The 138,233-nt window shown below is 37.5% G+C and overlaps 6 protein-coding genes, 5 long non-coding RNA genes, 1 other non-coding gene and 1 pseudogene across 15 annotated transcripts; 5 read left to right on the top strand and 8 right to left on the bottom strand.

The window, feature by feature from the left end:
* Positions 1 to 20,404: 20,404 nt before the first annotated feature.
* On the bottom strand, positions 20,405 to 21,400 carry LOC147504044 (uncharacterized). The gene is made up of 3 exons (XR_015220333.1): positions 21,264 to 21,400; positions 21,094 to 21,191; positions 20,405 to 20,533 (listed from the first exon to the last, which is right to left on the bottom strand). It is a non-coding gene; the product is annotated as an uncharacterized LOC147504044 (long non-coding RNA).
* Positions 21,401 to 51,130: 29,730 nt separating this feature from the next.
* LOC147504043 (uncharacterized) lies at positions 51,131 to 52,486 on the bottom strand. Its single transcript, XR_015220332.1, has 3 exons — positions 52,136 to 52,486; positions 51,441 to 51,617; positions 51,131 to 51,185 (listed from the first exon to the last, which is right to left on the bottom strand). It is a non-coding gene; the product is annotated as an uncharacterized LOC147504043 (long non-coding RNA).
* Positions 52,487 to 83,638: 31,152 nt separating this feature from the next.
* On the bottom strand, positions 83,639 to 84,120 carry LOC147504042 (uncharacterized). The gene is made up of 2 exons (XM_086605045.1): positions 83,770 to 84,120; positions 83,639 to 83,704 (listed from the first exon to the last, which is right to left on the bottom strand). The coding sequence occupies exons 1-2, from the start codon at positions 84,118 to 84,120 to the stop codon at positions 83,639 to 83,641; spliced, it is 417 nt and encodes a 138-aa protein (XP_086461171.1).
* A 1,492-nt stretch (positions 84,121 to 85,612) lies between these two features.
* On the bottom strand, positions 85,613 to 86,514 carry LOC147504041 (uncharacterized). Its single transcript, XR_015220331.1, has 2 exons — positions 86,173 to 86,514; positions 85,613 to 86,000 (listed from the first exon to the last, which is right to left on the bottom strand). It is a non-coding gene; the product is annotated as an uncharacterized LOC147504041 (long non-coding RNA).
* A 4,032-nt stretch (positions 86,515 to 90,546) lies between these two features.
* Positions 90,547 to 97,757, top strand: LOC147504039 (plant/protein). The gene is made up of 5 exons (XM_086557139.1): positions 90,547 to 90,990; positions 91,672 to 91,771; positions 91,872 to 92,007; positions 97,334 to 97,429; positions 97,503 to 97,757. The coding sequence occupies exons 1-5, from the start codon at positions 90,615 to 90,617 to the stop codon at positions 97,632 to 97,634; spliced, it is 840 nt and encodes a 279-aa protein (XP_086413265.1). The 5' UTR covers positions 90,547 to 90,614; the 3' UTR covers positions 97,635 to 97,757.
* On the top strand, positions 94,690 to 95,717 carry LOC147504040 (18S rRNA (guanine-N(7))-methyltransferase RID2 pseudogene; annotated as a pseudogene).
* A 392-nt stretch (positions 97,758 to 98,149) lies between the features above and the next one.
* Positions 98,150 to 101,709, top strand: PNSB4 (NDH dependent flow 6). The gene is made up of 6 exons (XM_086557140.1): positions 98,150 to 98,405; positions 98,512 to 98,556; positions 99,246 to 99,405; positions 99,503 to 99,558; positions 99,661 to 99,732; positions 101,450 to 101,709. The coding sequence occupies exons 1-6, from the start codon at positions 98,310 to 98,312 to the stop codon at positions 101,576 to 101,578; spliced, it is 558 nt and encodes a 185-aa protein (XP_086413266.1). The 5' UTR covers positions 98,150 to 98,309; the 3' UTR covers positions 101,579 to 101,709.
* Positions 99,794 to 101,450, bottom strand: LOC147504038 (chitinase 2-like). The gene has a single exon (XM_086557135.1). The coding sequence runs from the start codon at positions 100,832 to 100,834 to the stop codon at positions 99,911 to 99,913; it is 924 nt and encodes a 307-aa protein (XP_086413261.1). The 5' UTR covers positions 100,835 to 101,450; the 3' UTR covers positions 99,794 to 99,910.
* A 448-nt stretch (positions 101,710 to 102,157) lies between the features above and the next one.
* PNSL2 (PsbQ-like 2) lies at positions 102,158 to 104,750 on the top strand. Of its 2 annotated transcripts, none has more exons than XM_086557136.1 (3): positions 102,158 to 102,636; positions 102,858 to 102,993; positions 104,191 to 104,750. In XM_086557136.1, the coding sequence occupies exons 1-3, from the start codon at positions 102,302 to 102,304 to the stop codon at positions 104,599 to 104,601; spliced, it is 882 nt and encodes a 293-aa protein (XP_086413262.1). In that variant the 5' UTR covers positions 102,158 to 102,301; the 3' UTR covers positions 104,602 to 104,750. The 2 variants fall into 2 exon arrangements, with proteins under 2 accessions (XP_086413262.1, XP_086413263.1); XM_086557137.1 differs by lacking the exon at positions 104,191 to 104,750 and adding an exon at positions 103,214 to 103,521 and having other exon boundaries at positions 102,167 to 102,636.
* A 690-nt stretch (positions 104,751 to 105,440) lies between these two features.
* LOC147504035 (uncharacterized) lies at positions 105,441 to 106,657 on the top strand. 3 transcript variants are annotated; one of them, XR_015192902.1, is made up of 4 exons: positions 105,441 to 105,507; positions 105,616 to 105,662; positions 105,754 to 106,175; positions 106,356 to 106,657. It is a non-coding gene; the product is annotated as an uncharacterized LOC147504035 (long non-coding RNA). The 3 variants fall into 3 exon arrangements; XR_015192901.1 differs by having other exon boundaries at positions 105,443 to 105,511; XR_015192900.1 differs by lacking the exon at positions 105,441 to 105,507 and having other exon boundaries at positions 105,523 to 105,662.
* A 46-nt stretch (positions 106,658 to 106,703) lies between these two features.
* Positions 106,704 to 107,611, bottom strand: LOC147504034 (uncharacterized). Its single transcript, XR_015192903.1, has 2 exons — positions 107,463 to 107,611; positions 106,704 to 107,289 (listed from the first exon to the last, which is right to left on the bottom strand). It is a non-coding gene; the product is annotated as an uncharacterized LOC147504034 (long non-coding RNA).
* Positions 107,612 to 114,302: 6,691 nt separating this feature from the next.
* Positions 114,303 to 116,407, bottom strand: LOC147504032 (small ribosomal subunit protein eS19-like). Its single transcript, XM_086557134.1, has 4 exons — positions 116,232 to 116,407; positions 115,897 to 115,987; positions 115,639 to 115,822; positions 114,303 to 114,605 (listed from the first exon to the last, which is right to left on the bottom strand). Exons 1-4 carry the CDS (start codon positions 116,322 to 116,324, stop codon positions 114,524 to 114,526), a joined length of 450 nt encoding a protein of 149 aa, XP_086413260.1. The 5' UTR covers positions 116,325 to 116,407; the 3' UTR covers positions 114,303 to 114,523.
* On the bottom strand, positions 116,039 to 116,193 carry LOC147504033 (small nucleolar RNA snoR137). The gene has a single exon (XR_015194099.1). It is a non-coding gene; the product is annotated as a small nucleolar RNA snoR137 (small nucleolar RNA).
* Positions 116,408 to 138,233: the final 21,826 nt, after the last annotated feature.

Here is a 138,233-nt window from a genome sequence, read left to right as displayed (position 1 = left end):
GAGAAAGACATTGTGTATCATATCTAACGTTTGGAGCAAGAAGCTCACTTAGATAGTCTATATTACATAATTGTCAATTTAATGAGACAGTATTCTCGTCGTTAGGGAGAGAAAAGCAATGGTTGCTCTAAGGAACAACGTGAAGCAACTTGGATCACGTCCTCTATCTCATTAAGAATCCAAACAATGAATGTGACTATATGAGATAAGGAGAATGATACACTTGCAAGTGGTTGCAGAGAAAATGCCTATGCATTTAATGATATGGTAAAAGTAACCATGAATGTGCCAACCAGAATTGATGTTCCATTTGGACGGGATCCAAACATAGTAGCAAATGAATCTACTATACGCTAAAAGTGTGGTAGACCTATAATATCCAAAGAGCGCGCTCCTAGGAGAGGAGAACTGAGAAACCATCTTGTCCAAATAATAGGCAGGTAATGGCTGGAGCTCCATAAACAAATAATGAAAATGTGCAATGTAGCGACCCAGTTTTCCTAGACAATTGAATATTCAAATACAAGCATTGTCACCAAGTACGGTATGGGTTTAAAACGGTGTATTTGAAAAAAACTTAGTTCGTGTTTTAAACGGAACGTCTCGGGAAAAAAACGAAAAAAAGCGTAAAAAAACGTGGGGCATAAAAAACGGGTTTAAAACGGTAAAACGGGTTTAAAACGTATAATACGTACAATACGTAAAAGAAACGGTAAAAACCAATGATAAAAAATATAATAGATAAAGAATTTGATTTTTTTATAAGAGTGGAAAAAAGAATTGACACATAAAATAAAAATAAAAATAATACAAATGAAAGAAAATTCAAATATATGAAAGTATCAAATTATCATTACTCATCCAAAATACTAGAAGTTTTAGATTCAGTACCAAAACACGACTCTAAATAAGATACTACTAATTACCAACCATAATGGCATAATCAAGTTCTACAAATAAGTTAATAACTTTAAAATTTATAATTAATTATTAATAGTCCAAAACAAAATAAAACTGTCTCAATAAGTCAATCTAACGCCCACTCTTCAAAAAGATAAACTCCAAAACCCCTTTTTCTTCTTCGTGTTTTCTTTTAGATTAAAAAAAAAAAGTTTTAAACGGGAGATTTTCAAAATCTCAGGTTTTAAACATTTTTTAAGTTTAAAATGCGTTTAAAACGGGGGTTTTTTTTTTTTTAAAACCCGGTTTTAAACTGGAACTAGACACCTTGCCAATATCTCGGGTTTTAAACGGGTTTTTTTTCAAAAAAACGCCGAACTTGGTGACAATGGATACAAGAGCTCAATCCAAATATTCAACCGTCTGATAAACCAAGACGTGAGCGGGTTTGACTCATACGAGTCCAAACTATAACTAAAATATAAAACCCCTCTGAACATCGCGTTCTAAAAAAAATTCAACAGAATTTCCTCTGTATTTCTAACATTTCATAAATTTACAATTTGTCATAACCTGAAAATCAAATAATACACTTCCATTTATTATATTAAACCTCAGCCATAAACCCAACTACTAAAGATATTGATTCGTGGCACTGGCTACTTAACCATCTCGACAAATGCCAGTTAAATCAAGTAGCTGCAGCGCCCCGAAACAAATCTCCTCAGATCGGTCTTTCACAATTGACGCTAATCCATGTCATAGTTTCTAACTAATGGATGCATCCTAATATGGATTCATTATTAAAGAAAATAAAGAAATACTAAATTATTACAAAACAACTTAAATGAATAAATTTATAAACAAGAAAGAGCTAAAAGAACTGCCTTAGCCAATCAGAGTGCGCTTCTCGTTAAATTGTTCTTAATTTTCCCGTACGCCTTTTCTTGTCTTATGGGAGTACCTGTGAAGATACTCCAACGCTCAACGTTGGATACGTAGTCAATATATAATAATCAACTTGAAATTAAATTGAAAACAAAAGACGAGGTTAACACATACTTTTAGCTGCTTAATACCACTTACCGTTTCCTTATTAAATTCTCGTAAGTACATCGATTATCATAATCTCAAGAAAACATTAGCATTCAATATAATTCATACTCACAAGATTTCTATCATGCTTAACACATAGGCCAATGAATTGTACTAGAATTAACCAGTAATAAAATAACTTGAACAACCGATTTTCTTACTACAAGGGGTGGGGGTTTTCCTATGGAAGCGGCTGAGCCGGGTGGTTGCCTACGTACCCATTTAGGGATCAAGCCAATCGTAGTTCCCCTATTGAGGGTGTATGGATCTATGGGAATGGATTAAGCCATTCCGATGAGGAAGGCGGTATGGGTTCCTCACTCGTGTTCTAATATGTAACGTTCATCAACCGATTCCCGACTCGAATCGGTATACCATCTCGTATGTCAATTTACTTTTAATCTTGGAGGTTTTTCCCGAATTCTTGAGTAACGCACAATATATATATATATATATATATTATTCAACCTAGAAAAAGAAGTATTTAGCGTACGTGAACCTATGACAATCGCATAGCATTATTAATATACTTATCTCAATACTATTCTAACAAACAATTAATTAGGTGGGAAAATAAAACCATACGTTAATAAAAATATGCACGAATATATTAAAGCTTGTTGCGGCTTGTGGCAGCCTGACAATGGCCCGCTATGACTTAACATGGTCTGTAGCGGCTTGGCCTATGGCCTGTAACAAATTTAAGAACTAACAGACCCTTAGCCATAAAGCCGAAGTCCATAAAAGATGAAATTTCATTCATATATGAGATTAGCGCATCATTTTTTTTTTCTCTCAAAATTCATACTAACAGTAGAGCCAAAGAATCTAATAAGTACCTGAATAAGCATACTAATTAAAAGATAGAATATAAGTAAATGACAAGAAAATAATAAGGGAAGGAAAGTGACTGCCTTATCTTCCTTTTCTCTGTTCATTTCTGTCCAAGTTTAGCTAAATCTCAAAACATCTATCACCAATTTTCCTTGCAGCTTCTTCAATTCAAGCGATGGCATCCTCTTCAATTTCTTATTCTCACCAATCCCCTCTGGACACATGCTCTTTTGTTTGACGAAAGCAATCATGCTGTGCAAAAATACTGTGATTTCTCTCCATATGCTACCAAGGCTGATGAACCCAAGAAATGCACCGACGCGAAGACTGAAGCTGATAAATACACTGATCCAATTGATATCTACCATATCTATGCACCGACCCGCTCAATATTCTCACCGAACGCTCGCTCGACAGCCTCCTTTCGTTTCCCCACAAGAACACAGGATTTCTTGACAACCCCAGTCGCTCTACCTGATCTAGACATCTCTATTCTAGTGCAAATGACTTTTCCCCTAAATAATAAACTAAAAAGGGATCCAAATTAGTGAGATTTGGTAGTGGTGGGACAATTTCCGTTGTTTGATCGCCGGTTTTGATGGCGAGATATGGTGGTCGGTCGGGATATGATTGGTCAGGAAGGTTGTGAGAGTACTGTTTTTTTTAAGGAAAAATGAGAGAGAGGAAACGTGGGTAGTTTGTAGAGAGAGAAGAGTTCGATCCTTATCACTTCGTGTCTCTCCCATAGCATCTAAAGCCTTCTTCACAGCCCATGCCCAACTCGCCTGATATAGTTAGGCCCAAAACAATAAAGCATGCCCAATATAATATAACGACCCAACAGAATAAGCCCAATACAATAAGCAGGCCCAATATAAAAATAATCATCAATGAAAAGCCCATAATCATCAAAGTCCGCCAATAATATACGTTACCACCCCCGTCAATGATAACGTTAACCCCGCCATATATCTAGTAATTAACTGGTTCCATTTAATGGTAACAACAATAAATTTGCACTAACTTTGGAAATTACCGCGTCAACCATACCAAAAATTGTAATTACTAGAATATTTAAATAAAACAGATACCAACACTCGTCACCCATATCAGTCTACATCAATTATTCTATAGTAGCACTGAACTAACACGTGAAATGACCAGATTGTCCTTAGGTAAAATTCCGGGTCATTACATGCAAATATTCAAAATTCACTGAAATGCCTATGGTTGCCCATGGAGAGGCACATGTACCTGAAAATTAAGAGATCAATCTCAATATTCCATGCATGTTCAGGTGAATTGTGGGATAGGAAAGAATTTGTCATAGATGACATATTTAGCTATGGTATAGCTATTGGAACATCAAAAGACAATGATGAAAAATAAATGAACCCCGTGTTTTGTCGACAAAGGAAAGATTGGCCAATCTGGAATTTGCTATTCAAGCATAATTAAACTCTTTGAAAAATGTGGTGTGGACCTATAGTAAAATCCGAGGTTGGATTCAATATAATAGCAACAAGTTTGGTTGGTATAAACTTGATTGGGACTCCTAAGGAATTAGAGAAAACTGCTGACTATAGATTTTTTTGAAATGAAATGGACAAAGCACATGGTTGTGTGAAACTTGGATTTAGATAATGATCCATTTCAACTAAAGGAAGAACATGAGGAAGTTCTTGGTCTTGAAAATACCCTACTTGAGTGATATGGAAGCATTTATGTATCTAGCACAATACATGCAGAAGATCAGACATTGCATTTTCTATTAGTTTCTTATCAAGATATAATTGTGCACATACACTTAGACATTGGAATGATGTCAAACACATATTGAGATATTTTTATGAATAACTGGTATGAAACTATTTTATTCTTATGGTTCCACTACTGACTATGGTCTAGTTGGCTATGCAGTCTTTGGTTATCCATCTGACCATCAGAAGGGTCACTCTCAAACAGGTTAAATTTTTATTAATAAATATGCAACTATGTCTTGGCAATCGACAAAGCAAGATCCAGCAATAGCTTCCATAAATTGCAAAAATTTCACCACCAAGCCATGTAAAGACTTGTTTTTATCAGGGGGTAATAGAACAAGGGGAGCATCTTGAAGAATGTATCCTAAGACATATGCACTGCACTCTTTTTCCTTATCTAGGTTTTATCCTACTGGGTTTTCCTAGTAAAGGTTTTAATGAGGTAGTATAAAGCAAGTCACAATGATTCTAAGTAATGTTGTACTCTTTTTCCTTCGCTTTGGTTTTTCCTACTGGGTTTTCCTTAGCAAGATTTTAATGAGGCAACTGTCATTGGATAGTTATAGAGCATCCAGAAGAATGTTACAAAATATGCATCCACCAAAATTTCCACAAGAATGGCGGACATCCAAGAGGGAGTGTTATGAAATCCGTGGGCCTATATGGATGCCCACCATTGAGCCCATATGGGACACCTCCTTATGTGTGTTTATCTTGGTAATCCTTTATCTTGGTGTAATCCTTTTCTTGGTGTTTATCCTGGTAATCCTTTATCTTGGTGTAATCCTTTATCTTGGTGTTTATCCTGGTAATATTTTATCTTGGAAAGGAGGTTACCTAGTTGTATATAAAGGTAACCTCCTCCCATTCAGACTTACCTCAATGAATAAAAATTCTCTCTATCTTATTCTCTCAATGATTCAATACATATTAAGTTAGTGTTAAGTAAGTGTGGTGTTCTCTCTAAGTCGGTTTAATTCTAACATTTATAAATCTTTTAATTAATTTCATATTGTACAACTCACCAATCATTTGGATACCTCAACTTATCTGCAAGAACTGACCACCTTGGATAATTTTCCTTATTGTTCTCCAACATAATAAAAACATTCATCTTCCAAAAAAAAAAAAAAAAGTTCAAGCTTTGTCTTGGGAAATATTCCTAAAAATTTTCAAAATTGAAACTCTCCAACTATTTAGCATATCTACGTTCATTTGATTTTGTCTAATTTAGATTGAATTTTTTTATTTAAATTGAATAATATATATTTTTTAAAAAAAAAATTTGATTTAAAATATTTATAACAAAATTATTAATTATAGATAACTGTGATTTTGGACTGAAAGATAACAAGTTACCCTTATTGACCAATTCACTAAGTATGTTACCCTAATTAACGAAAAAAAAAGTTGGTTAGCTCAATTGAATTTTTGGAGATAGTTCAAGTACTTTTTTGGCTTTTTATTTTTTATTTTTATCATTTATATTTTCTTCTCTTTAGTTGTGTTTACCATCTACGAGGTGTTTTGGATACCCATATCCTTTATTCTAAATTCTAGTCCTTTCACTCCCTTGTTCGACCTCCTTCGGAGCAAAAAATATTGGCTACGATTTATAATCAACTATCATCGCTTATTAGTGGTTAGACCCCTAATTAGTCCCTAGTTAAAAACAAAAAAAATCTTAACACGTACAACTAGAAGAAGGAATCCACTACTCATGTAACAATCAAGTTTCCTTGGGGATAAAGTTCTTGATAGCCAAAGAACCCAAGAGAAGCCAGCTAATGTCATTGCCTTTTTTTTTTTTTTCGATAACTCATTGCCTTCATGATATATAGAAAGACTATAGATGAGGTGACCCACCCTGTTAGATATGTGGAAAACCAAGGGGCTAAGCTTCCCATTGTAAGACAACTAGGGTATGCCCGAGCCTACGGCCCACGAGACCTCGACGCGCTACCCCGACAACTCGTCGCGCCTTCGGTGCAAGGCTTACGTGTGCCTTCGGGGCGAAACAACTCGTCGCGCCTTCAGCACAAGGTCACCTGCGCCTTCGGCGTGAAAACAATATACTTATGCCCATGCCTCCCGACACAGATAAACTCCCTGACGTGCCTTCGGCACTAATTTTAACCACCTGAGAAAAAAGGACTGTGTGGGCAATGTGGACAGAACCTCCCCACTATTTATGATTTTTCACAATTTTGTATCCTGTCCCCGCAAAGGCAGTTCACATGCATTAAATCCGGTAGTCACTGATAAGTGCTCAAAAAGTACATTTTAACCCTCGATTATACCTCTTGTTTAGACATCTTAGTGGACTAATAGTGCTTGTAAGTCGTGTTTTATGATTCTACAGGTAAAAAAGAGAGTTTTGTAGAATATTAGAGAAAAAGTGGTAAAACGGAGCAATTCGGAGCATTAAGGATCACATGGGAAGCCAGTGGACAATCATGGAGAAGGCCAAGGAATTGAAGCTATGAAAGATGAGACTTGGACTTGTTTTAAAGCCAATTTGGAAGCCCAAAGCAAAAGGATTCGTTGCTTGGACCAAAGCCCGCAAAAGAGGAAAGAAGGATGGAGCAAAAGAGAAAAAAAAAAGACTCTCGCGTCTGAGACGCAAGGATCGTGCGTCCAGACGCGACGCTTGCGTCTGAGACGCAAAGGTTCATGCGTCCGGATGCGAGAACCGACACTGTAGCCCACCTCTTTTACTGTTTCAGAAACGAAGTTGGACTATGAAAGAAGTCGATTTGTAATAGGAAACAAACCACAATTTGGGATGTTTTTAGAACTCATTGTAACCCCTATAAATAGAGGACCTAAGTGCCTCATGAAACTCGCCAATTCACTTACATTCTTGTCTCCAAAACTTGAGGCAGGGAGAGATTAATAATAAAATATTTGGTTTTAACTAGTCGAGTCTTAATAAATTAGTTTTTCTAGTCTTATGTTCTTCGACTCTTCTTCTTCTCGTTCTTCTTGTTCTTTCTTCTTCATTGAAGGCTAATATTCTCCTTTAAGGAAGAAGATGAAGCCGGTGCTTAGGGTGTGATGATTCTTCTGGTTCATGGTGTTCTCCAATTAGGTTAGTTCTTTATGTTTTTAGTTATTAGTTCCATTGCCCACACCAGGGGATGGAAGTATAGAATAGGGTTTATGTTTTGCAATATTAATATCATGCTAGTGTTCTTCACTTTTCTTTTAGTAGTGTAGTTCTTTAGAGTTAGGAAAGTATTCTTTGTGTTGCCCTAGAAGGGGTAGCTCAAGGAGTGGCTGCCTAGGGGAAGTATTCTTTGTGTTTGTCTTAAGTGGTGATTCATTGAATGACCGCCCTATTAGGAAGTACTCCTTGATGTTGCTCTCGGTAATACATTGAATGGCTGCCCGAGCTTACTTAAAAGGAAAGAAGATATTAATAGCATAAACATAGGAACAACCTTAAGTAGAGTTATTTGTTAACAATGTTTCGTCCAAGAGGGCATCGACACTCACTCGATTGCCTAATTGTAGTCTACATATGAGAACAACCATTAAGCAGAAGGTCACAGATCAAATGTATCGGTGAATTCTAATCTCTTGAATTCCCTTTCATATAAATTTTCAATAGTTTAGTTTAGTTTAGTATTAGAATCTACAATATCTATAATCAAAGTTTTTAATCCCTCAAACCCCCTTTCCAATCCTGTCCTTCATATAACATACACTTAAAAGTGGAACAATATCCTACTCATCCTTTACTTATTGAGGGATAATTAGGTTTTGATATGCTTCTGTTTTGTTCAACGATCATCATCTATCTATATCATCCATATACCATCTCATACACACAAAAGGAGCGCGTGTCAAATGGTGTCGCTGCCGTTTTAAGTTGTTTATGTTTAACATTTTCTTTCAAGATTAGAACTTTGGATCTTGAGGTAATTTTAGTCGCATCATCCATTCTTTTGAGAAAGAGAGAAGCTTGAAGGACATCTCGAAGACAGGATCTACCATCCAGGTTTGTCGAATCTTCATTCTTTTTATTTCAGTCTTAGTTTAGTTGCATCGTAGTTTAGTATTATTGCTTTATAGTATAATTGCATTTAAGATCTTTTCAACAATTGAAGTTCCAAGCCAACACAGTGAAACATCAAACTCTACTGTTTCTTGTCTGAATCTTGACAAATGGACTATCGTCTGTGGGCTGTGGTATTTAAGCAATCCAAGTGATTCACCATAACCCTATAAGAGACAGCTTTAGACAACGGGTGAGATACTAGCTGCAAAGCCCAACCCAGTTGAAGGAAAGTAGTTTTATTTTTTTTTAAAAATCTAAAAAATTAGTATAATTGCATTTTAGTATAATTTAGAATAGTTGCATATTAGTTTAATTGTATTCAAGCATAGTAGGATAGTTTTTCGTCATTTTCGCATAGCATTTTCTAGTGTATGCCCCGTCGTCCATATCATCGTTCGGTAAGAACACAACAGTGGACAAGGTTTAACAACTGACTCACAAGAATTCTAGACGAAATTGATATAATGGCCGCACGTAATGATGGAGGTATTGTGGACCCGAATAATCTTGAAGCTATCCTACCCATACAAGCACAAAAGAGGAAGAGACTGAGTGATTTCTATTTGCCAATCATTGGAGAGCCACCCAACAGTTTTGTTTTTCTAGAGACAGAAGCTAACCAGTTTGAACTTAGAGCATCAGAAATCTCTATGCTTCCAAAGTTCAATGGTTCAGATAATGTTCAGCCTTATGTTCACATGAACAAATTTCTATCAGTCCTCAGAACTTTCAAGAACCAAAATATCAGGGATGAGAGTATCAAGTTAATTCTTTTTCAATTCTCATTCGAAGATAAAGCATCCGAATGGTTAACTGCACAGTCGATCAATTCAATCAACAACTGGGAGAAGTTGAGAACAAAGTTTATGAACAAGTTCAACCCACCCTAAAAGACAGATGCCATGCAGCAAGCCATCAATAATTTCAAAGGAAAGGTGACTGATGAATATCATCAAAGTTGGGAGAAATTCAATAATCTGCTAGTCTCATGTCCACATCATGGTTATGATAAGAGTACACTGGCTCATTTTTTCTTTCGAGGACTTTCTACTTTAAACAAGCAGATGATACAGTAAATGCATCAAGGTAAGTTTACATAATTGGATGGAGAGGAAGCCTACAACTTTCTCAAGAATTTAGCTGAAGACACTCAACAATAGAGTACTAGCAACGAGGACATAGCTAGAGTGGAGGGGGTGCCGAAGCAATTTGGTAACCAAATTCGTGAAGGCCCAAATCAAGCGATGCTATCAATTATGGCAAGCCTATCTACAAGACTTGAAACTCTGAACAAGAGGTTTGATAAGTTCTCTATGAATCCTCCAAAAGCAAACAATTTCCAAGCTAAACCTCAGCCATCCAAGCCTTGTTATGTCATTTGTGAGCCATGTTCTGATGAAGGCCACACCACTGAAGAGTGTTCGTAATATTTGGATACTAATGCAGAGGCATGTAGTATCAACTATTTAGGAAGAAATAACTAGTTCAATCCGAGACAGAATTATTGGAAGCCACAAAATACAAATCAGAGGAATTTTCCTCCAGGATTCCAGAATCAGTCTAATCAATTCCGAAATAACCCGATGATCGGTTCAAGACCGCCCGGCAACCATACGTAAATCAACAAATACCGAACCAAAGAATACCAAACCAACACAAACAGAGAGTTAGTACCAGATCTTATGAGTGGATACATTGCCTCTACGCCTCAGTCGAGCAAAGCAGTTATCCCACCACATCTAGAAGAAGCTATCACCACCAATGTCAATGAGCTGAAACAGACAAATCAAAGAACCCAGAAGTTGGAGAATAACTTTAGTGTCATTCAAGGCCAAATAGGGCAAATCGCTGCCGCCTTAACGGAAAGATCGAAAGGAGCATTACCAAGCCAGCCAGAGCAAAATCCGAAAGGAAAAGGTGTCTTGCAGGTGGATAACTTGGAGATTACTTAGTTGAATGACCAAGTTAATGTTGTCACCACTCTGAGGTCATGCAAGAAAGTTGATAACAAGATTGTCTATGAACCAGGAAAAGATTTTGTGAAACCTAAGGTAACTTATGTTCCCACCATCCCACCCAGTTCTAACATTCCAGATATATCTTATGTTGTGCCACCTGTTGAAGAAACTATTGCAAAAGAAGTTGAAGGAACTACTGTGGAAGTAAGTAAGAAGAAGCCATCACGAGTGACTCCACCTGTCACTCCACTATCTGTTACCAAGCCAACCGAAGCCGAAAGAAGAGAACCGATATTGAAGAATCCGCCAGCATCGTTTCCTTCAAAACTAGTGAATACCAGAAAGGATTACCAGTACAAGGAGATTTGTGATGTCTTTCAGAATTTACAGATTAATATCCCATTTCTGACTGCCATCAAGCAAGTTTCCTCGTATGCCAAGTTTGTGAAAGATCTAGTGAAGAAGAAGACCAACATTCCGAAAGAAGCTTTTATCGCTCAAAGATGTTCATCGTACCTATAGAATCTAGCGGTTGTGAAACTGAAAGATCCCGGAAGTCCAACTATTACATGCAGAATTGGAGATTCTTTAGAGGAGCAAGCTTTATTAGATTTGGGTGCCAGTGTGAATCTTCTACCATATTTCGTCTATGAGAAGTTGGGCTTGAAAGATATAAAATCGACTGATGTTACTTTATAGTTGGTAGATAGATCAGTGAAGATACCTAGAGGAATCATTGAAGACGCGCGTCATAGTCAAGATCGAAGATTTCTATTATCCGGTTGATTTCATAGTACTCGACACAGAATCTACATCTAGTAGGCCGATACCAATCATTCTAGGTAGACCATTCTTGGCCACTGCAAATGCACTCATCAACTGTCAAAATGGTAATATGACTTTATCTTTTGGTAATATGAGAGTCGAGACCAATGTTTTCCACATGTTACAGCAACCACAGGAGGTGTGTGCTATGAACGAGGAATACATGATTGAAGCGTTAGCATAGGATTATCTGACTCATTCATATCCTGTTGACGAGTTATTGAAAGCTTTGACAGACTCAGACTGTGAGGAACTTAGTGTCTAGGCAATCAATGCGATTTTAGATTCATCACCTGTCATGGATGGCAACAAGTTCAAAGACAAGTTTGAATCGCCTATGCATGATGAACCATTTAAAGAGCTTAGGAAGGAGCCGCCTAAGCTAGAATTAAAGCCTTTGCCATCTACACTCAAGTATGTCTTCTTAGGAGATTTGGGAACCTACCCAGTAGTCATTGCATCAGATTTGACTGAGGAGCAAGAATCCAGATTAGTATCACTTTTAAAGGAAGATAAGACAGCTATAGGTTGGACAATTGATGATATCAAGGGGATTAGTCCTATGATAGTTCAACATAGGATTCATTTGGAAGAGTATTCCAAGACTTCTAAGCAACCACAGAGAAGGCTTAATCCGAAGATGAAGGAAGTAGTTCGAGAAGAGGTCGTCAAACTCCTTGTCGCTGACATTATCTACCCTATTTCTGATAGTCAATGGGTTAGTCTAGTTCAAGTTGTGCCGAAGAAGTCTGGAACCACAGTGATCGAGAATGAGAACAATGAGTTGATTCCAACAAGGATTCAGACTGGATGGCGAGTTTGCATCGATTACAGGAAGCTAAATAGTGCATCGAGGAAAGATCATTTTCCATTGCCTTTCATCGATCAGATGTTAGAAAGATTAGTTGGACAAGCTTACTACTGCTTTCTTGATGGTTACTCAGGATATTTTCAGATCCATATTCACCTTGAGGACCAAGAGAAGACCACATTCACATGTCCGTTCAGAACATTCGCTTACCGTCATATGCCTTTTGGTCTATGCAATGCACCGACCACTTTTCAGCGATGCATGAGTATTTTTGACGACATGGTGGAGAAATACATGGAAGTTTTTATGGATGATTTTTTAGTTTTTAGATCATCTTTTGAGGATTGCCTGCACCATCTCTCTTTAGTCCTTAAACGTTGTTGCGATACCAACTTAGTTCTGAACTGGAAAAAGTGTCACTTCATGGTAAAGGAAGGGATAGTGTTGGATCACCAAGTTTCAAAGGAAGGAATTCTAGTAGATCGAGCGAAGATTGATATTATAAAAGATCTACCCAAGCCGAGAACTATCAAAGATATCCATGCCTTCCTAGTTCATGCAGGATTCTACCATCGATTTATCAAGGATTTCAGCAGAATTGCAAGACCGCTGTCACATTTGTTAGGGAAAGATGTTGTCTTTGATTTTGATACCTCATGTGTCGAAGCTTTTATGAATTTGAAGGAAGCACTCACTTCAGCACCAATCATTCGTGCACCCGATTGGAGCCAACCGTTTGGGATCATGTGTGATGCATCTGATTATGCTATAGGAGCCGTTCTAGGATAAATAGACAAAAACGTGTCGTACGCGATCTACTACGCTAGCAAGACTCTAAATGGAGCTCAGATTAATTATTCTACCACTGAGAAGGAACTCTTAGCCGTCGTCTATTCTCTTGACAAATTTCATCAATATCTGATAGGTTCAAAGGTAATAGTCTATACTGACTATGCTGCCTTGCATCATTTACTTGCTAAGCAGGATGCCAAGCCTATGTTGATCCGATGGATACTACTTTTACAAGAATTTGATTTGGAGATACATGATAAGAAAGGAACAGAGAATGTCGTTGCTGATCACCTTTCTAGATTGTTAGTGGAGAATGTGGAAGATAACTTACAAATTTGTGAGACTTTTCCTGATGAACAGTTTTTCAGTATATTAGAAGTACCATGGTACGGCCATATCACAATTTATCTTGTGACCGACAAGGTACCATCGCATTGGAGCAAGCAAGAAAAAGATTTATTCTACTCAAAGGCCAGATATTATTTTTGGGATGATCCATACTTATTCAATAAGTGTTCGGATCAGATTATTCGAAGATGCATCCCAGAATCGGAATAGGAATCCATTCTATCATTCTGTCATGATTAGCCTTGCGGAGGACACTTTGGCTCGCAGCGTACTGCAGACAAGGTATTACAAGCTGGATTTTATTGGCCTACTCTTTTTAAAGATGCAAATGTTTATTGCAAAGCATGTCCGAGATGCCAATTTTTGGGTAAGACCTCGAAAAGGTTCGAGTGGCCTCAACAACCGATCCTTATCTCAGAAATCTTTGATGTATGGGGTATAGATTTCATGGGACCATTTCCACCTTCTTTTGGTTACACCTACATTCTACTGGTTGTGGACTATGTTTCAAAGTGGATTGAAGCAGTTCCTACAAAGACCACCGATCATAAAGTCGTCGTGGACTTTCTGAAGAAGAACATTCTACCAAGATTTGGAGCACTGAGAGCCATCATCAGTGATAACGGTTCTCACTTTTGTAACCGTATATTTGGAAATCTTATGACAAAGTATGGAGTAATCCACAAGCTTGCTTTACCATATCATCCTCAGACTAATGGTCAAGCAGAAGTTTCGAATAGGGAAATCAAGAGTATTCTGGAGAAGACAGTTAATCCTTCTAGGAAAGACTGGTCTCTTAGACTCCAAGATGCACTATGGGCATACAGAACAACATTCAAAACACCCACAGGGATGTCAACCTATCACTTAGTATATGGAAAAGCGTGTCATCTACTTGTTGAGTTAGAACATAAAGCCTATTGGGTAGTGAAAGAGATGAATTTTAGCCTAGACCAAGCAGGAGAAAGGAGGAAGCTTCAGATCAGTCAATTAGAGGAATTGAGAAGTGATGCTTATGATAAGTCAAGGATTTACAAGGATAAGACTAAAGCATTACATGACAAAAGAATTCTGAAGAGAGAATTTGAACCTAGACAGAAGGTTCTGGTCTACAACTCTCGTCTAGAAATTTTCCCTGGAAAGTTGAGATCTAGATGGACGGGACCGTTTGTAGTAAGACATGTCACACCTTTTGGAGCTATTGAAGTAGAAGACATAAAGAGAATGACTCGTTTCAAAGTCAACACTCATCGACTAAAACCTTTTATGGAGTTACCTACTAGAGACGTGGAGGTCGTTTTTCTCAAGGATCCGGTTTATCAGACCACTGTTGAAGCGGAAAATTGGGGTAAGTTACCTACACACCTTAAAGATTACATTCTATGTCTTGCTGAACCTGTTACTTTGTCTAGTTTAAGTTTTTTGCATGAGGAATCCAAGCGTCGTAAGCTTGACTCCTTAGGATCTCATTAGTATAAGTGCCACCGATAGCCGGGCCCTCAGATTTTCATAACTTTATCTTTTACTGAGAGGAGTTGCAAGCGCCAGAGTCAAAGTCTCATCACTTTAGTAGACCGAGTATAAAATGTCTACAGGAAGTACGCATGTTGTTGAGAGATCAGTTTTGAAAATGAAACCTAGTGGGTGGGAATACTAGTCTTGAGGATCTGACTATAAAGGACTCAAAAGTCTTGAGAATCTGACTTTAAAAGACTCACATTACGTCTTGGGGATTTGACGTAAAAAGACCTAAAAAAAAAAAAAAAAAAAAAATACTGATACATGATTATGGTGCTAATGCTGATTATGAGGATTAATTTTAATTTGAACCAATTGTATTTGATTTTCTCTATTTTGTGAGTTTAACCTTTATATGACAAAGAAAGATTAAAATATTGATATTCAGCATCAATGGTAATATCATACATTTTTCTCATTCATTTCATTTACTTCTTTATACATTGAGGTCAATACATACATAAGTAGGGGGAGGGTGTACTTGAGAAATGAATTTTGAAAATTAGTTTTCAAAATAAGAAAATATTTTTGTTTTTATATCAGTAGCATGAGAAAAAAAATGAATTTTAATGATAAGTCTGGGATATAGATTCTATACTGCTTAGTGTTGAGTTTGATAGATAGTTGATATTATTAATTGATTTCATTACCACTTAGACTATTTATTATGCCTGGATATAGTTCTTGTTGATAGAATTCTTTATCAAGACACCACCATAATACTTGGTCAGTTTTGTGTACTTTTGTTAGAAGAGAGATTTAACCCCCTAGTAAACTGGAAGTAGATTTTTTAGACTTAGCCCGTGAGACTTAAGCTTTATACCCATTCTTTGGAGAGTTCATTCTTACAAAAAATCCGAGTCTTAGTGACTCAACATCTTTCAGTTCTTTATGTCGTTGTAATATAGTTTCATTATTCGTTGATTTGGTTAATCATGAATTGACATCAACTGGGGAGATTGCCATTAAGTCTTGTAGTCTATTCGAAACAGAGTATCATATTGATAAGTCAAGTAGTGAATCCATTCAGCCTTTATCCCACCTAGTAAGACCATCATGTTAAACCCTTTTGAGCCTTATAATAAGCCATTTTCTTTCAAAATCATTTATCCTTTACAAACCAAAATCTTTATCAGCCATACCCATATGTTTCTAAGAATACGAGGGGCACAAGGAGGAAAAAAGAGCACAAAAGGAAGATTACAAGGAAATATTAGAGAGATACAATGAAGACCATCATTCTGTTCAAAGTGAAAGAAGCTAGTGGAAAACAAGCATATCCTATACTAATCAAGGATATACCACTGAGCTAAAGAAAAAACGAAAAAAAATAATAATATAAAAGAAAGTCAAAAAGGAAAAAAAAAGTTAAATAAAATGGATGGAAAAACTAAGACAAAGGAAGAATTTTATCTGCAATACAGAATTTGAAGAAATCTTCCAAAGAAAGAAGCAAAACCCTTAGTGTTTTCAGAAACAACCTTTGAATCCTTTTTTCTTTTCCTTCATAAACCAATACCCAAGCCAAGTTACAATCCATGACTTATCACTATAATATGGTACGAAGTCTAGAATAGGTGAGAGGATGCTAAAGTGAAGGACCCGACACTTCATATGTGATTGACATTCTTTCTATGAGACTACTTTCATTCAGAAGTTCGTTTTTCAAGGTAGTATGTGGGATGTTCGTATTCATTATTCTTTTACCCACATACATGAGGTAAAATAGTAGACCATCTTCTGAGAGATTCTTTTCTGAGAGTATAACCGATGAGGATTGAAAGTCGAGAGTATATGTCTAAAGGTAAGCTAGGGATTCCGTTTCTTGGATAGGAGAGTATAGAAGATTGACTGAGTACACATATAAGCCTTGATTGAGAATTTTGTCAATTTTTACTATCTCCCATCATAATCTATGAGTCTTTGTAGCAATGGAGACATACTGTTGGAGTAAGCACTAAGTGGGTAAGGAATTTCTTTCTCTGAAAAATATTATCATTTTTGAACATGTTATTGATTGATTTTGTGGGTATATCACCTGGAAACCCTCACGAGACTATAACTCGTCCTTTTTGGGGAACTTAAAGATTTAAAGCCTTGTTGCATATGATAAATGCAATCGTGATGCCTGCAAAAGTGAGTTAGGATTTTATTTTTGTTATTAGGATGTGATTTTGATCACTTATCTATTTTTTTTTTATCTTATTTGCTAAGAGACTAGCAAAAGACTAGTTGAGGGTTGTGATAAGTGCTCAAAAAGTACATTTTAACCCTCGATTATACCTCTTGTTTAGCCATTTTAGTGGACTAACAGTGCTTGTAAGTCGTGTTTTATGATTCTACAGGTGAAAAGAGAGTTTTGTAGAATATTAGAGAAAAAGGGGTAAAACGGAGCAATTCGGAGCATTAAGGATCACATGGGTAGCCCGTGGACAATCATGGAGAAGGCCAAGAAATTGAAGCTATGAAAGATGCGACTTGGACTTATTTTAAAGCCTATTTGGAAACCCAAGGCAAAAGGATTCGTTGCTTGGACCAAAGCCTGCAAAAGAGGAAAGAAGGATGGAGCAAAAGAGAAAAAAAAAGACTCTCGCGTTGGAGACGCAAGGATCGTACGTCCAGACGCGACGCTCGCGTCTGAGATGCAAGGTTCATGCGTTCAGACGTGAGAATTGACGCTGTAGCCCACCTCTTTTACTGTTTCGGAAACGAAGTTGGACTCTGAAAGAAGTCGATTTGTAATAGGAAACAAACCACGATTTGGAATGTTTCTAGAACTCATTATAACCCCTATAAATAGAAGACCTAAGTGCCTCATGAAACTCGCCAATTCACTTACATTCTTGTCTCCAGAACTTGAGGCAGAGAGAGATTAATAATAAAAGATTCGGTTTTAACTAGTCGAGTCTTAATAAATTAGTCTTTCTAGTCTTATGTTCTTCGACTCTTCTTCTTCTCGTTCTTCGTGTTCTTCCTTCTTTATGGAAGGCTAATATTCTCCTTCAAAGGAGAAGATGAAGCCAGTGCTTAGGGTTTGATGATTCTTTTGGTTCTTGGTGTTCTCCAATTAGGTTAGTTCTTTATGTTTTTAGTTATTATTTCCATTGCCCACACCAGGGGATGGAAGTATAGAATAGGGTTTATGTTTTACAATATTAATATCATGCTAGTGTTCTTTACTTTTCTTCTAGTAGTGTAGTTCTTTAGAGTTAGAGAAGTATTCTTTGTGTTGCCCTAGAAGGGGTAGCTTAGGCAGTGGCTGCCTAGGGGAAGTATTCTTTGTGTTTACCTTAAGTGGTGATTCATTGAATAGCCGCCCTATTAGGAAGTACTCCTTGATGTTGCTCTCGGTAATACATTGAATGGTTGCCCAAGCTTACATAAAAGGAAAGAAGATATTAATAGCATAAACAAAGGAACAACCTTAAGTAGAGTTATTCGTTAACGATGTTTCGTCCAAGAGGGCATTGGCACTCGCTCGATTGCCTAATTGTAGTCTACTTGTGAGAACAACCATTAAGCAGAAGGTCATAGATCAAAGGTATTGGTGGATTCTAATATCTTGAATTCCCTTTCCTATAAATTTTCAATAGTTTAGTTAGTTTAGTTTAGTTTAACATTAGAATCTACAATATCTATAATCATAGTTTTTAATCTCTCAAACCCCTTTTCCAATCCTGTCCTTCATATAACATATACTTAAAAGTGAAACGATATCCTACTCATCATTTACTTATTGAGGGATAATTAGGTTTTGATACGCTTCTGTTTTGTTCAACGATCATCATCTATCTACATCATCCATATACCATCTCATACACACAAAGGAGCGCGTGTCAGTCACTTGGACAGAACCTCCCCACTATAGCATTCATCTCAATGGAATTAAACATAGAACACCACCAATTCAACCAAATGGAATAAGAACAATATAAGAAATAGATAAATTAAAAGACTTCCACCAAAGTGAGGTTTCAATGAGGACATGCATCGAAATAGTTCCAAAAACGTGGGTTAACATTGTAAGAGCACCCACAAAAGTATGTCAAGTACAAAAACTAAAATAGCAAGAGTACAAAGAACATCATAAGTCCTCCATAAACCCCATAAGAAGATCTTAATCTCAGTTCCCAATGTCAGTGTCCTCTTTGTAAATCCCAAGCCTTGAGGAAACTTTATTGAAGAAGAATGCAATTGTCTATTTTAACGTTGTTAAATAGAGTGAGTACGAATATATACTTAAAATATATACTTAAAAAGAAGATGAAAAAAAAACGAAGTGAAACAATGGCCTATCTTATTCACCTCTCCTCATTGAAATCTAATTCTCGTGGGTCCAAATGTGTAGTAACGCCTTCTGATAGAGAGGAATGGAAGACACAAATATGGGAAAAAAGCCTCTAAAAATATTCCTTGCACTCCTGCGAGAGGAATGACAAATTATAGAGTAAACAATTACAATAGAGAAGCAATCATATGTACATGAAATGAGTTAAGAATTCTGAGAGAACAAATAATGTTTAGGGTGATTGATTACTTTATATATATCTAAGACTATGGAACATGTCAATTCATATTAACGTTCAACCAAGGTAGGACATGCTTTGAAATATCCCTTTTTAAAAAAAATTAAGCTAGGGTTAGGCAGACCCCCACCTGTATTATATATCAAGAAACATATCTTACATATTGTACTCCAGAAGCATCCTTCTCTACATGATCTTGAAGAACTCTATTTGCGCTAAAGAATGGTCCAATAGCAAATCATATATAGTTTACCTTTGCACACCTAAAGTCAAGGGTGCAATATTCAAACGGCGCGGCAAGATATTTAGTGATGTAGGGAATGGGCAAACCCTATAGATCATATAATTGAGCATTAGGTGATGAGTATGAGAACCTAAACACAGTCCAAAGTCATTGATTCTTACGATAGAGGATGAGGGACTAAACGTCAGAAGGTACAGAGACACATCTCGACGCCTATCCAGTTGCATTTAAACATTTCATTGAACTTAGTATGGCCTAAGTCATGCTCACTATGTATGATGGTTCTCATTCTCACTCCCAAATTACCACCCAAGTCCCTGGGAAGCTTTAAAGACTCCTCATAAGCAATCATGCTTTGACTCTTGCTCATGAACAAACAAACAATATAGCTTAGGCGTGATTTAGGTGTGATACCTTTGTCATACTGAGCTTAGCAGTTTAGCACAAAGCAATTGTGGATGTTAACACAGTGAAGTCTTGAATCATACATATGTGACGGAGGACTGAGGTGTATTTTAGTAATGTGAAAAATGACAAACCTTATGGTTGGCGTTGAATGTGTAGACTCCACAGAAGCAAACCTGTGGAAATTAAATATTCAAGCTTGTGGGGTAAAGTAACACTAAAATTATAATATAGTTTTCATACACAAAAATTCAAATCAGAGTACCGACCGAAATCAGATATTTCATCAAAAGAAAACCAATAAAAATGTATGGTGCTCTAATGGAAGTGAGCCACCAGCGTTCTGAATTCCATCTTCAGCTGTAAACCCATGCCCACGCCTTGTTGAAAAAATGGTAGCAATGAATCATGCAACCTTGCCAGGGTGCTAAGTAGTTCTCCACTCCCATAACTGCAAGGTCTTAAAGTTGTCATTAATACATTTTCAAGAAGCATCTATGCCTTTGCAATTACAGAGAGTGGGACACGACTCTTCACAACCATAAAGTTTAAGGCAAATATTAGTAAAGGTACCCCGTCTGCATGGATTACGGATGCCATCTTTTTCTAAAGCTAAAGTAGTTACCTCATATATATATAAAACTAAAATATTTCTACTGACAAAACACAGAAGGAATTCTTGCAAGTATAAAAAAAATAAACAACTGTTTCCAACTTGTGAGGATGACCCAAAAAAGAAGAAGTCTAATTACACATGCATAGAATGCTAAGCGATCAATACTTAAAAAAAGAAAATAAATTGGAAAAGGCAAATGATGAAACCGAATGAAGACATGGTACTAATTGAATATTTATGCGGTGTAAGATACCAGCATCGCTATCTTTTTGTTAAATATGAGCACTTTATTTGCAAACTATCCTAATACTATGTTTTTGAGGATCATTGACTACCAACTTTATAGTGCAACAATAGATTATTCAATGTCCAAGGTTCGGAAATGAACATGCTACCTCATTTCAACAGGACAAGAAAAGTATACAGCTGCAGGGTTGTATGCGTTAACAAAAGCATTCAATGATGCAACTGTGTCATTAATGAAGTCCATGACCTGAAAAGAGGGAGAGAGACATTATGTTAGAGTATAAAATGAAGCATATGCCCAGCCTCCGCAGACACTCACCTCTAACAAATCCGCATGAATTTGACCATCTCCAGGATCATCACGACCTCTAGAAGAATATGAAGTCTGTATATCGAGAATTGAAACAAACTCTGATTGATTAATTATGAACCGGCATGTTAAATCTATTAATAAAGAAATCAAATGACAATTATTTAGTTAACATACAAATGATACAATACTCCACCAATGAATCACAATGTTGATGCATTGTTTGGACAACACTCAGAAAATGAGAAACTACAGCAGACAGATTTTCGTGAAGCATTGGTTGAGCCTACATGGCGTTGGTAACCTAAAACCCAAGTTAGCAATTAGATCTCAATGCTATTTTAGAATAATGACATCCATATACCATAGTGTGGAAAACTGAAATTCCTTTTAAAGATAAAGAGAATTGCAGTAGTCGAACTGCGTTTATGGGAAGGCACCATATTGTTTATGTTTAATGTCAATAGTAGTGATTGCAGATCCTACATTCATTAATGTATATTGGAATTTCTGAAAACCCATACCATTACGGAAATTCTAAATCAAGTAATCAACAGATAGTATCACTATAAAAAATTAGAAGTTATAAATTAAAAGGAGCAGAAAGTAAAGATAGTGAGAGAAGTGTCTGAGAAACACCTCGGTTGCTCAACTTCCAAGGTCTAACATTGTACTACTACAATGTTGCGAAGTGAATTGGTACTGAACAAGCCAAACATTTTCCTTCTTCTAAATACAAGAGGTGAATGAGAAACTTACCGGTAACTTAGTGAGCTCCTCATTTTCATGTCCATAGATGGCACATATATCTAGCAACTTTGGTAAATCAAGTAGCTTTTTACCCTGCAAGAGGGCTACAAATAGATGTAATGAATAAGAACGATCTAGAATCTATGACAAAACACTAAAAATGCAAAAATTACTTCTGACAGTAGGCGTGCATCCGCACTCAATAACTTCCGAAGATATCATGCGGAAGATATGATATCTTGATGTTTGATTTCATACGGAAGATATAAAAAAACCAACCTCATGAAAAACAGATATAGATAATAACTTCCGAAGTCGTGATATTTCAAAGTTAAAAAAATGTGAACATACAACATCACTCTTTGAAAAAACTATTAAGTCATTAATCCCTGAGATGCACATTTTGACGCAATCTTGACTTAAAATGCGCCCTGTTTTTGTTATTCAAATTAGAAGATAGATTCTAGTAAGGGTTTGTCCATAAGAAAGAGTTACTTCATTATCAACTCTAATCAATAACGCTATAACAAAACAATAGTTATAAACAATATATTAAAGCTTGTCTTTAACACGCGCCCCCTAGTTTTCTTTTCTTTTTCGTTTTATTACGAAAAACTTTATCAGTAATATATGATAAATATAAGTAGAACGGGTCGTCTCATCTCCAAGGGAAGTAATTAAGCAGATGAATTTCAAGTGCCCTCCCAGTAGTCTTATATAACCTGATAAATTTTTTCGGTTTACGGTGTTAAAACAAAATAAATAAAACACACATATATATACATCCATGCTCTTTTGCACTAAGACTATGACTTGCATGCGCACCCGGATCCCTGTTGGAAGATCTGTTGAAAAATAAAGGCATGTTAAGCGTTTGACATGATACATTCACCATTGAAAAAAGATTGTCCTAAAACCATGATGTTACAAACGAAACTCAAATGCGATACAAAGCCATGAACACTCTACGGCATAGCTCGAGCTCTCCAACAATGACTCCCGCAACTAAACCCTTGGTTCCATGATGAGGATAGTCATACCATCTTTTCCTAAACTGAAGAAAACTATCCAAAAATTCATGCAATGAAGTGTCGCTCACCACTGACCAAAAAAACATATAATTTAATGATCAAGTAAAACATAATTACGGTAAATGTGGAGATAAAAAGGAAGGAAACAAACCTTCTGTCCATAAATCTTTTGGGTTTAACTTAAGCAACCTGGACAAGTCACGATTAAGAAGATCAACAACTCTCTGGGACTCAACTGGATCTAAAGCACCATCTTCAGCACCAAGACCCGTAGCAACAACTTCATCATGTGGTAAATAATTTACAAAATTCAATACCCAGTTCCCATTCTCCCCAACTTTAAAAATCGAAAGCTTGGGGAACATCAAAAGCTTCTTACCAGATGAGCATGAATAGAGAGAGAGAGAAAGTGAAGAGCGAGAGCAACTAAAAGCTATTAAGAGAAAGATAAGAGAGAAACGATCGGGAGAGGTGGAACAAAATACCTGAGATAAATCCAACGGGGTCGGATGTTCCTATGTAAAGTAGCACACGGTCCGGTATGAGTTAGATTGTCCATGTCACAAGCCAAGAAAACATTGTTAGAGCCATAGGATGGGGGCCCTGTGGGTCCTACACTGCTCTGTATTGTTAATATAGATGACAAAATTTGTTTACACAAAGTTCTTAGCAAGACTATGAACACTATTTTGACTACTTCAAGGTTAAGCAACCTAAACCGAGGCCTCTCCATTGAAAGAAACGGAAAAATCTCAGCAAGAATACTCTTTTTAATCTTGAGAGTGAGAGAAAGTCTCTCAGTCGACTTTGACAATACCAAGGTTTTGTCAAAACCAAATTGGTAAACACTGTAAAAGCTCCTTGTTTCCCATCCAAGGACTTACAATACCAAGGTTCTAACTAAAGCAAAATTGCAAACACTATAAAAGTTCCTTTTCATCAAAGAACTTACAAAATCAAATTGGTAATGTTGTAAAAGTTATTATGCATTTCATGCCATTAAAACTGAGTTCTTACTTCATTTTTCGGCATTAGTACTTTACTTTGATTCTCCCCTCTCTCCTTAAATTTGATCAACAATGGCAACGATGGTTGGTTGCATCAAATCTACCAAGAACTCTAGATTAAAGGGATTTTCAGAAGCAGAACCACTAGTTAGCACAATTATATATTCTCCAAACATCATGCATTTTAACGAAAAAGAGTAAAAACAATCATAGCATAACTTGCAAAGGTAATATTTAAAATAAATAAAGGGGTGGGGGAGAGAGGGGTAGGACAGAGTAAATTAACTCACATTGCCAATAAGTTATAAAGCATGTAAATGCCCGATGAAACATGAAGCAATTCTCCAGCAGGGACAAGACGAAAACCAACATTTGAACCATGGAAATTTTTAGTTTCAATCAGAAACCTGAAGCAATGAAGTTCCTTATTGTAATTAGTAGAGATAAAAAGTATCCTTCCCGGCACTCACGAAGCTCGAAGATGCAGAAACATGACCATAATTATATTGTATTCCGAATATCTCTACTGCCCATTATGCAAAGCGTGTACAATGTCAGTTTTGAGGGTGATTAAATTGCAAGCATAAACCCTCCCAAAACTTTGCCAAAAAAGGAGGTGTCCTAGAACTGCAATTTTTTCGCCACACTCATGGTACTGGGAGATAGAATTATGGAACCGCTGGTCTCAGGTATGTGAACTGAAGTATAATTGTAGGAAGAAACTTCGTCGCTCCGCACAAATACAAGAATCTAGTTGGTTTCCTCGTAGTGAGCATATATAGGAACAGAGCCACCGACATCAATAACTTTTCGTGGAGGTGGCAGTAGAAATTCCCACTTGTTAGTGTCCAAATCAAAGTGTTAGAACTTTTCTCTTTAAGGTGTACATACATAGATCATACACATTACACAATTGTTAATTATCGAACTATGTCCGAGTGACATTGGGAAGACTCACTAAACCGTGATCTTAAAGTAACATGACCGAGTCATTTACATGTCTCAAATCACACGTGTCAGGTCATGACACGTGTATAAAGTGAGTATGAGCTTAACTATATGAGCAGACACTTTTTGGGCTTAAGCATATTTCTATTATCATGATGGGCTCATAATAGAAATAAATCCACAATATATAAGTTGAGGTCCCCACCCCAAACCTGATTACCCAAACCCGATTCTTAGTCTCATAGTTTTCCATCCATTGTGAGAGAACACAAGAAAGGTTATGAAGTAGAAGACCACAATGTTCCGTTGCTTATAGGATTTACTTGGTCACCCGCTATTGCTACAGGTACGCCCTATTTCAATTTGTTTTCTTTATTGATTCAATTCGTTTTCTTTATTGATTGACATGTGATCCTGGGCTATGGAGAAATCCTTACAATTGGTATCAGAGGCGCCTGCATGTTAATCATGAAGAGAACATACAATTTAATTTTATTACTTCATGTAAACTTGAGTAAAAATCAAGTTTTTTTTTAAAGTTACGCGGTTTGCGAAATATTTTCGTTTTTATCAAATCACCAAATCTATTTCGGTAAAAAGGTTTCGTATGGTCGTAAGTTCATTATCCAAGAATCATATTCATAAGGTGGATGACGGATTTCAATCAATATGCTTTGATTCGTTGCCGATAACCCGTTAAAAATTTGATTTTTCTCGACTTCAAATCCATGGAAATTTGTAATCTATCTTTGGATTGTGTTGAAATTTGGTGGGTAGGGTCGTACTGCACTCTAGATTATATCTGTACGGTTGGATTTGTGTTTGCATCTTTTGGTGGTAGTTGTTCATGGGTGGCAGTAAGGTTGCTGATGGAAAAGGGTTTGTTTTCTATTACTGTTGGTACAAACTTGAGGTTGGTGACGATGAGTTGTCTCTGGGCCAACTCATCGATCCAAATACAGAGTTTTAATTGTGACTCATTTAGTTTGAAAAAGAAAATAGACCCTAAAGTAAGGCCTGTCACACAAAGCCAAACACTAAATGAAAGCCCACTAAAATAGAAATTTTGTTTTATTAAGGCCTAGCTATAAAGCCCAATATCTAATTTGACCCATGAACTAGACTGGGCTTGGGTCTGACCCATGTGTGCTAGGTCTGACTTTGCAAACAAAGTCTGACTACGCTGATTGGGCTTGCCTCAAGCTGACTGGACCTAGTTTGACCCGTTTTTTGGGCCTATTTGGTATTTTTATTGACCCAATTAACTTATTTCAGCATATATAACTCAATTTAAGTCCGGTTTGGGTGGTTGAATAGTCAAATCGAAGAGTTTTTCGAGCCCAATAAAGTAGACAGACTTAAATTTCAGTTTGATCATGTTTGGATTTCTTAAGTTTGCTATTGGAATTTGTTTCTTTTCTATTATTATCATGTTGTATAGTAGAATTGCATGATAACATGATCCAAACATTTGAAAAATTAGCAATCTAAACCATGAAACTTGGAAAAGTTCAAAGTGATACGCTACCTAAGTGGCCTCTTTCATGGAAAATTTATTTGGGTTTAATGGCAAAGTTTATTGGATTGTATATGGTTGCGTCTTAATCCATGCAAGTAATAATCGGCCCAAAAGAAGTTTATTATTTTGGCCGGATTAAAGACGGTATAAGGTAATTAATATACGGAAAATAATTTTAGGAGTTACTTATGCATTCAATAGTCGGCCTTAAGGAAGACTTATTGTTTGGCCAAGCCTAACTTTGTTTTACATATGTCGATTAACCTTATGTATTTAGAGAGAACCACTTACACGTTAAATGCTTGTCTAAAGACTTGAATTATAATGGCGTGTTAGGTTTCTCGTTAAGGCCTACTACTAAAGTTTTATAAATGTTTTCTATCTTGTCATTTGTCTACTTGATTATTAATTTTCATTTAGACTAATGAATGCATGATAATATTCCAATTTATTATTGTCAATGCATTATAGTAGATGACATATATAGTAATGTGAGATATGTTTTGTGTTATGCTTCAACGAATGCATATTCTATATTTACCAATTTGAATAACAACTTAGTTCTTAGTTGTTCCAACTTTGTTAATAGCAAGAGCATCTTATAATCGTTTTTGGATGTATGGTTTTGGGATTATGCCATGCATGTTGATGTGCCTCCTAAGCTTTACTGGTGCTAGTTTTGCCGATGAAAGGCTACCTAGGAAAAGTGGGAGCGCTATAATAGTCTTAATCTTATGATAATAAAGTACTCTGTTTCTGAATTCTTTGTGCAATGCCTAAGATAGAAAATGGCAAGAAATTCTTAAGCCAAGTTGCATACCGATGTTTCATTGGAAAGGTGGAGGCAAGTACGCTTCTTAGTAAACTTGTCACCTTGCGGTATACTGAAATATGAATTTTTAGAGAGCACGTTATGGAAATGTCTAATCTTGTTGCTAAATTGAGGATACTAAAGTTGGAGTTTCTGACAATCTCCATGTGCACCTCATTCTAGTTTCTCTTTTAGCGCAATTTGGTCCCATTGAGATGAAGTATAATACTTAAAGGAATTTAGTGAGTTCATTGCTCAATATGTGCAATAAGAGAAATGTTGAAACAAGATAAGACTAATAGTGCTCACTTGGCAACTTTCTGGAATGGCAATTTGGGCACTGAGAAAAGAAAATGGAATAATAAGGGGAAAAATATTACAGATAATGTGACTTCTCAGGTAAATGTACGTGTAAGATAAATATGATAAGGTTATCTTCTATTACTTTTGCAAGAAACATGCAAGTCACATTTTATAAAGACTGTCCAAACTATCATAAGTGACTCGCAAAGAAAGATAATGAATTTAAGTTTTGTTTGTTCTAAATTTAATCTAGCTGAAGTACCATCTAAGTCATAGTAGATAGATACAATTGCAACTATTCACATTAGTGTTTTCATGCAAAGTTGCTCAAGGAGCCGAAAGCGCAGTGATACCCAAAGGTTTCATTTTCATAGGAAATGGCAATAAAGATTGTGTTGAGGATATCATGGTCTTTAGATTAGAAAAAAACATGGTTTTTTTGTTTGGATTTTAATGAGACTATTAAGTACTTTCAATTTTCTCTTAGAACAAATCCAGTTATACTTGTTCTTTTGGGGAAAAGAATTTTTAGTCTCAGCAAAAATTCAAAACTTTTCTAGTACATGCTCTACAGATAATCTATGTAAGATAGACTTGGATGCCTCTCACTTAAGGTCAAAAGAAACTTTGCATGTTATTAACTATGGTACTAAGTGTAGATTAATTAATAAGAACTATTTTACATTATGACACGAGCATTTGGGTCATATCTCTAAGTTGAGAATTAAAAAGCATGTGTCAAAATGGAGTTCTTGGTCCCCTTGATTTTCTAGACTTTTAAAGTTTGTATTGAATTAGTAAAGGGGGAAAACAAACAAACATACAGAAGTTTGGTGTCAATAAGATAATTTCAGGTGTCTTAGATTTGGTACGTATATATTGCTATCTGTGTTTCATTCCATATGGTTTCATGGAATGGTCAATGGTATTGTATCACTTTTATAGAAATTTTTTTCTATGGGTATCCATGCTTAATTCGTGAAAAATAAATCATTGGATGTGTTTAAGGCCTATAAAGTTAAACCATCAAACCGACCGAAGTGGTAAATACTATGGTAGGTATGATAAATCAGGCCAACATCCAGGACTATTTGTGAGATACTTGATGGAATGTGACATCGTTCTTTAGTACACCATGTCAAAATTATGTATTTGAGATGAAATTAGACCTTAAAAAACATGGTTATTAGGATGACAAATCATACTTTTAACTAGGGCAGGGATCGGGTTGGGTTCGGGTCGGATATGGCTATATCCGAATCCGAATAGTTTCACAATATCTGAACCCGATTAAAACCGAAAGTTAATATCCAAACCCGACCGACCCGATCGGATAACACTAAAATTTAAAAAAAAAAAAAAAAGAGTATATCCAAACTTGAACCTGACATACCCGAACCCGACCCGAATAAATAAACGGATATGAAAATGCACTCGAACTCGATGTATTCGATCAGATCGGGTAGAGAATCTGACCCGAGTATGATAGCCTGCCCTACTTCTAACCAGAATGTCTACAGGTGAAACTTTAAAGACTACAATAGATAGCCTTACTCGAGTACCTAGTAAAGCAGTAACTAAAACCCCATATGATGAACTATGGACTGGAAAGAAACCCAGTATGAGGGATTTACATATTTGAGGTTGTCCAATTAAGGCTAGGCCTTACAGGCCTAATAAAAGGAAATTGGACTTAATAACGATTAGTTACTACTTTATTAGCTATTCGAAAAGGTACAGGGGCCGGGTTTCATGTTTTATTTCCCCTGTTCAAATACCCTATTTATCTGTGACGGATAATGCCATATTTATTGAGAATGTTGAGAATAGTGGGAGTACACAACCTAGGAATAATGATTTGAAAAAAGAACATGATGTTCCTTTAATGGATTGATCACACCTGTCTTTGGATAGTATGCGGTTGAAAATCAACCAATTATTCCTAAGTTTTTTTTTTTTTTTTTTTGGGTTGGTAAGCGGGGTTTTTTAATTAAGAGGTCCCCTACCCCTTCCTCATAGAGGGAAATAAAAAAATTATTACAATCTTAAGTACTCTTTCCCACTAGCATCTTCATACACTATTTTCTTTATATCTTCAGAAAATGAGCTAGGGATGAGTTCAATAAAAGAAATTCCTGGGACAGTCTTGAGACTGTCTGCTAACCTATTACATTCTCTAAACACATGTATTATAGAAAAAAACTCTAAAGTGTTTGTTCTTTGCCTGATGTCTTCCAGAATCCTCTTCAGCCTCCATGGTTGCACCTTTTTTATGTTTAGAAAACTAAGCACATTTTTTGAATCTGTTTGTGCTCGAATTTTCTTAACATTGTGTCGCTTTGCTAGCTCCAGCCCCTTTTGTAACCCTTCAAGTTCAATAAACGCAATGTTTTGAAACTGGGACTTACCTTTTGCTGCCGCAATAACATTTCCATGGTCATCTCTTAGCGCTGCTGCCCATCCCCCTTCCAATCCTTTTAATGTACCATCTGTGTTCAGATTTACAATGTCAGGTCCTGCTCTTTCCCACTTACATTTCAGCTTCCTCTCTTGAATCGGTTCCACATGCAAGTTCCACCTCTGTTCAAACTCATCCCTTTCCATTCCTTCTGCCATCTTCATTCTAATGGAGCTCATCTTAGTTCTAACTTCTCTCATGATTCGTTGTATTAGCTGATCCCGAAACATCATTTCTTTTTTGAATATTCGCTGGTTCCTTTCCCGCCAAATGTTGTAAAAGAACGCATTGCTTATTAGCTTCAGCGCATCTTGCTTTGGTCCATTTCCTTTTGCTTTTTGAACCATCCAGTTTACCTCATCTTCCCAGCTCGTTGTTATGGTCCTTGCATATCCCGCCATATCCATCAGCGATACCCACACATTTCTGGCGTACGAACACTCAAAAAACAGGTGAGTTATCGTTTCAACTTCTCTCCAGCACATCACACACTCATATGAGCTTATCACTTTCCATTCCTTCATCTTGTCTCTTGTTTTCAGACCCTCATTGAACAGCATCCACCCTATGAAAGAGTGCCTCGGTATCCTATTCGAAAACCATATTAACCCCTGCCATGCCGGTGATTGTCTGATGCCCCTCATTTTCTCATACGTTTCTTTCAGAGAATACCCTCCAGTCTGTGTTGCCAGCCATATCACTTCATCCTCTCCACCTTCTATGCATACCTCTTCTTCCATTTGTCGCGCTATCTGTGGAATATGATGCCTTATGTGTGGTGGAATTGCCCATCTTTCATTTTCAATCAGCCTTCGCCATCAGTAAGCGATAAGATTACAAGTGGAATCATATCTTAAAGCTTGAGGAAATTTACCTTTTAACAATCCCGAGGGATGCCAAGGATCATGCCATATTTTTGTTCTCTCCCCATTACCAATTTGATACATGATGAACGACGTCGCTTCTGTTCTCAACTTGAGAATGTTTCTCCAGCTGCTTGAGCAATCAGCTGGTATTTTCATGTGCCAAAATTCTTTGTTTCTGATATGATTTATCTTCACCCATTCCACCCATAAAGTCTTCTTTCCACTTACAATGTGCCATACATGTTTCAGTATTGCCGCCTTATTCGCTGTTTTGAGGTCTCGAATCCCTAAACCTCCCTCTGTATAAGGATAGCACATATCATTCCAGCTGATTAGTGCATGAGACTTCTGTAGTTCTGGTCCTTTCCAAAGGAATTTTTTACATATCCTATTAATGTCTTCAATAGTCTTCATTGGCAGCATGAATGAGGCAGTCCAATATATGCTCAGGTTATTAAGCACTGCTTTTATGAGTTGTAGTCTCCCTGCATAGGATAGAGTTTTCCCCTTCCAACTTTGAATGCGCTTCTGCACTCTCTCATATAATGGCATACAGTCTGAAGCAGTCAGTCTTGTAGTAATCAGCGGTAGTCCTAAATACTTCACTGGCAATTCCCCCACTGGAAACTGTAGCACATCCTGTATAGCATTACACTGAGTCTGATCCAGTCCTGCAAAGAATACTTGGCTTTTGTTCACATTCACTTCTAGCCCCGAGTACTTCTTAAATTTTGATAAGTTTTGTTGTAAGCAAATAGCTGTCTCCTTCTCACCATGCATGAAAGCTAGCAAGTCATCTGCAAATGATAGGTGAGTAATAGCAGGCTCATGACATTTATAATGTAGTTTATATCTTCCTTCCTCTACACTCTGCATCATGATATCAGTGAACAGATCCATTACAAGTACAAACAGATAAGGTGACATAGGATCTCCTTGCCTGATTCCTCTAGTGCTTCTAAAATGACCATAAGGTGAACCATTTAACATGATAGAGTAGCTTGCAGTCTTCATACACTCTCTTATCCAGCCAATGAACTTGTCTGGTACCCCAATCCTTTCCAGTGCAAACAGAACAGCTTCCCATCTAACACAGTCATATGCCTTCCTCAGATCAATTTTAGCCATGCACCTGGGTGGCCCCTTATTTCTATGATAATTATGCACTAATTCATGAGATAGCAGAATATTGCCATGTATGCTTCTCCCAGAGATAAATGCAGACTGGTTGTGATGTATGACTCTTGGCATGAAGGATTTCATTCTAGCAGTTATAATCTTGGTGATGCATTTATACACCACCGAACAGCATGCAATAGGCCTATAATCACTAAGGGATGAAGGACTCTGTATTTTAGGTACTAAAGTAATACATGTAGTATTTACCTTAGAAAGCATTCTGCCAGCCCTGAAGAAATTCTGAATAGCTTTTGTAAAATCATCTCCCACAATTCTCCAGCATGCTTTAAAGAACAATGAACTGAACCCATCTATTCCTGGAGCTTTATCATTATCTATATCTGCCAGAGCTTCAACAATCTCATCTCTGGTCACTTTCTCTTGCATTTGTTCTTTTTCTTCTTGTGTTACTCTTTCTCTAGGATGTATAGGTTCAAAATCAGCATAGCTTACTTCAGGTAAGGTCGGGCAGAATAGTAGCTTGTAGTACTGAACACACTCCTCTCCTATGTCATTTAAATCCTCTATGACATTTCCTCTTCCATCTTTCAGACAAGTTATTCTGTTTTTTTTTCTTCTAGCCTTAACAGACTTAAAGAAATATTCTGTATTGCTATCTCCCAAAATGACATCTTGGTCTCTTGACTTTTGCTTTTGTAGAGACTCTTCAGAGATTGCCGCTCTCACATACTCTCCAACAGCTCTTCTCTCGTTAGTACTTAGTTCTTGGTTTGTTGGATCACTTTGTAGCTCAGTTTGCACCTTATCCATAGATTTCTTTGCTTCCTCTGCTCTGTTTTGCACTTTCCCCACTCGTTTTCTATTCCATGCAATCAGTTCTACCTTGACTTGTTTCAATCTTCTCATAAACATATACATCGGATTTCCCACTGCCTCCATAGCCCATGCGTTTTTCACAGTTTCCTTAAACCCTTCCTCCTCCACCCAGAAGTTAAAAAAACGGAAAGTTTTCTTTTTCTGGTTTCTTTGTGTACATGGATACATCACCATTGATGAATGGTCTGACGTTGCTCCTGGGTTCAAGAATTCTGCCTCAGTATCCTCAAACTCACTGATCCACTCCCCATTGACTAGAACTCTATCCAGTTTCCTCCATATTCTTACACGCTGCTTGTTATTCCACGTAAATTTGTGCCCTTTAAATCTCAGATCCACCAATCCAGCCATTGTTACACATTCTAGCAAATCTTGAAAATGTACAGTGCTTGTTGCAGTACCTCCAGTTCTTTCTTGTGCATTTAGTACTGTGTTAAAATCTCCCAATGCTATCCATGGTAGTGTAGTAGCAGAGATATTTACAAGATTACTCCACAAACTTCTCCTTTCAGTCCTGTCATTTGAGGCAAAATAACAGTAACTAAAAATTTCTTACCATTGTTCAAAGTTCCCTCCATTGTTATGCTCTGTCTATCCTTTAGTATCAGCTGCATTGTACACATCTGAGTATTCCATCCCAGCCATATTCTGCCCAAATCATCTTCACTGTAGTTGTGTTCCCATTCCCATCCACTACAGACTTTGTTTTGGATTCTCTCCATATTTTCTACTTTCACTCGTGTTTCCACTATGCCCATCAGCCCTAAGTCATACTTTCGTATCAGCTCTCTTACCTCATAGTGTTTAAATCTCATATTAAACCCCCTCATGTTCCAGCAGCCCATACTTATCATTATTTAATCAGAGTTTAGCGTGAGCAGGGATATAAATCTATTTCCCTCTTTCAGTGTTCCTGGCTTTATTCCCATATCTGTTATCGCATTCTCTATTCCTCGATTCCCCAGATACCTTATATTCTGCTATAGCATATCCTTCTTTAGCTGTCTTTGCCTTTCTTTCTTTTTCTAGTTTTTCCCTTCCTATCAGCTCCTCTGGTTTGTCATACTCCAACCCTTCCTCTGTTTTTTCAAAATCAGACGGTTTAGTATCTTTGGGCCCCTCATTTCGGTGTTTACCTCTTTGTTTTCCAGCAGCTTCATCACCCTCATTTCGATCTTTGCAGCTATGCTTTTTGGCTGGAACTTGCCATTTCCCTTCCTCCTCTACCTTGTGTATCTCTTGCACTTCCAGCTCTTTCTCTTTTGCTTGTTTTCCTTGCTGCCCTTTGTTTTCTCGCTCCACTTCCTCCACTTTTTCTTTCTTTATCCACACTTCAGTTTTTGGTTGTGTTTTCCCTCTCTTTTGGTCTGACTTCATGCATGAACTCATTGTATGCCCAAATACCTTGCAGTGTGTGCAGCAAGGAGGCTTCCAATTATACTCAAACTCTATCTTTATTGCTCTTCTTCTATCAATGACTACAGGTAACTCCTTTGGGTACTCACAATCTGCTCTGATTTCTATACAAACCCTCGCAAAACTTGTTCTTTTCCGCTCTTCAGTAGGCTTATCAGTAAATAATGGGTTCCCGATTGCACTACCCACCTGGCTGAATCCCTCTTCATCCCACAATTCCATTGGGTATTTTTTTCATCACTACCCATATTGGCATTGTTCTCAGACCTGCATCATCATCCTCCATAAACAGCTTCCATGGTCTGATTATAACTAGCTTGCTAGCTATGTGGAACGACCCTATGTCTAACACCTTCAGTCGATCTTCTTCACTTTCGAATTTGAAAGTGAACATAGTATCTCCATATGGTAGCATAGTAAAGCCACTCCTTAACCTCCATGTTCGACTTACCATCTCTCTCACATAAGAAAAATTAGGCCTCTTCCCTACAAAACTACCCACCACTAGCATTTCGAATTTTTTATGCAAATGCGCAAAACTTTTGGACTCCACATGAAGTATCGGTTTTCCATTCACTACTGTAGGTTGTACAAACTTGAGACTCTTCTTCCCTACATTCACTCTCCCTAAAATATCCGCCCATGATGCCTTTGCTTCTGATGCTCCATCCTCTGCCCTCTTTTCTCTCTGTTCAGCAGCAGCTTTGTTCATAGTATTTTCCTGTGTTACCTTTTGTTCCACATCCCTCACCCTCTTGCTCTCATTCTTGCTCCTAGTTTTGCTGTATCCGATCTGTGTTTTTTCCTTGTTGAGTGCCCCCTTTATCAGTAACCAGAAAACCAGCGTTTTTGTTTTTTCCTTTGTCACTATGTCGCTGTGTATCTGTCTCTGCCCTCAAGCAAGAAGTATGTTTTCCCGATACTTTATAAAGTTCTTCTTCTTCTTCAGATAATTGCGCATTCTGGGTTTCCAGATCCTCTTTTTTCGGCTTTTCAACACTCATCTCTCTAGAGTTTTGCTTGATCACAACAACTCCCTCATCTCCATCTGTTTCAGTTCGTGCTACCTCTCGATGTTCTCTTCTCTTCAGAGTTTTGAGTTGCACCGTCTCTCTGGTTTCTCCTACCTCTTGTACCTGATTCACTGCGTCCAAAAGTCTATGCGCCTCTTTTAGTAAAGCCTCTTTTGTTAGTTCACTTGAATGCCTCTGGTCATCCTCTCCAGCAACTTCTCCCTTATCCAGCCTTCTCCTTAGTTTTTCGAGAGACCCTTGGCCATGTTTCCTCAGCAGCGCACTCCTGACCACTTCTATGTCTTCATCTTCATCACTTGAACCCCCCTCTCGGTCAGAATCATCACTCTTATCCCCTACCATAGCTGGTGTGCTAGGGTTTACGGCAGCTACAAACCTAAATTCTTTTGTTTTTTGCATGTTTTTTTTAATTTTTTAAGAAAATACCTAAATACCCCTAAGATTAATAAATCACCCTATTTTTGCCACCATTAAAGCAAAACGATGATACAGTTTTTATTCCTAAGTTGCCTCCTACTTTTACAGAAAAACCTCAACAAACTCAATTAGAAGTGCCATTAAAGAATTCACATAAGGGGAGGAAACTAGTTATTTAAGGAAATTATATAGTGTATCTCCAAGAGCATGAATTTGATATAGGAACTGAAAATAATCCCATTATTTTTGTTCTAGCCAAACAAAGTGCTCACTCCTTAGATTGGATGAATGCCATGTTAAATGAATTAAAGTATATGTAAAAGGCAATGACGTTTGGGATCTTATCGAGTTGCGTAAAGGAGTCAAACCAATTGGTTTGCTAATGGGATTGCAAAACCAATCATGACTCAAAAGGCAACATCGAAAGATATAAAGGATGTCTTTTCTCGAAAGACTTTACTCACAAGGAAGACATTTATTATAAAGAGAAGACTTATTCTGGCACCTGTAGCTCATTATGATTTAGAGTTACACCAGATGGATATTAAGATTGGTTTTTTGAATGACAACATTTAGGATATTTTCTATACGTCAACCTCAGGGTTTTGAGTCCAAAGACACAGAACATTTGGTTTGCAAGTTGAAGAATTCATCTATGGCTTAATTAAAGCAGACATCTCGTCAGTGGTACTTAAAGTTTGATCACGTTATCGCCTCTTCTGGTTTTAAGTTAAATTAACGTGGATTAATGTGTATATCATAAGATCAGTGGGAGCAAATTTATTTATTATGGCCATATATGTTGATGATGTCCTACTAGCAAGAAGTGACATACGGTGTAGCAATTTTGTTATATGCATACAAATCACTGTGATATATTACGTGATATTTTTTGGCTTTCACAAAATGCTTACGTCAATAAGGTGCTAAGTAGTTTCGGCATGCACAACTATTTACCAGGTAATGCACCCTTTGGTAATGGTGATAAGTTTCTTTTGCTCAACTATTCAAAGAACGATTTATAAAGAAGATATCCCATATGCGTTAGCAGTAGGGAGTCTCATATATGCTCAAGTTTGTATGCCTCTAGTTATTGCGTACGTAGTTGGAATTCTTGACAAATATTTAATCCAGGAATGGATATGAAAGCGGCTAAAAGATTTATGCGGTATTTGCAAAGAACAAAAGATTTCACTCACATGCCGAAGAACCAATCATTTGGTAACCGATTGAATATTCGGATTCCAGTATTATGTTGTTAGTTTCATTTAGAAACTGTTAAAGATTTATTCTGATACTAAAGCCGCTAAATTTTTTCTTTGAAAATGACAAGAGTTCATTAGCGTCCCGTAGGACACTGATATAAAGTTTATTGACATGAAGAAAGGGTTCAAAATTATCATTTATCATTTGACAGTTGAGTATGTTAGTACTGATCTCCAAAATATGGATTCACTTACTAAAGCTAGGCTTACCACTTAAGGCATTTAAAAGAGCTTATAGCTCATAAAGGAGTGGTTAGTCCTTCTGATATTTCATTTCAGTGGGAGTCTATATTACTAAGTAACTCTTGCTTGTCACTTCAGTAATTGATGATTATTTTGAAATAAAATTATCTACTTATTCATTTATGGTTGCGCATATAAAGTTTGATTAAGTAGAATAAAGAAAATCACTATAAATCATAAGGTTGGACCAGTTGAAAATGAACATGTTCAGGGACATCCATACTTAATCTATGTCATTGGAGATATTAGTATTGTGACCACAGATGGGTCTAGTCATGCTAAATATGGCAAAGGCCGCTGTGATCCTATATTTTTATTTTCAATGGACCAGATTGTGTTTTTGAGATGTCACTCATTATTTCGACAATAAAATTTAGAGCTCTTAAGGTCAACATTGTTTAATATCAGGTTATGATCTATGTGGTACAAGTTGGAGATTGTTAGAACTTTTCTCTTTAAAGTGTACCTATATAGATCATACACATTACACAATTGTTAATTGTCGAACTATGTCTGAGTGACATTGGGAAGACTCACTAAACTGTGATCTTAAAGTAATATGACCGAGTCATTTACATGTCTCAAATCACACGTGTCAGGTCATGACACATTTATAAAGTGAGTATGGGCTTAACTATATGTGCATACACTTTTTGGGCTTAAGCATATTTCTATTATCATGATGGGATCATAATAGAAATAAACCCACAATATATAAGTTGAGGTCCCCACCCCAAACCCGATTCTTAGTCTCATAGTTTTCCATCCAGTGTGAGGGAACACAAGAAGGGTTGTGGAGTAGAAGACCACAACGTTCCACTGCTTATAGGATTTACTTGGTCACCCGTTATTGCTGCAAGTATGTCCTATTTCAATTTGTTTTCTTTATTGATTGACATGTGATCCTAGGCTGTGGAGAAATCCTTACATAAAATACTCACCCCACTTCTCCTTTGTACAACAATGTTGAGTTCTAGATCTGAAAACATAAATGCGTCTTCCAATAGCTACCACTGCCGGATAATGTCTGGCAATTTTCGAGGTTATAAGTAAACACCTTCCTCGAGAACTCATCATGACACTCGTACATGTCTTCATCATCAGTGTAGTAGCAACTTTTCATCCAGGACGAGGCAGCAACAGTACGAGTCCAGGCGTTCTAGTTATCGACCACAGCTGATTGGACAATTAATCTCTCCAACAACCCGAAAACCACCACTAGAGTACTAGACACATCTTCTTCTTTGTTCACAAACCATGGGTCGATGGTAAGCCAATTCTTATCCTCTTTTTTGCAAAACAACAACAGTCCACTGTCTTCGCTCGCAATCACAGGTCCGTCGAACTTCTTATTTTTGCTGTTTCCTTTTTCCATCTTTCTTTCTTTCTTTCTTTCAAATGAGAACCAAGAATAGGTTCAAAAATTGGCTCCTTTTATACTGATCGGTTCGGCGAGTTTGAAAGATTGGGCAACATCGATGCAAATCCAACGGTTTGGCTGTGACCTTTCTAAGTTCATATGTGTCACCTTCTTAAGGCCTTGCAAAGGGCAAAGAATGGGCCTCAGAGAACCTCATATCTACTTTTTCATGACCGACTTCCAAAAACTGGCTCAGCAAATTGAACTTTTCTACCACCTCAGCACGAGTTATTTTTTGCTCCCAGCCATATTCCCTTCAAGGGCTCCAAGGGCAATCAAGAAGCAACACCTGTTAAGAGCATTCCCAATGCAAGCAACTTTTTTTCACCTCCACGTAAGACTATTTCACTTCTTTGCTACCTTTGTGGTGAAAAATGGTGAAAAACAAGAAAAGGTTACCCAATGCAGAGGTGACTTTAAATCCTCGGACGGAATGTTTGATTCCGTCTAAATATAAAAATAAAAAAAAAACGACGGATGGAATGAAGCATCCCATCTGATTTTAAACAAAAACTGAAAAAAAAAAAAAATCGAAAAAACATGCGAGACGGAATGAAACATTCCGTCCGAAAAAAAACCGGAATTTTTTTTAAAAAACACACGAGACGAAATAAAACATTCCGTCCGAAGCTCACAACTCAGTGAAAATCTCAGTAGCAAGTGCTACCCTCGTTGTGACTTAGTTACAAGTCACCAACTTTGTCACCCTTGCATTGGGCAAGAGTTTTTTGGTATTCAAAGGTGAAAACTCTCAATTTCCCCTCATAGTGACTTGCATTGGGAATGCTCTAACTATATTGGAGATCTAGGAAGCAACATATTTCTTTAGATTTACAATTTTTATTTTACCCTTAGAATATTGGTCAACAATTTTTTCTTTAGTTATTTTATTTAATAAAAAAATTCAATAATTATCAATTGAGCCCCAATAAAAAAGAGAATTATGGGGAATTACTCTATTTATGAGTCGACATAGAAGATGAAAAAAAATACATTTGAAATATCATTTCCTATTTTTTTTCAACAAATATTTTAATTTTCTCTTTAAATTTTGACGATGGCAAATTGGTAAGTCTAAGTAAAGGTGGTTATTGGTAGTTGGATTTCAAAATATTATAGACATGTGTCGCTTCTTGATTAGGTTTGGAGCTTTTGGAGGAAATATCGTTGGGAGCAAAAGATCACTCCCTCAACACCACAACACATAATCACCTTCATTTTTTTTCTTCATTGTGACATCCAGACATTTCTCAACCTTCAAAATAAACTTACTGTCTGCTCACTTATCTCTGTTATCTTTCAAGTTTTTTTTCATGGCTATGTTGACAAGATCAAGAACTGTTACCTGTCATCTCAACATAAACTTGGGTCTGTTGGGAATTCTCACACGGAGTTATGCTTATTCGTTTACAACATCAACAACCGGTAGACACATGTTGGTTTGCTCAATTCAGCACCCCATTTCTCTTTTCAGCATTTTGAATATGCACCATGTCGCCCTCTCTCTCTTGTTCTGAATCTTCAATACATATCCTCGGTTCAAAAAACGTTTTCATATCAAGCTTCCAATGTAAGCAATTTACAAGACCCGAAAATTGAGCTTCGAAAAATATCTCCAAGTCAAGATCCTCCCAGTTTTTCCCTTCGATTACCTTCAAAGATTTTGTCACACCCTTCTCATTTTTGTAGGAAACACCATTTGTTCGTGGATATGAAAATACTGATCCCTTACAAAATTGACTACACCAACTATCTCATCCATATATAACTTATTTCTAACCATATTTGCATAGTCTAATCTAATTTAAAAAATTCATGTTTTTTTACTTCCTCTTCCCATTTAATTTTGACACGATATGCCTTCCTAACTTGTGGAAGAGATATGAGTCATCCTTTTCCAAAACAACACTTCGATCAACCATAACTAGATAGCGGAGGTTCTCACCCCACGCCCAGATGATTGGGTGCTTCAACATTTTATGAGAGTTGTTCATGCCCCATGACCCTTTTGCTGTCAAGAAACTTTTAGCATCTCCGGACAAATTTTGTCCTTTCAAAAAGCTTTTCATACTAGCCATTTCTTTAACCATTCTTTGAACTTTTTCAATCACGTGTGTTAGAGTAGAATCATATGAATACACGTCTACAAACATCGGTTGCTCTAACTTCAAATCCATCTCCCTAAAAACAATTGAACCGAACGAACACTCCACTCCAACGTCTACTAAAAAATAATGCCTACATCTACCAAACCCTTCACGCTACACAAAATTTCCTTAAAAATTCTTCTAGTTGTATAAGTAAATCTCCAAATACTCTTCTCAGTACTTAATTTAATTTCCTCCCAAAACTTTAGAGGCGCTTCCTTAACAAGATGCCCCAGAGACTTTCCGTATTTTGGCATCAATAAAAGTCTACACTACCATTGCAACTACATATAACACTATAACCACATTAGAGCAAAATTTTCTAGCCTCAACCAACTTATCCACATAAAATGCAGCAATATAGCATTCAACTTTTTGAATGGATAGATCAACGAAACATCGAGCATTAGATATATCTAGCATTCCATCCTTTAAAATTTGCCCTTCATTGAAAAACTTCCCAAATACCCGTAGTTTACAGTCAACAATGACAACTCCACTCATGGTCGTTATAAGATTAATAGTGAAGTCCTATATATATATATATATATAACTTTTATAAATTGTTTACAAATCGCACTTGTGGTGGCTCTTCCTTAGCATGTGGGTCTTCTAGGTCTTTTTCTTCCTCAGCATGTGGGTCTTTTTCTTCTTTCACTTTTTCACAATTTTCTTCCGCCTCACTATCTTCTTCCTTGTAAACTTTTTCCTCCTAACCATCTTCTTCCTCATCAACTTTTTCCTCCTCACCATCTCCTTCCTCATCATTAACACCACCAGTCACTTCTATTTCTTTGATAATTCTTGACATCACCTTATAAACCAAAGTGTTGTCCGCTCCATGCGTACTCGATTGGGATTTGGGTATCAAATCACCTATTTCTTTAAATTGTTGTAATTTGAGACTCATGTCTACTTTTTTGGCCAGGGCGGGATTCATTCAAAAAACTAATCTCTTCCTTACAAAATGCTTAGTGAAGTTTGAAAAATCATTAATGTTGGGAAAAAAACGATTTCTCAAAACTACAATGATCTGGAAAACAACTTTTCTATCGTATTCATGTTTTGAATCGTAGAAAAATCAAGCACATAGCCTTTTAGAGCTGCATACAACTTTTTTTTTTCCAATTTCATGTCAATTTGGGGTTTTATTTTCTCCTTCACCTTTTTTTTTTATTCCCCTTCCCCTTCCCCTTCCTTTTTTTTTTAAGATTTGGCCGACACACCACGATTTGAGTTTTGGGTGATTTGAGGGGTTTTTTTTTTAAGTGGGAATTTTATTGACAATGATAACGAGTTTTACAAATGATTATATAGGACAAGCATGCAACAAGTACGTCCTTTCTGAATGACAAATCCTATCATCATAAATACAAATTCGTTAAAACTAGTTGTCATTACGTTACTGTCCATAACTTTCTGCAACCTCTTAAGAAGCTCAACAGACTGTTGTGCCAAGAAACCAAATGTGTCGAAACTGAACGGAATGAAACAATGTTGGTTAGCCTTACAAGCATCCTCGTATCCCTACCACTACTTTATTAGCTGCTTTTCCCACCTCAAAGACTCCATTCACAAGCCCTACCAACGGAAATGCTCTAATTACATCAAAACATGCATACTTCCCTTCATACCAATTGTAGATCAATACATCCACGGGCCGAAGTGTCGATCTTCCCTCATTCGGATCAGTGAAAAAATTGACAAGAGACTCCTTCTTCACTTGTACCCCAGCCCTCCAAAATGCATCGCATAAAATGTCTCTGACATGATCATATCGGTATTTGAAACCTGGAAAATGTCAACAATGTGCTGCATGGTCCCCGAAAGGATCCAATCTACTCTTTTTGCAAACAGGGCATAAACCATCGTTAGAGTACAAAGGAATCATGAGACAGTACCGGAGAATAGAACGATACTCCACTGGCGACATACGCTGTCCAAGTCCCTCCATCAGAATAGCAAGTAGAAAATCATTTGTGTGTTCCGACTGCAAACATCCCATGACTGCCTTTTGACGAGTAGATAAATCAAACTCCCTCTCGAAACCAGCAACAATCCTACCATAGAACGCTTCTGCCAAAATGTTTTGTGGTTTTGAGGGGACAGTAACATTCACAGCCAGAGAATTGAGGTCAAAATCAGGTAGGCAGAGACTCAATGTACTACTAGCAACATCAAGAATCTCATCCGAAGGCACTGGACCACAACTCCTAAGAATGTGGTTATAAAGCTCAGAAGTCTGAAAACGGGATGCCACAAAAGCAAATGTAGAGACATTCGTGGCACAATAAATACCTAAACCACCCAGATGTAATAGGAGTGTCGATAAACGCCATTGCAAATCACCGAAGCTATGACCATCAAAAACCACAATACGTTGGAGAACACTGCAAAGATGTCGATCAAAAGTCTAAGCTGCCTCTTTGAAAATAGATGGTGGACAAATACAAATCGCGAAGACGAACTTAGAGAGCCCAACACAAGCTCATAAGAGCGCTAGCTCACACTGTGGATCTTCCAATATAGCTACATGGTCTATCGAAGTCATAACCTTGTCAATATGCTTGCAATCAAAGCCAATGACAAAAGATGCATCAGTGCTAACTGCACCTCCAAACAACCTGACCCCCTGCTGAGGATGGGACAAATTTAAAGGAAAGAGATCGGGAGTAGAGCGACGTAGATCTAGTGATGGCCAAAATATATTAGTTTTAGCCACATTAAGAACATCCAACAAGTGTTGAGCTCAGAGACCATCATGACCACTAGAAGTACCTTACGGATATGACATAATGCATGACAATAAGGTGTCTCTCTCTACCAATAAAGGGGCTCAGCAAAAGGAACAGTTGGTCTCATAGGTGATTGTCACTTTGGGTGCTTCTCCTCTAATACTTGAATAGTCTCCACCGAGTTAGGGGTAACCCTTGATAATGACATCACTTTACCGCTGCAATAAAATCCATCAGCAACTTTCTATAAGCATCGATGCATATTCTGAGTGGAAACAGATATCTGGGGTGGCTGGATTGAATGAGGCTCTACTTTAGACTCTAAGAGGCGAAACAGTCTACCAGGCTTGTTCCATATCATTAAAGCATGGAGAATCTATTTCTGCTAAAGGTTTTTCCTATTACTAGACCGACATTCCTGACAATTATGTGGTTGAAAAACCTGTAGAGTGCAGCACGGAAGAAGGAGAAGTTGAACCCATGACATAATTGAACTAGGATCAGCTATAATATCCCAGAGAGCAGACTTTAATGCACCAGAAAATGTCAAACGACAAGCACGTGGTATACTTTTCACAGTGCGAAAGGGTATACAGAATGCCCTATCAAGTAACGTCTCATCAAGAGAGGGAACAACACCAAGAGGCCTCAGGATAGCACTAGCATCTCCTTGTAATGAGAGTGTAGGCTGCATAGTTATAGGGATGGGCGGTGGTTTTGGTATACCGACAATAAGACATCCCAACTCCCCATTATCAGTCATTTTCTAGTGGTTTTGTGATGTCTCCTAAATGACGACATGGTATGGTTAATGCATGCATGCTGAGATAATAACCACATATCCATTTGTTCACCGTTTTCAAAAAGTTAAGAAGGGATAAATATAAACTTATGTCCTCCTTAATTTTATCCTGCAGTCTATCTGTATCTCCCTGGCTACTCAAGTGTTGCTTCTTAATGTGAGTTTCAATATACGAAACCGCAAAGCTGCCACTACCATTGGCCACATCTTTGCACTTGTCAAACTCACAAAAGGGGTAATGCACATGCTTCTTTTGAGAGAGCATGATGACGACACCCTATGCTCTAACAAACCTAAAAACAGATAAAACCAAATCTAAACCACAACAAACAAGAGAACTACCATAAATCAAACCTAAACAACAAACCTAGCATCGAAGCAAACCCAACTCCATCAAAACCAACAAACAACCATACCTAGCTAATCAATTAACCAAACCAAAGGCTACAGAAACATCAAGGAAAAAAAACAAACCATCATGATTTTTTTTTTTTTTTAGGTTTGGAAGGGCTACGGTTAATTTAAAGAGGGGGAAGGGATCGGGCAGTGGTTAGTGGCTTGGGTTTGGGCAATGGTCGACTGGAGGTTATAGTGGAGGATGGATTCTCGAGGTGTTACTGGCGATGAGGATTGGTGAAGATGGTGGAGGCGGTGGCAGTGGTAAGTACGTAGGTGTTGGTCAATGTGGGGATTGTGTTTGAAGATGGTGGTGGCAGTAGGTGGTGGACGGTGGTGGTGCAGCGCGAGTGGTGTTGCAAAGTCAGGTCTGTGTTTGGGTTTTCCAATTCCGGTGGTGGTGGCATAGGTGCAATGGAGAAGAATGGTCGGGTTTTTAAAGGGTGGTAGGGGGTGCTGGTGGAGGCAGTGGTGCAACACAAGTGGTGCTGCAAGGGTCGGGGAGAGAGAGGGTCGGGGGGTTTATTTTATTTTTACATCTCGGTACGTGCAATTCTTAGCCCTCTTATTCCAAAAAAAAAAAACCACCGGTACCACAAAAGGGTAAAAGGAGAGAGGGAAAACTAAAAGAAATGGAAAGGGAAACTCTATGGAGGGGAATCCGAAAAGGAAAAACACGTAACAAGACATCAACCACAAAGTTTTGCAGTAGGCACAAATCTTCAGCACGAATTTCAAGTAATAAATTAACTACTAGGAACCTTAGCTACTGAAAGAAGTATTGAAATAGAATTTAGAGGTAGAAGCAGACTTGGCATAAATTTCTTGTCTATTATCAAAGCTACCCACGACATATATATGGTGGATGAACAACTACCTTTTCCAATTCGACTACAATTTCTAAAACTAATACTTACTAATATAAACTGACTAAATTGCAATTGAAATAGAAATATCTAACTTAATAATACTTCCAAAATAAGAACTAAGGATCCTAACATATACCCTCTCATACATCTACCTTTATTTTTCAGGTGTTTGGATTTTCAATAAGATTTCTTCATTTTACTCCCAAAATCATAGTCATTGCGGTGGACAAATATTGTCCACCTCGATATATCAACCCGAAATCGAAATATCAATGCAAGAGATCGATATCTCAAAAATTCGTTTAACCTTTACATAACCAAAAATGATAGATTGATAGTATTGACTGAACTTCTTATGTGAAGCTGCCTACGTATCTAGTTCTTTTGTCGAACTAGAATCAAGTTATATGTAGTTCCATAGAAATTGAACTTGATTGGGGCAGTTTTCATCCTGGGAGAGAATGTCCCCTGATGTTTAGATTAATATTCCTTTTATTGATTTGGTTTTGTCTCCCCATTTTCCTCATGGAGACGTTATGTAATAATCATTTGAGCTCTTGCTCTCCTTTCCTTTAATGATGCACGTTTGTTATGTTTGGCTCTTGAGATGAATGTTCGTCACAATCTGTTTAACTCCTTGTGCTATTAATGAATGCTTTAATTGTGCTCGAATTGATTTATGTTTATAGAGATTGTATTTGTGCCTTGATGTGTTAGGTCGTGTGCGACCTGTTGCTATGGGAGTAAACTTAGATTATAGGTTGTATGTTAGACTTGTGATTAGACTTTGGACACTGGACACGTGGGCCGTAGTGATTGGTTGAGAGCGTAGGGTACTAACACAACCCCCTTTCTTTAGATCACTATTTTTATAACAGTGGTGTAAAGAAAGATAATAAATGAGACCACGTGTTAGACTTACTATGTTTGAAATGGAGATTGTTGAGAATTGAATTTTCTTATTTTCTATGTTTGTTAGTTGGATGTCGTTTGTTGCTTAGAGCTTTGTTGCGAGTTGATGTGTTAGGTCCTGCTCGTAGATCGTAGTTTGTAGATTGGATTTGACTGATAATTAGCCTTTGAGTGGTAATTATAGTTGAATCAAACTTAACCCTTGTGTAGGCGCTAAGTTGATTTGTGGGCCTTTTAGGGGCACCTTTGATTGAATTTGACTAATAATTAACCTTTGAGTGGTAATTACAGTTGAATCAAACTTAACCCTTGCATAGGCGTTAAGTCGATTTATACGCCTTTTGGGGGCGTTTTTTATTGGATTTGACTGATAATTAGCCTTTGAGTGACAATAACAGTTAAATCAGACTTAACCCTTGCATAGGCGTTAAGTCAATTTGTACGCCTTTTGGAGGTGTTTTTTTATTGGATTTGATTGATAATTAGCCTTTGAGTGGCAATTACAGTTGAATCGGACGTAACCCTTGCATAGGCGTTAAGTTGATTTGTACGCCTTTTGGGGGCGTTATTGTTGATAGCTAGCCTTTTGGGGGCGTCACTATGGTCGATTCCCGTTGAGCGTCTTTGATAGCGACCTGACATTGTAGTTTGTAGATCGTAGTTCGCAGATCAAAGTTGATCCTTAGAAGGGCATCGAGCTGATTGGTTGATAGTTTGCCTTGTATGTGCCACCATATCTACACCTTATAAACAACCATCGTTGGATACCATTATAGTGTCACTCACTACTAGGCACGATGCCCAAAATTATGGCGTGCCTGTCCTCCCCAAAATTATGGCGTGTCGGCCCTGCCCAAAATTATGGCGTGCCTGCCCTGTCCAAAATTATGGCGTGCCTGTCCTGCCCAAAATTATGGCGTGCCGGCCCTGTCCAAAATTATGGCGTGCCTGCCCTGCCCAAAATTATGGCGCCATAAGCTAGATATAGCAGGTTTAGATTTAGAAAACATATTTTTCAAGATATGCTTCCATATTAAGACTTTACATAATTATATAAGATTTTCTAGCAATTAAGGAAATTATATTTCTCATTATTATCCTATAAATATCCCATTCCTTTTAAACAAAGAACTACGTTCATTTGAGAGACTTGATTCCAGAGAACGATTTGGATACGTAGGCAGCCATTGAAGGTACAGTCTCAACAATTCATTACAACAACCTCCCTTACGAAACCATTAGTGTGTTTGGGTGAGTTCTTACCCAAACACTTTTGGGGGTGTCACTATAGTTCTTAGCCTTGAATTGGCGTGACTGTAGCTTGCCCCAATTTTGGAGCTTGAGTGACCTGTAAAAAACGAGCTAGCACCAAGGAGTTAGTACCAACTAGTTATTACACGTCAATATCAATTGTAATAACTTTGGAGATGTATGATGTATTGAGCTGGACTGGACATGGTCAAATGGCTTTAGTTATCCCCTGTTCAGAGATGTTGTAGCTAGCCCCACTCATAGTAGAAGCAACCTGTGTTATGTCTTGGTCCGTGGAAAACAACCTATGATGGAGCGCATCCTGTTTCTGTTTTGTTATTTAGATGCCTTGTAGACTTGAACAAATCTCAGATCGTTGGTGCTGGATCAACATTCACAAATTCAGTCTGTACGTATTTGTCAAGTCGCCGAGACTTTATTTGTATCACCTGGAATTTCAAACTCATATAAAGGTGGTCAATATGAGAGTAATTTAAAACTTAGGATAGTAGCTAGGGGCGATCCATTTGAGTTGGTGAGGCTCCTGGATGTAGTTACATTTGAGCTCGCGTCAGGTCGTCGTAATTGTGAAAGGAATCATAAAGGATTGGTAATAAACCAAGTCACTTTAACTTTGAGTGGAGAACGCTGTAATTAGCTCAAAGGTTTCTCCCTGAACTATACTCTAATTGAGTCATGAAATTTTCAATTCTTTATCATATGCATCGATCAATAAATTAAAATTTCACATATGGTAAAGTATGTTGTAACCCAACTTGGATGAAATTGATAGTAACGTAGCTTCTTTATCAAGATAGGACGTAGTTGTCTAGTCTCTCAGTCATTTCAGTTGGAATTCATAAACCGGGATTCGGCATGTCATTGAGTAGGTCGCTAAAAACCTTACTTGAACATTGAAATCAATAGGTGCAACAGCCTAACAAGAATGAATTGAATGTTGTAACAAGGCTAGCAACTGTAAAGTTTAAGCCTCCATGCTCATTGAGGTTCGTTCCTCTTGTGATCTGATTTTATCCTTGCCACAAGTCTCATTCCTATGTTGAAAATTGGACTTGAAGGTGATAAGCAACAGTTATAAACACTAGCAAGATGCACGTGCTATGCACGCGGTTGACAAACACATTTATTTCGGAATATATATATATATATATATATATATATATATATATATATATATGTTAGTAAAATATGTGAATTTGAGTGATGTAAGTATTGGTTAGTGTAACGTGCATGCATAAGGACTTCTTTAAAGTTTGTTTGACCATTATGTATAGGACACATTCAAAAGCACAGTGCATTATGGAATTGATTGATATTGACAGGTGAGTTTCTGAGGCCTTGTAAGGAAAAGGCAAAGGGAGAATGAACTTATTGGTTTGAAACGAACAGTGACAAAAAGAGCCCAAAGCTTCAATCATTCATGTAGTAGGAATCCTTCTTTGTTGCTTCTATCACCACACTTTGAGAGGGCGGATGAGGGCAATACAATGAAGCACTACTATAATGTATAAACCAAGAAGAACCTCCAGTTATGAGTACTACTCTTGGCATCGAAAGTAAAAAAAAAACGAATTCTATACTAACATATTTGAGTCTGGAAATAGGTCTCTTCTCCATAACTCTATACTAAGATATGCTTCTAAGCTAGACTGTGTTTTTCCATCTTCTAAAATGACGATGTGCAATCTAACACTGGACAGTCTATACACAAACTAATTGGTGACTGAAATCAGAAACTAAACACAATTCGAAAAGAATTGAAAAATGGTGAATGAATAAGTTGTCTGTAACAGTCAGTTCAAGGCAATTAGAAAACAATAAGAAGAAGAGGCAATACCTGCCAGCGGTCATAACATGAATTAAGATGATAAAATCCCTATAGAGTAGATAGATAACATAACGAATAGGGAAACAAAATTAAACATAACACGTATAATGGCTTGAATTTATAGCCAACGCTAATCACCATGAACATAGAAAAAGGGTGAACGATATATATAAAAGGTGTCGTGGATTGGTTGCAACGCTAAATGACATATCATAGCAACCAGGAAATTTGAAATGAAGTGCTCAATTCTTTTTTACAAACACATGCATAAACTTGATAGGCGTTAGAGGACCGAAACACTTATTTACATTGATGAACAACTCAATTGAATACTAAGCGTATCTATAAACACTAAGTGCTAACGTGAGGAGGCATTCTTGATTGTTATTGTTATATATAAAGAGAATTGGTGCTTTTGTAGATCAATATTTTTTTTCGCCAGAAGTCCTTATAAAGCATGTTGCAGTAGCATACATTCAAGGTGGCTGCTTAAGTTTAGAGAATTCCATACATAAAGCAAAAACGACAATATCAAAATCAAATACGAAACCAACGGACCCCAACAGTATAACGTCTGTACAATGTATGTAAAAGAAGGTGTAATTTTTGATGAAGCAGAAGCACGCAAAAGAGCCTCTCAAAGTGGAGATCATGGAGTCGTAACAAACACTCATTTCTAGCCATCTAGGTGTAGACAAAAATGTCGAACCAACCATCAATCCTTGCAAGTAGACGAAGGAATTAAGTAGGACCTATGAAGGATATTTGCCTTTGAGTCACGACGTATTTTATTTTACTAAATATGGTTATTCAATGGTTTTTACACTGATGTTGACAAAAAGAGGAGGAAGAATCTGCAAGTTGGTAAACTGTGCCTGCTTTGGGTTTTTGAAAAGTGATTAAACCTTATTCGGATTTTACTCAATGATGGAAATACCATATGTAGGAATAGGAAGTAGACACAATTGAAAGCATGAGTTCCTTAAAGCTGCAGAACTCTATGAAAAAGAAAAATAACCATTGTTGGAATAACAACATATGTGGACCTGATATTTCACACTTAAATAGTGCAGTTAATTGTCACCGACTGAGTTAGGCATCTAATTAGTTATGTATATATCTTAGTTTTGCAAATATGTAACCTTACATTCAATGATGTGTGTCTCAGTGGTTACTTACAAAAATGTCCGGCATTGTGTTCTAAGTCCCTCTTTGCACAGGTGAACTTAATGATAAAAAAATTTGAAGTTCCTTCTCAGTGTTTGCCAAGATTTCTCCTTGTTGGTGCTCTTGTGACTGCAATTTTTGCAAGCTTACTGGAGTTCTAAAGTCATGGACCTGTGCACACAAGTCTCCCACATTATGTAATCCTGCAAAGATCCTTATAATTCAATCCTAAGTCCTCGGTTGTTTTACGCTCCTTCACTTTGGGATTGATATGATTATTTGGCTGCACAATCAAGTTTCTACAAAGATAAAAGAAAGCAATTAACTCGTGGAGCCAATATAGAAAATGAATGGGATTCTACTGTCAATGACGATGTGGTGTATGATAAAAAGACAACCGAAGTTAGTAGGCCTTCCAATTCATCAATGGTGTAAGCTAGAAATCAAATTGTGTTGCTAGAACCAGGGTGGCTTCTTGTAACGTTTAAGATGAACAAATTAATTTCAACAAAATTTTACATAAATAACTATACATAATACATTCTCAACAGTACCTGACATCACCCGGAAGTCTGCAGTTCACAACAGTGGAGTACATAAGATAGATGACATACAGAAACTTATTGAAATTATTCACTTCCTACCAATGATAGACTGATCCCAACCTTAAGCACTTCTTCATGGTGATATGTAGCTATAGTCTGCCCAACAATTAGGCAGCTTGGATGTTCCTTTAACCACAAATAGAAAAAAATTCTCAATCAAAAGTTCCAAACTATTAATCTAAAGCTCAATATTGATACATGTTATGTTACAACTTAATCAACAATGTTAGCCGACAACTACTTGCACACACACATGCATGAAATCGAGTTGGCGCAATGATTTATTCTCGATAACCTGCTTGTCATCCCAACAACAACAGAACCCTTACGCGAGAGAAAAGAAACTCGGGGTTCGTGCAACAATCCCTGACTCTCTGTTCAAAAACCCCTCCCAATTACATATCATCATCTCATAAAAAGTTCAAAGCATCCACAAGTAGTGTGCTCGTTTGTCATCATAAGCTTACAACACTTTATCGTTTTAGGGTTTAGTGAGCATACAAAAAGTTTATCACTGGCATGTTAGCGCTTACCTTCACAATACCTCATTACAATGATGGACATGATATAAGTTGGATAATCACAATAACGCGAAGATAGAGGTTAATGAAGTATATAAAAAAAAATCATAAAGAAAGTCACACCTGTCATTGACTTCATGACTGAGGTAGATTTTCCCAATAGAATAATTCTTGCATTGAAAAAAATATATATAAAAAATAATTAGACTGTCCAAAACCATCATTAAGCTTATTAAGTGCAACATATATGCATGTTATTAGTAGAAGAAGATAAAAGAAGAAACATGAATAGTTTTACCCCTTCACATTTGAAAGAAGATAAAAGAAGAAAAGAGAGGATAGAAATATTATCCTCATTAATCTATACCGACCACTATATAGTTTGATTTTGGACATTTAATTATTGTCCTAAGCATGCTTCATTTGTTATTACTTTGAACATAGTATTTGGTGTCTATAGATGTTAGATGCTAGAACTTAGTCACCAGATCGTCGAGCGAGAGCGAGAGCGTCAAAGCGCTCAACTTGAGAAGCTCCCGAATTAAGAGCGTCTATAGAGCGCCTATGAATATAGTATTTATAATTAATATATTCAATAAATACTAAGTTAATAATCACCAAAAGAAGTATGAAATATTGTTTAAATTAATAAATTAGGTGTTTATACATTAAAAAGAAAAACATATATTTATTAATTGACAAAGTAACAAAATTATGTTTGACACTTGGACCCCTATAGACTCAAACCGGTGCTTAGAAGTTGCATAAACTAATGTGCCGGAGAGTATTGGAAAATATGCCCCACTTGAAGCTATTTTGAAATGGAAATACGTGGTGCGAGTCTCCTTTAGGATACCCATTTTTTCACTTGAGCGAAGTTCGAGAGAAACGAGAACAGAGAAGCCACAAATTTATGAATACATTATAGGGAAGCAAGGATGTTCACCCATGATTGGCTTAATTGGTATCTATGACATTGAAAGGAAAGTTAAGTGACAAATATAGCAGTTTCATTCGATCTCATATCATTCAGTTGGGTTTCAAAATACTTATTTCAAAATTCTTCCTCAACTTTTGTTCATCTTCTATCTATATTTTCCTTATTCTTAGCCAATTTATTCAATTGGGGTGTGCAAGGGGCGATAATTTCCTTCAAATAAATGGAATTGGTTTTTGATGTGTAATCTCACCTCAATGAATGATAAATTGCTGATTAATTGCTCTAACATTGTAGAGCGTGGTCTGCAATATTGTAGAGCGCGGTTTTAAATTTAGGGAGCGCGAATTTAGGGAGGTTTTGGTCTTAAACCGTCGAAGCGCGGTTTTAGAGCGGGAGCGAAGGGGCAAGTGCACGGTTTGGGTGACTAAGTGCTAGAATGCACAGGTACTTCAAAATGGAAGTCGTACCCATGTCACCGGTGTCGGGCACTCCCTATTTAACTAAGAATGCAGAGTGTCCTTGCCATGTCTCAGCCATACCTGTGGTGCAACACAGTTTGGAATTGACTTTTTGTCTTTTTTCTATAAAACCTCTATAATCTCTACGTATCTAGTTGTTAACTTATTATCTAAGTGAAGTTGACAGATACATGTGGCTGTCTGACACGGTATCTTGAAAGTACATGGAAACATTAGCTTTCCTCGTAAACCAATAACAAGCTACTAATATTGTGCAATTCACAACAATAACAATTTTGAGTTAATAGAGTCACAATCTTCAACAAAATTATATGTAAATATTTTCTTTCTTAGAAACTTACCTGATTAAACTTTTCCACTTAGCTCTCCAGGCTCAACGCTAACTTTCTCTCATCTTTAGAAGTCGTAGGCTCTCTTCCACTAACAATAGGTGCCTATATATGGTAAAATCAGATACATGGTAAGAGGGTGAAGGCCATAGTAACGGTTGATACTCTCTGATAAGAAATGGTCTATTACGTACTAACACTATTTAGACAGTAGAGAAGATAAATGAAAGGGCCTCAAAAAGTGTTGGAGGAGGATACAACCTCTTATTTGTAGTAGTAGTATATAACCATAGCCGAAGAAGAAAAGATTGTCCATAAACACAATTGACAGAATAGATAACACTTACCTTGGCCCAAAACAACAACATACCTAAGACACTCATACCGTACAATAACAATTTTAATATAAAAATTGTTTCCATACACAAACCTATATGTCGTGCATAATTTAAAGTAAACCAGAAACAATTGGTGGAAAAATACCTGTAGAATGCTTTGAACTTTAAGTATCCAAAGCACTCTAAAATTCTTGGAAGCCACTAAAAAGAATGGAAATTACTGCCAATCACATACTTAAACAACTAATTAAACACCATAGTTTCCATATGCATTTAGACCGTGGGTTCATTTTTTATATGAATTTCACAGCCAGTTGGCAAAATAATTAATCTTTTCTCCCCTGTCTTGGCCTAGTGCGTGATTTCACACCAAAAATATTTAACCTATTTCCAATTTTGAACAACTCGATAACCCCAAGTTTCAAAACTAATATTATAAGAAGCCCTATAAAGGGATAAGCTATGGAAGAAGGTGGAAATTTTTACCTCTGAAACATGACGGCCTAACCTGATTTGCAAGCAACACTTGAACTAAACTGACTTTAAAGCTTACTTCCAGCTCAATGGAGTTATAGGCAAGGCACCAGCTCTTCTTCCATCCCTTGTACATCAGGATGTACTAAAAATCAAATACTTCGGATGTGTTAGTGTTCTAAAGGACATCTTCGAAAGGGATATAAGTGTTGGGACATCTCCACCTCTCAATTTGAAGACGCTTATTTATACAAATAATGAGAAAAGAAGCAAGGGCATCAACAATGGTAAACAAAATCATCAAAATCATGTACCCGATTAAAAAAAAAAAGCTAGTAATAAAAAAAGTTATGAAAGGGAAGCTATCATAACAAAAAACAACACTGATCTCATTTTAATTTCACCAACAACTGCTCATCAAACCAAATAATCTAATGTGTGATAATCGAGAATGTATGTGCAAAGTGATAACGTACTCTTAAAAATACAACTCTTAACGTGCAAAAATTGTAAGTGGCTAATCAAGAAACCAGATGGAAGATTCAAGAATTAAAATCCCAATGTGAAGCCCATATTCAGAAGTTTAAGAAACAATTTAAGAGAACACCGCCCATTCTCAGATCGGTGACACCGAATGTATTTTTTTGAGTGCTTCAACAGATATAGCATTCGGTCTTTGAAGTTGGTCTTTGTGACAACCTGCAATGAATAAAGATAAGCAATTCAGTTAATAGAATAAGATAGAACATGAATCTGAAAGCGAATTAATGGTGCAGCACCATTTACATACATTGTGTAGAAGCTCATGGGCTTTCCTAAAACACTTCTGTCCTATGCATATCATTCCCTTGTCAATACAAATGCAAAATAACATTTCAAATCAGCATTTTTTAAATTTAGTTCTCTAGCTGAATAGGCAAAAGTTTGCTAAAGAAACCTGATGCATTCTCAAAAGAACTCTGACCATAAAAAGGAATTGTAACAGTAAAATAAAAACTTTAACTAAAAAACCTGATGGTGCCAACAGCTAAGCACTGGCAGTGCTCTCTGAGGCCTCTTAAGATAAATACAGCAAGGAAAAAATTGCACATCCCAAAACAATACGCACGTCAAATTCTCAGCTGAACACAACACCCATTGATTGACAACACAGAATCAGCTATGAAAGCGATAGACAAAAGCTCCTTTAACACGGAACAGTCATTGCTTAAAAGACCTGAAATTAAAACTCAGGGAATTAAAAGCAATTACACCGGCTCCTTGAACATAGTTTCCTTGGGTGAAATAAAACCCAAATTAAAAATGGAATTGAATCAATTTTTTATAGATTAGCTTAAATGTAAAAGCGAGAAAGAATTAATCCACCCAAAACTTGTTCGACTTCTTAGTGAAACAAAGCTCTACCATGAATCACAAGAAAGTCCACAACTAAATCCATCCATAGCTCGAATTAAACAAACACTACTCAGTCATTCCAAAAAAATAGAAAACGGTTTTCTTAAGCAGATATGAAGATAGAAATCCAGTGCGATATAAATAGAACCAACAATCATTGAACGGGGTCAAGTGCGATATAATCAAGTTTTCTTAAGCACAACTTCAAAAAAAAAATCAATGGAACCAACAGTCATTGAAAATGAAATAGATTGATTCAGAAACAAATAACTAAGAAATCGGAGAGCGCCATGCCACTCGCATGCGTTCTCTATGAGAAGCAAGTTGTTCATTTCTTTGGTTTTGGACTCGTCGATAATAATTCCTTCGGATACGATCCCTTCGGAGGGCTATCTGTACTGGGGTCAAATGGATTTGCCTCTCACTTTGTCTAATTCTCCGAGCCTATTGTTGTTGTTGGCGCACACTATTATCACTAACAGAGAGGAAATTTGGATGGCTTCTGGCCCCAGCCATTTCCAAAGACTGGCAGATGAAAAATAGCGTGGTTATATATGAAGTGAGCGGTCTATAAAGTAATAATACAGTGAAAAGCAATAAGATAGTTCTTAAAGCTGAATTGTGACACACTACGTACATGACCACTTGTAAGAAACAAACGTTAAAACACCGCTTTACCAAGGAGTTCTTAGGAAATACATCTAACAACAATGAGGATGGAGGGCTCCCTCGTAAGCATGAGTTGACATGGTTCTGATGTGTTGTGTGGTGGGCGGGTTTTAGTGCATTTCATCACAGAGGGTGAGAGAAATGGAGCTAGGAACACGTGTCTTTGTGAGGAAGAAAACAAAACTAAGAAAGAAAGGAGATATTGAGAGATAGAAGAAACCAGAGAAGATCATAAAGACAAAGAGAGCATACTGGGAAATAGCGTCATCGGGTAACGATCAATTATTGTAAAATCACTATAAAAAGAGTCAATGGAGACACATTCAATAGGGGAACCAAATCAAGGAACAGACTGTTCAGTTTTGAGGGCTTTGCTAGTGCGTCCCATGAAGGAAAATGACTGAACAGCAAGGGAGAAAACTACAAAACCCCAAAACTACATTGATTTCACCCTAGTTGTCTCACATTAACCTGACCCAAATAAATTAACCCTATTTGTCTAATATATGTGAAAGTGCAGAATAGCTTAATAAAGCAGTATCATATTTAAATATTGGCTGTTTTTTGGATATAAAAATTACAAATACCCAAAACAGCACCCATTGATTGACAGTAAACCAACGAAAGACCAAGGCATTGATTTAATGAGTTCAAGAGCCACATTGAGGTTTGATGAGTAGCAAAATCCAATGAAATAGCAAAAAAATTGGAAATCAAAGAAACTAAGTATGCGCTGGAAAGATGTGCAACAGTTGAAAGTTCAATGAGATAATATTAGACAACTCGTTTCCAAATGTGCGTGACAATGAGATTATGCCTATGTTTGGCCTCTCGCATGAATTCATACCTTCGTTGATTTTTGGTAAGCAAGAAATTGTCAGTATCGGCTATGAAATTGTATAAATTCATAGCGTACATACACCATTTTGTATCATAACCAAAGCTTTGCGGTACAAATCCTTCTTGTTTTTTGCAGTGAACATACAGGAAGAAATGTGCTTATTAAAAAAGAACAAAAACTTAAAGTGTTAAGTAAATATTACCTCGAGGAAAAGAGTGCACACAGCTAAACATACAACATGACGAACACTCACATGCACATATAAACTTACTACAACCTTCCTAACCCCCCAACCCCCATCTTCTCTCTTCTGTTGTAGAATTTGGGTGATATCGCTCTGGCTGAATCAGGGGAAGGTTGTCCTTTAATCAGGGACGTGGTATTATCTCACTGCAGGAAAAAAATAGATGTTGGTTTATCTCATCTTGCTAAGAAGTGCACTATCCTTGAAACCTGCCACATGGTTTATTGCCCATTTGTAACATCAGCTGGAGTTGCAACTATGGTTTCAAGCTGTATAAACTTAAAGAAGGTCCTAGTTGAGAAGTGGAAGGCTAGTGAGAGGACAAAACGAAGAGCTGAATCCATCCTACCTTACTTAAGCGTTAACCTTTAGTTCATAAATTGATGTCTTGCACACTCTGTTTGTCCAAATGTGATACTAACCGAATTTGGGAATAAAGCCGCTTCCTCGAGTTGGTTTCAAATACACCAGCTGGCATAGGGTAAGGACTTTTCCACGTTTTTGCGAGTTCATGTCTCTGCAGTTTGTTTGTAGATTTTCTTGTCTGTATGGGGTGTTTGTGTACAAAACTAAGTGTCCAATGTCATGAACCAGCCCAGCCATTAATTGCCCATTTGTAACATCAGCTGGAGGTGCAACTATGGTTTCAAGCTGTCTAAACTTAAAGAAGGTCCTAGTTGAGAAGTGGAAGCCTAGTGAGAGGTCAAAACGAAGAGCTGAATCCATCCTATTTTACTTAAGCGTTGACCTTTAGTTCATAAATTGATGTCTTGCACAGTCTGTCTATCCAACTGTGAGACTAACCGAATTTGGGAATAAAGCTGCTTCCTCGAGTTGGTTTCAAATACATCGGCTGGCATAGGGTAAGGGCTTTTCCACGTTCTTGCGAGTTCATGTCTCGGCAATTTGTTTGCAGATTTTCTTGTTTGTATGGGGACTTTGTGTACAAAACTAAGTGTTCAATGTCATGAACCAGCACAGCCACGAGGTCCTTTTGGTGGAATAGGTGTACTGTGCCAAATATGAAATTAAGCTACATAAACTTTTTTTTGCTTGGTATGCATATGAGAATTCAGTCGATGTTCACGGAATAGCAGAGTACATGGAAAATGAATAGTTAAAAAAGGATGGCCTGGAGAAGAAGAGAATGAGATAAACTAACCTTTTACTCCTGACTTTCCAAAGAAAATAGACAAAAACATGGATCTTCCATTAAAATCCCTTATATCGATCTTGAAAGCTTCATATCGTCATTCTCTGTGACAAAAAAATCATAAAATCATGAGAAGATGAGATAATAAAGTAATTAGGTACGAAACAGAGTTTTCAATTCTCTTCCCACCCTTCTTAGTACTCACACAAACTTTTTTTTTTTTGGCAAAAGGAGAAAAAGATTTTACTTTTTGAAAAAATCAAATGGCAACAGAGAGACTCTTTTTCAATAATCAAATCGTTATTATTTGATTGAGAGAGAGGGGCGCACATGAAGAAGAGAAAGATAGATATGTGAGAGAATGGAAAAAAATCGGTTCCTATTATCTGATTAGACTTTTCATTTTCTTAACCTCTTATTAAATAACCCAATTATTGCTAATTAAATGAAATTTATTGTTATTTATTGTTAAGCGTACAATTCAGAAGGGCGTGGATCTGGTTTTCTAATATACTCCCACATGAAAAGACTGATTAGCCCTATTTAAAAGTGTTAAGCAATTGTTTTATTTAAGGACAATATCGGTACTGAAAATTTATAAACACATAAAAAGACAAAGTAGTCCTCATTAATAAATAGCTAGGCATATGATTTTATTATTCATCAAGGGTATTATGCGTCAGAAAAAGTGCCGGATGAATTTAAGAGGCCACGATCATTATAGATATACTAGTAGTAGAGATTAATTGAAATTGGGGTGGCTGATATCAAGCAACTGTTCGGTCGCAATTAAATTAAGATGGCTAAAATCAAGCAACTCTTGTGTCGTCACAATTAAATTGAGATGGCTAAAATCAAGCAAGTCTACATCAAAGCAAGATTGATATATTCGGAAATGGTTGTAATCAAGTTAATGTGCCTGTTCAAGATTTGTCCATGAGAGCATTGGCAAAAATCGTTGCATATGTTATGTCGCATGGAAATCGATCTGGCAATTAAAGAAATGCATTGAAAGAATGATATGTATTTTACAGTGGTTAAAAATGAGTTTAGAGATTATCATGACAACTGAAACTTGAGATGAGAACTGCGTAGTTAGCTATGGATCCAAACTGGAGTAATAATCACTCATCAGTAACAAGGACATTGAAAGACTTATCTGATGATAGGATCAAACAACTTGTGCTTTCGCGTGCTCGTAAACTTTGAGCTAGCTTTGATAATCTCGATCATCACTAACACCACGCTTCGTAGTTCGTGTCTAGTCATTAGCAATTATCTCGTATTGCCAGACTTAGCTGCCAAGTCGTAGCGAGATAACACATGAAGCCCCCTGTTCAGAATTGGAACGACCTAGTATATGATTCTTCTTGTATAAGAAATGGTAGAGACTCCCTAACTGGGTTGAGTCAGTTACAAAGTCTAGCTAGCAAATGACAAAGTTTAACATCCATTATAATGATGCTACACAGCTACAACATATCATGCAAGTTGTCTATTTCAAATTTGGAACTAAAGTGCTAAGTTGCAGGTTCTAGTTCTAAAAATCATAAGATGAATATGGTATATAAAAGAAATTTGATGGTTGGCTGATAGTTTAAGACAATATCTCATTGTACGCTGGAGGTACAATGTTGAAATTCCGATAACTAATATAGTGATCTGTAACTTGCCTTTCAAAGAAAGAACTGCCATGAAATTATTTAAACCACCGAGACAAAAAAAAAATATTTTGAATGAAGAAAAAGGGAACTTATCTCAAGATTTGCGTATTATTCATGGCTTTGTGGATATATACCATAGGCTTTAGAAGTTTGTATTTGATGAAATTATCTTCTTGTCATATCATTGTAATCGCTCTATCTTCTTATCATAATTTTGAGTAATCCATTCGCAGCTTTTCATCCATGCTTCGTGGCTTGGAAAAATCAGAGAAGGTGTGAATTTTCCAAGAAATTGAACCCACAGACGACGCCAATGTAAAGGGGTAAAATTTGTTTATCCTTTACATAACCAAAAATAATTGATTGGTAGTATTGACTGAACTTCTTATGTGAAGCTGCCTACGTATCTAGTTCTTTTGTCGAACCAGAATCAATTCATACACAGTTCCATAGAAATTGAACTTGATTGGGGCGGTTTTCATCCGGGGAGAGAATGTCCCCTGATGTTTAGATTCATCCTCCTTTTATTGATTTGGTTTTGTCTCCCCGTTTTCCTCGTGGAGACGTTATGTAATAATCATTTGAGCTCTTGCTCTCTTTCCTTTAATGGTGCACGTCCGTTATGTCTGGCTCTTGAGATGGACGTTCATTACAAACTGTTTAACTCCTTGTGCTATTAATGAATGCTTTAATTGTGCTCGAATTGATTTATGTTTATAGAGATTGTATGTGTGCCTTGATGTGTTAGGTCGTGTGTGACCTGTTGCTCTTGGAGTAGAATTAGATTATAGGTCGTATGTTAGACCTGTGATTAGACTTTGGACACTAGACATGTGGATCGTAGTGATTGGTTGAGAGCGTATAACATGCTGGAAATAGGGAGGACAAGGGGCACACACGTCAGATGCAGGGGCAAAGTAGAGTGAAGAAAGAGGACTATATAAAGGGATCTAATTTTCATTTTTTTTTATAGCCTCAGTTGGTTTAATTCCATAAAACTTACCATTTGCTTATATTGAGGCTCTTTCAAAAAAAAAACCCCATACCCATTATAGGGGAAATTCCAAGTATCCTCTGATCTTCCTCTGTGCCTTGTGATCTATAAGCTTTTACTAAATAGAGAAGGGATGAGATAATGGTGAGTTCAGGGTTGAACCGTCTGACGGCTGCCTACGTATCTCGTTTGTTATTTAGGAGAATCCTATTTTGTGTAGTTCCTAAGAATGAATCCCGGCCTATGGTTTATATAGGAAGGGCTACGAGAGTCTTAGGGTTAGGGCTGTTCTCACCGCTTGTGAGTTCCCTTCCATCTTTGGACTCTGTCTTCCTATTAGGATTCCTCTCATTATGGAAGTCTGAATCTAGACCATATATTATGGGAGGTAAGTTTCCTTGTTGATCATAATGGCTCATCGTGTATGGGAAGATTATATCTAAAATGTAACTCCTAGGATATGTCATCACGATTCCTTCCTTATCATCAGAGATCGTCATCTTCAGTTTCCTTCTATTTAGGTTGACTGGGATAACTGTTATGTTTGAAGGTGGTCAGTCACGTGCCTTGCACATGTCCACTAAATACTCGTGCTAAGCACGAGATCACTTATTTACAAAACTGATCCGATGGTCCTTGTCTAATTCTGGATATCTATAGTCTTAGGTTATTTCCCATACACGTGTCATTTGTTCAATGACGGGAAATCCCCCTTACAGATGCCCCCTCTTGTGCCATCTAGCATGTGGGCGCTTGAAGCGACACTGCTTTTTGGCGCGAGAATATTTTCCTTAAACAGTTACTGGAACTACTTACATAATCAACTAATTAAGGCTTTGAAAAGACGGCTCGAACAGACACGACGTTTCCCGAAAAAGGTAATGATGACAGTTCCATCCTGAAAAGGCACACCGCTTGGGTTCATCATAACCGTCCATCTTATATGTATATAGAGGATCTGGTGAGAGAACTCTCATTATCTCTTCTGGTACCTTTTTCTACATACTGAACCTTTTGATCTCCCATTAGGGTTTAACCAAAACTTGAAACTTTTCCTTTTTTTCAATCATGAATCCCAACTGGTCACTAGTAAACTTCGGAGATCTTTCCTCCCTGGAATTGATCTGCGAGAAATTTCACATCCCTAAAGATATTGGCCTGGAGTGGGGAAGGTTATTTGATGAGTTGGCCTATAAAGAGGTGGCACTCATCACCATTGGTCAGCTTAGGGCCAAACTCACTCTTCCCCTCTACCCATTGCTGAGAGAGTGTCTAATTCACTTCAATCTTGCTCTTGGTCAGGCAACACCCCTGTTTTACAGAACTGTCATGTATTCTGCGCTTCTTGCCAAGAGACATGGATTCGCTCTGAACCGTTGGGTGTTTGGTTACTTTTATGAGGTCCGACGTATTTGAGACCAATCATACTATTATCTCATGACCATAGACAAGAATTCTCTGATTGTCTTTTTTGAGGGGAAGCAGAGTGACAAGGGCTAGGCTGACCACCATCTCCGTGCGCTGGGTGATGCGTGGGACGTTCGTCCTTCTGATGATGATGGTGAGCTTGTGGGAATTCCTGTTCCCAGAAAACACACGCATGCTCCAACCAGTAAGTCTCTTTTCTTATAAATTTTGTAATCATTATGAGGGTCTTTCGACTGAGTTTCTTTGCTGTTTTTCCTTAGATGACTCTTCCCCCTGGAATCAACTGTCTGCAACTGATGCTGCTACGGTGGACTTCATCAAGAAGATCCCCAAGGAACAAAGGATGCCTTGGGTGATAGTTCCTGATCCCACCTATTTTTTTGAATATTTCAACATGTCTGCTGAAGAATTGTTGTAACCTGCCCCCGGCTTTTCCCTTTTGGGGATAAATACTGTGAACTATGGGCGCACAACACTCCCTCCTCCTGTGGATCAGGATGCTGGACTTCTTCCTCCCCTAGTTCAGGATGACTCCTCTTTGATTACCAAAAGAAGGGGAAACCGCAAGGAGAAGAGTTCTGTGGCCGTCTCTAGTGATGCTGCTGATGGGGTTATATACTAAAATCATTACTTTTGTATTAACTCTAATTCTTTATATTTTGAATGAGAATCATATGGGCAAATGTTATGCATATTATATATGTTATTAGTTATATGCATGTGTCTAATACTTTATGTTGTAGATGACATGGTGTGAACACACAGAAGATCATATCATCAGTACTTTATAAAATATAAGTAATCGTTCACAACCTAGATGGATTTGGACAAACCATTGGTATAGTTGTAGTATAATCTGGTATTAGTCTATCTTGACTATATGATTACACTAGTACACTTTGTGTGTATTGAACAGGACCAAGTGAGGTTGTTTCTCTTTATACTGACTATATAAGATAACAAACGCCTCTGTTATTATGGATGTTTGTCCTCTTAATCCGGATATAATAACAGACACTTACGTGCATTGTACATTGCTTTAAATCATCAATGAGTGAGATTCATTTGTGAATCAACAAACTCGATGGATTGGGTAATGACATTGTATGTAAGGTGTGTTGTTGATTATAGAAGGAATCCATGACCCGCAGGAAGTCGGGTTGATGATGTCCCCTTGAGGAGCTAAAAAAGATTGTCATGTAAACCCTGCAGGTGGATTTATTCCGACATGACAATGAGGTTGAGTGGTACTACTCAAGGACATAAGAAGTTGATTAATGTAGTTGTCAGTAACTTGACTTAATCAACGGACATTCGATATCTTAAACACGGGGAGATCAACGAGCATATAATATGGAGCCCATAAATGCTGACACGTAATTTGGGATTAGGGCGGTAGTGCAACAATGACCTTTAGTGGAATAAGCCATTTGTTGACGGACTTGGGCTGTGTGTTCTGGGCGAACATGGGAAGCCCAAGCCCGTCAGGAGGCCAAACCCTAATTTCTCCTCATGGTCCCTGTTGTATCCTATAAATAGAATCTTTTTTCTCTTGGCCGAAATTCACTATTCACTAGATTGAAAAGAGAGGCAAGGAAAGATAGATCCAAAATTGGATCTAGCTTTGTGAGAAAGAAGGGGGTTGGTAGATCGTTGCCCACACAACGTCCAATCTATTCTAAAGGAATACAACAGAAGATCAAGGGGTTGATTGTTGATTCGGATTCATAGCTATTGGATTCTCAGAGTTATCACAGCCGATTCAAAGGTATGTTTTCTATCCAAAATCGTGAGAACCCATTAATTCCGCTGCACATAGTTTTCACAGTTTGTAGAAATTTGCATTCTGAAATAACGATTCCTACAGCTGCAACATCGGGTTCAGTTCAGGAGCCTGTTGTTAGTGATGATTGTGTGATCACTGGCGGGAGGGGCCCTGAACTGCCTCGTGAACTTCTGGCGGCCAGAAATTTTAAAATGGAAATGTGTGCGTCCACCCGTTCCAAATTGAAGAGAGCTGATTCTACTTTTGATGTTGCCCCATCTGGTAAGAAAATGAAATTTCGTCCTCTCATCGTGAATGAAGAACCACCTTTTAAGGTTCTTGCTAGTATTCCCCCTCCTATTAAGTCTTGTAAGAATGTAGTCGTACCCCTACTAGTTCCAGATCCTTCTACATGTTCTGAACAAACTGGTGATAATGTCCTTCTAATTGTTGACCATTCCCTCCCTGATAATCGCAAGGGGAAGGGTATTGTTGAAATAACTGTTGTAACTGTCGCTCTCCCTCCTCCTCGATTCAGGGATAGGAGAGGGGTGAGTGATGACATTCTCTTTTTGCCAAGATCTCCAGATTCCCCTGAAAAGGAGATGATTGTGGAGGTGAGGCGTTGGGGACAAACTGATGAACTACCTGTTACCAACAAGCATTCTATTACTGATGCTGACATCGCGTTTGGAGTTCTGGAAGCTGCGCGACTTCCTATTGTTAAGGTTGAGGCCAACATGGTTGGGAGCCTAGACCTGTCCTTTCATCGATCTGTTGTTCATCTTGTTAAGATAAAACTTTCCCTCTCTGTTCAATGTTATGTTTCTCTTATTGTGTCACTTACGCACTCTGTATCCTTTTCCAGTTAGTGAATGACTTTTTAGCCATGAAAGAGCCTATCTTCGCGGCCTCAGCTGGTACAGCCACTGATGACATGGCTACTGGCAAGCTGATCTATGCGAAAGAGGCTGCTGAGAAAAGAGATGAGGAGCTGCAGATCTAGGTTGAACAGCTCTTGGCCAGAGAGAGGAAATCTGATACTGGTTTCAAAAACATGAGAGATATGATCTCCAACCTTCGGGGCTCTCTGGAAAAAGCCCAGAAAGGAGCTGCTGATGTTGCTACTTGGAAGGTGAAGGTCTTGGAACTGCGCTCCCATTTCACCACCCTGCAAGCAAAGCATGACAAGGTCCAAGGGGAACTTCACTGTATGAACACTAAGATGAGAACCCTTGGTCAAGCTATTGCCCATGCAAATGAGGTCATGTCAGGCTATGAGAGAGCTCTGAAAGAGAAACGTCTTCATTCTGACAAAAAGGTTGATGACCTCCTGGCTGAGACCTCCGAGTTCTATTCTAAGGTAATGCAGGAGGTGAAGAAGAGATCAGCTGAAAATGCCATTCGTTTTGCTCTGAGAGTACTGGATATTTCTGAAGAGTCCTTCAATGCGGCTAAACAAGTTAAGTTCGAGGATGTTATTGAGGCTACTGGGTACATTTCTAAGTTGGATGAACAAGGGCGGGTAACCAACCCTTTTGTCTTGTTTCATGATTGATAAGAGCCCAAAACTGTAGTTTTAACCCTTTAACAGTCATACTTTTAGACCAATTATGTGAGTAATAATTAAGAGTTAACACTGATTACGTGTTTTTATGCATTTCAGGCTTCAAAGTCCATTATGTGCAGAAATGTGCCACTTTAGTGAGATAAAGGAGCAAAGGTCGGTTACTAAGGAGTTCCGTGATTAAAGGCCAAGTTTCGAGAAGACAAAGCCTTTCTAAAAGCCCGGTCAAAAAGTGAAAAGTTGACCGGGCGAAATAAAGACACAAAGTCGCCAGAGAACTTCCGAAGGACATATCTTTGGACTCAGACCTCGGAATGGGGCCTACCTTATGTCAAAACGACCGGCTCGGAAAGAGCTTTCCAATGGTCTAAGCCTTGACCCAATCAGAGGAGCAGAAGTGGACGGAAAGTCTATTGAAGCCAACTGCAGCTGAAGAGGCCTTTTGAATTTGAAGATTTGGGTTTTGGGCACGATTCTCGGCCCAAAACATGGCTCCAAGCCCATGCACGATTTTTGGATCTGAAAGTATAAAAACAAAAGCTTAATTCTTTGTTAATGGTAGATTTTTAGGTTAGAAAATAAAGGTAGCTTAGAATAGAAAATAGCCATTAAAATAGCTTCTAGATCTAGTTTTTCATGTAGATTAATTAAGTTTAGTTCCATTTCAATTATTGTATTAGATTAAACCTTTGAATCTTGTTCTTCATTTTGATTAGATCAATAAAGTAGTATTTTTATCAATTTCGATTTTGTCATTTCCATTTCTAGATCTAATTTCAATTCCCCGTCCTTATTTCATTTGAGTCATTAAATTAGATTTCATTATTGTTTAATTAAGTAAATTTCAATTCTTTATATCATGTTTAGTTTAAAAGTAATCGGAAATGATTACGTAATGATTCTCGGCTAAACCTCCATTAGAGGGGGTTGAGAAGCCTTGATGAAAGCTTGATTCCGATTAACGTAGATTAAATTAAGTAATTTCCTTTCCACTCTAGAAACGTTTAGTTCACCATGAGAATGGGTTTAATAGTTCACATGCTAATTATTAATTGGTAGAAATGCCATGTGTAATTAGGGATTAGGAAGAACCAATTGTTCTGCGAAGCAGTTCAATTCGGATTACGACGATTTGTAGTTAATAGGATTAAGTCGAGTTAAGGTGGAATCAATTCCCCTCTAACTCCTTATCATCGAATCAATGTAGCATTCCCTTAGTTATTCCCATCGTCGACTAGTTGCAATTCGTGGGTAGTTGCATCGTAGTCTAGTTGCCTTTTTCGTAAATCTCTCATTAGACTTTAAGTAGAGAGTACGAACACGTGAGAACACAGCATGCGGAAGGACTAGGAGTGGAACAAATCACTCTACTCCACTATATCTCATAGACTTGAGAGTAGAATCTTTGATAAATATAGACCGATAAGATTAAGTTTAGTTTTACTTTAGCGTTTAGAGTTCATCGCTTTATTTAAGTAGGTAAAGCTATTCATTTTACCATTATCAAATGGCCCGCCATCTTAGTTTCACTTTCGTATTGTTTTCGTAGTGTTAGTACTGTTCTTAAAGTCCCATTTCACCCACCCACCCATGTTTGATTCATACTGTGGTTGTCCATTTCAGAGTTGAAAAATTCGGGCCGAAATTACAACCGATGGCCTACATGGCCTTGAGCGAGCCACCCGCCCTAACTCATCATCGGCCTCTCGAAGCGCGACTTCAGCCCCTTAACAAAAATTTTCGGATTTCGACAGTTTTGATTTGAACTTTGATCTTTCATATTTTTCAATGTTCTAACCTGCTATATACACTGAACAAGCGTAAACAAGACGCTATTCATAAGCGAAGCAAGGACGCAATCAGGTATTCCTTTCTTCCACACCTCGCTATCCTATTAGAGGTTTATACTAGTATATCAGAATTGTTTGGAGTGTTGATGTGTTTAGCTAAGTTTGGTTTTAGCCTTGTATGAGATTAAGGTCTGGCCGAACAAAAACACCGAACGTAATTACACAACAACGTCAACAAAAAAGTCTATCTAGTATACCACCCACTACACCTCTAGCTACTATTTCACACACATCACCTGACACAATGCCCGACGAAGAAGAGAGGCCTCTCTCTGACTTCTACAAAGCCTTGAGCGATAGCCCCAAATCTTGCATCGTTCTAGCAGACCCAAATGGGATTTCGAATCCCTCCAAATATTTTTAATTTGTTACCCGTTTTCATGGATTAGACCATGAAAAACCTTATCAAGACATCGCGTAGGATTGAACAAGTCCTAACAACATTCCACCATCCCTACGGTTGATGCGGAACAAATTAAATTAAGGGTATTCCCTTTCACCTTAGCCGATAAAGGCGTCTTGGTTAACCCAAAGCCCAATTCTCAGGACTCGTGGGCTAAACTTGTTCACCGTTTTATGGAACATTTTACCCACCCCTAAAGACGGATGAGATGCTTTCCAAAATTCATTTCTTTTCGATAAAATCCTCATGAAACATTTTCGAGGGCTTGGAATCGTTTCACCGATCTCCTTATAGAGTGTTCACATCATAACTTAGCGAAAGACACGTTAGTTAGTGCCTTTTTCAAAGGACTTCTACTCCACCATAAAGAAGTCCTTGACATAATGAATGGGGTAGTTTCTTAAGCAAAGGAGCCTCGAGGCTTATAAATTTTTAGAGGACCAAACTAAAGCGAAATAACAACCGGGGGTAGTGACGATATCCACCGCTCCGCTAGTTCTTCTAATACTGATTAAGGCCGCGGTATGTTTGAAATTAAACACGATCCCCGAGCTAAAAACTCTAATCGAATCACTCACTAAAAAGGTAGAGGCCATTTCGGTTCAACAAAATCCTATTCCCGTCATGAATGTAAATTCAAATCCATGTAGTTTCCGTTGGAGCCCCGAAAGCATCCCGACTCCCATTGTCCTATAGCCTATGAACAGGCTTGTTCCATTAATAGTGAACCTAACCCCTTGGAGACAAAATCCTAACCGGTTGGAGAAATAACCAAAACGTCACACCTCAAGGGTACAATAATCAATATGTTAGGCCTACGCGGCTTTAACCAAGCCCCACTACGACAAGGGCGAGGTCGGGGAATTTTAATAATTATAACAACCAAGTGCAACCTCGACAAGGTCAAGCACAAAGTCAAGGTAGTTATAATAATTATAATGCTAATAGAGGTATCGTTCGGTAAATAATAACTATCAAAATCCACCCATAAATAATTCCGTGAAACTAGTTCGGTCCACACCACCCGTGACTACTACACCCACACAACCGGATCGTCTTGACACCTTCATACAAGTGAGCCAAAACTTTTCCAAACCATGGCTCAATCTAACAAACGGCTTTCTGATCGGTTAATAATTTAACCAAACGGTTGGCTCAAGATAAAGCCCAACCCAAAGGTGTGTTGCCGTGTCACGAAATACCTAATCCTAAAACAACAAATACAGCCTTTGAGGTAACCGATAATACTAGTAGTGAATATGAAAATGTAGGTGAGCTAAAGGCCATCACCACTCTCTCGTTACGGCGAGTGGTTGATAACAAAAGTAACTATGCCTATAGTTACCCCACCACCAAGAGTCTAGCCTACACCCTATATTACTAGATACGAAATAGAAACCTGAAAAAAGCTACCAGCGTAGAGGTACCGGTTACAACAAAACCTAAGAAACGAGGAAGCCATGGTTAAACATCCGGGTAATACCATTGCTAAATATAAATAGAAACCACCGTTTCCACAAAAATTAGCCATGTTAACTAGGGATACAAATTCACGAGGAGATTAGGGATGTTTTAAGAATCTAACTATAAACCTTCCCTTCCTCGAAGCTATAAAAAAGCTACCACACCATGCTAAGTTTCTTAAGGAATTGTGTACTACTAGGCGTAAGACCAATATACCAAAAGACGCTTTTAAATGCGGAACAATTCCCAACTCTATCCGAACATAATGGAATTGTTAAGTACAAGGACCCTAGTTGATCCCTCTTGTCTAAATGCACCTTAGGAGATTCCTATCTGACGACCAGCGTTATTAGACTTGGGGGCTAGTGTAAACTTACTCCCATTTTATTTGTATAGACAAATAGGTCTAGGCGAGATGCAAACCACTAGAATGACGCGTTGCAATTAGCTGATCGGTCTATTAAGTATCCTAAGGGTGTCGTCGAAAATGTTCTCGGTAAAAATTCAGGATTTTTACTATCCGCTGATTTTGTCATCCTCGACCGAGAAGTCATTAATGACTCTCCCCCATCATCTTAGAGGCGCCCTTTTTCGCAACCGCCAATGCGCTCATTAATTGCCGCGATGGTTCAATGTCCATGTCTTTTGGCCATCTTGCTATTGAAGTCAATGTTTTTAAAACAAAGACCGCGGTTACCCGATTAGATCTATGGATGGAGAGGTTAGCATGATCGAGGCGTTGCTTTCGAGATTATTTCAACAACACGTTCCCCGATAATCATATGCCCAAATTTCTTTCCTTTGGAAGTTCAGACTCCAACATTTCCATCCCTACACTAGTCGATACACATATTACGGATGAGGATGAGATAGATGACTTTCTCAAAGATGTAGAGGACTATCATAGTAACGAGGATATGACCAATCTAGATGAGCAATTCGATGAGTTTCTTGAGCGGTGATGAATCACCCTATCAAGAACTACTTTGCACAACAGCCACCTCAATTCCCTCCTCCCACCCTTTCAAAGGAATCTCGAGTTTGCACTTTCGATCCCATTTGTTTTCTTACGTGCTACATAATTTTTTAAATCCACCTAGTAAACAACTACTCGGAAGGACAAACCATTTGACACCTTCATTTTCAGAATTGAGGCGACCCCTACACACACATAATGAATGAGTTTTGTGCTAAAACCACATCCTCATTGTTTACAGGCCGTCTTTCTACAACTTATCCATATCCACCATATTCTCCACAACCATTCACTTTTCCACACTTATTTACTAGAACACCCACTCATTCAAAAATGAAAAATAAGGTGCATGATAGGTTACATAATATGGTTATCCGACTTCGCTTTCATTTCACTAGGTTGAGTCATAGGAAATATTGGTGCTTGATTGTGTTTGGATATGTTTTCTGTGATATTTATTTATGGAATGATCCACAATTATTTCGGTTGTTGATATATGATAAATTGCATGTTCATACATACGTCTAGATAAAGTCTCGAGTATCTGACTATAAACGACTCAACTTTTGTGTTTGGTGCATTTCCTTTCATTTCCATATATTGGTGAGTGCACCATTAAGGTAACCGGGCCCTCCCTATGGAGTGTGTGGCTGTAAGTACCGGATCCTAAGTCCACGTTTAAACATAATTTACGTTTTCCACTCTTGCATGTTTTCTCGGATTTTTTGAGTCATGTTTCTCTATGGGGTGAATTATGTCTTTATTGTTTATTGTTTTTATTTTTAAAATTTAAAAAAAAAAAAAAAAAATATATATATATATATATATATATATATATATATATATATATATTAAAGAATAAGGATAGTAACCTAAGAAGTCTCGAAATCGACTTTAAAAGACCATCGCTAAAAACAAATTTTCTAAGCTTCGTTGTAAAAAATTTGTTTGGGGAATGGGTGTTAAATGTTTTCGTACTAAATATTTATGTCCCATTAGAGTTGCTTAGGCGTTTTATTGTATTACGATTCGGGTTGACATAATCCATGAATTTAGAGTTCAATTGTTAAGCATAACGTCGTCATGCACGCGCTTCGAGGCGTTTTCCACTATCTTATATGTCATCCACGGTCGGAATAGAGTGTTTTATGGATCATTGGATTGGAAATTCTCTCCTGATCATTTCCATATCTCATTCGCAAAAATCGGACCGATAACGGCGGCAATTTTGATTTGAAGTTTCGCGAAAATCGGAAAAAATCACAAATTTCGATTTTGGGCTTGGGCCCAACCAGCATGCCCGGCAGTAGCGACCCGCGCCACTACCTTAACCAACCAATTCGATCTTCTTCTCCATCCACCATTAACGCCAAGCTCCAAAACCTAAAAACAAAAATCAAAATAAAAAGAAAACGAAAATTAACCCACCCCAAATCAAAACCCAACCCAAATCGACTCCAAACACCACCGACCACCACTACCACCAAATTACATCACCAAAAATCCACCAAAATAACAAATTTTGGTGCTTCCGCCACCACTCCACCACCACCACCACGTTTGCTTCAACCGTCTATTAAAATCCCACCACCACATCACATTTAAACCCCCACTACATTCCAAACTTCCAATGGCTCAACAACGCCCGAAATTTTGCGAGCAAGCTTTTACCGCCGACCACTTCGCGCCGTTTTACGGTGACGAGATGATCAGTCGAGACTGGAGTAGCTTGTGGTACTCGACTGAAGCCTATTACCACGAGGACTTAGTCCGACGGTTCTACGATACGAGGGAGTTGGAAGGGACGAGGATTTTTGTAGTTGTGGCAAAGAGGCGGAAGGAAGTGACGACTGGGTTGTTGGCTGAGATTCTAGGCATTTCGCCTAGAATCTATCTGGATGTCACCCTGCAGGAGTCCCAACATAATGGGGTAGAGCCATTGAGGCACGAGACAGTTATTGGAGGCGACTACAATGCGAGATCGCATTGTGTTCGACAGACTTCCCTTAGGACCAACCAAAATTTCTCTGACCCGATGGATTGGTCCGGAACGCCGAGGAAGGGGAAGGTCGGCGACATCGGCCCGAATCTGCCTCCACATCTTATGGATACTCGGGAGCGGAAGTATGACTTCTGCATCTTAGAGTTTTACCGAGCATGATTAGGGGAGTAGGGAGGTCTTTGCCCTTTCCTGTGTTGATAACAAAGATCATCTTTGAAGTTGAGAGCGGCTCGAGATCGATCGGACATACATCACCCTCCACTGTAACCCTCGCATCTATAAGGAGTGTGTCCAATGGGTTTGGAGATTAGGCGAGGATAGAAGAAGAGGAAGAAGAGGATGGTGGAGCTGAGAATGAAGAGGAGGCCGGGGAAATCGGGATGCCTCGGGATGAGGAGGGACTTGGCGTGTTTTGACGGATGCCTTGGAGAGGTCTTTGGTCGATCTGAACGCATGGCTGTGATCCATCGTGGGCATCGTTAAAAACAACACTATCTGTGAAGACCTCCGGACTCGACGAGCAACGATGCATCATAACCGAGCTCCACTCCCCGAGAGAGGGCGAGAGGTGGGAACAGATGAGGGCCGAGCTAGAAGCTCGGCCGCCCGTTCGAGGCGAGATCGCGACCACGATTCCCGTCACGGGGACTCTCCTTCCGAGGATACACCCCGAGACCACGAGCACCGTCGCCCGAAAGAGCCGAATGGTCTTTGGTCCATCGAGGAGCTCGGGAGCGATCTCGAAAGGCGTGTGCCTTCCGCCACCAGATTCGGAGTAGCTAGGGATAGTATAGTTTGATGTTTTATGTTTTATTTGTAGTTTCATTACTTGTCATTTATTTTTATGTAAGTTTCTTTTAAGAGTTGAATTTTGTAGTGAAATGTACTCGCGATGAATTATTTTTAATATAATGGGTTATTTTCATTATCGTGGTTGTTTAATATTGACCCCACCTTCCCAACTTGTTTGGGGTGGTTTTATCTATTCCAAAGATGATTTTTATATAACCCTCGTGTTAGAATTTATTCGCGGGAGTCAAGGTGAAAATATGGCTGTTTAGGCATATATATGAATAAATATCATGGTAGGATGAAATCTAGATTAAATAGGTACATTCTATCATAAAATCAACCTAAAAGATACTGGGTTTGAATTAGAATCAAGAAAATGAGTTGTTTCCGTTTTCGGGTTTGGAAATTTTAGGATTTCCGGAAACTGCCGTAATTAGTTTTGGCAACTTCCCGATACATTTTAGCAACTTTAAACCTATATAAACTTGATACAATCTTTCCTCACAACTCACACTACACCTAAACTCCATCACTCACCTTTCACTCCTGCGATTCCCTCGTTTCGGCTCATTTTCCGAGTTTCTGCAACTCCGAAGCGCTTTCAAGCCCTCTGAGGGGGAGCTTTTCGCTCTGTATATTTTCTGAGTTTTTGTCGAGGCTTTCAAAGCTTTTTGGCGACCACCAGCGCCAAACACTGGAAATTTCAATTTCTTTAAAAGCGACCGCCGCCCTATTAGAGCCGCATTCGGCATGCGACTTCCGTGGACCAGAAATTTCCGTTTTTCGCGTAGTATCCGAATCATTCGCAGCTATTCCAGGCGTAATTTTGAGATGACATCTCCAACATTGATACCGAACGATCTTTCGAAGATTTGTTCCAAAGCACTACTTATGGTGCTTGGTTTTACGTGGCGATCACATTCGTTGGCCGGGGAGCCGCTTATGGTAAGATCGATGCACTTTATTCTCCGACTCTAGCATCTTATTTTTCACGATAACTGCATTTTCTTTGAAAGACCAGATGGAGAACAAGTGTTCTCAAGTGTTCTCCATCAACATTGATAATGAACCAATGGAAATTACCAGGTTCTTGCTAGCATTTGTTCTTGGACTTGCTATGCCCGCTGAAGTACAAGACCCATGGTGCTATTGGGTAGACAATATGTATGTCTACACTTACGAAGTTTTGCATGAGTCGTATGGCGGGCATTTTCGTATCGAGGACCAAGGGAAATATAACGTCGCCTTTGGTAGCCCGGTCCATGAACATAGGAACTGTTATGTTTTGGATCATGCTAAACATTTTAGGGGAATGACGTTTTTCTTACGTGAATGATGCCACTTGCGCCTTCCTTCCTTGCTTTAGCCACGGGACGTATGTGTCATGACCTTCCCCGAACCTTGATGTCTAGTTTAGCTCGATCCCATAGCATGAGGCATAAGTACCTTCTTATGCCTGTCTTAATTTCACGTATTATGTTATGTTTCTTTCTTGTTTTTGTACACGCTTCACGGATTGGATTACGATCGACAATCATGCGACCCACCAATAGTATTATTCGATCTTTCCGTGCAATGACTTGGCAAGGGTGGAGGATACAACCTCATCGGGTTGCACCCTACACCCCGTCGGACAAAGTGGCTCTTACTAGGTTAGCAATCATAGATGATAAATGGCGGGAAGCCCGGCAAATTATCATGGCATGGCGGGATCAAAAGAACCTCACTTCTTTATGGAAGAAGAGGATGAGTAAGATGATGAGTAATCGCGGGGGATAAGGTAAGTTTCATTCTAGTTAGTGTCCGCTTATGTCCCAAGCAATTTCATTCTTGTTAACCCCATAATGGGTAGAACTTCGTATAGAGTTGTGTGTCGGTTTTATTTCCTATATTAGTGCGTTCTAACCTTGTTTTACAGATGTTCCTGAATTTCACGCGCTTCAATGGTATTTTTCCTACCCTCTTTATTTAATTGCTTTGAGGACAAAGCATGCTTTTTGTTTGGGGGGGCATAGAAACACGTATAATTAAGGCATCTGTTAGGATATAGATATGTATAATATGCATTTGTTTCTAGTTAAAATTTCAAAATTTCAAAAATATAAATAAATAAGTTATGCTATACACTTAGGAATATTGGTATTGTTTCTTTCTCCATGCTCTTAACAATCTAGAAGTCTCAATGAGGCATTTGCATCGAATAATTGTTAGAAACTTAGGTTAATATATAGGTAATAATCTTTGCATCTATCTATAAATATATTATATGAGTATCTATGATTGTTAACAGTAAGTTTCTGAAATCTAGGCTAGAGTACTTATTCTACAAATCCTGTGAGAATATAGCCTAAAGCCTTATATGAGCGAAACATTTGAGAAATGACACAAGGGAGAAGTAAAATCCGGATAGAGATATCACACGTCCACCCACTTGATCACTATGCCATATCCTAAAGCGAGAATTTAGGCCCTTTTGGATCGATATAGCCGTAAATTCAAGCCTATGAATTATTTTCCGCTAGTAAGCCCCTCTCGAGCCTTTCTTTAGCCTTCCATAAACCACAAATCCTTTACCACATTTACAAAACAAAACAAAATAAAAAAAAAAAAAATCAACCCACCCAATTTAGAATAAGTCCGAGAATAGAATGAGGAAGAAAGAAGAAGAGAAAAACCACGTGTAAACAAAAGTTAGTTAATTGCTTGAGAAAATAAAGAAAAGAAGTTTCCATCCAAGGAAAGAAAAAATAAAAATAGAAATAAAATAAAACTCCAAAAATAGAATAAAAAAGGGAGTCAAAAGCCAAAATATATATATATATATATATATATATATATATATATATATATATATATATATATGGCTAAGGATGGAAACAAAGTATAGAAGCAAAAAAAAATAACAAGGTTTTCTCTAAGTTACATAATATGAAAACTCTATTATCTCAGACTTGTCCTTTTTGAATATCCATTTCCTTCCTTCTTAAACCATCTCCTAATCCCCGCAACACCTAATAAAGACCTCTAGCTCAATTAGGAATAGGTTAGTGTGATAGTAAGTGGCAGATGTGTTTGATCGACTCCGACTTCCTTGTTGTCATTGAGATTGTAAGGTAAAAGTGTGCCCATCATGACTAGAGTAGCTAAACTTGAGTGGAAAAATCAGAGTGTTGTATCTTGACTATTATTGTGAGAACCTACTTAAGGACGCTATTCCGAGTTTTAGAAACGGACCTGCTAGACATTTCATAGTATTACTCATTGTATATATGTTTATTATAGATGATTGATTATTATGCATATATTAGCTTAGGTTTTTGACTTGGTTATTCTTGTTCATAGCTAGTAAGATGTATAGATAGTTTGGAGCATGAATAAGGAAACAATAGTTTTATTTCTTAGTCATTGTAGTATAGATGAAGTTTGTGAGTACCTTCATCTGAAAAACTCTCACGAGGGCTATAACTTCGTCCACTAGGGAATTCCTAGTGGTTTAAGGCCTTGTTGCATATGGTCAATTGAATCTGATCGCTCGTGAACGAGAAGTAGATAGAACTCCATTTTGGTCACTTATATTAATTTCTCATCTTTGCTTGAGGACAAGCAAAATGCTGTTTGGGGTGGTTTGATAAGAGCCCAAAACTGTAGTTTTAACCCTTTAACATCATACTTTTAGACCAATTATGTGAGTAATAATTAAGAGTTAACACCGATTCGTGTTTTATGCATTTCAGGCTTCAAAGTCCATTATGTGCAGAAATGTGCCACTTTAGTGAGATAAAGGAGCAAAGGTCGGTTACTAAGGAGTTCCGTGATTAAAGGCCAAGTTTCGAAGACAAAGCCTTTCTAAAAGCGGTCAAAAGTGAAAAGTCGACGCGGGCGAAGCTTGACACAAAAGTTAGCAGAACTTCCGAAGGACATATCTTTGGACTCAGACCTCGGAATGGGACCTACCTTATGTCAAAACGACCGGCTCGGAAAGAGCTTTCCAATGGTCTAAGCCTTGACCCAATCAGAGGAGTAAAAGTGGACGGAAAGTCTGTTGAAGCCAATTGCAGCTGAAGAGGCCTTTTTGGACTGAAAGATTTGGGTTTTGGGCCCCATTCTTCGCCCCAAAACATGGCTCCAAGCCCATGCACGATTTTTGGATCTGAAAGTATAAAAACAAAAGCTTAATTCTTTGTTAATGGTAGATTTTTAGGTTAGAAAATAAAGGTAGCTTAGAATAGAAAGTAGCCATTAAAATAGCTTCTAGATCTAGTTTTTCATGTAGATATTAAGTTTAGTTCCATTTCAATTATTGTATTAGATTAAACCTTTGAATCTTGTTCTTCATTTTGATTAGATCAATAAAGTAGTATTTTTATCAATTTCGATTTTGTCATTTCCATTTCTAGATCTAATTTCAATTCCTGTCCTTATTTCATTTGAGTCATTAAATTAGATTTCATTATTGTTTAATTAAGTAAATTTCAATTCTTTATATCATGTTTAGTTTAAAAGTAATCGGAAATGATTAGTAATGATTCTCGGCTAAACCTCCATTAGAGGGGTTGAGAAGCCTTGATGAAAGCTTGATTCCGATTAACGTAGATTCGTCGTAATTTCCTTTCCACTCTAGAAACGTTTAGTTCACCATGAGAATGGGTTTAATCGTTCACATTCTAGTTATTAATTGGTAGAAATGTCATGTGTAATTAGGGATTAGGAAGAACCAATTGTTCTGCGAAGCAGTTCAATTCGGATTACGACGATTTGTAGTTAATAGGATTAAGTCGAGTTAAGGTGGAATCAATTTCCCTCTAACTCCTTATCATCGAATCAACGTAGCATTCCCTTAGTTATTCCCATCGTCGACTAGTTGCAATTCGTGGGTAGTTGCATCGTAGTCTAGTTGCCTTTTTTCGTAAATCTCTCATTAGACTTTAAGTAGAGAGTACGAACACGTGAGAACACAGCATGCGGAAGGACTAGGAGTGGAACGAATCACTCTACTCCACTATATCTCATAGACTTGAGAGTAGAATCTTTGATAAATATAGACCGATAAGATTAAGTTTAGTTTTACTTGCGTTTAGAGTTCATCGCTTTATTTCGTAGGTAAAGCTATTTATTTTACCATTATCAATGATCTGGACACCAATATCTCTGTTATTCAAATTGAACTTATGCATGATGCCTCCTCATCTTCTGAAGAAGACACCGATGATGACATGACTTCAGTTGAACTTCCTTTTCTACCAGTTCCAGCTTCAGGTGAGTGTTCTGTTCAGCCTTCAACTGTTCTAGCTAATCCAACCACACAGTCTGTTCTTGAGAGTGAAACAAGAGTTCTTGACGATGGTGCAGCAGCAAGCACTGATGATGAACCAAAGTTTGATTCTAGCCCTGCTTCATAAGCCTTTCAGTTGATGATTCACATAAACAATTATTTTTAAACAATTATTCTATGGGTCTGTAATATTGAGCTATGTAGCTCACATACAATTTACTTACTGAGCTCTGCAGCTCTTCTATTTTATGCATGCATCCTATTTACTTACTGAGCTCTGTAGCTCTTCTAGTTTATGTATACATTAGAAGCATTTTATGTTATATGACATATGTTACTATACATACTCTACTCCTGATGCCCTCAAAGTTCATTTGGAACAACAATAGGTGACCCTAGTAGGCTAAACAGATTAAAATGAGGCATGACCAGAATCTGATCAGGATATCATGGAAGCCATTCAAGTTAACTATAATTAGGAGTTCGATCGCAATAGAGTCATATGTCTTTGCGAAAGTAACTTAGTGTCATGAGCACGACACTATGTTTAATAATGATAGGTCCTATTTATTTAAAAAATAAATAGGGTATCGCCAAAACAGTAGTGGGGGAGTCTTCCTCAGCGCCATCATGCCGATATAGTTCCAAGCCCATGATTTGCGTGCTAGGATCTGGATCCAACCCAGATTTTCCCAGCAACTCCTATGTTGATGTTTCAAGAGCGCCAGGAACTGGCATACAGTTTAGGCTCTCAAGAACACTATCTTTTGATCCAAGTCAAACTGGCATATAGTTTACTGAACAGTTAGTGTGGTCAGATTCCCTAAAAACTTAACCCATCGAGGATAATCGCAGTTTGAAAGAACTGGCGTACAGTTCCAGCTGCGTGGAAATGAGAAAGGATCTGGCATACAGTTTAACTTTCCCATACTCAGTATCACTGGCTCTAAAGAAAATTGGCATACAATATTCTTGAATAGATTGTGAGAAGATAATTCCTTAAAGGCTTAGTCCATTGTGGGTCATAAATAAAGAACTGATGCAAGGAATAAATTCAATGGCAATGTGGAAAACTTTATTGATGACTTGGAAAGGAGTAAACAATGCATAAAAAAGCATAGAATAATAATTTACTGATAGTATTTGCGAAGGTGCTGTGCATTCCATGGTTTGACAAAAACATCCCTTTCAACAGTGCGCAGATAATAAAAACCAATTCGACCAACCTTGTTGATGATGTATGGTCCTTCCCAGTTGGGCCCAAGCTTGTCGTTAGGCTCTGGGATCTCGCGCAAAACCAGATCTCCAGATTTGAAAGATCGAATCTGGACTCTCTTGTTGTATGACCTCTTCAGAATCTGTTGGTTAGCAGCTAAGCGAAGTGCGGCACCTTCTCGCTTTTCATCTAGGAGATCCATTTCCCTACATAACAACTCCTCATTATCCAGAGTGTACCGCGATTAATGGACTTCGAGGAGGGAGCTACCAGTTAAGGTATGACGGCCTTCCGGGCCAGTAGGTCAGTGAAAATGGGGACTCACCAGTTAACTGTCTGGGTGTAGTTCGGTATGCCCATAGGACCTTAGGTAGTTCCTCAACCCATAAACCTTTCGCGTCATCCAATTTACGCTTCATGTTATCCAAGATGACCTTGTTAGAGGCTTCGGCCTGGCCATTGCCTTGTGGATACCTTGGAGTTGAGAACATATGGGTAATGTGAAACTCCTCACAGAGTTTAGCGACCAATCCTCCAGTGAACTATTGCCCATTATCTGAGATGATAACTTTGGGTATGCCAAACCTGTAGACAATGTTGTTCCAAATGAACTTTCTGACGTCCTATTCTCGAATGAAGACAAGGGGAACTGCTTCTATCCACTTGGTGAAGTAATCCGTCGCAACCAGTAAGAATCTGACATTGCCAGGAGCAGGTGGTAGAGGTCCTACGATGTCAGTTCCTCACTGTACAAATGGCCATGGGCTGGCCAATGGGTGTAGTTCTGTTGCTAGAGTATGGATAAGCGGAGCATATCGTTGACATTTTTCACATTTGTGGGCAAAAACATGTGCATCCTTTTGCATATAAGACCAAAAGTACCCATGCCTTAGGATCTTGAGAGCTAGTGTTTTCCCCCCAGCATGGTTGCCGCAAATTCCTTCATAAACTTCTCGCATAACCCATTCAGCGAGGTCTGGGGAGAGACATCTGAGATGAGGTCCCAGAAAGGACTTCTTGTACAGATCGTCTCCAACGAGGGTGAATCTTTGTATCTTTGCAAGCAGACGCCTTGCTACATTCTTATCCTCAGGGAGTGTCCCGTCTTTGAGGTAGGACTTGTATGGATCCATCCAACTTGGAGTAATGGCTGGAACAACACAAATTGTTGTAACTGGGACCTGGATGCTAGATTTCTCCTAGAACTCTATAGGGATGGAACGTGACTCGCTGTTGCCCAACATCGAGGCAACATATGCCAAAGCATCTGCGTGTCAATTTTCGGATCGATGCAGTTGATAGAACTAAATGTTCTCAAACTTTCCTTGAAGACCCCTCACCAGTTCCAGGTATTTGACCATTTGTTCATACCTAGCCTCATACCCTCCATCAACTTGGAACACAACCAACTGTGAGTTACTAAAAACTGTGAGGTGTGTTAGGCCCAGGTCGAGGGCCATTGTGAGGCCAGCAAGTGTCACCTCATACTCTGCCTCATTGTTAGAGGCGTTAAGTTACTACATAATCAGATGGATTTCTCCAGCCGCATATTGTTAGGAGTAACTAACACAGCTCCAACTCCTGCACCTTTGTCATATGAAGATCCATCCATAAACAGCCGCCATCCGGAGCTCGACTACCATGGGTCTGGACGGGTATTTGGAGATTCAGGCAGGATGCCATCATCTGAACTGGGGGTGATTGAGTCGTATCCTGTGTAAGTCATTGGGAAATATCCCAAGAATTCTGCTAGTGCCTGACCCTTCTCTGAGATTCTGGGAACGTAAATAATATCATATTCTGACAGTTGCACAAACCATTTAGCTAGCCTTCCCGATCTGTTCGTCTTTCCAGAACTAATCACAATTGGTACTCTATGATTACTCTGATAGTGTGGGACTGGAAGTACGGTCGTAATTTCTCTGCTACAAAAACAAGGGCTAAAGCGACTCTTTCGAGTTTAGGGTACTTTGTTTTTGCTGGTAGGAGTGTTCAGCTCAAGAAATAGACAGGCTTTTCAACCTTCTTTTCATCCATGCGTATCAGTACAGAACTGATACCGTAGTCAGATGAACAGAGATAAAGACCTAGGACTTCTCCCTCAACTGGCTTGGAAAGGATTGGTGGTGCCCCCAAGTATATTTTGAGTTGATCGAACGCCTTTTGGCATTCTTCCGTCCATGCAAAGGAGGTGTTCTTTTGCAATAGCTGAACTAAAGGCTTGCACTTATCTGAACTCTTGGAGATGAACCTATTCAGAGCTGCTAGCCTACCTGTAAGTTTTTGAACCTATTTCATGTTTTTAGGTGAATGCATTTCTATGAGCGCCCAGATCTGATCTGGGTTCACCTCGATCCCTCTCTTAGTAACTAGGTACCCTAAAAACTTCCCTAATGAGACAACGAAAGCACACTTTGCAGGGTTGAACTTCATGTGATACTCTCTAAGAATGTCAAAAGCACGCTTCAGGTGGGAGAGATGATCTCCTCGTCTAAGGCTTTTGAGCAAAAGATCATCTACTTATACCTCCAAAATATCGCCTATCAATCCTTCAAACATTTTGTTTACCAAACGCTGGTATGTGGCTCCTGCATTTTTTTAGTCCGAATGGAATGACCTGATAGCAGTACAGGCCATCCTCAGTTATGAAACTAGCATGCTTGTGGTCCTCCTCATGCAGGGGGATCTGGTTATAACCAGACGACCCATCTGTGAAAGATAACAGTTCATGTCCAGCCGTTGCATCCACCAGTTTGTCAATTCGTGGCAGAGGGTAGCTGTCTTTTAGACATGCACGGTTCGGATTCGTGAAGTCAATACAGATTCTCCATGACACATTCTTCTTTCTTACTGGGACAATATTAGAAATCCAGGTGGGAAAATTGATTTCTCTGACAAATTTAGCTGCCTTTAGCTTTTCAACTTTTGCTTTTACTGCTTTGGATATGTCAGCACCTATTTTTCTTGGTTTCTGCTTGACAACTACTGCATCACTACTGACGTTGAGTCGGTGGCATGCCACATGGGGATCGATTCCTGGCATTTCTTTGAATGACCAAGCAAACACATCTCTGTACTCTCGGAGGAACTGTATTAGAGTCATGCGTTCTTCAGAACTCAACAAGGTGCCAATGAAAGTGGTTTTTGGAGAGTTGCCTCCCACAATTTCTACTTCCTCTAACAGTTCTAGTAAGGGGGGGATCCTCCCTCTCTCTTGGGACTAGGTCCGGGAAAGGTGGATTCAACAGTAATTGTTATTTGGTGGGTTGCCCCACTTCCATTGGTTCAAAAGGGAGTGGAGATTGTTTCGTCGCCAAAGCGTAGCATGTTTGGCAGCCACCTGATCTCCTCTGATTGTCTCAATTGTCCCATTATGCGAGAACTTTAGACATTGGTGATAGGTTCTGGGAACAGCTCGGAGTCTGTGCAGCCATGTCCTACCCAAAATCATATGATAGGGTGTGTTAGCTTTTACCACAACAAAATTTATGATGAGAGTTACCGGACCAGTAGCTACAGGTAGTTGGGTTTCCCCAACTGTTAGGGCTTTATCCCCGCTGAATCCATATAGGTTAGAGTTGGTGGCAACTATCTCAGAATCAGGAATCTGCAACTTTTTGAATGTGTCATAGTATAACACATCGGCTGAGCTGCCTGAATCAACGAGTATGCGATGTAAATCATAATCTCCAAAAGGGAGTGTCAGAACAAGTGCATCCTCATGGGGGCTCTGGATGCTACAACAGTCAGCCTCAGTGAAGAGGATGAGCGGATCTTTGTGGGGTACTGTGATGGCCTGAGCTATTATAGTCAGCTCGCTGTTTATGATCCTTGTTTGCTTGGCAATGCGCATTTGATATCGCGCACCCTTTTCAGTGACATTCCCACTTCACTTACTTGCCTTTTCGGAAATCATATTTATCTGGAGTCGGCCATTGAAGCGGCCCGATGCACGATCGTCGGAATCGACGTCTTTGATCTCCTCGGGGGCTATCTGCGTTAAGCTTTAGGTATTGCCACAAACTGCTTCAAATACCCCATTTCAATCAGATCATGTAGTTCATTTTTTAGGGTCCTGCAGGCTCTGGTGTTGTGACCCTTACTATTATGGAACTGCAGCAGGTCCTTTGGTCTCTGGTACCCAGGGAGCCTGGCTTAAGCGGAGCTGGCCATTTGAGGTAACTCTGATTTTTCATCGAGTCCAGAACCTCATCTGACATTTTGTTCAGAGGGGCAAAGTCTCTGTCCATTGAGGGAAGAGCTTCTTCGGCTCCTTCCACCCGTGGTTTCTTCTGTGGTTTTCCATCTGCACTACTGGCTACATTTTGGTATTGCCTTCTGGGCATTAGTCCCTTTGATGGAGATTCGACCCTTTGGTGACCACAATTACGGTCTCTCTTTGATTTTTAAGGGGAAGAATTTATGTTCCCTTCTCGAGGGACCACAGGAACTGTCCGATTAGTCTTATTCGCTTCCTGACGTCTGTTCAGGACATCCTCTTCCCACCCCGCATGAGTTTCAACCCTGTCTAGGAGTTCCTCTAAATCACGGGGTGGTTTCCTGGAGAGAGATCCGAATAAGGCGTTGTTTTCGTCCAACCCTTGTTTGAAAGCTATTATAGCAATCTGTTCGTCACAAGACTCTATTTGGATTGAAATTTCCATGAACCGTTGCATGTAGGATCTCAATGCCTCTCCATCCTTTTTCTTGATGTTGAACAGTGCATCGATCTGTTTAGGTTGATGCTTGTTACATGAGTACCTGTCTATGAAGGTTCTAAATAGTTCTTTTGAGGACTTGATCTGCCACTCAGGTAATCTATGGTACCACTGGAGCGTAGATCCAGACAGGGATGCTTTAAACTCTTGACACATGACATGGTCATACCTAGGGCTGTCCACAAATAACCGAAAACCGAAAAACCGAACCGAACCGGTCCGAACCGGCCATTTTTTCGGTTTTTGACATAACCGGTTTGGTTTAAGATTTTGAAAACTAAGAACCAACCACTTCAAAGCGGTTTTCGGTTTTGTACCTCGGTTAACCGATATAACCGAACCGAACCGGATTTATTGTATTTTCTATTTCCCAAAACCATAAAAGCAACGTATTCTCTCTCACACTTCACTTCAACTATGCAGCCACCATTCTGTAGATCAAAACCCAACATCTTTAACTCCACTAATTAATACATCTTCTTTCATTCCAACATCTTTAACTGATCCAATTGAGAGGGATAGTGCAATAATCAAAATTCACTATGGCAATGAAAGTAAAGCAGAGGTTGGATCTTACTCCACTGACAACCAGCAGTCTAGGAAAGTAGATGTAAATAAGACTAAGAATGGCGATGGAGAAGGATTCACAGTTGTCACAAAGAGAAGAAGAAACCGCCAACAATTTGCGAGACGAGCCAAGTTTTGCCGTCGGTAAAGGAGTCTTTGATTTAATTTTCACAATGGCAATGTCAGAGTGAAAATCAGCATTGACCAGAGTGCCCTGACTTAAATATGTTCTGATGAGAATCATTTCAAGATAGGTGACCTCATGAAAAATCTAGTCAAGAGAAAACAGTTTGCAATTGTTATGACCTTCGGTAGCTTTTTATGGCAGAAAACTTCAACTTCAGCTATGTAAAGGGCTTTCACAGGCCGATGGTCAGAAAGCATCTCTTCAACTCTATTATAATTTAACAGCCTCGTTCCCTTTCCAAAAGAAAGAATGCGATCACACCTGAAAGATGAGCTTGGCTGAGGTAATAAACGCTCTAAACACTAAATTAACACAACATCAACGTTGAGAAGTCAGGACAACAACGTTACATTGGACTTCCTAAGGTGCAACTAAAAGTAAAATGTAGAAACTTAGTTTCTTTCGGATGAACTGAGAAAGTTTATATGCATACCATGCAGGATTACGCCTTCCAGATTTTGGATCCTCTCCACGATATTTAATCGAATCAATTGCAAGAAAACAGTTTGCAATTGTTATGACTTGGATTTTGGAGCGAACAAACAACATTTTTGCAAGCAAGAACGAATCTGCGACCAAGACTCGTCAGTCGTCACTCATTAGTTCGACATCAGACACGTTGTTTTTTTCGGCTTTTCTTGCCAAATTGCTATGGAAGACCTTGTGCTATGGAAGTCTACCACGGCATGAGCGCAAGTTAAGACGGTACCATCAGGATCAATTATAGTTCTAGAAGCTTCAGCTTTACTATACAACTCTCCATATTGATCTACAACAATTTAGAACAAACCCCATATTATATCCATTCTTCACCATTGATTGGTTATGTTTTTAAGATACCTTGTAGTCATGAAATCAATGGACAAACCTTTGGAAATTATTGATGCGGTGTTAAAGTGTTAGGTTGCAAAATAAAACTCCATTTTTATTCAGTTTTTTTAGTCCCATATCATCTATGAGCAAGTCAAGTTTTTTTCAAAGAAGTTATAGATAGTTAGGGCCAAAGTTATAGCAGTAAGCATGCCCCTGGGCGGCAGGGCCTTATCCAAAGGTTTTGGAATGGGCCTTTATTAAATGAGCCCATGGTGAAGTGAAAATTGTTGTTAGTTGGGTTTCAAAGCATAGATTCGGTTTTAAACCGAACCGAACCGATTATACAGTTCGGATAGAATTTGGTATTTTTCAGCTGCGGTTCGGTTACGGTTTGGAAAGTTTGAAACCGACCTTTGTGATTCGGTCCATATATTTGGACTAAACCGACCCGAACCGAACCGTGGACAGCCCTAGTCATACCTCTCATATTGTCCCATAGTGGCACGATACCTAAATACGTGATCCACCGGATCTGACTTGACACTAAAGACACTGAACTTCGGTTGTCTGTAACCACGGGGATATGGCTTCCTCATCACCCGTGATGCGAAAAGAGATATGCCTGCCCCCATTATGGCGGATTGAACAAGGGAGTCTTGCATTTTTCTCTCTTTGCCTGTCAACCGATGCATTTGGCGGATCAGGTCATTCTTATCAGTTTCCCATGCACTTTCTTTGGTAGAAAGTTTCCTGTTCTGAGTTCTTTTTCGGTGTCGAGTCGACATCACGATCCTGGTCAGTGGACTCCGGTTCTGAGGCTGCTCCTGAGTCTTCATCTGAGTTGTTGTATTCTAACTCAGATTGCTCGCGTCGAACTAGATCCCCACGCCTTGGGTTCCTAGCACGTCCACCTTCCGGAAGGTTGTCATCATCAAGATCGATGAGTGGCTCCTTCCCTGTGTCAGACTGATATAAGTGCCTTAGCAGCTGTAATTCTCGTTCAAGGTTGCTTCTTTGCTGTTCTAGAGCCTGCACCGCATGGCTAGCCTGAACAGACTCTAGGTTGGTGAGGATAACATTCTCACCATTTTGACGTTCCTCTTAAGCGTTATTCCAGGGACCTGCACTGGGAACAACTGGTCCATCGGAGTTGGTTATAGGTTCTTGGGGGGATCATTCGCATCTTGGTGACCAACATTCTCACCCCCTTCAGGCATCTTGTGCACTTCTTCTCTGATGGCGACACTGAGCGTGGTAGCGCCACCCTTTGTTTTTTTTTTGCTCCTGCCATCACAACAGTAATAATATTTACCCTTTGAAATGAATAATATTTACCCTTTGGTAGAGCCACCCTTTGAAACGAATATTTACCTGCTTTCGTCCCCACAGATGACGCCAAAAGATGTAGGAGAAATTCCGAGTATCTCCTAATCTTCCTCTGTGCCTTGTAATCTAGAAGTCTTTACTGAATAGAGAAGGGATGAGATGATGGTGAGTTTAGGGTTGATCCGTCTGACGGCTGCCTACGTATCTCCTTTGTTATTTAGGAGAATCAAACCCTATTTTGTGTAGTTCCTAAGAGCGAATCCCTATGGTTTATATAGGAAGGGCTACAAAAGTCCTATGGTTAGGGCTGTCCTCACCACTTGTGAGTTCTCTTCTATCTTTGGACTCTGCCTTCCTATTAGGATTCCTTTCATTATGGAAGTATAAATCTAGACCATATCTTATAGGAGGTAAGTTTTCTTGTTGATCATAATGTCTTATCGTGTATGGAAAGATTATATCTAAAAGGTAACTCCTAGGATATGTCATCACGATTCTTTCCTTATCATTAGAGATCGCCATCTTCAGTTTCCTTCTGTTCAGGAATTGTCTATATCAGTTCTGAACGACTGAGATAACTGTTATGTTTGAAGGCGGTCAGTCACGTGCCTGACACATGTCCACTAAACACTCGTGCTAAGCACGAGATCACTTATTCACAGAACTAATCCGATAGTCCTCATCTCATTCTGGATATCTATAGTCTTAGATTATTTTTCATACACGTGTCATCTGTTCAATGAGGGGAAAATCCCCCTTACATTTATGAAGGGCAATGTATGGACATGAGTCTTTTGATGTCTAAATAGGGACAATATGAACATGTTGGTAAAGTAGTAGGCAATACAATTAGGGATATTGAGTTTTTATTTTATGTGGAACTCGTTGAAAAAACTGTTAAATACGGAAGCTTAAATACAAATTTCCAAGCATATCCTGGGTGGGGGGGGGTTGGCTTGTTACAATCTCCATATGGAACATTACATTAATCTAGTTGTTGTATTGCTGTGCATTCAATCATTTGCATGCATGTCTTAATTATAAATGCATTAGATCAATTTAGTATCGTGCATTCATTTATTTACCTATTCAATGGTAAATAAATTAGATCAATAAAGTGTTGTACTACGTACAGTTCATTCTCTTGCATGTTCACCTGTAAATACATTAGATCAATCAATTATTGTGCAGTTATGATTTTGCATATTCAGTTGTATATTTGTATGTACATTATTTGCTACATACTTAGCTTATCATTATTCTACATGAATCTATTTCAATATTTTTGTGGTTACATTGTATTGGAACTGGTGGAGGACTCTATAACTAGGGTAATATTTATCACGACTAAGAGCATTTGCAATGCAAGTCAAAATAATGGAATCCAACATCCCGTCCGAAGTTAACAAGTCAGCCACTATCTTGGTGGAAGGTTTCACTTTGATTTCAACTGGAGAAAATAATCACCAGTTTTTTACCTCTGCATTGCACACCCTTTTTTCAACAAAACTGGTGACTATAGTCACACACCCACCCCCTCATCCACCTGCATTGCAAATGCTCTAAGAAACTTCTATGCTTCCTAATGAAGATTCCATGTATAACAAGCACCACTTACAAGTCTAATTCGGATATCCCAACTTATCCCACATGATTTTGACCTAATTTGATTTAGTTTTCACGAGTTTTGGTTTGCTTTAACACAATTAATTACTAAAATTAGAGTTCAAAGAGGATCCTTTGACAAAGTCAACGTGAGAGCACAGTCTCCCACTTGTGTTGTAAAATTTGAAATACTCACAAGTGTATCTCAATGCAAAGTACCGGTCAAGAATGGAGCCGGCCGGATATGTGAGGACGTCCTCGCTGAATCGTAAACCAAAATATGAAATTTCCCAAAAATGTATTGATTACCAGCTAAGGAAAATCCCGAATTCGAAAACAATTTGAAATACAGTGTGGATCGCAGGAGCTATTTTATAATTTATTTATTTAATAGAATATAAACAAACTAACAGCAGTGATTGTCTAAATTTTCTTGAGAACGTAGAGTGCATTTTCTGTCAACCATCACTTCCTTAAATTCTTTGCCATCACAAATCACAAATAATGCATGTCTAAATTTATAATTCACGCTACTGAGCAGTGAGGATGCACATTTACTAAATATTAAGAATATAAACACCAATAACGCATAGTTAATTATTACATTTGACATTCACTAAAAAAAAAACTCTTAGTGGGTGTTTGGTTCTCATTTTTTCAAAAAAGTATTTTTTCTTAAAAACACATTTTTATTCTAAAAAATGCTTTTTTCAAATGTTTGGTTGTGAACTTTTTCTTAAAAAATATTTTAAAATCGGACCAATATTTTGGCGATATCATTAACGCACTAAAGTAAAACATCCCAGTTAATTTATTACATTTGACATTCATTTTTCAAAAAAATGTTTTTTCACTAATAAACACTTTTTATGAAAAATAAATAGGATCCAAACTCTTAGCTTATTGTGGTGATTAAGTTATTTTATTATGATTCTGGTTTGAGGACTAAATAACTCACTAAATATAATATTTGAAGTTGATTCCTACTATTGTTGGACACTTGGACCCCACAAACCAAAGGAAAATCAGACACTTGTGCTTCCATGGACCTCATTTTTCTTTATATTTTAGTTCCAACAAAATTTCTTCTTTTGCCTTTTAACACAGAAGAACATTTATACATATCCCAAGATGGAAACTCTGTCGTCCGTTTCTCCAACAATAGTACTCCCACCAAACAATCCACACCGTCCATTCCAAAAACACAATAACTTGATCATTTCCAATTCCTTGACTAAAACAAAAACTCGCCAATTTCCCATTTTCAGACAAGAACGTTGTATAAGGAGATGGCCTGCTGCTGATAATACTTCATGTGGCTTTTCAGGGAGAAGTAGTAGTGGAGATATTGAGGGGGAGGAAAGTAATAAGGAAGAATTGGAAAGAGCACTTCATTTGGATGGTAGTATTCCAGGGAGTTCTGATGAGTTTGTTAAGCGGGTATCGTCACGTGCTTATGATATGCGTAGGAATGTTCAGCAGAGTCTTGATACTACTAGCTATGATGGTTGGTATTCATTTTTTGTTTTTTGAATTTGATAAAATGAATTAACAATGGAACAAAATATAGAAGATTATAGTTTACTTTATGGGTAATGGTATGTCTTGGACTGTTGAACATAAATTCAACCTTTTGTGTAGCTAGAAGACATATATATATACTTTCCATGTCAAGTATTATCTTCGTTGTTCACAACATTTTAAGTGAAATTTAAAAATCCAAATATTCATATCTATATTGTATTGCTGTTTATATCATAGTTAAACACAACATACATTACTAGAATAACTGCAATGCAGTGGGGGCATGAGCGGAGAAGAGAGAGAGACATTAGCCTACCTCTCACTTGATTAAAGCCAAAAAGAACTTTTGAGACAATGTTATATTGCCCAGGTTGCAATACCTTCTTGCTTTGATAATTGTACGAGACAACATTGGTTGTGCTTCTTATTGTGTTGCTTGCATGTTTCCTCAATCTCACTTGATTGGGTGTGGGTATTTAAGATCATAAAGTCACGACTGTTAGTCTTCCTTTATATTTAAGTAACATATGTACTTTTTCATATATGGAACACAAAACATACACCATACAGGCATTCACCAATTTTATGGATCATGCTTTCTTGAGAACATGTTATTTCCTTATTTGTATAGTTGTGTACCTTTTAATTTCTTGTTATTCTTCAGTATTGGAAGCCAACCCATGGCGAGAAAGTTCAAAACCTGTTTACGTGCTGACGCAGAAGGAAAACCAGATATGTACTATGAAAACAAGAAGAAGTCGCAGGTCTGACTCCCCACCTCACGTGCAATGTTACTAATATATGGGTCTTCTGATATCAATGTTAAAAAGTCTTGTTATCTAAAAACTTTTTGTATTAACACAGCGAAGTCGAAAGGGAGCTTGGGCAATTATTTTCCAAAGGAGGGAAGCGGAGACCTGAATTTGGAAACAAAACTAAGCAGTCTAGAAGTGGCACAGAGTTCCGCATGCTAGTTGAGGATGTCAGGGAAGGAGTACTTGTAAGTTGTTTTAGCAGCTTCCTTTGCCTTCCTTTAACATTTACACATGTAGGACCCCTTTCCTTATCGACCCAAAAGAATAAACTTGATCAACATTTTGACCTTTTACTTGATTAAAAAAAAAAACAACCTAGTTGCACAAAGTTGTATGTTTCCAATCTTCCTATCTTATCATGTTCTTAATTAAATGTCCCCCTGGATTAGAGCCATCAAATGGTTGGTCTTTCCCCAGTGACAATCTACATGTATCTTTTGCTACTTATTGAATACGTTTTTAATTTGGCTAGTGTTTAATTCTCGTATATCTAGCACCTCAAATGGTAAGTAAGCTATTTTGGGTTTGTCAGGTGTAGTCTTTATGTGTCTTCTCACATGTCCTATTCTTCTAGAGCTTCTTCCTTGGCTTCATGCACGATTAAGTTTAAACCATCTTAATATCATGTAAAGCGCAGAAGCATTAGATTTCTAGTTGCAAGGATTGCGAGCATAGAATCTGTCATCTGATTTGGGTGCTTCTCTATGAGCTATGTACATCATAAAGTATTTGATACTATTTCTGGAAATATTTCCAAAAAGAATGCATTCATGGACTATGAGCACTTGTGCCTGAAAAGCAACCTGCGTAGTGTGAGATCTTCTCCATTCATCTTTGTTCTGTATCATTTGTTTCCCAATCACTTGTGCTCTCATGCTGTTGTTGTTGCATCAGCCCTCTGTATATGAATTTTATGCCCATGAGTTTTGTTTTCGAGCCACATTTTACACAACTACTGTTTGCCTTTGTCATAAACAAATTCAAAATTTATGAATAGTTACAAATGGTCACCTTTTTTCTTTGGATGGATCTGAAGAGGTACAATATTTCCAATTGATGATTCAAGGCAAGAAGGTTGTAAACGTTTCTTATGAAGAGGTACGATACTGCCAATTGATGATTCAAGGCAAGAAGGATGTAAAACATTTCTTATAAATGTCAAATTTTCTTCATTAGTCCCAACTCCTACCAGACCAACTCGTATGATGTCTTGCTAGTGATTGCTCTAGAAGTGATGGATTTATGTTTGTTACTTACCCTTCTCTGATGAAATTTGTACTCAGCAGATGATGATAGTGGTTTGATGTATATTAGAAATTAATTATCCAAATCAAATATGGGAGGGATCTGCCTAAGCAGCTTGCTCTTTGCAAAAATAATAATAATAAATAAAATAATTATAAACTATCCAACCATATGCTACGTAAAATTAGGTAGTAGAACCTTGTAGGCATATGTCATGTCCCAAGACATGGGAAAGGTTATATGCGTCTTACTTTATATGTACTAGGGTAGTTTAGTATGTCAGTCGTTTAGACTCAAGTGAGATTAGATGATGCCACATGTATGGCCTAGATACCATCAGGTTGTAGAAGAGAGAGAGAAGCAAGTGTTATATGTGTACTCAACAATGATAGAGAAAGAGGAGGATAAAAATAGAAGAAACCAGGCTCTAGTTTTAGTGAAACAGAGATTAGGCTCTGCATTTTTCGAATCAGAGATTTCTTTACTTCCTTTTTAGTCTTTTATTGTTTGTTGAGTCCTAGAACATGACAATTGGTATCAGGACTGTCAAGGATGTAGAAGACAAAGTTGAGGAAAACATGGACCAAGTGATGGAAATACAAGGTTCACTCAACAAATTGATAGAGAAGGTAACTAGAGATGCCCAAGCTAGAGAGCAACTTGAGAAAAGAATAGATGAGAGATTTGACCGGCTAATTAACCTGCTAAATGATAAGGGGTATATAGAAATGGAGAAACAAGTTGATGCAGGACTTTATTCAAACACTGAGAAGCCATTAGAGACCTTCACTGAAGCTGAAACTCCAATTCACCAAGTTGACTCAGAAAGGTACTCAAATACTCAATGAAAGCACCATCAACTTCAATAGATGAATCATCAATAGCAAAACCAATTGAACTAGTCAGCGAAGGTAAATTATCAGATGCTTTAACTTTCGCAGATTCATATGCCAATTTTTCAGTAAATAATGGAATCATTATTGCTAGAAACAAATGGGGTTTACTTAAAGTTGTTTCTAAAGATCAGAATGAGAAGAGATATGATTCTAGGGCTTCTTCTGTGTTTGCATCGACCTCTGACTGTGGACTTCCGGCTCTATTTGATGGGAAGTATGGGAAAATTTATAAGAATTTGGATGGGTATGCTGTTTTAGATTCAGTTGTAGTGACCAGGGTTATGGTTTGGAAGTGTGTATTAAGGTGGTTGCTTGATAAAGGGAAAGGTTATGTTTCTGAGAATATGGATAAGTCTCTAGCTGAAGTTGTTGGGACAGTACGACAAGATTTTTGTGCTACATGGTTAGATGAGCTTCCGGAGTATTATAAGTTGTTGGTGGTACTTGAAGGTCTTTCGATGAGTCAGGTAGTGAGTGTGGGAAGTTATTTTTCGATAAATCAATTGGTGAGTTTGGGAAGTTATTTGTCGATGAATCAGGTGGTGAGTTTGGTAAATTATTTTTCGATGAGGTGGTTGTCGGTTTGGTTTAATGAGCTGATGTTTAAGATAAGATTGGCAGTTGTTTTGGTTGATAGCTGTAAGGTTTTGAATAGTGGGGCAATGGCTGGTGCAATTCCTAATCATGAGCATAGTGATCCTTTGGTGCAAGAGTTTGTGAAGCGTCTACTTCACCAGGTGTGTTCTTTACTTATTGAAATGCTGAGAAGTTGTGACTTGGAGGGAAGGTTACTGTTAGGGTTTTGTTAGGATTTTTGTCTACTGAAACAAGTGAGAGTTTCAAACGTTGCCGTAATAGAGAGAGAGAGAGAGATGGCTTCAAGACTAGAGTTACAAGCACCCCCAGAAATATTCTACAACAATACAGAAGCTGACAAATACACTTTTTCTTCTTCTCGAATTGTCGAAATTCAAACGAACCTTTCGGACAGAGCACTTCAGCTTCTTGTTTTACCTGACGATGGAGTGCCTAGACTTCTACTTGATATAGGATCGGGGCTTAGTGGCAACTGGCAAGACATTATCAGAGGATGGGAACCAGTGGATCGGCTTAGATATTTCGCAGTTGGTGCTTAGTGTTGCTTTGGAGCGAGAAGTCGAGGGTGATCTTTTACTTAGTGATATGGGTCAGGGGTTAGCCGTGAGGACTGGAGTTATTGATGGTGCCATCAGTATGTCGGCAGTCCAGGGGTTTATGCAACTCTGACAAATCCTGCCATAATCCAAGATTGAGATTGAAGGCTTTCTTTGGATCATCGATGCCTTGCAAGGGGAGCAAAAGCAGTGTTTCAAATGTACCCTGAAAGCTTAGCCCAGCGCGAGTTCATCTTGGGTTTTGCTATGCATGCAGGATTTGCAGGCAGCGTTGTAGTTGATTACCCCCACAACTCCAAGAGTAGGAAAGAGTACCCTGTACTCACTTGTGGTCCACCGTCCATAAGCACAGCTATTCCAATTGGCAAAGGTGAAGAAGGGGGGAGCTCTTCTGATGATGAGAGTAGTGGTGATGAAGATAATCACTCGGTAAGCATTTCAGACAGGCACTGTCCCCGGAAAAAGATGGAAGGGAAGGTTGAAAATATAGCTGGGAAAATGCTTGGTCAGAGACTTGTTACCAAACAAATAGGATCCCAAGACAAAGCTGTTAGCAAGGTCTACTTATACGAAAAATTGTCAATTGTCAATTGTCAATGACATGTGCTTTGCCATCACTCATGACCATCTTTTTAATAATTCTTGTAGACAGGGAGGAACCTGCATCAAGAAGTAACGGAAAAATTTCCTGTTATGAATATTAAGGTGCCTGTTGATGTCTTCAAGGGAATCAGTGATGAAGAGGCTGCTAAAATCATCAGTTTGGATCCAAAGGTAGCATATAGCGATGGTTCGATGAAACAAGGGAAGAAGCTAGACAAACTTGTTTGCGCATGTGACTGCACCGTGTTGGAGTTCAACCTCCTTGCTGCTGAAACTTCTAATGACCAGTTGGTAGCCGCTATTGCAAATGATAATGTTGTTTTTGGCCAGAAAGAGATCTTTCCTCTTCGTGATTCATCCCAGAGGAAGCCTCGTGAGTTTGCTGCTGCAAAAGCTTACGGGATTTATATTGGTTTGGATGGTGGGATTGGGTTCATGGTGAATGGTGCAGGATTGGCAATGGCTACTGTGGATATAATTAAGTTGCGGACTGAAACTAATGCCATTGAAACTCATATGGTGATGGAAGCTGCGAAAAGGATACATTAGTATCAACTGAGGACTATATATCATTTACAAGCAATACAAGGGTCCCAAGCTTTCATCCTTGAGGACAAGGATGTTTAGAGGGGAAGGTATTGTCATGTCCCAAGACATGGGAAAGGTTATATGCGTCTTACTTTATATGTACTAGGGTAGTTTAGTATTTCAGTCTTTTAGAGTCAGGTGAGATTAGATGATGCCACATGTATTGCCTAGATACCATCAGGTTGTAGAAGAGAGAGAAGCAAGTGTTATATGTACTGAACAATGATAGAGAAAGAGGAGGAGAAAAATAGAAGAAACCAGACTTTAGTTTCAGTGAAACAGAGATTAGGCTCTGCATTTTTCGAATCAGAGATTTCTTTACTTCCTTGTTAGTCTTTTATTGTTTGTTCACTTTGTTGAGTCCTAGAACATGACAGCATACTAATGTTTTCCAGTGGGTGAAATGTTTCTACGCTCTTCTTTAAATAGATCCTAGTAACATTAGAAAAGGGTAACACGTCGGTTAGCAAGGAGATATATACAGCTTGCAGCAATTACATTAGTTTACCAAGAACAAACTAATGCCACTCTAAATCTAATAAAATTGTTATGGAGGCGTTTTATGAAGCGAGTTCATTGTAAACTCCTGACTTGAAAGACCCACGGTTTGATTTTTTGGGTCTTCTTATTTTGGTTCACACTGGTGATGTAGTAACTGATGCATATTATTTCTCCGCACCTGGCCATAGCTGTAGAGTAATCACTGGAAGTGTCTAGACAAGTCGGTTGGGAATGCATGCACTGCACTCTGAGTTGTGTGCTCTCTTCTTTGTGACCTTTTCCTTAGATTTCCCTTTATAAATATCCTTTGTTTCAAACGAGGTCATTTGGAAGTGTCTAGACAAGTCGGTTGGGAATGCATGCAGTGCTTAGGTGTAGACAGTTTCATGGAATATGCATTTCATCAGTCCAACTATAGCATCACCGCCTTTCCCGAACAGTCCTGTTATTGATTTCCACATGCCTTAATTCTTGAGTTGCCGCGTATTCGATTCCTTATATTCTCTTGTTGTTCGATGCCATAGGTATTTGAAGACGAGAATGATGCTGCAAAATTCTGTGACTTGCTACAAGGAGGCGGCAAAGGTTGTGAAGGTGTTGCAGAGATTGAAGCATCATCTGTAAGTAACTGTGTGGGCTTTACATCACCATGCCCTCTTCTTGATGATTGAACGTTCTTTACTTTGGCTGCAGGTGTTTGATATCTGCCAGAAGATGAGAGCCCTCGCAGTTCTATTCCGTCGAGGTGGAACACCCCCTAAACCTGAGAGCCTCGAGCTAAACCTCAAAGCCAAGAAACGGTCCCTTGAAGACCAGGACGGTTGATATGAACTAGTATGTAAGAAATTGATGATGTATAAATGACAATGTATAGCATGTATCGGAAATTCATTTACTTGTAAAAAAATTGTCCATTTGACAATCAATAATCATATGTTTTATGTTCCACATCGCACAAAACAAGTAAAGAAATGATAAGCATGCATAAGAACTTGCATTTGCACTGGCTTGATAAAAGCTGAGTTCTCGTGGATAATTTCATGAGAAAAAGTAAAAAAGGATCTTGTTTTGAATAACACTGGAAACATCATAACCGTTCACTGAAATCTTATTCGTGTGATTTTTTATTTATTTTTTATAGTTTACGGAAATAAGACTGCAGGTCAAGTGGTCAACTTATACCCTTGCCTGGAGTGTGTGAACAAATTGAACGGCTGCTTGAGAAGGAAAAAGCGGCAAACAGCAATATTTACAATAAATCCCACTGTGAACACTGTCCCCTCACCATGGTCCATTGGTCCATCACCAATTCATCTAGTATGCATATCTGCCGAACTACCTGGTATGATAATGTGTCGTAAATTTTAAGCCTTACTTGATGAAGTGTTATGAAGTCTTGGACACCAACGTACTTCTTATCCTATTACTTCCAGCAAAACAACAAAAATAAAGCTTAACGATATCTCAGCATACAGAATACTACGTTCCAAGTTCACAGAAATGGCAAAGGCTATCATGGGATTCACTTCACCTAAGCCACACATACATAGTCCCTCCTTCACAACGACCAAACTCTTCAGTCCATCGTCGGCATCGGTAATATTCCATTCTTCTGCAGTTCCATTCTTGATTTTGCTTGGATATTTAATTGTTTTGTGATTAAAACTAAAACAACTGTGCTTTCTTCTGTTTTTTTCCCCAGTTCAAGCTGCCTTCAAGCTCTAGCTGGTATAGTGGCTGGTATCAAGTATGTGACGTTCCAAGTAACTTGAAGAATTAAATCTCAGTATATATATTGGATTAGTTTTATCTTCCTTCATTCTACCTTACTAGTGTTGCATGCCCAATGAGAGCTGGGATGCAGCTTGTAGGCCTCTATGGCAAACTATTCAAATGTCCAAATTTTACTGGCAGGGCTGTGAGTTAAGTGTGGGTAGACAATAGCGTGGTTACTAGATTGTTGAATTGAACCAAAAGTGAACCAGTATAACTAACAGAGTCGGAAACATTTGACACATGCATATAGTAAATTTATGTTCTTCAATGAGAGGCCTAAACCTGTGACTATTTGTCTAAGTTTGGTCAAGAACTCAGAATCTCTCAATTTGCAGCTCCTATCGATGTGGACTCCCAGTGTTTCTACGCGATTATTGGGACATCATCGACATGTTTCTTGCTCTAAGTCTGATCATTACAATATAGACTATGGACTCATTTCCTCCATTCAACAAAACAGACCCAAAAATATGCCACACTAGGAATTGCATACACTATTTTGCCGCCGACTCTGTACAGATAAAATGTGAAATACGTTAGTTCAAACCAGTGCTCCCTACTATATGTAGAACATGTACCACAACATTCAGGACCCAAAATTAATGTAAATTACTAGTTTAACCACTGATTCATTGCGTTGCATGGTACTTGATGCTGTAGGGTGAAGTGATGAGAAACAGTAGAGCCAACGTGTGTACAGTGAGAGCTCTTCCAGATTGGCATCTCATGGCAGTTCTAGTTCAACATATGGAGGGACAGAGAGATTTGATCACTCACAAATCAGTTTGGCATCTTAATGATAAAACCATGAAGAACGTTTGTAAGTATTTTCAGTATCGTCAGTCTTATCTGTCATGTCTTCAACTAAAGGGTTTAATTTGGTTGACAACTGAAAGTATATCAAATTTCTTTTACAGACACGATGTACACTATGTTCACTTGTTGGGGATGTTGTTTCTTTGGAGCCATGAAAGTAAAGATCTTAATTCTCAATAGGTTCCTTAGTGTTTCTTTCTATTAGTATATGCAGAATTTTTAATTTTTCCTTCAATTTAATTATATGAGTGTGATACAGGATCCATATTATGATGGAGAAAAATATAGGAAAGATGGAGGAGATGGTACAGGGCATTGGGTGTATGAGAAGGTATGCTTCTTTTCTTCTATTATCCATGCATCATTATAACCAGATCCGTACAAGGTCAAGGTGAATGAACCTTTTGTTTATATATATTTGCCTTACATTATAAATTTACACAGACATGGATCATTTCAAGTCATATACATAGTTACAACTTACAATGGTACACGGTAATATGAGATTACTAGGGTATTGCCAACAGTGCTTGTGATTGCTTCTCATAACGAAATCCTTCCCCTTTGGAGTCATCTGCAGACCAAATGTAGATGCCATGAAGATTTCCCTGACTCTTGAGCCTACTGCAAGCAGTAAAGAAGCCATCATTTGGAGACAACCCTCCACTGCCGTCAGTAGTGAAACTGGCCATGATCTTCCCCCCTTTATAATTAGAACTCTGGGTCTCAAAATATGTCATGAACTGAGACACACTTGTACTCTTATCATATGCGTAGAATTGAAAGTTGACATAGTCTATGAGATGTCCATACTTACTCCACAGTGCCATGTAATGACTCTGAACTTGGTCATCGTCAAAAGGCGCTATAGAAGCAAAGGAAATGAGTCCATTCCCTTTAAGTGTTGTTAAAAGTTTTCCTATGCACTCTGCGAAGGTGTCTGGGTCAGTTTTAAAATGCTCATAGTCAATGTCGATACCGTCTAGATCATACTCATTGATGATCTTTGTGAGTGATGTAATGGCATTTTGAACCCAAGAATCTATCGAAGAAGGGTTGAAATATGCGTAACCATTCCCAACGCTGTCACCTCCCAAGCTTAAAGCTACTTTGACATTTGGGTGACTGTTCTTGATAGATGACACTTGGGAGGGACTGAGATTGTCTGAATCCCAGAAGACGTTGAAATTTCCATTGGTTGGGGAGGCAGAAGACGAGGTGGTGTAATCAATGGCGAAGGATAAAATGAAGTGGAAGTCGACTGATGGATTAATGGGCACGTCGGAGAATCTGACATTGTTGAACTCTGCTCCTATGTATTCTCGGAAGAGATCCGACCTTTTTGGGGCTGCTTGGGCTGATGATAGAAGTACAAGAGTTTGAAGGAGGAAAAGAGTGATGAGAAAAGAGGTAAGCAGTTTAGAGGAGGCCATTGATTTATGAGAGAAGTTGTATTGGGGCTCTTGAGTAGAAATGAAAGTACGGGTATGCAGTTATATACTGAACTACTGAAGCTTTTGCATTGCCTTATCTACTTGTGTAGAAGTAGTACGACAAGGAATATGTTTCATATTTGCCGTTTCAGTTGGGTTTCCCAGGTATCTTTTTCTTATTCGTTTTCAATATTATGTTTTGACTCCTAGATTGTACATCAAATTGGCACTAGGTAATAGCCATTGGACTGGCTCGATATTGCCCTTCATTGGTTGGAGACTTGGAGTAGTGGTGGGTATTCATGGTCAAATTTTGATTTTGCATGTGTATACCTACCAGTATCTTGTTTTCTACTGAAAGATGCAGTTACCTGTGTTTATGTTAAATTAGTGGAAGATATGTGCCTTACAAAAGATATCTACATCAGATCAGATTCATATTAGCACTCAGAATATAATATGCGACATAGACAAAATTTAGAGTAGGTCTACAATAACAGAATAATATTATCATCCCAATGAATGGAGCTTACTAATTATTAGAATAAACTAATACATTGTGGTTTTTTTTTCCTTTTTATTTTCCGATAAACTACATTGTGGCTTTTAATACAGCAAGAAGATATTGAAGAAAAGGCTAGAGCAGCACTGTGGCGTGAGGAGCTGATTGAAGAAATTGAACTGAAGGTTGGAGGGTTAAGGGAGCTGGAAGAAGCAGGAAAGGAGGAAGAGCTCGTCAAGTGAAACTTCAAGTTACTCATCCAATGTACAAAACAGATATAACTCATATTATTATACAGTTACAACTTTTTCATTACCAATTTACCATAGATAAAGCATGCAATGTTAATGAAGATGAATGCGTTTGTTGTGAAGGATGTTATAGAGCTTGAAATCCAACAACATCTTCTTACTACTAGTAAAGTTAATGGGAAAAAGGAAATTATGTGAGTTGAAAACATCTCACATTCAATAAATGCAGTTAAAGAAACAGGGTCGAAGGGAGATCTGATCTACCAAGTGATTATTGCTGAACATGTGGTTACTAACACATGTTTAGAAAATCGTATCCTCTGCTTGCACAAGCATGAAGTTGGACCTTTTGGGTTTAATTTGATAATCAATCAGGATTAGGCAATCATAACATCTGCTATTCCATCCTATTATCATCTTAGCTGTGGCCCCAGTTCCAGTTCTAATGATATTTGTTCTGAAAATGATTCCAGAAGTAATATTGTCAACTCCATTTTTCACTATGTTATTCAAGTACATCTTACAACCCTATCCAAAACAAATTAGCACTTCTCTTCCCACCTCTCATAACAAGATAACAAGTGACCACATAGAAAAGAGAGAAAAAAACAGGCTCATGTTGAGGTGGCAAGCAACTCAGCATGTCAAGTAGTTAAGCCCCTGAAACCAATTTCCTGTTAAGTTTCAATTCATTATCTTACATCATCCATTGAAATGTATACCATAACTAAGCCTACACTTCTATGTTATCACCACATCACTTCTTCTCCTTGCAATAAATTCTACAGAACTAAAGCATCTTCTTCTTGTGACGAGAACTTAAGAAATAGAAGGAACTTTTTATCAGTGATATTGACTGGTTCTGTGGCACTAGGACTACAATCACAAATGACACCAATAGCCTTAGCAGAGAACTGGGGGACAAGGTCATTCCTAAAAGAACATTTTTTTGAACCAGGACTTTCACCAGAAGATGCAGTGGCTAGAATCCGACAGACTGCACAAGGCATGCATAGTATAAGAGAGATGTTAGAGACTACATCATGGAGGTAGAACTTCTGTTCATATTTGGATCTTATTCTTACTCGAGATTTGAAGTAACGTTGAAATCATGTTGCATTTACGGCATGTTTAATCATATAAAACCGGTAGAGTGCTTGAAGTGTTGATTAGAAGATATCTTATAGTTAAATAATAAACTTTGTATAGGTGTATGCTACGTGAACAGATTGAGTTTTTCTCAATTAGATACTAATGATTTCTCCAACAGGTATGTCATCTTCTACATTCGGCTGAAGTCAGCCTATCTTAACCAAGATCTGAAAACTGCAATGACTATCATGCCAGAAAGTCGCAAGGATTCATATGTGGAAAAAGCCAATGAATTGGTTGACAACATGGCTGAGGTAAGCTTTATCCATATCTACATAAATCACATCTGTTTAATTACATTGATGACTACTGATAAAAAAAAAACTACATAGCGTAGAGTATATATGGTGGTTTAACTGCACAGACGACTGATCTAATTTTCAACATTGTCATTCGTTTCATCCCAGTTTGTTCTGACTTCAGCTCAAGTTGCTTGGCGGAGAATTTCCTCTAAACGATTTTATTTTCTTGCAGCTCGATTATTACGTCCGCACACCAAAAATATATGAGTCTTACCTTTACTATGAGAAGACATTGAAATCCTTAGATGATCTTGTAGAATTACTTGCTTAGGAATGGATCATCTGGAGTCGTCCAATGAAGCTGCGGTCTAAGTTTTGCTGTTTCATTCCATAATTGCAAATGTACATCATAAACTAGGTGCAAAATATTTTACAGTACTTTTTTCGACTTAGTAATCTCACAAAATTGAATACGAGACATATGCATTACAGGGAACATGACATTGAAGAATCAAAAGGAAATGTTAGTTACAGATTAAACTGCAAGAACTGGTCTGAGTATAAGAATTTCTTTTTACAACCTGGTTCTGTTTGGGGTAGCAGAGTAGGCTGTGTAGCACACATCTTCCTCCAACAAGGAACTCAAAACTACAGTTCCCGTCAAAGTTAAACGAACAGGAACTAGGATCAAAACTAAAAATCTTATCCATAGCTTTTGTACTTTTCAATTACTATGAAGTTATTGACTAGCACGATCCCTAGGATAAATTTCAACACTGCTGAGACGCAACGCTCCCAAGGTTACATTCCAATGCCACGTCACCAAAGAACAAAATTTGCTCCTATTGGAGTCAAATATATTTTCCCTTGTCAGATACTCAGATGGTACTTAATCGTGCGTATTGGCATATGTAGGATATCTTCCATCGGTTCTTGGGTTAGTGAATTCATTCTTCTTCATAAACAACTTTAAGTAGACGTTGAAAACAAAGTATTTCCTTGTTAAATATTCCTTTGCCTCGGTACTTACTAAGTACTATTGCATTCTAAAAGCTAAATACATGAAACACTGTCTTAGCTCCAAAACCTCTGTTCTCTGAGTTCTCTCAAATGCAAGGAATCCAAAACCAAAGAGACCCACCCTCCACTACATACACTTTAGTAGAGAAAGAATTAACCATGACTCCAGCACCTTTTATTCGTTTCCAGGCGCAACCACCCACTTGGAAGCTAAGTCCATGGAATGGTGGAAGCACACTCTATGACTCGTACGAACTCAGGGCCGTGACTCAACAACTCAATCGAACCATACAAGGGTCACAAACAATGTATTCGCCTTGCCCGAATCATGTTAAATATATTTATCCCTTCCGGGGATACTTAGATCGTCTTTACAAGGAGAATGCAAAAACTCCCAAACAAGTAACAAGATCAAAAGCAGATGGTTCAATAATTGAAGATGACAAGTCTACCTCGAATACTAAGAGGAACTTCATGCCACGGTGGTGGAGGAGATTCAAGCTGACATTTCGAAGTAAGAAGACGAGCTGTGCATGTATTCAGAGTCAGACAACTATGACCACGACATCTAATTCTAATCCCTGCACCAATAGGAAGTAGAAAAAAACGGTAACAGGCTAAGTATCATTCTGGTTCTTGATGTGCTTCTAATAGGAACAGATAGTAGGTAGTGTCTGAGCAGTTTGGTTTCCTGGTAAAGATAAATTTCAAATTGTAAAATACTGTTTATATAAATAGCCTTGTTTGGATACCTGGTCTTGTTTCAATCTTGGAAATGCCGCGACTACTCTAACTCAACTCCCGAAAGCAGGTTACATACTTACATGTTCATTTACGGTCGAAAATGATTTTACCTATCAACTGCAAAATCTGCTTATAACGGGTAAATTTCGTTACTGCCTCACTTCCTACCTAAAAGAGACAATTTAATGTAAAGCGCCTACTTATACTGAGATTCGGAGTAATCGGTAATTGCTAACTGAGCATATATTACATTGTTCCGTGGATATGTTAATTTAACTTGGTTTGCACATTCGAACAGTTAGATTATGCAAACATTTTCTTGTAGTGTAGACTCCTATTAAACATTTCGAGTGATTTTTTGCTCACAGGGGTTTTTCCTCCAAGCCGAATCCCACCCGTACACGTCTAAACCCAATTCCACCTTTACGTATTTGCTCTTAAGGCCTTAACTAGCGAGAGGAAAAAAGAAAAGAAAACAAGATGATCTCTATAATGTATAATGGCGTTTTTTCTTCTGCCAACATGAACTCTAACAAAGGTCAGACGAGCCAATCGCAGCCGTGGAAAAATAAAGTTTATGAGACCCTGGGAATTCTCACATTAACTTATTTTCGTGGGTATTACCATTCTCACGGGCTGTTTGGTAAAAATAAGTGTGAATTAGAATTCACGTGAGAATAGGACTACCACATACTCGAAGTCGCACCTATTTACGTGTCTTCTTAACATCAACTCGTTATCGTCATCACTATTCAATCACTCGTGGGTAACCATTCTCATAAAAATTTATGCTTTTCTTTGCCAATTTTAACTACGGCTTCTTCACTTCACTTGCTTCTTTTAACAACTTCTTCTTCAAAATTGTTGAAGGTGCCCAACTAACCAAATTCGAAGGATTCCGACAGTCTCTGTTTCAGGTACTATATGGTTATTAGATTGCATGGATTCGTGTGTTTTAGGTTGTATATAATGAACTCTACAACCCCTCCTGCTACAATCATTAAACAGGTGCGGCTCTAAGGCTTGAGTCATAGCTTTCCTCGACTCGCAGTTTTGAAAAAGCTTGTAATGAACCGACACGTGACCTGCGGGGGTTGCTTCTCTAGTTGCGGACGTGATCTTATGTTGTGTGCCCAATGATTATTTGTAACTTAACCCTCTTTTGTATAAAGGGAGTTGAGATATCTTTTAGGTGGACGAGACATTTGGTGTTTAGAGAAAGTTGGGGTTTTTAGTGCCTCGTTTCAGTCTTTTGTGAGAGCTTTAGGGAAGAAGAAGATCTTGGTGATACTGTGTGATAAAGTCTACACCGTTTGATGATATAGTAAGAGGAAGATTTGTGAGTTATTAAGGATTTTTGGAGGTTTTATTGAACCACTGCGAACTAAGTTTCACTTGCCAAACCGCGTAAACCTTGCGTTCATTGTGTGGTATGCTTTTACATTCTTTCATTGCTTGTTGATATCACTCATCCATACTTTCTTGTGTTGTTTTCTTCGTGTTTTTGTCGCTTCCGCAATTTTTGATACAAGCACAACAGGACCGACTGCTGTCTTTCTTGCAACTTCAATTGAACTACTCATAATATTTTACTTGCGCTTTCATTATAGGAAATGGAGTTCTGTGAAAGCCCCTAAGCTAATATTCTGGCATCAAAGCAACACCAACACTAACACCTGCGGAGGTGTTCATACGATTCTGCCAGGTCCAGACTGTAAATAAAAGATCTTCGGCTGGATAGAAATGAGCTTGCAGCAGAGAAAAACATGGTTCTTTTATGTATATTCTGTGTGGCGTCTTGTTTGTGTTGGGACCAAGTGATCAAAATCAGGTCATACGAATTGTTATCACACGTTAAAATCAATTAAAGGTAACTGAGCTACATAACACAAATGCATTTTTTTTTCCGGTTGTTGCAGTTCTCCTACTAGTAATTACCAACATAGAAACTCTATAGACCTGCACAATGATTATAATACCAAGCCTAAGAAGAATATAGAGCCCTGACTGTCCCATTAAGCTCACCGTCCAGATCAACAAGGAAAAAGCAAAATATATATATGATTGCCAGGCTTTTGTCCGATAATGATAATATTGCCAGCTTCAGAATGTTGTAGTGGCGTCATAATATCCTTCCCATTCAAGTATGATTTGGATTTACCAAAATAGGGAATAGTTTGGATTTTCCCATCGAAGATTCAAACTATTGTCTGCATCTACATAACTACGTCAGGGAGAAGGATTTAGAACCTTGCTCCTTCAGTTTATATGCAGGTGACAAGCGCGTGAAGGTAAATTTGCAGAAGGATTGTTGAATAATTCGTGAGCTGCAACCTTGGGTCTGTGTTCTGACTTCTGAGTGATAGAAATCGGAGAAGAGTTAAAACATAGGATAAGTGAAAATTCGTGCGCTGCAACCTTCTGTCTGTGTTCTGAGTGATAGGCTGATTGCAATTGGAGAAGAGTGAAACTTATTTTGTATGATAAGTTTCAGTTACGATCTGAGTATCTCATAAACTGATGGCTTGCATCCACAAAATCAACCTAACATTAAATAGAATGAAGAAAGAGAAATTAGAGAAACATTAATTTCGTAACAGAAGTGAATTGGGTCAGAATGAAGAAAACTTTGAGGGGTAGCATAGCTGGTCCGACTTTGGGTTTGCTCCCAAATCGTTACCAATTCAATCCCCTCAAGGTCACTGGTGAGGCAATACCTGGTCGAATTTCCAATCAGGCCCGGGATTAGTTGAGGTGCGCCCTCACCCCTTCTCATATGATACTGATCCCCATGAGCCCCTGTTGTTTTAGCAACTGTAAGGGCCGTCTTTCATCCAACCGCCAGTGGAGAGCAAGTGCCCCACCCGAGTCTCCAGCGAGAATCATTTTATATAGATGTAAGCTGGCCTGTACACCTGGTTAGCAAAAAAAAAGAGAATGAAGAGTTCTCGTGCCACTGAATGGTGGGAATGAAGGTAACATGGTGTAGCACTAGATCTATGTTGATGATGCACAACAGAGCTAAGGATTCGAGACATACTTATGGGCTTATGGAGTTATGGCCTGGGCATCGCCACAATTGTGCATGGAAGCTTCGAAAGGAGTTGTACCATATGTGTGTGTTTACTTTTAATTGGTAATTGGACATTTCTTTCAAGTACAATGTGTCTGTTGCTTGTTTGTGTTTTTCATGGATTAATCATGGGGTAAAGATCTTATTCAGTTGGTGTTTGTGTGTTTTGTGAAGAAGGTTATACTTATATTAAAAGAAGTAGTTCTTGCGTTTATCTTCATGAACCGAGTGCAAGTCGTCATAAGTGCACAGATTTATGATTTAGTCCTTAATCGTGTATACCTGCCGGCTGCACGGGATGCTGGTGTTCAAGTAATTATGGATGTTGGGTGTCACATCCCGAATTTTGACAGAATTCAAAATGACAATTATTTGTTCCCGACTCTTCGATTTTCGAGGTGTGACGCACTCTCAATTTCCAAAAACCCATAACAGTTTAAATATGCGGATAATTAAAACCCAATAAAAATTTTAACTTAAACAAAAGTCCTCTTCATTACAAAAATTTACAAATAAGATTAGGTTACAAATCTCTTTTCAATAACTCTTTATTTAAAATTACAAATGAAAATACAAATAACATTGTCTCAACTGAAAATCTATATCACCTCGAGGAAAAACAAAACCTATCTTGAAAATGCAACGCTTAACGCAAAACCACAAGCGAAGAACCAACCTTTTTTTCAACACTAAACTGTCGGACTTATCAACTATGTTCATTTAATGAACACACCCGATAAGCAAACATGCAAATCAGTCGACATTATAAACAATCTTTGGTGTGAGTAGCTTTAAAATACAACATATACTTATACATATACATACACAATCCATAAGGCGGTTAGTTCCTCCAATCGAGCCTTTAACTTCAAACAACTAATAATGACATTCTTAACTACAATAATAAGTAAAGGCGGTAGTTCCTCCACCGAGGCCTTTAACTTCCAACTAACCACACAACAAACCATACGCATAATAAAAAGACATTTAGTTCCTCCACGGTAGGATTTTAGGTTCTAACTAAACTAATAACCAGCCAAGCATATTCTATACTTACCGCATTTCATGCTCAATTACAGAGTGGGTCGTCTCTGCCCAAGCAATTAGTTTGACCCACACTTCTGCAAAACCATATACAATCATCTATCTAAAGATACATCATTAATCAACATATTACCATAATTATATTAATTAAGGTTTTCTTTGCGTGTCCCTAAAATCACGTCCTAACTATGTCTTACCTAGTTTTCCTGGCTACCACAATCGCTTCCCAACGCCGAACATGTACATCCACATGCCTCCCCTTACATAATGAACCACTCATGGCGTAACTACTGCGGGATGATGCCGCACACCAGGTAACCCTCACACGAAAGTCATTATATAAGTACTGCCACTATTCGGCATAAAATATCGCACGTCTCGTTCTAATTTGTGAACGGAATAATCAAGCCACTATTCGGCTACACCAGAAGGGCCATTCAGATTCACTGAAACGCCAGAAGGGCCAATCATATCACATACGCCCATCACCAAGGCAAATCCCATTGGTTATGGTAGCTAGGTTCTAGGATTTTTGTTACGTAATTTATTCAGGTGTCATACCTTTATATCTCAGAATAATTCTTATTCTATCTCATGCCAGTATATTTAATTGTACTGAAGCTCAACGTTTCTCGTTATAATACAATTCACATTATCACGTGCCAATACTATTCATTGCACGATATCCAAATATCTTTATATCAAATCTCGAAACTTATTATTTCACGTGCCAATTATATATTGCACTACAACATATGGAATATCTCAGCCTTCATACATGCTACAATTCATTTAAGTAGCAACTCATAATAATAATCAATCATGAAATCTATTCGTTCAATATATTTATGTGAACTCAAGTCACCCTCAAAGGCACGCATTATTTTCATTTGTGCACAATATAAATAGTATATAAATAATCAAAATATAAGTCCGTTCCACCAAATATCAAAATGAAATGACTTTAAAAGAAAGAACAACTCAAGTCCAAATATCACACATAATTATTCGAGTCCAACTCACAAGTCAAATCAAACTGATCAGTCGTCAAAATCCCAAAACTAAAGTCCATAAAATCTAAGTCCGTATGTAGTTTAATTTTCATAAAAACGAATATATCTAAGTCTTATAAGAATTCCCTTCTAATTACGTGCCAATATTTATATATTTTACACACTACTCACGCCAAATCTTAATTAGATAATGACAAACAAGATTATACAATCTCGACAATATTTTATTACTACATTTGTCAATATTCTTAAATATGTGAAAAATCTGAAAAAAAAAGTCAACATTCCACAGTCAACGGTCAAAGTCAAAGTCAACACGTCATTGTCAAAGTCAACCTGTCGTTTCCATGTTCAACAGGTTCAGGGTCATAGCCATGGTTCATGGCTAAGGGCAAAGGTGCATGGCTCCTGGGCTCATGACTAAGGAAAATGGTTCAGACCCAACTAGCCAAGCCCAAACCCAAACCCAAACCTTAGAACCCGACCCCAAAAACCAAGGCCCGAAATCGAGGCCCAAAAGTCTAAACCCTTAAAGACTCACCTTGACCCATTTTAAGTCAAATGGGTCGGCCCAAAATAAAAATAGAATCTAGCCCAAACCAAAGAAAATAGAAACTGGCCCAACACTCTACTTAGTTTGGCCCAAAACAAAAGAAATAGAAAAATGGCCCAAAGCAACTATGTGGTCCGGCCCAACCAAAAAATAAAAATCTCGGCCCAGCAACTAAACCACCTAAGGCCCAAGCCCCAAGGCCCAAACCCAACCAAGTCGTCTCTCTCAGCTGCTCCAGCAGCCTCTTCCTCCACCGCACCAGCTCACGCCGGCCACCACCATCTCCCATTTCAACCAATTGAAACTACTCACAACAAAAACCCCTACAACTTTAATAAAAACAAAATCCCCAAATCATTCAATCCCGATTCTTCATCAAACTAGATCTAACATTTCTCGCCGCCATTAAAGCTTCTTCAAGCTTCAATCTTACCTCTTTCCAGCACCTATTCAACCATCAATAACCAAACATCAATCAACCAACAAAAACAACCGAATAACAGTTCGAATTATTTTACTGGAGGATGTCTGGGCGAGCCGCCATTAACGACTTCTCCAAACTTTGTGAGCTTCAATGGCCAGACATCAACAAGCTCAAATCGATATCCCGACCACCGTATTCCATCCAACAACCAACAACATAACCCACCAAAACAAACAACATAATTAAAGGGCAGTACGATTCATGGGGCAGGCGCCTCCATTAACAAAGCTCCAGAGTTTGAACCATTCCAACAGTTTCAAAATCATATAATCCCAACACCACAACAGTACCACGGTTCATAAAGTATCCGGGACAGGACGAGGATTGGGGCTCGCGCCTCCATTGACAGCCCAATAAGCCTCAACAGTTCAATAACTAAACAAAACGATATACTAACCTTACCTAGTTTAACAATTCGACAATATCACAGAAAAATGAACAAAAACCTTAGACAGTAAAATTATGTCTGTATCGTAAAACTCTAGATTCGGTGAAATGGAAAAACTAACTACTCACCTGTATTAACAGCTCCTACGAATTCATCATAGTTCGAATCGTCGCGCTCCAACACTCTAGCAATCCAGCTTCTATCTCTGCCTCTATTTTTATTATATTTTATTATCTCAGAACCCTATTCTCCAGAACAATATGAATATATACTTGGGTTTGAAACCTAAGCCCAATACAGACTCGGACCCAGAAATCAGGCCCACATATCCCAAATCCAATCCAACAAATTTTAAATAAATTAATAAATAAATAAATAAATACGTATTTTAAATACGGGCGTTACACTGGGGGAATGGAGGGAGAAATCCCAGTACAATTACTTTGTTTTGTCGATATACTGATCCCAAATGAAACTGAACTGGAACGTTTGATCGGAATGCCAACACGAAGCTTCGTTCGATGTCAAGTCAGGTTAAAGTGCCATGAAATGGCCGTTTTCTATATGAACATCTAAACTTTTGTACATGCTCCACATTCTCCCGGTGATCCACACTTCATATCAATAAACTGTTTTATTCTAACTACTTCTCATTTGAACATCTTTATTCTTAGGGTGTCAAGCATGTTCTCGTGAAACTTCGGTGAGAAAGGGTCACTTTATTCACGAAGGAGAGGAAGCAATCGAGGCAACCCATCATTCTTTGCCGCAGGTTATTGATACAACCGGTGCCGGTGATACTTTTATCTTTTTTTGTTGTTGCATTAGTAGAGGGCAAGTCCAAAGAGAAATGCATGAGATTTCTTTGGCACTTTGCACCGCTTTTCGCTTTTACTCAGTTTTCATTCTTTTGTTTTGATCTTATTTGTGTTTTCACAAAATTATTGTGATGTTATTGCGGCTGCTGCAAACATCTCTCGTGTTCAAATTAAGGGAGCAATTCCAAGCATGCCCGAAAGAAAAACGATCTTGGATGCTCTCCAGTCTCTTTGAGAGCAATTCCTATTGTCAAAGCAGTATAGTTCTTCTAACTGCTCAAGGCCTAAATTTATATATAGGCATGTTGAAGTGACTAGTCAGATACGTTACTGAAGAATGATTGTGTTGTTAAGTGGTCTAGTGGATCCTCAAATACAATATACACGTCAAAATTTTGTAATGGTTTCTATACTAAATGGAAAGTTTACATCATACAGTCAGTCGTCCCAATTTTGTATTTCACAAGTTTGATGTACAATAGTCCATTACTAATTTAACAAATTCAGTAACAAAAAGAAAATCACTCTTTTTTATGACGACTGATCTTCAACACACTAGTAATCAAATCCAAATATTTTCACTTCACAGTGCACTCTCAAGTCTCAACTGACTAGCTATATATTTTGAGTTTTTGACCAAAGTGAAAATTTTGAGTTTTTTACTAAATGAAAGGGCCAATAGTAATATCAAGCCAAACCCAAGTAACAGATTGTGATGTATGAAATTTGATCTTCACAATTATTGTGTTTTGGAATGACTATTATTTTGGTTTTGTGAAATACTTAAGAAAAAAAAATTAACAAAAGTGGTATAGGAAATTGATGTGAGAATTCTTAGCACCCAAACAACATGTGGGAAATTGACAGTGAGAATTACCAAGAATTCTCACAGTTTACCAAACAGTCATAATTCCCGCATAATCATGAGAATTGAATTCCATTAGAATTCTAACTCTCACGAGAATTCCATTTCTCGTTTCCAAACGCACCCTAACGTGCTTGGTTCCAAAAGTACTGGTTACTTGGCTCGAGCAGCCGAAGCAGGAACATCATGAAACTCAAGTGAAAATCATTATTGAAATAATATTAAAAAAATTCAAAGTCATTTTTGAAGAAATTCCATATGATCTAGTTTGCAAAGTTAATGCATATGAGTTGGTACCGGTCTTACGCTTCGTGAGTATTCTTGGTGAATAAAACGAGTTAGAGAACTGTCAACTCTATGGACATGAAGCCAAGAGCGGATTAGTGGCTGATAAAGAAATTTCATGCCCTGGTTTATTAGTAAAATGGTACGTGAGGATTTAAGCATTTTGCTAGTTCTTATTTTGTTGGGATTGGACTGAAACGCGTAAGGTTATGATTCGGCTTGGAGCAAAACATCACTCAAACATTTCCACAAAAGGCGAGGAATTAGGGCCGTTCGGATTTTGGCCTGACCCCTAACCTGCATTAAAATACCTTTCTCAAATACGTCTTTCCCTCCAAATCCTCTCCTTCACAATGGTTTGTCCCTTACAATCCCTTACAATGGTTTGTACTTTGTAGCTGTGGACTGTTTATTCTCACCATTAACTGGATTATATCTACAAATTTTTTGCCTCAGTCTGAAATTTCTGGCACCATAATCTACAACCAAATTTGGCATTTCAACCTGCACAAACATTAACTTCTTCTGTGGCTAAAAAACATTCCCTAAAACCCTCCAATAAATTGCAAGGTCTATAAATACTCCTCAGGCTTAAACACAGACAGCTTTATAAAAACTCCATCTAAAACTTTATCAGACAAAGTCCACACTTTCTTGGAACAATACCACACACAAAGGGACTTCGACTCATTTCACACTGCCACAATAAACATGTTCCTCAAATTTTCCTTTATATTTTCATACAAAAAATAGTATAGGAACCTGTCTTCCGATAGAAAAACAGTTTCCAGATGCATAAAACTGGAGGCCCAAAAAACGCCAATTAACCAAGCACATAGAGACATCCTAGACATGAAACATCAATGACACCATTGACGTACATCATGCAATGAGAAAAGCCTGCAACTTGCAGTGGAATACTTCTCATAGCCAAATTTGCAAATTAAACTATTCAAAGCAATAAATGAATGGTTACATGTGTGTGGCTCGTAGAAGCAGATCATCTGTTTCACCTTTTACCTAAATTTAACAGATTAAGTTTGAAACTATATTAATTAAGTAAAACCAAGGTAAGATGTTTTACATGAAACACTGTCTTAACCAGGCCAACAAACATGCTCATTATCCAAAATACCAAATATGGAAAAGACAAGAAAGATTTTGACATTCAAACAACAGCCATATCCTCTTCAACTAAAATGGACCTACAAAACCTTGGACAAAGGATAAAATGTAGAAGCAAGCGAGATTCCAATCATGGAGCAGCAGCAGGAACTACTATGCGTCCAGCAACCTGATCAAGATCCCGCCGACCAGTAGATGTGATTACCCTTCCACTGTTGCAAAACAAAAAATTCAACACCTACAATTATATAATGAGAACACGAAATTATTTTACTTAATGTCTTCATGTATGCTATTGAATACGTGTCAAACCCATACATGAAAAGCTTTTTCTGTCGTTTGTCATCATAGATATCTCAGTCCTATAAATGGTCGAAGCTAAGCCCAGGACCGAAGCCAATTCAACATTTCATGGCCAAAGGTGGGGTTCAGGCTTAACCATCACCAAGACACAGACAGCAACAAAGACTCAGCATCTAGTGTTTCAACATTCTTTCCTTTTCAGAAGTCTTTTAATCTTTCACAGTACAGTCAAATAGGGGGTAATTAAGTTCTCTAAGCTAGCCTTACGTTGGCAAATCACCGAAACTTCTAGTAATCCCATTTATATACTAATCAGTACCAATCTGATTTAAACACTAATCCCTCCCCTATATATAGGGACTCTATAGGAAGGACATCTCAAGAACAACTCCAATCAAGAAGGGAAGAGAAACATGTAATGGCAATTGGAGGCGGATTTGTGAAAGATTTGATGGGTGGTGGAAAGAGAGACAAGCTTCAGTAGCTGAATCTTCCTCCCTAATCATCCACCCAAAGCACAAAACCCGTACTATGAAGCCAACTTTCAGAATAAATTCATGAAATTGATGTCAAGGACTGGAAGGATGGGCACCCTGCAGAGAACCTACAGGTATTTCAGAGCTACAAAGCTCTTCCCATTTTGCATCCAGCCTTTCCTTCCACGGTTCTTACCTTCTTTCCAGAAAAGCAAAACCATGCAAGAATAAAGAAGAATTCAAACTTATGAACACATGAAACCTTAGTTATATACTTGAACCAAAAAGCTTGTGTTACAACCATTCTACTAAACAATGTAAGAAATGCAAAACTAATTTCAACAGAGGGAGCAGTTTGTGTATTCCTTAATTTGTACTAGTTAACCATATATCATGTACAATTTGTGCAGCATATAAGCTATTTCAACAGTATTAAAATTAAAAAACATGGGAATCACAAACTCACCCCTTAGGATCAACATCAACAATTTTCATGTCCTGTAGCTGGTGAAGAATATTACGAGCAATAGCACCACTGCTCTTGCAGAAATGTGGTGGACGACTTCCGTTCCTCTTGCGCCCACCATAGATCTTGCGGAATCCTCCCACTCCAATACCCTGCCTCAAATAAATCTTCCTAGCCATGGAAGCTACAATACAAAACATCCATATTAGAAACCGTGAAATATACGAGATCGAGTTGGGGGTAATAATAATGCATTACCAGCTCTAACATAGTACCAATCTGGGTCATACGGAGCAAGCTCCTTGAAAGTAGCAGTCTTCACAATATCAGTCCAATGAGGAAGCTCCATCTATTAAAATAGATAAAATGTCATACCAAGTTTTATTGATATATAGTATACAAATATAGCCAGAAGACAGGTAACAAAGTGTAATGAATATGAATACACAATGCTGTTTAATACTGGTATTATTTAAATAAATTTAATCTATGCTCCGGAAACTTGAATCATCCTTCATTGTGTAAATATAAAGGAGTTCACCATTATGAAGCAACACGTGTTTTCTATAAATATAAATTATATAAAAATGGACCTTGCCGGAGCGTTTGAGATGAGCAGAGTAAGCCTTGACGAACTCATGAGGAGATACGTCTTTCACTGTTGTCGCGGTTCCGACGGCCGCCATCGTTATTTTTAGGGTTTTGTTTCTCCTTTCTCTCTCTCTCTCTCAAAATAGGGTTTTGAGAGGAGAACTGAATGAAGTGAGTATATATGATGCTGTGGTGAGTGGTGAATGTACGTAAATACCCTTTCGATTTCAATAGGGCTAGTTTACATGACCAACCCCAAAACTCGCCCCACTTAAAAAAAACCCGGTTCAATATAGGCCCGTCACATAAAATTTGCCTGGCTAGGTGTGGTCTTAGTCACCAGACCTAGAGCGGGAGCGAGAGCATCAAAGTGCTTAACTTAAGGAGTTCCGCGCCTATACAAGTATATAAAAATAGTTACATACTAGATTTTGGACCCGGGCATACGCCCGGGATCTATTAAATATTTTGTGTGCTGAAAAAGCTTTACAAAATGTCTCACACAAATTTTCGAATCAGAATATATTTTTATTAAAAATAAATCAAAATACGTTAATGAGCAGCGATTATGGTGCATAAGTACTTGAAAACTAAGGGATCAAATTGAGATAGCATATTCACTTTGTGGTTTAGGATATTAATCCGTAATTTTTAAATATAATTATCTTAAACTCGGTCTAGCTTGTATAATAGTTTTCTTAGATTTATAGTGATTTAGCGGCAAATTTTCGAATCAGAATATATTTTTATTGAAAATAAACCGAAATATGTTAATGAGCAGCGATTATGGTATATAAGTACTTGGAAACTAAGGAATTAAATTGAGATAACCTTTTCACTTTATGGTTTAGAATATTAATCCATAATTTTCAAATAGAATTATCTTAAACTTAATCTAGTTTGTATAATAGTTTTATTAGATTTATGGTGATTTAGCAGAAATCATCACCATTCAAATTTTATGTACTAATGTGTACAAATCACTAAAACAGATTGATTATTTTCATATCATCAAAAAATACACTACTCTCATTTGAAAAGATTTATCACATGAACGTGTCCTATGAACGGGTGTCATTATATTAAATTATTCTAAAAAATATTAGCAACTATGCATAACTATGAAAAATAAAAATTATATTAATTACTCATTTAAATTTCTTGCACCATTCTCTATAAAAAGGAAGCACCAAACCTTGATAAAACTCATCGACTTCTTTTTATTGTTAGGTTTAATAATATAAGTTTTATTAAAGTTTTGTGAGAATGTCCAATGTGGCCAAAATAATATTGAAGCTGCTTGAATAGCAAAACATTCCCAATCACAATAAAAAAAAAATTATAATAAATACTATTTAAAATGCAAAACTATATTTGTCGAGACATTTATTCTCTCTACATATAATACAAATATGTTTTAGGGTTATTAGTTCAATGCATTTGCATCAAGTTTTTGATTTTCCATTAATTATATATTCTTTGAGATTAGTTTAATGTAGTGTCGTTGCATCCAGTTTCTAATTTTTCATTAATTATTCTTTAAAGGCTAGTTCAATGCAGGTTGCATCAAATTTCCAATTTTCATTAATTATTATTTGAGGTTAGTTCAAAGTCTGCAATTGTATTCACTTTATGATTTCCAATTAGTTATTCATTAAGGTTAATTCATGCAGTTGCATCCAATTTTCGATGTTTTAGTTAATTAGTCTTTGAGATTAGTTCATTGTATTTGCATCCATGTTCCAATCTCCACTAATTACTCTTTGAGGTTAGTTTAATACATCCAGATCCAGTTTCGATTTCCTATTAATTGTTTTTCTAGGTTAGTTCGATAGTTTACAATTTCTATACAGTTTACATATATGTAAGGGTCTGCTTTTTATAAATTCACTTTCGTTTTGGGTTCCTAATTACTTGTAATTATTCATGTGAGAAGGCTAAAAAGTGGACATTTATGCTTTGAGGTCAAGTCGATCAGCTTACATCCGACTTCCGATTTCTAGTTAACTATTTTTTGAGGTTATTTCAATGCATTTGCATCCAATTTTTTATTTTCCATTAGTTAATCTCTGATTTTAGTTTAATGCAATTGCATCCAGTTTTTGGTTTTCCGTTAATTATTCTTTGAGGTTAGTTCAATGCAGTTGCATCCGATTTCCGATTTTATGTTAATTGTTTTTTTAGAATAGTTCAATGCATTTGCATCAAGTTTTCGATTTCCCATTAATTATTTTTTGAGGTTAGTTCAATGCAGTTACATCAAATTTATAATTTCCCGTTAATTATTCATTAAGGTTAGTTCAGTGCGGTTTCATCCATTTTTCAATGTTTCGTTAATTAGTCTTTGAGATTACTTCATTGCATTTGGATCTAGTTTTCAATTTCTCGTTAATAACTCTTTAAGGTTAGTTCAATGCATCTGCATCTAGTTTATGATTATTTATGCTTTGAGGTTAGTTCGATACAATTATATCCGGTTTCTGATTTCCCGTTAACTATTCTTTGAGGTTATTTCAATGCATTTGCATTTAGTTTCCAATTTCTCACCAATTATTCTATGAGGTTAGTTCAATGCAGTTGCATTTAGTTTTTTATTTTTTGTTTATTATTTTTTGAGTTAAGTTCAATGCATTTGCATCAAGTTTTTGGTTTTCCATTAATTATTATTTGAGGTTTGTTTGATGTATTTGCATACTATTTCCGATTTTTCGTTAAATATTTTTCAAAGATTTGCATCCAATTTCTAATTTCCCATTAATTATTCTCTGTCGTTAGTTTAATGCAATTTGTATAAAGTTTCTAATTTCCCGTTAATTACTCTTTTTGAGCTCGGTTATGTATTTGAATCCAGTTTTGATTTTCTTATAATTATCTAATGTGGTGTGTAATACCAAGTTCTACGATCCATCTCAGAGTGTCATTGCAAACATGACATAAAAAGTAAATTATGCTTAATTTACTATGTGGGATCATCGAAGATTATTCAGTTTTAGATTTCGATTAATTATTCTTTAAATTATGCATGACTCACTATATGGAATCGATCTTCAAAGATTATCTACTTAACGGTGTTGTTATATTAATTATTCTCAAAAATATTTGCAAATATGCAGAACTATTATATATTAATATTATATTTATCACTAAACCAAATTTCTTATAACGTGAAAACCTTACTCTCCATTAAAAAAAAAAAACTTGCATTTGATAAAATCCTTCAACTTCATTTTGTTGTTTAATAATAGAAGTTTGATTGATGTTTTATGAGATTGCCTAATAAAGCGAAGTTCATATATATTGAAGCTACTTGAATACGAAAAGAGATAAGATAAACACCATTTTAAATACAAAACTATATTTATCGAGACATTCCCACAACATATAACCCAACTATGTTTTGAGGTTAGTTCAATGCATTTGCATCCGGTTCCGACATCCGTTATTTATATTTTGAGGTTAGTTTAATGCAGTTGCATCCAATTTCCAATTCTCGTTATTTATTTTTGAGATCAATTCAATGTCGTTGCATCCAGTTTTGATTTATCGTTAATTATTTTTTTGGTTAGTTTAATACATTTGCATCCAATTTCCAATTTTCACATTAATTGTTCTTCAAGGTCGATTCGATGCATTTGCATCCGTTTTTGATTTTCCGTTAATTATTATTACGTGAGATTAATTTAATGTATTTGCATCCAGTTTTGATTTCTCGTTTATTATTTGATAAAGTTGTATTTGCATATAGTTTCCGATTTCCGTTAATTAAGCGCAAGTATCATAGGATTTGGAGCCAAAGAGGTCTTCGGTTGGTGGTCCTTTCTTGACATTTATTTTAGGTTTCAATGTTGTTGTGTTTGATGTTACTTTATTATGAGGAGCTTGTTGTCTCGAGATCCAAGTGAAATATCTTCGAGAAATCGAAGAACTAAAATTTGAACTTGATGGAATTCCCCAAGCGATTTTGCATCATTAGCATGTTGGATGAACTAGAAATCAAAAGACCCTTTTGTTTAGCAAACACCATTATCGACTTTTCTAATTCAACAACGGGGTCTTAGGCGTGTGTGGCGAAAAAAGTGAAAAACAGTTTTTTCCTTATTTTGTCATAAACATATGAAATTTAGAGTGCATCGATATAGATTAATGGGTAGAATCTTGTACATATAATTCATTGGGCATTAAACCGAATGTATCAAGTATGTTAGTCGTATGTACATGCCGCAAATTGTCTCTCTTTTCTTTTGTGTGTGTGGGGGTGTGTGTGTGTGGGGGGGGGGGTTGTAGTTAGTGGAATTTTGGTGAGTATGGAACAATAGAAAACATTTGTAACATACTTTTAGAACATGCAGCCGAAGGCATATTAAGTGCATGTGAAACTATAAATTTGCGACAAAAGGTTTTCCGAGTTTTGCGGATTACCGGCCCTTTGAATTCAAGCTTTGAGCCCGACGCTTTCCTTATGATTGTCCATCTCTACATATCTCACATTAAACAAACAATTATTAGTAGAATTAGAGAGGAAAGAAGAGCATGTCAATTATCAAGCATGTTTTTTAAAAGTGATAATGAAAAAGCCCAAATTGAATATCGAGGAGACGAAAAATATATCCACCTAAGTAGGATACCAAGATTTCTTTCAAATAGTATAGGCTGGGGAAAAATTGAAAAAACAAGGCTAGCCCATTCCCTTTGGCAGGTTCATTTGAAGTGGGTTTTCTTGAATATAGAAGCACCTACTTGGTTTCTTCATCATTTTAAATCACTACTAGTTCCCAACACATCTTCATTAGTGCATGGTCGCATCAATTTTGCGCGAATGAGAGTTAGCGATCTATCAATTCCCTATTCAAAACGGACAACTAGTAACGTAATATACCGTCCAGATTTCAACATCTTACGCCCGATTTCGGTATCTTTGGAGTAGCATACCACATGAAGTAACCACCAGTCGCGAAAACCGGTTCAACTCTAAAAGAAGTTTGCCACCGCATACTCAAATCCCAATGAGTTCGAACGGAAGAAGCAGTTATGCTAAATAACATCACCGTAGAAAGCCATTGCAAGATAGAAATACCTTCAATGTGCCCTACGGTACCCTACAAATACAAGACAAGATGGACAAGATCAAAGACCCCTCGCCAGATACGGTTTGACGGTGATATAGTTTGGTAAAAACAATAAAATTTAAAACTGAATCAACAAGAAATTTATAAACCCTAGAAAAACGAATTCAAGAATTACAAAACCTACTTACACGAAGAAGAGTGATTAGTCAACACGGTTTGAAAAGAACCTACTTACACGAAAAGGCGAGTACCTTGCGGTTGGACCGATTGATTTCTCTCAACTTGTGAACCCTTTTTCTTTTTTTTTATAAGAAACTTTTCGGGGACGAAACTAAGGAGAGAAAGAAGTGGAACAAAAGAGTTCTAGTCGCGAGTGGGAGAAGTGGGTTTCTTTTTCTTTTTTTCTTATTCCGATTCTTTTTCTCTAAATCTGCTTTATCCACGGTAGATGTAATTTTGCCCAAAATATAAACCACAATCGCTTTCAAGGGAAACAAAGGGGTATCTGAATACAAAAACATATTTGATACCACCGTGGTATATGGTGTATTATATCCCACCGCTTTTTACAACATCGCTGGTATTTACTTTGTTCCAAAACCAGAAATTGTTTTGTACGTGGTAAATGAGTATAAACCAACGTTATTAGGGAAACAAGTGGTATATACCAAATGACCAACCGTGGCTAATGTGCATTTTTGTAGTAGTGGTTCCACGCATTTGCATTATGTTTCTAATTTATAATTAATTTTTCTTTGAGGTTAGTTCAATGCAGTTGTATTCAATTTCCGATTTCCTGTTAATTTAATCTTTGATGGTTAGCTCAATGTATTTGCATCCGGTTTCGATTTTATGACAATTATTTTTAATGTTAGTTTGATGTATTTGCATCCAAGTTTTGATTTTCATTAATTATTCTTTGAGGTTAGTTTAATGTAGTTGTATCCATATTCTGATTTTCTATTAATTAATTTTAAGATTAGTTTAATGCTTGTATTTGCATCCAGTTTCCGATTTTCCGTTAAATATTATTTGAGGTTAGTTCGATACATTTGCATCCAGTTTTTGGTTCCCCATTAATTGTTTTTTTTACGTTAGTTTCATTCAATATTATACATATTTTAAAATATTTGTCATTATTGCTTTGTCGTTATTTTTTTTTTTTTTTTTTTCTATTATATATTTTTGTGATGTTATTTGTAGTATAATTGTTACGCGTTAAAGATATATTGAAATAAAATCGGTGTTTTATCATAGTCTCATAGACACTAAAATTGTATGATTTGTAATATGGAATTAGTTTCTACAAATCACTTATTTTTTAGCAATTTTTTTATTTGATCAAATATATAAAAATTAGAACAATAAAAGTGTTTGATTCCTAATATGAAATTACATTCTACAAATCACCTATTTTTTAGCAATTTTTTTTTTTAATTTTATCAAATATATAAGAATTGACAATGCACTCAAACTCTCCAAATATAAGAATTAGAAATACACTCAAACTCTCCAAAGAGCTCCAAATATAAGAATTAGAAATACACTCAAACTCTCCAAAGAGGTTTAATGTAGGTAGGATTGTAGGTTATTAGAAAATACTATCTTTCATATTATAGTGCCACATAGGATAGAGAAAAATCTAACTCTCATATTAGAGTGACACATAGGAGAGAGAAAATCCTCCTTTAAAGGTCTCTGTTTTAGTATATAGATAGTAGATATGAGAAAAGAAAATGTAAAGATAGCATTTCATCGGTCCCAAATTACCTTTTCACAGATCATGGGAAGTATCACAATGTACTAATTTCCATAGTTATCAGACCCAGCCCAGACATTGACTCGGTGAAGGAACATCACTTGGTCACCGGTTCAACCAGTGGGTTCTTAGTTGGATGGAAAATGTTATAAACATATTACTAGATAATTGCTCAGCAGTGGGGGCGTGAGCGGAGCGTGGAGAAGAGAGAGGGAGAGGGAGAGGGAGAGAAAGATAGGTGAGGACAGACAGACACAAACCAAACAGGTTTTTGTCTGCATACCCCCCCCCCCCTTTTGCCAAAATCGTTCGCTCCGCTCACTTGATTAAATTGATTAGATAGTATTACAAAATTGTCAGCAATGTAATGGTCATGGAGCTAGTTCCCACCCATGAGACCTAGGTTCGAATCCATGCATAACAAGTTTTATTTTAATTTTATTAATGGCATCTTACTATGAAATATACTGATATATAGCATATATTGGCAAAAATGTGCTTGTGGTACGGTGGTAGAGTTTCCAACAACTTTTCTAGTTACCCAAGATTTTTCTAATTTCCAAAGTTGGTTATGGCCCGGCGGATTGGTCTAACTTGCCTGGGTTTGAGCGGTTTGAAAAAAAAACGGACGAGTCAACCGGGTCCAACCTTGGGTTAAATGTAAAAACGATCTGCTGAATGACCCAACCCAGTTTGGTGACCGGTTCACTGGGTCAAACCACTGGGTCGAGCTGGGTCTGATAACACTACTAATTTCACTATAATTTAATAATTGGGATCAACATGACATTACGAATATATCACGAACAAAAAGATGTAATTGATTCCAAAAGATTGAGATATAATCTACTTAACAAAACAGCTCGGTTTCCTGACTTGCGGCTGGGATTCGATTTCAGGGGGTATAAATCGAGGGTCACCATGCCGCCACGTTGGATTAGGAATTAATTAGGAGTTTTAATTGTGAAATTAAACAAAAAAAAACCTTCGCCTCTTACCTCTTCTTCTTCCTCACACCGTGTTGTACTGTCATTCACTCTCAAAAATTTCTTTCCAAAATCCTTCGGTCTCCCATATCTCCAATTCCTCTGTCTCCAAAAGATGGAAAACATCTCTCCTGATCAGTTCTTATTGGAAGCTTGACTCAGGTAAGCCTTCTCTCTTTCCTCTATCGGTATGTGTTGTGAAGAACTCTTCTTCTGATGAACAAAACATTATCCACTCTTCTCTTTCATGAATTTGCGAATCTCTTTTCCCAACCCTCAACACTCCCACGTGTTATTTGTTACTTTATATGATTTGAGTTGTTTTGCTATTATAGTTTCCGGTCAGGGGTGGGAGACGAGTTCTAGATGTTGATGAAAGTGAAGATCACGGAGAACTAAACTCAGAACTGCCATTCAAGATAACTAGATTATGTTTCTTCAAGAATATTATGTAGTTTAGGGGGGTTTATTAAAGTTTCGTGCATTTACTTTGTCACAGAACAATGTTGAAGTTGGTTGTAGATGAAGATGAAGGCGTGTCTTACTGTTCCGACCAAGGTTTTTCTCTTTCTCTTTACAAGTTTTATTCTTAGTCCACCTGATTATCTTTACTTCAAATGCATTTTTTGTAACTTCAGGTTCTTTGGAAGGCTCAGCATCAGACCGGTCCTGTAGTGATTGGCACATGGTTAATATGTTCCCCTATCATAGATGTAGCTTAGTAGCTATGTTCTTTCGGTATCGGTTGCTTAAAATTATTGCTGCTAAACTCTTTGCATTTAATGCTTGAGACCCCTTTAATCTTGGTTTTTTAGCTCGCTCTCGCGTCCCACAATTATTTGCAACCATCCTATTTGTTACTTTTATCTTCAGAAAGTCCGATCACAATATTTGACAAGGTAAACTTTACCTCCATATTTGTTATATTTGTTACTCTAAACTTTGAATATTACTATCGGTTTGCCTGAAGTTATACAATAATTTTATTTAGCTTGACATTTCTCAGCTCTATTGTTTGCAATCCACAACCTTTGTTAATGACATTTCGCGTAGTTGTTTTGGGACCTCCCCTTGGTATTTAGTAATGAAAGGCATAGTTTTTTAGCCTCTCGGATGCACTTATGATACAACTCATTGAATGCCTTTTCACACAAAAAAAAAAATGGTTCATTTACAAATTATTAAAAAGGCTATCTAGAATAATTATTGCATAATGTTCTTTAATAGGTTTTTGGCGCAAGCAACACCCATAAGGATGCTGATATGCTTCCAACATTTGTGGCATTGAAATGTAACAACCCGACATGTTGATTATTTTGTTATTTCTTAACTTTCGATCAGTCGACCAAACACCATTTCTGAGTGTGTAGTCCATACCAAATGGGCTACAAAGCTTAATAATTGGTAGATTTTTTGGGGCTTTGCTTGGTGGAATTTTCTTATTGAATTTCATCTAAATCTTCTCAGAAATTTATTGGTAATTATACTAATGTTGCATATGCATTCCTGTTGAATTGAAATATTCTCCAACTACTTATGTCGATCACTTTGCTCTCTTTTAGCTTTTGATACCTTCCCCTCCTAAAAAAGAAATTCGTAAATCCATGTTGTTCCCTGGACTCTGTAATAAACTTAATTTCTTATTGCATAATCGTGTGTGTTAAGATTTATACCAATTTGGTAAATATTTTTGTTTGGCTTTCAGTTATGTTATTGAGGTAGACATCGATTACACTTGAGGTATTGTACCTTTCTGTAATCCCTTTAAAATGTATACGCACGCTTAACAGATTGTACCCTCATTTTAAGCCACTTAGGTGAATAAGATTTCATTGCCAACTGTAGAACTTTGAAGTCACATCTCTTTCATTTGGGTCAACTACGCCAAGGTAATATCATTTTCATGCTATTAACGCTCCAGTGCCTTTCTCTTAACCTTGATCTTTGTTTTTTCATCTCTGTTTTTAGACTGTAATAGTTTTACAGTGTAGGTTTTTCATCTGTTTTTGTTTCCTTCATTTAGTTACATCCGATTGTGTAACTTCTTTACCAAATCCCAAGTGTACCCACCAATCATTCCACACAAATTCTAAAAATAATCTAAATTCTATGTACTTAATTTTAGTTCTTTGTCCTCCCAACCGAGGAACCGTTGTTTGTTTGTGTTTGTGTGTCTTCACTATTTTTGTTTTCGTTTTAAGTTTTGCACTTGCTGTGTTTGTTGTTTCTATTACTATTCTTTTCCATTTGTATGGTACTTTATAATTCTTTCACCGACAAATGGAGTTTGTATTCCGAGCTCTCTATAAGCAATAAGGAGGTGCTACAAAGGTACACCTTATTCGGGTAATTTATTTTATTTTCAGGTTGTGTCATTAAAAATCAAGTATAGACACTAACTTGGATAGAAGATGGTTAAACACGTTTGCACGTTCGAAAGCAAGTTGTTGGGCAAACTTTCACCTCAGTATATCGCATTCGTTCGGACATGTCTGCTGTGATTAACTAAACTCAGCTCCGTGATTCTTTTCTTTTTTGACTTGGATTTTGTTTGTGGTCCTGTGATGCTTAGCTTTTTGACTTGGATTTTATTTGTAGTACTGTGATGAACCCTCTTCATTTTCAAGGTTGCTGATTGAAGACTCTACTTCACCTTTTATAATGTTTATGTTTTATCTTTGAACTGACCAGCCGGGAACAAATCAGCTATATTCCATGATACAACGCCTGTTGTTGTTCATAGTTCATACTCTACTGAAAGAAATGCTTCCTTCAACAATGCCTCTGACTTTGGGATATTATATCACAGTGTTCCAATGTGGACCCTGACTCTGGTAATCAAGCATATGGTTTCCCATGTACTTTGTTATGTGTCAAAATTTTTGCCTGCGAGCAATGTTGTTATGTCTTCTTTAACTTGCTAAATTCTCATGTACATGGTTTGTTCTTTGCTTTTTAGAATGTCTTCGAGAATTCGTGAAACCTTTTGGATCTTCAACAATTGTAATTCTATTTTCATTTTTATAAAACACCTGCTTTTACCATACTTGAGGCACCTTCTTTTGGTTAATTCCCTATACACCAACATCCTTCTTATTAATTGGTTTCGAGCTGAAATTTTGGTTCTCTTACAAAATCTGGCTCACACAGACCATTTTTAGTTGCGTGGACAATGTGCAAACGCACTTTCAACAAGATTTTGGTGTCTTTATACTATTTTCGTATGTTTTCAGTACCTACTCTATGTCTGCAAGTTCTTCTCTCACTAACGAACACCCGATAACACAAGGTTATTTGTTAAATAATTAAAACCATTTGCTCAGCTGCGCTTATAATAGAATGTACACGCATTTGTTCGTCAGTTCAGATTTGTTTGCCTATAATTTGCAACGTCGACTTCCCATGTTACAGACACCAGAAGATTTGTTAATTAGCTTGCCATATTAGCCCGGTATAGTTTTACAGGCTGATCAAAATATATGTTTGGAGTTGGAGAAACACTTTGTTTAAGATAGTGTACTAAAAACCTAAGATGACCAATCTTTTAAAATCTTACAGAGACAGCATGTTCGTTAGCTTAGTGTTTCCGTCGGGGTAAGATATCATGTTCAACACTATGTTTAATACACATATCTTCCGTTCTTAACGCTTGCACCAAACACTTCGTCTCCCCTCCCCCTCCAAAATTCTATTCATTTCCTCTTCCTCTAATTAAAGTTTTTTAGCAACTCCTTTAACAGTTTTAAATAACTTTCAACCCATGACTTCCCACTATGTATCGTTACTCCAAGGTCTCCTCACTTACTATAAATACATTGGCAGAATGAGTTCATTACCAACAAGTTGTTCAAAATTCTATCATCTCTTTCGCAAGGTTCGTTTTTTTTCCCGCCCGTTTGCCTAATTGAGCTATCCTTATTTTGATATTCACGATTTTGTCAATTTGAATGTCCAAATTCTCCAAACACAAAGTTCCTTCAAGTTACCCGGTTAGTTTACATCCTCATTTCCTAATTACATTTTAATATTGTACTACACACACTTTACAATTTCATTCAATTATGCTTTATTCTAATTACATCTTCTTTTTTTACACAATTTATCACAGCCAATGGAAAACGACAGCACTATTGCAATTTCTTTCAAACGTTTGCTAAATGACATAACCCATCAGATAGGATTACCACTACCAATCTATGATGCAGTCTTCAGGTTCGGTCGTTACGAATCTTGGGTCGATATACAAACACTTACATTCATCACTTCTAAGAAGAGATGTTTCGGAGATCCATCTATTAGCCAAAATGGATCTGATGAGGTTGTCGCCCGGAAAGCGATCGAATACCTTCGTTCTATCTACTATTTTGATCTTATTGACTTCAACTCATGGGAACTATACTAAATGCGACTTTATAATCAACAGCTCCAAGCCGAAACTCAACAACTCCAAAACTAGAACACTACCCTCCTTCAACAAATTGCAACTCTGTAAGCACAATATGTCATTCCTAATGTTATCATCATTAGTGATGATGAGGAAAGCGTTGCTGACGACTCTGACTACATACCAATATACCATCATGGATGGACATGGGGGAATCAAGCGACTCTTGAAGAAAAAAGAGACTATTAATTTCTTCCTACCTATCAGTTATTTAGTTTCCCTTTGCTTCCTGGATTGCACAACTACCTTTGCAACTTGCTTTTATCTTAACATGTTTTGTTAATGTTTGGTATGGCAAATGTACACTTATAGCGGTATGGCAAAGCCACTCTTGACCAAATTGCAAATGTGCACTGATTTTATGTTCATCAAATTAACATGATTAATGCCAAGACACCAATCTATGTATACTTGGCATGACTATTTATAAGCATTTCATTGCTCTTACTGAAGGCTATCTTAGCTAAGCGCATTACACACGCAACAATTAGATGAAAGTTGTGTAGGTTAACAGGGTTGTTTATTCCATTTTTGCATAGTAAGAATCATATATGGTATTTAATAGGATTTGTTTAGCATATTGTTGGGTTTTTGTTATTCTTGCTTCTTGCTAAGGTTCAGACACGTTGTATTGCATAGCAAATATTTTTTTTTTCCCATTTTTTCATTTTAATTATTCATGGAAATGAGGCATATTATAAGTTGTTCTTTGGGGCATAGTGTATTTCTTAAAAATTCTCACACTACCATCAAACTCTACACAATTTGTAGATCAAACTGTTTGACCAAATAACTTATATTTTGTTGCATTTGTTCCCGATCCTCGATAGCTATGCTGCTTGGAATATAGGCACAATTAATAAATTGATATATGTTAGACCTTTGACTAGTACTTAGTGCATATATTGTTATCATCTAACAGTCTAAAATGATACATTTATTGCATATGTTAGGAGTCGTCTGTTTTGATTTTGGTGGTGGCTGGTTCTAACTTTGGTACTTTGGCATACTATTATCAAATATATTCATTGGACTGTTACAACTCTCACATTGCCGTCAGGTTTGGTGATGGAGGTATTGGAATCGGCATTGGAAGTAGTGTTGGTGTTGGGGCTGGTACTGCCGTTGCTACCTCAAAATCTATTTCCTCTTTGAAATTGATTTTTAGAGTAAAATTATGCTTGACAATGTGAGAAAAAGTGTAATCTATACAGATACTGCTAGCACAATCTTAATAGTAAAAATGTGAGTTAGTGAGTGAGATCAAGTGTAATTTGTGCTCAGCGCAATCTGTATTCTGTGATTTTTTTTTTTTTTTTTTTGTTGGGTAAGATTTGAATGTATCTGTAGTATGTGAAAACCTGTCAAGCTAGCAATTGAATGGTTACATGCTATTGTATTTTACTATCACATAGACCAACTGTTGGAACAATGGAGAGTATATATACTTCTCAAGTATCAACAATTAGCAACCACTGATGATATTCACTGTAGGTGTTGGGGCCTTCTGCACAAATTCATCACTATACAATATTTAGCTGGATTTTACCGTTTAGACATAAATAAACTTAACTTACACAAGTACATAGAATCAACGAATTACTTGGAAAATCACCAAGAGTTACTGATTAAGATGGAAAAAGTAATTAAACTAAAGAAGATAATGGTCTTTCACATACTGCTATAAAACACAGTACTTTGTGAAGAGTACAAGAGTTCTCGGTGATGTTCACGTATTTGCTGATTCAATTTTTTTAATTACTTCAAATAGTTAATTACTATCGTGTTCGGAGGAAGAGGTGTAGCTCTTGGATGTTGTTGCAAAGTTGAAGTCTATCCATAGGCAAGTAAGTGTAAAAGCCAAGAAAAAAGTTTTCTTCCTTTGCCTAATTATTGTAGTTTGCGATCAATGATTGTTAGGCGGGCTACAATATACTTGCCCGAGTGTTAACGTCAAGGAAAAAAAATCCGCCTTTGCCTAATTAATTTAGTGTACAACCTTTGCGACCAACGGTTTTAAAGACTACAATATATTTGGTGGGTTTACTTCAAAAGATTTCTCATAAGGGAAAATGACTATATGGCTCATTATTACGACATTAGATTTAGGTGAGACCTTCACAGGAAACATATTTGATTGTAATGTGTTTACGCTAGCTAGAAGCCTAGAAAGAACAATGGAATAGTGAGAACCTAACTATGTAGACACCGTCCAATACGTTGGCGGCACCATAAAAAAACTTAATGTCACCACCAGTACGTACATGAAACAAGCATCTAGATTATAATTGATGTTCCATCTTATTTATTTGGTGGCCTCCATATGAAATGGCATCGACAACTACTATACTTGGTGGGTTTACTTCAAAAGATTTCTCATAAAGAAAAATGGCTATATGTCTCATGGTTTTTTTTGTTATTTATGGAAATATATTTTGGTGCTTTTTTAGGGAATGAAATAAAAAGTGTAGATGGACAATTATTTTCATGTAAACACATACTCGAGGCATTTAAGTTGAAAATTAATATTGGATTTGCACACCTCCCTCCGGTTCCATTTTCATAGTTTGTTTAGGGTACTTAAACATGCATCCTTGCTTTGTTATTTTCAAGTCAAGAGTGACTAGGGGTGGTTTCAAAACCACTTTTATGACAAGAAGTCTACGTTATCTAACATTTGGATCTCTGCTTTTGTATACAGTTAGTCAAAGAAAAAAGATCATGCCAATCCTCCACCTCATATTTCTCCGTTTAAGTTTTGGTGTTTTTTCATGTATTCAAAACAAAAACAGAAATATTATTGACATAAGCAAAATTCAATTTCTTAGAGGTTTTAAATATGATTGGTTTTTTGGAATTATATTGACATTGCCCCATTATATGCACAACAAACTCTGCCATTAGAGGTAAACATTTGATAAGCCCCCCTCGATAATAAACATTTGATAAGAGCTTATCTACACAACAAACTTTTTTTCGTTTTTTAGGGCCTGTTTGGCAGCATGGATTGGGTAACATGTATAGGTCTTTAGTTGTTTGGTCCCATCCATTTTCAAAATATGGGCCATAGCTTATGATTAACGAGAACAGAAAAAAGCCCCAAAACCGGTATAACGTTATCTCTTGGAATAGGTGCAATAACGATATTCATTGGGGTAAAACAACTCATAAGACCGAGAGTTGCAACATAAAAAGCTTTCTTCTTCACCAGCTCATCTCTCCCCATTCTTATCTCCACCACCATCCTCCATTCCTATCTCTACCATCACTGGTAAGAACTTTGAATTTGCTCTCACAAATCTCTTCTATCCCACTATCTTCTCTTTATGCCATTTTTTTTTTCAAATATAAAATTTCATTTACACAATCAAACTTTTCCCTTTTGTACCTTAAAAAATCTTTAATTTATCAAACTTCTTGCACTAAAAGGTATTCCAATATCCCAAGAAGAACCCATATTGAAAGTGGTTGAACTCTATGTTTCTACATCAAAATCGAATCATGGGGGCGTTAGTTTTTCAATAAATTGTTGTTTGAATTGAAATTTGGTTTTTATTGTTACATACTTTGCTTTCCATTTTCAATTCAATGGGTGTTTTTGGTGATAATTGGGTTTACAAAATTTGGATGTGAACATCCTATTTTTTTTTCCAGACCAAACAACTTCAAAACTATCAACTTTTTGGTTACACACAACTTTATTTGGTTACCTTATATATGATTAAGCAATACTGAAATCATTATGGCCAAACAGAGCCTACAAGGAAGACATTGGATAAGAGTTATCCATGCCAAGGTTACAACAAATATTTTGCAGGTGTTAATACCAGTTACAATAAAAAGACACAATAACTTTATGAAATCCGTGCCGAAGGCACGACGGGCATTAACTAATAAGTTTACAAAATGAATATAAGTTCCCATCAATCTTGTCAAAAAGACTTGAACAGAAGGATTACAAAATTTCATAAGGGTCAAAATGTCTAATTAGTTCCATCCCCAAAAGATTAGACAATAGGAAAGCAATTTCTAACAATTTCTAAATGAGTTTAATCTAAACCAAAAGTGAGATCAGGTCAACTATTTCAATCGCCCTTCACGTGGCCTCTTTCCATGTGCGCTTTCTTCACGGCACACTTGTTCTGGAACATTGCTTGAGGACCCTTCAGCTTTAGAAGATAAAGTAATGTTTCCAAGTGAGGTAACACAAGCATCATCCATGTTTTTAGAGAAACAAATAGAGTGGCTGATCACTTGGCATCTCTAGAATGTTGTAATGGTGTAAACTTCTTTATACCTCCTATGAGTTTAAAGCTCACATCTTATGTGGAGGAGGATAAGATGGGCTCTATATATTTGAGATTTTAATGCAGGTAGGGGTCAGCCTAACCCTAAAATTTATTCAAAAAAAAAAAAACACAAGCATCATATATACAACAAGTTGTGCTCCCTTTCTTTAATACCCTCAATGTCATTCTCCAAATGAAATTCATTAGCATATGCATCCCAATTCTTATAAGTTTCATAGTCAGTCCTATAAGGTGACAGTAGTCGTTGATTGTAGTGAACAAAGACCAAAGATTCAACATGCTCAGCATTCATATGGTTCCTCTTCACACTGTGAATGTAACTATAAGTGCTCCAAGCTCTTTCTACACAAGAAGTATTGACACTTTGGGATAACACTTTAAGTGCCAAGTTGTGAAGTTCATGTGTTGTTACCCCATACATGTCCCACCAAGCTAATGCCGACATTGTCGCTCTATCTGCAATTGTTTGAGGTCAAGCAAATGTGTCATTGCTGCTAAGATAGTCACTTAGTTGTTGTCTTATGACTACCATTTCCAATGGTTCTCTAACCATCCTTTCAACCACATCCAAATAAATCTTATCAACATATGGATCAGCATGAGGCTTTCTTCTTTGAGGACCACCTAATTAAGAATATCATTCCCACAAAGATATACAAGTAATTAAATACTATTTCACCATATATTATATAACTAAAAAATTGGAAACCATCTAATGAAAATATATAAGAACCTCTCAACCAAGCTTGGGAGTAATAGTGTGGGGTGAGCACATATGCCAAACAATGCAACGGACGATTCATCTTCTCCCACTTGAAGTTAATAAGGTCTTCCATTATATCACTTAGCTCCCAATGATCAAGTAGAGCCTCTTTAATTTCACATAACATGTTACTTGTCCTTTGATATATTTCACCAATCACAGCTTTGTCAAAATCACAAAAGCGAATCATTAACCAAATTGGCTTTGTAAATGACAATATAAGTTTTGCTTTTTCCCAAAATTCAACATCTAATATTGTTTTTTTTTTTTTTTTTTTTTTTCACTTTTTCATGCTCGATATTTTTTTAACGACCTTTCTTGATCTTTTCCCACTCATCACTTAAAACCAAACTAATTAGATACTTTTTCACTCGAACAACTCGTTCCAACATAATGTAGTGAGAACCAAATCTTGTCTTTTTTACTTGAATCACCTCTAAGGCTGAAAAGGTGCGAAAGATAAACAAAGCCATATTGTAATGCTTTATGTATAAACAAATTGATTTCACACGTTCATAAGTATCATTAATAAAGGGCAATGGTGTTGAATCCTTTGTCTTAGTAATATCCTTCATCAACAAGCTCAATGTGTCTTAGTAATATCCTTCATCAACAAGCTCCTTGCAGTAATAATTTCTTCAGCACTCTTACAATTCGAAACATTATCAGTCAAAACTTGGACAACATTATATGTACGTACCAACATGCTCAATAGCTATTAACAAAAGTTCAACGATATAGTCACCTGTCTTTTCCTCGCAAGAATAGTCAACACCAGTAAGAAACATTGCTCTACCTCTAGAGGCAGCCATCACATTGATCAATGTCTGGTTTTTAATGTTGGTCCACCCATCAGAAGCTATTGATAGTCCATGTTTGTTGCCCATTGCTCTTTCAAAGGCATTCATGCCTTTTCAACCTTGTATTCTTCCTTGTCCAATAGCATAGTTTTTATCTTCTCTGAACTTGGAGTTGGAGGCTTGTACCCTTTAGGAGCCTCATTTATTTCTCTCACCATATCGAACCAAAAAGGAGATCGAGCTTGCTACAATGAAGGGAATTCCATTGGCATAGTAGAAACTACCTATTGTTGCAGTGACATCATTCCTTGCATTCTCCTTAAACAAACCCAAAATACCCGAACTTGTGTTGCCAACTAACTGGAGGAATTATTGGAGTTAATAGAATAGGATGTTTTTTGCTACTTCCATGAACTTTATTAGCTTCTTCTTTTTCTCTCTTCATTTTATCTCTTTCTTCTTTACTTACTTTTGAGCAAAGTGCTACGCCTTGTGCTTTCTGACCTAGTAACAAGCCAATCAAATGAGCTATAATACGCGAATATGTACTGGTGTATGATCAGACCTCAAATATGCATTTTTATCCCCTTACAATGCTTCAATTTAGTCAAATTATATTATCAATAATGTGGAAAATCCATGTTCTTATTGCTTTTTCCGGTTACAAGCCTATTTTGGATGAAATGTCTTAAAGAATAAATTTTAATGCCAAAAGGACTAAAGCTTATTGGAAAAGAAGACAAAAAGTTAATGGTAAAAGTCAAAGTCAAAGCTCAAGGACCAAAGACCAAGGGCCTAAAAGACTTGTCCTCAACTCAAAAGTCTACAAGATGAATTCATTTGATCTTTATGAGTGCCCTCCGTTCTACGCTCATATCATTATAACACACGTGTCCACAACCCAGGTCGTATCTCCACCAGCTTGTACCAATTAACCAGCACGTCATAACGACCCAAACGCAGGTCGTCCCGAATCTCAATTATAACCATATATGGAAGCAAATCATTTAGCGCAATCCTAGAGCTCAATCAATGCATCAATCAAGGAGGCATTTACTTTGTAACAACATGAGTAATGATGAATCATCAAGATAGCATACAAGGTGGATCTACACTTCATAACGGCCTGGACTAAATAAGGAAAGTCAACACAAACACCTATAAGTAGAGAGAGATGAACTATGTAAGGCTTGATTCAAGTTTACCCCCAAGAAACTTGATATGTAGGCAACTTTAATCACAAGAAAGAGTGCAGCCATTCCCTATCAACCAAATCATCAGGTCGTAGACCCAAATTACTTAACCTCTACATTGGCGCCGTCTGCCGGTTTGTTTCCTTGAGAAAACACACATACCATTTTCTCAAGCCCACAAAGTTGGTCATAAAAATGGTGTGAATGCTTTCCTAGCTTCGAAAACCCAAGAGACATGTCGCAGCACAGTCTACATAGACATCCTGGAAAGGCCCACCTACCAGCAAGAAAGTGTCAATAGCCTCACGGACTTTCAACCTTCATCCGAAGAAGAAATCACTCATTCTTGGATAGGCCCATTCCTGAAGTATATTTTACATGGTAAGCTCCCAGCAGAGGCAAAGAATGCTCGTGCAATACAATTCTGAACTCCCAGATACACAGTGATCAATGGACGATTATTTCGCAAATCCGCAAGAGGACCCCACCTAAGGTGCATAACTCCGCACGAAGGCCAACTAATCTTTGACAAAATTCATAAAGGCGAATGTGGCAACCATGCAGGAGCAAGATCACTGGCTCACAAAGCAATCGCCCAAGGGTATTATTGGCCAGGCATGCACATCGAGGCAATGACATATGTTCTCAAATGCCACCAATGTCAAACATTTGGCCACAACCATCTCAGCCCAGCACGGGAATTGATCAATATAGCCAACCCATGGCCTTTTCACATGTGGGGGCTAGACATCATGGGACCATTCATCCCACAAAAGAAAACAGGACTCAAATACGTCCTATCAGCCACAAATTACTTCACCAAATGGGTTGAAGCAATCCCACTAGTCCAAGTCAAGGAAGTCAACGTCATCAACTTCATATGGACCAATATCATCACAAGATTTGGTTTACCCCACACCCTTGTCATGGACAATGGAACCCAATTTGGTGGCACACAAGTCAAGATATTTCTACAAAAATGGCGCATCACTCAAGCACTTTCTACACCTAGATATACACAAAGCAATGGCCAAGCAGATGTCACAAACAAAGCTATCAAAGAAAATCTCCAAAAGAAGTTGGAGAACAAAAAAAGCCAATGGCAAGAGCAACTCGAGAAAATTTTATAGGCATATAGAACAACAACCAGAGATAGTACCAATGAGTCTCTTTTCACACTCTGCTTCATAACAGAAGTAGTCATACCATCAAAACTCACAATCACAACCACACGCTCCGACATCGTTGAATCAAGAGAAAATGACAATATCTTAGCCAAAGAAGTAGATCTCCTAGAAGAGCGAAGGAAAATAGCTGCAATATACCTAGCTCGGTACCACCAAATAATCCAACGATCTTACAACAAGAAGGTCGTCCCAAGATCTTTCCAAGATGGCGACCTAGTCCTCAAAAAGAAGTTAACACCAGCCAAGCTTGACCCAACATGGGAAGGCCCATACATAGTCCACAAAGTCGTTGAAAATTAGAGCGTACTGGATCAAAACTTAGCTCGATGAGGTGTTTCCACGACCTTGGAACACAGCTCTACTCAAGCATTTTTTTCAGTAACTTTTCTCCAGATGTATCAGTCAACATGAATAAAATCTCATCAGTATTTCACGTACAAATGTCATTTTTGCATTGCATGAGTACCGCACATCTTGCACACGCTAACCGATCTAGGATATCACAATATCCGAAATGCACTACACCATAACAGGCGATTTGCAACGGCAAAAAACCGTTGCTAATAATTTTCGCATTGCTTTTTAAACGTTGCAAATATGGCGTGGGTAAAGTGTTGGAAATTTTTGCAATGGTTAATAAGCATTGCAAACAAAAATTTCCAACAGTTATTAACCGTTGCAAAGTGAAATTTCCAACGCTTATTAACAGTTGCAAACCGAAATTTCCAATGCTTATTAACCGTTGCAAGAAAAACTTTCCAACAGTTTTTAAGCGCAAATATTTGCAACGCTTGTTTATGCCTGTTTCGTACAAAACTTTAGCAACGTTTTTTAATTTGTAACGGTTATGAACCGTTGCTGATGGGTTGCAAATAAAAAAAAAATCTCATATTTTCTAGCAACCAGCTAAACCTGCCCCATTTTATTAGGACGCACTTAACCTGCAAAAATAACACTACTTGTTCTGTATTGAAACAAACATCTCATTTCCATATTGAAACAAACATCTCAATTCCATGATAAAATCTCCATTGCCTTTTCATACCATTTGACAAGTAAATAATAGCAAACACAAGCAAAAGACTGAAAAAATAGGATATTCGTTAAACCATGTATGCAATATAACTTCAAAATATTTTCTAAGAGTTACAAATTCATATTTACAAATAAGGGTAACATATTCAATACGATTTTCCAAGCAATCTTGAATCATTGCAATACCAAGTATTGGTGATGGCTTCACTTGCTATAAATCCTAGTGCAGCTCCACAAAGTCCATCTAATTCCTAAAAATTCACAAAACAAATAATGAACTTAGAAATACAATAGTACTAATTAAACTCATGCAATTAATTAAATATTTGAAAATCCACCTAAAGAAAGTAAGAAGTTGAACAAATGAGAAAATGGAGGGCGGAATTTTAAGCTTTTACCATGACGAGGAGCTTGAGGTGAGCATGATCATTTGATTGGGGAGCAATTATTTTGGTTTGCTT

The sequence above is a fragment of the Coptis chinensis genome, chromosome 4, assembly GCF_015680905.1.
Source record: "Coptis chinensis isolate HL-2020 chromosome 4, ASM1568090v1, whole genome shotgun sequence".
NCBI lineage: Eukaryota > Viridiplantae > Streptophyta > Magnoliopsida > Ranunculales > Ranunculaceae > Coptis > Coptis chinensis.
Note: the sequence above shows the minus strand (reverse complement) of the source record. Positions and strands in the feature narration are given on the sequence as shown.

Coding starts and splice junctions, on each gene's coding strand:
- PNSB4 (XM_086557140.1), top strand. CDS start 98,310: ATGGCAAAGGCTATCATGGGATTCACTTCACCTAAGCCACACATACAT. Junction 98,406..98,511: donor TCAGTCCATCGTCGGCATCG/GTAATATTCCAT, acceptor TTTTTTCCCCAG/TTCAAGCTGCCTTCAAGCTC. Junction 99,559..99,660: donor GTTTCTTTGGAGCCATGAAA/GTAAAGATCTTA, acceptor AGTGTGATACAG/GATCCATATTATGATGGAGA.
- LOC147504039 (XM_086557139.1), top strand. CDS start 90,615: ATGGAAACTCTGTCGTCCGTTTCTCCAACAATAGTACTCCCACCAAAC. Junction 90,991..91,671: donor TGATACTACTAGCTATGATG/GTTGGTATTCAT, acceptor GTTATTCTTCAG/TATTGGAAGCCAACCCATGG. Junction 91,772..91,871: donor AAAACAAGAAGAAGTCGCAG/GTCTGACTCCCC, acceptor GTATTAACACAG/CGAAGTCGAAAGGGAGCTTG.
- LOC147504032 (XM_086557134.1), bottom strand. CDS start 116,324: ATGGCGGCCGTCGGAACCGCGACAACAGTGAAAGACGTATCTCCTCAT. Junction 115,988..116,231: donor ATCTCAAACGCTCCGGCAAG/GTCCATTTTTAT, acceptor CTATTTTAATAG/ATGGAGCTTCCTCATTGGAC. Junction 114,606..115,638: donor GTTGATGTTGATCCTAAGGG/GTGAGTTTGTGA, acceptor GTTTTGCAACAG/TGGAAGGGTAATCACATCTA.
- PNSL2 (XM_086557136.1), top strand. CDS start 102,302: ATGTATACCATAACTAAGCCTACACTTCTATGTTATCACCACATCACT. Junction 102,637..102,857: donor TTAGAGACTACATCATGGAG/GTAGAACTTCTG, acceptor TTTCTCCAACAG/GTATGTCATCTTCTACATTC. Junction 102,994..104,190: donor TGGTTGACAACATGGCTGAG/GTAAGCTTTATC, acceptor ATTCGTTTCCAG/GCGCAACCACCCACTTGGAA.
- LOC147504038 (XM_086557135.1), bottom strand. CDS start 100,834: ATGGCCTCCTCTAAACTGCTTACCTCTTTTCTCATCACTCTTTTCCTC.
- LOC147504042 (XM_086605045.1), bottom strand. CDS start 84,120: ATGCGCATTGCCAAGCAAACAAGGATCATAAACAGCGAGCTGACTATA. Junction 83,705..83,769: donor TACCTGTAGCTACTGGTCCG/GTAACTCTCATC, acceptor GATTTTGGGTAG/GACATGGCTGCACAGACTCC.